This window comes from Microcebus murinus, chromosome 14 (assembly GCF_040939455.1).
Source record: "Microcebus murinus isolate Inina chromosome 14, M.murinus_Inina_mat1.0, whole genome shotgun sequence".
NCBI classification, from domain to species: domain Eukaryota; kingdom Metazoa; phylum Chordata; class Mammalia; order Primates; family Cheirogaleidae; genus Microcebus; species Microcebus murinus.
The window spans coordinates 55607517-55750910 of NC_134117.1; the positions used below are offsets into that span (position 1 = coordinate 55607517).

General features: G+C 46.5%; 3 protein-coding genes, 1 long non-coding RNA gene and 1 other non-coding gene across 6 annotated transcripts; 3 read left to right on the forward strand and 2 right to left on the reverse strand.

Annotated features, from left to right (window-relative positions):
- Window positions 1-10440: 10440 nt before the first annotated feature.
- TMEM254 (transmembrane protein 254) lies at window positions 10441-19382 on the forward strand. Of its 2 annotated transcripts, none has more exons than XM_012762490.3 (4): window positions 10441-10756; window positions 12537-12640; window positions 12848-12907; window positions 17493-19382. In XM_012762490.3, exons 1-4 carry the CDS (start codon window positions 10667-10669, stop codon window positions 17611-17613), a joined length of 375 nt encoding a protein of 124 aa, XP_012617944.1. In that variant the 5' UTR covers window positions 10441-10666; the 3' UTR covers window positions 17614-19382. The 2 variants fall into 2 exon arrangements, with proteins under 2 accessions (XP_012617944.1, XP_075866214.1); XM_076010099.1 differs by lacking the exon at window positions 10441-10756 and adding an exon at window positions 10770-11090.
- Window positions 19383-44067: 24685 nt separating this feature from the next.
- On the reverse strand, window positions 44068-44208 carry LOC142875734 (U4 spliceosomal RNA). The gene has a single exon (XR_012923030.1). It is a non-coding gene; the product is annotated as a U4 spliceosomal RNA (small nuclear RNA).
- Window positions 44209-49806: 5598 nt separating this feature from the next.
- PLAC9 (placenta associated 9) lies at window positions 49807-60007 on the forward strand. The gene is made up of 4 exons (XM_076010100.1): window positions 49807-49944; window positions 58423-58520; window positions 59629-59752; window positions 59873-60007. Exons 1-4 carry the CDS (start codon window positions 49881-49883, stop codon window positions 59938-59940), a joined length of 354 nt encoding a protein of 117 aa, XP_075866215.1. The 5' UTR covers window positions 49807-49880; the 3' UTR covers window positions 59941-60007.
- On the forward strand, window positions 54607-58058 carry LOC142875551 (uncharacterized). Its single transcript, XR_012922905.1, has 3 exons — window positions 54607-55741; window positions 56837-56890; window positions 57024-58058. It is a non-coding gene; the product is annotated as an uncharacterized LOC142875551 (long non-coding RNA).
- A 10763-nt stretch (window positions 60008-70770) lies between the features above and the next one.
- ANXA11 (annexin A11) lies at window positions 70771-116139 on the reverse strand. Its single transcript, XM_012762474.3, has 15 exons — window positions 115951-116139; window positions 88245-88307; window positions 86293-86405; window positions 84357-84749; window positions 83042-83129; window positions 82737-82831; window positions 81901-82014; window positions 79858-79948; window positions 79343-79422; window positions 79181-79237; window positions 76808-76901; window positions 74209-74304; window positions 73069-73127; window positions 72828-72950; window positions 70771-71523 (listed from the first exon to the last, which is right to left on the reverse strand). Exons 2-15 carry the CDS (start codon window positions 88297-88299, stop codon window positions 71464-71466), a joined length of 1518 nt encoding a protein of 505 aa, XP_012617928.1. The 5' UTR covers window positions 88300-88307; window positions 115951-116139; the 3' UTR covers window positions 70771-71463.
- Window positions 116140-143394: the final 27255 nt, after the last annotated feature.

Sequence of the window (143394 nt, forward strand, 5' to 3'; positions counted from 1 at the left end):
GAGTTTGAGGTTGCTGTGAGCCAGGCTAACGCCATGGCACTCTAGCCTGGGCAACACACAGAGTGAGACTCTGTCTGGGGAAAAAAAAAAAGAAAAAATCAGTGACAATCCCACCCATTATAAGGAGTTATTTAAAATTGAATAAACACTTCTATTCCTCACATCACCTCAACATGAAATGCAGGCATTCTAAATTCTGGCTTATGGCCCCAAGGGCAATTTCTGTGATGGAAAAATCACCATAGTACTTGGGATAGAGTCAAGACTTAGCCTCGACCAGAAGGAAGAGGCTGGTGAGAAGGGTTAAGGTTGTATAGTGGTAAAGTCTAGGCTAAAAGAAAGAAAAAAAAGACAGAAATAGAAGGAGACTTAAGGAAGCAACATTTTAAGGTAACTCTATCTAGTAGAAAACTGCGCCCCAACCCCCAAAATTCAATTTTCGCTCATCTACTCATTGCCCTGCAGAACCCTCAAAGATCTCAAGCACAAGGCAGCAGCCATGAGACTCCAAGGTCCCCAAAAGGTTCGGAAACATAGCACCGATTAGGGAGTAAGAGATAAGTTTTGTTCACAGCAAAATTACACTTAGGAATGGCCCCGGACACAGCCAGGCCTTGGGCATCCAGTCTGAGGTTTCACCCCAGCCCCCACCGCTCACCCTAACTCAACATAAAAAGTTCCCAGCATTCCTAAGAAGCAAACAAACATGTATGTAACACATGTTTAAGAAACATGAGTTTCTTAAAAATAAAACCTCAGTACCTGTAGTAAATGCAGCAACCAAACCAGACTTCTTTTGCACTGTCATAACCTGCGGGTTGGGAGCAATCTTTTGGAGCCTGCCTACCTGCATTCGAATCCTGGCTCTCAGGCTGACAGGCCATAGGGCACGGCTGGCTGTCCCTCTCCTCTTGGGCCACTCCCTCCTCCGGCTGCTCTTCAGGCCCTGAGTTGGAAGCCATGTCGCTCTCTGGTCCAGCCTTTCTGAGTAAAACAGCACTTCTCTAAAGCAATATTAATTAAATATTACCCTGAGATGCCCACCCAGGATACACCTCGACTCAGCCCTGCCCTTGACACACCTGTTAGTGGCTTTACCCAACGCACCTTTTCAAACCCTGCCCTCCATTCATTGGGCGCCCACTGAAAGCAACTTTCTTTTTAATCACTATTATGAAGCTGGTACTATCTTATTTCCACTTAGACTTGAGGACACTGGGTGCAAAGTGGTTTAGACCACAGAGCGAGTCTCTGACCAAGACAGTCTGACCTGAAACCTCACGCTTGTCGTCATCACTGCACGCCCTTGAGGACAGAAGCTTTGTCAGGCTCGCAGATGATCTGCATCACTTGATAAATCATTGATTAAGGACTATTGAGATTAGAGGCAAGAGAGACCAGAGATTAATACTGAATAAGGACATTATGAGACAGAAGACTAGGCCGGACGCGGTGGGTCACGCCTGGGAGGCCAAGGCGGGTGGATTGCTCAAAGTCGGGAGTTCAAAACCTGCCTGAGCAAGAGCGAGGCCCCGTCTCTACTATAAATAGAAAGAAATTAACTGGTCAACTAATATATATAGAAAAAATTAGCCGGGCATGGTGGCGCATGCCTGTAGTCCCAGCTACTCGGGAGGCTGAGGCAGCAGGATTGCTTGAGCCCAGGAGTTTGAGGTTGCTGTGAGCTAGGCTGACAACACAGCACTCACTCTAGCCTGGGCAACAAAGCCAGACTCTGTCCCAAAACAAAAAACAAACAAACGAAAAAAACAAACAACTTCATGACTATTTAGTATTTGCCTATATTTTTCTTTTATTCTCCAAAGCTACTCTTACATTCTGTTTCTTATTTCCACTAAGACAATTTGCTCCTATTCTCAATCAATATATTCAATGATCAATGGATAAAGAGGTAACAAAATCTTACCTAAATGTGTATATAATAAAATAGTATATAGCCAAATATGCCAGAAGTGTAAAAAAAAATAAAATAAAATAAAATAAAATAGTATATATTCTAATACTGGAAAGTTTTGTGCAGTTTTAACAATTTATTTTTAAAAATCACACCAGAGATTCCCCCAAACAAATTGGTTCATGCAATACATGCTTATATAAGAGAAAATTGACTCAGAATGATTAACTCTAAGATATATTATAGCAAAATTATTAGACTTTAAAGGTAAAAGTCCTCAGAGCCATTGGGAAAAAGAGAAAATAATCCACCCACCTTGCCCTCCCAGAGTGCTAGGATTACAGGCGAGAGCCACCTGCAACTTCTAATGCAGGGGGTGCTATGCCACGTCCTGACACTGCCAAGCCAACTTTTCTCCTGCACTTTAGTCTCATATGTCTAATTTTTCACTTATTATTTCTCCTTGGAGGTTTAGTTAGCATGCCAAATTTAATGTGTCCAGAGTAAAACCCCAAATGTCTCTGACAGAAAACCGCTCTTCTCCTAAGCCTCCCTATGTAGGGAGGGACAACTCCAGTCTTCCATTTGCTCAAGCCAAAACTTTGGAACCATCCTTATTTCTGCCTGCTCTCACTGCATGCCCAATATCTCAAACTACCAGCAGTTCCACCTTTAAAAGATTAAGTCTTCCCAGTTCCCTATGATTCCACAGCTAGCACCCTGGTCAAAACCTTCACCATCCCTATCCTGGATAATACAATAGCTTGACTTGACTCTGCTCCCAAACTCACAAGTCTATTTTTCTAAAAGATGTATGCATACTGTATTCACACCCACATTGAGACAGAATGATTGACAAAACATCACTTTGTCCTATGTGATGAAATGCTATTAAACTTTTTCATAATTCTTAACATTTTCCATTTCGTCTATAAAAAGTTACATTGATGCAAAGCTTTGAATATTTAACTTACCTCAATTACAGGCAAGTAACAATGGAGTGCTTTGGACAATTTTTCTCTGGTTGTAATATCAGGGTACGGATTTTGTTCAAATGACTTCTCAAGTCTATGCAGGTCATCTGGAGTAAATTTATGTCGTCTTCTTATAATTGGTTTTTTCCTTTTTATTTTTATTTCTTTAGGACTATCTTTAACTGGAGATCCTGGAAAATGTACAAATGAAAAGAAAATCACTGTGGAATGTTAGTTTCAAGAGGGGGAAAGAAGACCATTCATTGGCTAACCATTTATAATATTAGGTTTCTTTAAAAATGTGGTGCCCAACCTCATATCTATTCGTGATAACAAAATTACTAATGGATTAAAGCCTATCTTTAAAATGATGAGGAGAAAAATGAAATCATTTATGTCCTCCAGATTATAGAAGAACTTTTAGTCTAATAAAAATCATACACTATAAAGGGAAAAGACTGATGAAAAATCCTCAGCCACATTTGTAATTGAGCTCATACAAATAAACCAGCTCACCAATCTGATAACTAACAATTTAAATGTATGGAAGTAGGGCAGGAGAGGAATGGGAAGGATTAAAGAGAAGAGGAAATCAATAGCAGGGCTGGTATAAGTATCCGTTCTTAGAACCACTTTGGTTTTTGCTGTGTTCTTGATTACACATAGCAATCAAAGGGCACTTGAAGGTTTTGTAGCCAATTTACACATCCTTTCCCCAACCCTGCTCTACTGAGGTGCAGTCTAAAGTGGGAGCAGCCCATCGTCCCAATGTGTGACTATTTCCTTGGTTTAGGAGAAGCAGAACAGAAGAACTTCTTCGTAAATTTCTGTGTAGGTATGTTCTAAGCTATCTAGAGACTACCATAAGGTCTGGCACAAGCAATCTCTTTTTCCTAACTCAGAATTTGGGTGGAAAAAGCTTGAAAATACCACAAGCCAAATTAACAACTCTCAGATGAACTGGGACAAAAAAATACAATCCAGGCTGGGCTCAATGTCTCACGCCTATAATCCTAGCACTCTGTGAGGCCCAGGCAGACGGAATCACTCAAGGTCTGGAGTTCAAAACCAGCCTGAGCAAGAGTGAGCCCCTCACCCCCCCACCCCACCCCGTCTCTACCATAAATAGAAATAAATTAATTGCCCAACTAAAAATATATAGAAAAAATTAGCAGGGCTTGGTGGCGCATTCTGTAATCCCAGATACTCAAGAGGCTGAGGCAGTAGGATTGCTTGAGGCCAGGAGTTTGACGTTGCTGTGAGCTAGGCTGACACCACCACACTAACTCTAGCCTGGGCAACAAAGTGAGACCCTGTCTCAAAAACGAAACACAACAAACAAACAAACAAAAATAATGTAAATATACTTACTGCCACTTGAACTGTACACTTAAAATAGTTAAGATGGTATATTTAATGTTGCATTCGACCACAATAAAAAAATAACCCAAGAAAATGTTCCAGAAATAGAAGACCTAAATTTACACATTTAAAGAGTCCATAGGATATTGGAGAAACTTGACTCAGAATGATTAACTCTAAGATATATTATAGCAAAATTATTAGACTTTATAGTTTAAAGTCCTCAGAGCCACTAGGCAAAAAGAAAAAATAATTTATAAGAGCAAGGGAATTAGATTGGAGATCAAAAGCACAAATTAAGGCAACATTAGAGCATTGAAGAAATGTAAGAAACTAATGTGACCTAAAGATATAGTGAACCAAGTTGTCCATGAAGTATCAAACCTATAAAAAAGTATTTTCAACGTATTAGAATTTAAACAATGCTATACATGTGTCCTTCCTGAGGGACAGCCTAGTGGATGAGCTACATCCAATCAAAAGATTACTAAAAAAAACTTCAAAGGGACCGAAAGTGAGCATTTTGTGTGTTTAAATTGCAAAGCCAGGATTAAAATAATGATTGGATTACAGGTATGAAACTGATCTGTAAATAAATCAAAATCTTGATTTTGTTACTAGCTCATTTTATCAAGAATAGGAGAGAAATTACTATAATATATACCTACAGGCACTTTCAGTGGTAAATCTCATGTTTTTTTTTTTTTTTTTTTTTTGAGACAGAGTCTCGCTTTGTTGCCCAGGCTAGAGTGAGTGCCGTGGCGTCAGCCTAGCTCACAGCAACCTCAAACTCCTGGGCTCGAGTGATCCTTCTGCCTCAGCCTCCCGGGTAGCTGGGACTACAGGCATGCGCCACCATGCCCGGCTAATTTTTTTTATATATATATATCAGTTGGCCAATTAATTTCTTTCTATTTATAGTAGAGACGGGGTCTCGCTCTTGCTCAGGCTGGTTTCGAACTCCTGACCTTGAGCAATCCACCCGCCTCGGCCTCCCAAGAGCTAGGATTACAGGCGTGAGCCACAGCGCCCGGCCTAAATCTCATGTTTTTAACCACAATTTTAAAATTAATTTTTTTAAGTAGAAAAAAGTACAAATACATATAAGAAGAATTGAGAAGAGGAAAATATTTGTTGACTGAGAGGTTTTAAAAGTTACAGGAGACTATTTTGCAACCTCAATGCAAATAAATTTGAAAATCTACAGGAAAGGAAAATAATTTTTAGGTGAATACAGTTACCAAAATACAGTTATCAAACCTGAACCACTTGAGATAGAAAGCATAAACAGATTGATTTCCATAGAAGAAACAGAGAAAGTGATCAAGTCAGTGCTTTACATAAAAGCACCAGACCTAGATGATTTCTGCTAGTTTCAATGTTTCCTCCCCAAATTCATGTGTTGGTCACTTAATCCCCAAATTTATATGTTGATGGTATTTGGAGTGGGGTCTTGGGGAGATAATCAGAGTTACATGAGATCATGGTGCTGGGAGCCCCCATCATGCGATTCATGGCTTTATAAGAAAAGGAAGAGAGACCTAAGCTGGTAGACTCTAAGAACAATAATACCTCCATTACTGTCTGTTCCAGGACCCCCTAACCCAAAGCCCAAAGCCGGCAGCTAAACCAGTTATAGGAGGGGGAGGCCAACCACAATAAAGCACTGTGAGGCTATCTCCTGGCCCTTCTCTGTCTCTAGCCACAACAGCTCAGGACTCTAAAAAGAGACCCAGGCACCCCTAACTTCCTCAGAAATAACCCCAAAGCAATCAAAAGATTAAGGATTTCTTAAGGACAAATACAGAAAAATATAGTAAATAAATAATTAGGCCCAGAGCGGTGGCTCAAGCCTATAATCCTAGCACTGTGGGAGGCTGAGGCAGTAAGATCGCTCGAGGTCAGGAGTTCAAGACCAGCCTGAGCAAGTGTGAGACCACATCTCTACTAAAAATAGAAAGATATTAATTGGCCAAGTAAAATATATAGAAAAAATTAGCCAGGCATGGTGGTACATGACTGTAGTCCAAGCTACTCAGGTGGCTGAGGCAGGAGGATCGCTTGAGCCCAGGAGTTTGAGGTTGCTGTGAGCCAGGCTAACGCCACAGCACTCTAGCCTGGGCAACAAAAAGAGTGAGACTCTGTCTCAAAAAAAAAAAAAAAAAGCAGTCACAATCCCACCCATTTTTAGGAGTTATTTAAAATTGAATAAAAACTTCTATTCCTCACATCAACTCACCCTGAAATACAGGCATCCTAAATTCTGTCTTATGGCCCCAAGGACAATTTCTGTCATAGAAAAATCAGCATACTTCTTAGGATAGAGTCAAGACTTAGCCTTGGCCAGAAGGAACAGGCTGGTGAGAAGGGTTAAGGTTGTATACTGGTAAAGTCTACGCTAAAAGAAAGAAAAAGACAGAATAATAAGAAGAGTTAAGGAAGCAACATTTTAAGGTAACTCTACCTAGCAGAAAACTGCGCCCCCAACCCCAAAATTCAATTTGCCACTCCTCTACCCATTGCCCTGGAGAACCCTCAAAGATCTCAAGCACAAGGCAGCAGCCATGAGACTCCAAGTTCCCCAAAAGGTTCAGCAACTAAGCACCAATTAGGGGGTAAGACATAAGTTTTGTTCCCAGCAAAATTACACTTAAGAATGCCCCCTGGGCACAGCCAGGCCTCGAGCATCTGGTCTGAGGTTTCACCCCAGCCCCCACCACTCACCCTAACTCAACATAAAAAGTTCCCAGCATTCCTAAGAAGCAAACAAACGTGTATGTAACACATGTTTAAGAAACATGAGTTTCTTAAAAATAAAAACTCAGTACCTGTAGTAAATGCAGCAACCAAACCAGACTTCTTTTGCACTGTCATAACCTGGGGGTTGGGAGCAGTCTCTAGGAGCCTGCTTACCTGTGTTCGAATCCTGGCTCTGAGGCCGACAGGACTGGCTGTCCCTCTCCTCCTGGGTCTCTCCGTCCTCGGTCTGTTTGTCTGGCTCTGAGTTGGAAGCCATGTCGCTCTCTGGTCCAGCCTTTCTGAGTAAAACAGCGCTGCTCTAAAGCAGCATTCATTAAATATCACCCTGAGATGCCCACCCAGGATACACCTGGACTCAGCCCTGCCCTCCACACACCTGTTAGTGGCTTTACCCAACGCACCTTTTCAAACCCTGCCCACTTAAAGCAACTTTCTTATTAATCCCTATTGGGAAATAGGTACTATCTTACGCCCACTTAGACTTGAGGACACTGAGTACACAGAGGTTTAGACCACAGAGGGAGTCTCTGACCCAGACAGTCTGACCTAAACCTCAACGCTTGTCATCACTGCATGTCCTGTGAGGACAGAAGCTTTGTCAGGCTCGCAGATGATCTGCATCACTTGATAAATCATTGATTAAGGAATATTGAGATTGGAGGCAGGAGGGACCTGAGATTAATACTGAATAAGGACATTATAAGACAGAAGACTAATGTTTTATAAACATCAGATCATTTGCTAATTCATCCTATTCGTGAAACAGTCATCTTGTGAGATAGCCAAAGCCTCCATTTTACATGTGAGGAAACTGCAGGCTGTTTGGTTTTCTTTGTAAAGTCTCTAAGACTTTGTAACTTCCTAAACGTGTGGGAGAAGGTAGTAACACTTGAAAGGTTGTTTTGTACTGCAGGTGTGGGAAATGCAACACCTGTTGACAGCTGTTCCACATTTAAAGGATGGATTTTTTTCATATATTACTTAAATCTCATAGTGGCCCTATGGGGATATATATTATTATTTGGATGAGTACTGAAACACAGAGAAATTTACTAATTTACCTGAGGTCAAACTCTAAGAAGAGAAAAAAACAGAGGGACTTAAGGCAGGTGAAAGTAAAGTTTTTAACTGGGCAGGTTAATGGTCGACATGCAGGAGGGAAGAAGCCCCAGATGAATTCAGTTTCTCACTTAACTCCAGGATAGATCATGCTTTGGCAAACAAAAATGAAGACAAAGCCCAAAGAATAGACTTGGGCACATGAAATCATGGAAGGTCATGTTAATGAGGCATGACTGTGTTTATCTGCTGGACGATTTCAGCCCATCCTTTCAGGCAGTGCCAAGTGCTTTATGCTTTGTTGTGGTTGAGAAAATATTTTGGGAGCTGAAAGTGTTGGAGACTGAGAGTAGAGAGCAAACAAAAATTAGGTTGGACCTAAACTGATTTCTTCAGCCTTTCTTTTTTTTCCCCCAGTAATTCAAAATTCAGGTCAGCGTTGTTTTACTTTTTTCTCAGTACCTTGAATTCACACTAGGTGGCGACCTTCCCGGTCCCTCCTCCAAGCTGCTTCCAAAATCCTTCACTTTCTTGCTTTTCATTCTTTTCTCAATTTGTCTCTCCTATTGTTCTCACTCCATTATTTAGACATCACTGGCAAAGGTCAACAAGTCAACTCCTAAATTGCACAATCTCGTGGTTAACCTTCCTTCTTAAGCCATCAAATATTGTTGGTCAATCTTTTGTTCCCTTGGCAACTCTCCTACTTCAGATTATTTATATTAACCTTGACCTCAGTGGACATCCACTGAGTCCTTCATCCTTTTGAAAAATACCTCATAACAGTAAGGGCCAGATGTATAGGGTTTTGTGTATTGAGCCCAGCAATATGGCTGTGAAGAGCACAAATGCATTTGAGTTAACTTTTAAAAATACATAACCCAAATTATCACCTGCAAGGAAAAGTCAGAACTTACTAGAATGCCTGACAGCAAGGTTCACAACCTGAGACTACTCTTATTCAGCTTCACTTTTGTGACCTTTTCAACCCCTGCAAACTCTGTGCTAACCAGGCTTGTCCATTTCCAGGTATTGAGATACTCTCTGCCCTCCTGGGCTAGTACATCTGTTTTAGGTGCTACACAGGAGAGTTCCAGGTGACTTGGAAGAAAATACTTTGACTAAAAGCAAGTTATCTCCAGCAATATTAAAGAGGTGAAAGAAAGAAAGAAAGAAAGAAAGAAAGAAAGAAAGAAAGAAAGAAAGAAAGAAAGAAAGAAAGAAAGAAAGAAAGAAAGAAAGAAAGAAAGAAAGAAGAAAGAAAGAAATATAAGTAAAAAATATAAAATTTAAAATAAAATTAAAAAAGAAAAAAAGCAAGTTATCAACATAGCAATTTGATAACTCTGCCTTTCTCTCATGAACTCTAATTAAAACACACTAGGGCTCCATATGCCTGCCGCAGCGCACTGATGATACAACACTTAGCACAGGGCCTGGCACAGACACTAAAGGCTCACTAATATTAGTAATGAATGATCACTTCCAAAGCACTGTGGGCCAGAATCGGTTGTGCTTTCTGCAGATATTAACTGATTTAATCCACTCCAAAAGGCTTGCAGTTCCAGGAACTGATATATTACCATTTAACAGATAGGGAAACTAGGACACAGACAGGCCAAGTAAGCAGTCTAAGCGTACATGAAGAGCAGAGGCAGAGCGAGGACTTCAACACGGGCAGTGTGTTCTACAATCCCCGCTCATAAGCACCCTGCCGTATGGCTCCACACGTCTTAACTAATGAAGAAGGAAGAGCATTATTTCCCAACGCGTACAGGGCATAAGTTTAAAGAGCAGACTTGCAGTAAAACACCATCTACTTCAATATCTTCATCTTTTTATTTATTTTATTTATTTATTTTTTTGAGACAGAGTCTCACTCTGTAGCCCGGGCTAGACTGACCATGGCGTCAGCCTAGCTCACAGCAACCTCAAACTCCTGGGCTCAAGCCATCCTCCTGCCTCAGCCTCCCGAGTAGCTGGGACTACAGGCACGCGCCACCATGCCTGGCTAATCTTTTCTATATATTTTAATTGGCCAATTAATTTTTTGCTATTTATAGTAGAGATGGGATCTCGCTCATGCTCAGGCTGGTTTTGAACTCCTGACCTCAAGCAATCAGCCCGCCTCGGCCTCCACCATGCCCGGCTAATTTTTTTTACTTTTAGTTGTTTGGCTAATTTTCTTTGTATTTATAGTAAGAGACGGGGAGTCTTGTTCTTGCTCAGGCTGGTCTCGAACTCCTGACCTTGAGCAATCTGCCCGTCTCGGCCTCCCAGAGTGCTAGGATGACAGGCGTGAGCCACCGCTTCCGCCCCAATATCTTTATGTTAAATCCAGCAAAGTGACAGTCAGAGACGGGGCTCCTCCACAAGCTGATGACTAGCCTACCGGCGCCCAGGTGTCAGGATCCCAAGGCCCCTCTACCGCGGCGGGACAAAAGGGAGACGTGCCCTCGCGGAGTTTCCGAACCCGCACACCGTCCCCGAGCCCCCGCGGCAGGGCAGTGGGCGGGAGAAGCGCTCGCCAGGCCCCGCCCCAGCATAACCCCGCGTCCAAGCGCCCGGCCGCGCATCCCGCAGAAGTGCTGCGGCCATGGCGACGGCGGCGGGCGGTGCGGCCTACTTCCAGAGGGGCAGCCTGTTCTGGTTCACGGTCATCACCCTCTCCTTTGGCTACTACACAGTAAGCGCGGCCACGGCCCGGCGAGGGGAGCGAGCGCTCCATTCAGCGCAGCCTCCGCGCCGGGAGAGATCGCGCGCGCCCGGAGCCGAGATGGAGGGGATGGGCCCGGAAAGGAGACGCGGGCGCAGCTAGGCCCAGCGCCTGAGGCGCTGAGAAACCGGCTAGCCGGGCTTTTCTTGTGTGGGGCAGGGACAACACCCCAATCGACTCAGTATGTAGCTCTTTCGAGATGGTGGCGGCGAAGTCGGAGGCCGGCAGGACTGCTGCCGCCTACTTCCGTACAGCCAGACCCCTGCCCGCGCTCTGCACGGTGCTGGGGCTGGGATACTTCGCGGTGAGGCGTGGGGTGGGCGGTGCATGTGTTTGGGCCCGGCAGGCCCTCGTAGGGCGAGGGGCGCTGTGGGAATGAGGCCTGTGCGCACGCGCGTCGGACGGTTGCCTAGGTTACTGGTGTGAGCGGAAGTTCGATGGGCTTTTACGGTGGTTCCTGCTTGAAAGTGTTCCTGCCTTTGTATCCTGGCCCCTTCTCTGTTACTAATGGCTTAGCAGAGTTAGCCTCTCAACGAGCAGGAAGTCAAGTTGGCAGACCACCATAGGCCTGCCAAGTCAGGATAGGGCTTCCGAAGCAGAATATTTGAGGCAGTTGGAATTGCTTGGAAAACTTGGATAAACTTAAAGGATGTGTAGGATTTAATTGGTAAGGAGGGATAGAGAGGCTATAACTGTTAACGGGATAGGCGTGGAAGCATGAACAGCTGTACTGAGAGAAAGCGACTTTTGTCTGGCTGAGAAAGTTTGTTTAAATGACAGTAGGAAAGACGCGAGAAAAAAATAGGTTGAGGGCTAAGTTAGTATAATTTTGAAAGACGGCTACATGGATATTGTCCAAGGGATGGAGAGTTTTCGGAAGTGCACCTCTGGTCTCAATTCTGTGTCTCTTACTAGTTAGGGTATAAATAGAGGGAAGAGGGAAGCTTTGGGGACTTCAAATTGGGATATCATGAAGCTGGCAGATGCTGCTCCTTCCATTCCCCTTGATCTAGGAGGATGCAGTGATGTTTTATGCTTTATTTAAATTTCGGATGTGAAACAACATCGTGAGAGAGGTAGTACTCCTCTTCGCAGAGATCTGAATGTGGCAATAAATTTTGGAGCTCTTGGCAGTTATTCTAAGCTGGCAGAGGTTACAACACAGACTGAGAAAAAATTAATAAGATTATAGAGACCTTATTGATTAAGCAGTTGCTATTAAAACTTCACAAACCTGATCTCACTCGCTTTCCATCTCTGTGCAGTGCATCAGTCCCAGTTTTAGAGGTACAAAAAATGAAAGAAGAGAAAGGAATTCTAAATGAAATGGGGATTTGATCAAGTCATAGTTTATGCAGTAAAGAAGCTGACCAAGGCACACAAACTTTTTTTTAATTATTTTTTTCAATTTTTACTTTTTAATTTATCTTCTTTTTTTCAAAACAAAGAACGAATGTCAACCTCAAACACAAACTCTTAAAAGTTGCTAATAACTTCCATAAAGTAATGTTTTGGTGGAATTTATTAAAAATAGCACTGAGTCTGATAACCACATAGTTTCCTCAGCATAAATCTCTCAGTAGAGTTGTTTTTAGAAAACGGAAATTGAGAATGGAGACCCAGGTGACTGTTCAGAGTTTCTTTGGTTTGTAGTTGTTTTTGTAGAATCAGTATTATTTCATAGTCTCTCTCAAAAATAAAACATTTTAAGTGACCTAATAGGTATTTTCTGCCTCTGGTTCTCTTTCAGTGGGTTGTATTCTGGCCTCAGAGTATCCCTTACCAGAGCCTCGGCCCCCTGGGCCCCTTCACTCAGTACTTGGTAGACCACCATCACACCCTCCTGCGCAATGGGTAAGGAGAGCTACAGAAATGGGATGTGGACACTGCAGCTCTGGCATCACTAGAGATTTGAAAGGCCTGAAGTTCCCTTTAGATATCCAAGGGTAGTACTAGTTCACATTAAGGCACCTTTCTTTTTGAGGTTTCTGTGTTAGATTTCATCAGTAGATAACTATCACCTTAGACTTAAACTAGACTGACTTTTTTTGTTTGTTTCAGGTATTGGCTTGCCTGGCTGATTCACGTGGGAGAGTCCTTGTATGCCATGGTATTGTGCAAGTAAGTCTTTGTAATAGATCTTTGTGGCTTTTCTCTTGGTATCTAATATAAATTGAGAGTAGCCACATTTAAATAATTCATACACTTGTAGGCTGAGAGCATTCTCAGGGTAGAGCTAAATCCCCATGCCTGGTACTAAGCCTGGCACAGAGGGAGTACTCAGTAAATTTCTGGTGAGTAAATTCATTTTGTTTGTGTTAGTTAATCGATTATTTAGTTATTTAATTAAGATGACTTTTATTAGTTTTAAAAATTCCCTGGATAGCCCCAATTCTTAATTGTGGTTTCACAACTGAATCACGTGAAGAGTTCTTTCAAAATATTCATGTCTGGTTTCCAGACCCATCTAATAGGTCTTGCTTCAGAGATAGGAATAAGTTCTTTTTTAAAGCTCCATATATGATTCTGGGATGCAGTGCTAGTTAAAAACCCCTAAATCAGACCCTACTTTATAGATGCCAGTGTAGGTTAATATTGTGTGCCAGTACTAGGAAAAATATTCTCTTTATATTTGTACTTTATGTAAGCATATACAGAAAGTGTGATGCAATGAAAAACATGGTTTTAGTAATGCCAAATTGCTTTACAATTAATATTTTTTTCTGGTCAAGGTTAGCTTTCACCCCATTATTTTTCTGTTACTTCTAAAAGTGGAAAATAAGGACAGGTGAGGTGGCTCATGCCTGTAATCTCAGCACATTGGGAGGCCAAGGTGGGAGGATTGCTTGAGGCCAGGAGTTCAGGATCAGCCTGGGCAACATAGCAAGACACCGTCTCTACTAAAGGAAAAATTAGCCAGATGTAGTGGCATGCACCTGTAATCCCAACTATTCAGGAGGCTGAGGCAGGAGGATTGAGCCCAGGAGTTTGAGGCTACAGTGAGCTATGATTGTGCTGGTGTATTACAGCTTGGGTGACAGAAAGATACCTGTCTCTAAAAATAAAAAAAAAAACAGTTATAGGTGGAATGCTAAAAACTCAGCTTATAAAATTGAAAGTCTTCTATAATATCCCATATAGTCCTTGTTAAGAATTTAGTGTAGGCTGAGTGGGGTGGCTAACGCCTGTAATCCTAGCACTCTGGGAGGCCAAGGCGGGAGGATCGTTTGAGCTTAGGAGTTCAAGACCAGCCTGAGCAAGAGTGAGACCCAGTCTCTACTATAAATAGAAAGAAATTAATTGGCCAACTAAAATATATAGAAAAAATTAGCCGGGGATGGTGGCACATGCCTGTAGTCCCAGCTACTCGGGAGGCTGAGGCAGAAGGATTTCTTGAGTCCAGGAGTTTGAGGTTGCTGTGAGCTAGGCTGATGCCAAGGCACTCCAGCCTGGGCAACAAAGTGAGACTCTGTCTCAAAAAAAAGAGTTTAGTGTATATCATAATTTTATGCATTTATAAACAATTTCATATACACACATAGATATAAACTCTTCTATAACTGTTTTCCATTATCACATATGCCTATTATTAAATTTATTTTATCTATTTTATTTTATTTTGTTTGAGGGAGTCTAACTATGTTGCCCAAGCTGGCCTTGAACTCCTGGGTGCAAGCAATCCTCCCACTCCACCCTCCTGAGTAGCTAGAACGACAAGAGTGCTACCACACTAGGCTCACATTTTCCATGGCTGTACATATCAACTTACCCCATCCATTAATATTAGTGTATACTATTCTATTATATGGATGTGCCTTAATGTATTTAAGAAATCCATCTGATGAAGGATGTATAGCTTTACTATCCTAAGCAATACTGCTGTGAACAAGAATTTCATACATTTGGTCCACTTTAGTATTCCCTTAGAATATATAAATTCCTATATCTGGAATTTGAAGATTGAAGAATGAATATTTTTAATTTTGATATATATTGGCATATTGCCTTCAGAACCGTGGGACTAATTTATACTTCCAATACAAGTGTGACAGTGCTCATTTCCCCACAATCTCACCAACATTCTGCTAATGGGTTGTCTGTCCTTAACCACTTGTAGGCACTTTTTTTTCTGAATTTGAATACTTTGTCATTTAGATGTCTTGCAAATATCCTTTCTTGTGATTTTTTACTCTGTTGGGTCTTTTTTTATAAACAGAAGTTTATCAACATGGTCAAATTTATTACTTTTTTCTATAAAAGTTATTAAGATATTCTTCTTTAATCTTCTAACAGTTTTAGAACTTTGTCTTTCACGTTTAAATCTTTAATCTGCCTGGAGCTGATTCTTTGTGAGAGGTTTCCAACTTCACCTTTTTCCATATGATGCCCAATTATCCAAGAGCTATTTATTGAGATGTTCACTCTCCATTGATGTGCCCTGTCTTATATCATACATACATATACGCATGGCCCTGTTTCTGAAGTCTGTGCTATTCCATTGGTCTGTTTGTTTATCCTTGAGCCAATGCAACACTGTCTTAATATAGCAGTAGCTGTATAATCATTAGTATCTGGTTTTTGTTTTTGTTTTTTTTTTGAGACAGAGTCTCGCTTTGTTGCCCAGGCTGGAGTGAGCACCATGGCGTCAGCCTAGCTCACAGCAACCTCAAACTCCTGGGCTCAAGCGATCCTCTGCCTGAACCTCCAGAGTAGCTGGGACTACAGGCATGCGCCACCATGCCCGGCTAATTTTTTCTATATATATTAGTTGGCCAATTAATTTATTTCTATTTATAGTAGAGACGGGGTCTCGCTCTTGCTCAGGCTGGTTTCGAACTCCTGACCTCGAGGAATCCGCCCTCCTCAGACTCCCAGAATTAGTATCTGTTAAAGCATGTCCTCTCATCTCATTGCTCAAGAGGGCTGCCCACTTCTAGACTTTTGCATATTCTTATGCATTGTCATATGCTACAAAAAATAAACCTGTTGGGATTTTTATTGAATCGACCATATGAATTAATTTGGAGACAATTGGGATATTTCAATTATTGAGTCTTCTAAACCATGAAATGGTCTGTCTCCATTTATTTAGATCTCCAGTAATGTATCAATAAAATTCTGTAATTTTTAAAGAGGTCTTACACATTCTTTGTTAAATTAATTTCTAGCTACTTCTATTTTCATGTGCTATTATAAATGAGTTTTTTTAAATTTTCTAATTGGTTGATGGTAGTATATATGAATGTCCATTTTTACATATTGACCTAGTTACCTTGCTAAATATTAATACATGTATTAATTATAATAGTTTATCTGTAGTTTTTTTTTTTTTACTATCTAGAAATGAAGACAGTATTATTTCTTCCTTTCAAATCTGTATATCTTTTTTTTTTTTTTTTGAGACAGAGTTTCACTCTGTTTTCCCAGCTAAAGTGCTGTGGCATCAGCCTAGCTCAGCAACCTCAGACTCTTGGGCTCAAGCAATCCTACTGCCTCAGCCTCCCAAGTAGCTGGGACTACAGGCATGTGCCACCATACCCGGCTAATTTTTTCTATGTATTTTTAGTGTCCAGCTAATTTCTTTGTATTTTTTAGGGAGACAGCGTCTTGCTCTTGCTCAGGCTGGTCTCGAACTCCTGAGCTCACACAATCCGTCTGCCTCGGCCTCCCAGAGTGCTAGAATTACAGGCGTGAGCTACCGGCCTCTCTATACCTTTTATTTGTGTTTCTTCCCTATTGCACTGGCTAGCACTTCCCATACAGTGTTGACTAGAAGTGGAGTTAATAAACATCGTGCCTGGTTCTTAATCTCAGAGGAAAACTTTTAACATATCCCATCATGTTTATTCTAGATTTTTGTAGATCTCTTCTATCAAAATTAGGAAGTTACATTGTATTTCTAAATTTGCTGCAAACTTCTATTAAAAATAGATGTTGGAATTGTCAAGTGCTTCTGTATATTTTAAGATGTTCATATGATCTTTTTCCTTTAATTTGTTAGTGTAGAAAATCATGTCATTTTTATATTTATGGTTTTTAAAATTTGTTTTAAATAAAAAGTCATCCAAATGGGGCTTACTATAGACAGATAAAACTGTATCAAGCCATTCACTTCAATTAGATATTTTCTTTTGAGCTTTGTTTTAGGCAATTTGTTTTGAGTGCCTATATAAGCAAATGTTTATCATTACCATGTGCCAAGCTCTTTCCTAGGCACTTTGTGTATATTGTCTCACAAACTTGGTGGGATAGCCACTATTATTCCTATTTTTTTCAGACAAGAAAACTGATTCTGAAAGATACTAAATGATTTGCCCAGGTCACAGCTGGTAGGTGGCCAAGCTAGGATTTATATCTGGTCTGTCTTCAAAATGTTTGTTCTGAAGCCATGCCAGTGCTTTTTACCCTATCCACTGACCAGAATCACATGAAAAACAGTTTTATAATACCATACCCTGGAGAGTAGCCAGACTGGTTCTCAGGGAATAGTGAATCATCCAAAATGCATTTATTAGAAAACAAGAAAGTTGAAAAATATTAATAAATGAACTAACCATTCAAGTTAAGAATCCAGAGAAATACAGCAAAATAAACCTGATGAAACTAGATGGAAGGTATAAATTAAAAAAAAAAAAGAAGACAATCAGTCCCTTGAAACCATAAGATTAAAATTCTGGTGTTTAAATGTTTTTTGTTGTTTTTTTAGGTCTAAAGGCATCACAGATGGTCGGGCTCGACTGCTCTGGTTCCTACAGACTTTCCTATTCGGGATAGCATCTCTCTCCATCTTGATTGCTTACAGATCAAAGCGCCGAAAACAAACTTAAAGAAGATATCCAAAAGCTTTCTCTACACTTTTACATTCAACCTCACCTCTTATGGTGGGGGGTTGTGGGGAGTGGCAGGGAGGCAGTGTTTACTCAGTGATCTTCCTACTTTCTAGAGACTACCGTGTTTCCCCGAAAATAAGACTTACCCATAAAATAAGCCCTAGCGGGATTTCTAAGCATTTGCACAATATAAGCCCTACCCCGAAAATAAGACTTAGTTATGGGCATGGCTATGCGGCGTATCTGCACAACCCATGCATTTCATTGCAGAGCGGTAAAGAAGACAAGCAGCCCTTCTCATCTGTCCCATGAGAGCTCTATTGCTCGACATGAGAGATTGGGTCCAATGGTTCTAAAGGAAATAGAGTCGCAAGAAATTCAGGATGGAATTCGGGGTTTGGAGAGTTTTCCACTTCCGCAGACTAATCTGTTTTTGCCTGAGTGCTTCCAGCTACCTTCTTGAGGTCCTTGGCCGTTATGGTGGTCTTTCGTCATCTGAGCCACATACTAAATTTACTTGTTAGCAAAACACCTTACCCTCACCACCACAATCTTACCTTTCCTTTCCCCCAATTGTTTCCACCTTTCTGGACCAGTGACACTTCCACAACACATAAATTCTACACATTTATTAGGTACCTGTGGAGGCAGGATCCTTTCTCAAACTACAGAAAAAGATGAGGAAGATAAGCAAGTGCCTGGCACAGGGCAGGCTGAGCAATTACACAGAGGCACAGGAGGACATGCTGGGAACCAAGAGGAGAGGACTGGGAGTGCCTTACCTAGTGCTGCCAGCCAGAAGTGATCCTTTCCTCTACATGGCCCCTGGGACACAGTGCTCTGCCATGTGCAGGGCTCCGATGGCACTGCCAGATTACTCCTTCAACTCAGGGCCACGTCTTTTACCCTCAGCACCTGTCCCACTGCCTTGCACACAGGTGCTCCATCAGTGTTTATTGAACAAAGGAGGGAAACCACTTTTGCTTTCCCCTTGTTCAGTATCATTCTAATTTCTACGTGAAAATTGCACAACCTGTTTGGTGTTCCTTCATCTCAAAAGAAAAGTACAAGACTGGCTTTAATCTGTACCACTTTCTGTGGGTATCATTTTTACACTTTCCTATTCATGGTCACTTTCTCTGAACACCAGGTGTCTCCCTCTAGCTCTGACTCACTCAGATACACATTCTTGTTTTAGAGATTCTGTCCCATGGGCTACCTTGCTAGTTACTACCTCTCCCATTCATCTGGTTAGACCTCATTACTGCTGACAGGTTGGGGAGGCAGGATTATTGACTCTGTCCCCTTATCCCTGCAGAGCGACCCCTACAAGCCATTTGGTTTCCTTCCCTGGGAGGACTGCCTACTTGTTCTCTGCAAACTAGTACTCATTTCTCTTCCGTGATACGGCAAGGCAGGTTACTTATATTAAGCAAACATTTATGAGAAACAACCCCCTTCCCAAAATAGAGCCCCCAAGTAAAAGTACAACCTTGAAAGATTATGGAGTATGAATTGTTTCTAGTGGAGATAAATTTCTGCAAATACATTTCAGTCTTTCCCTCTGTTTCTCTTATGATTAAGATGTTGCTTTGTGGTAGATAAAGATTTTTGACCATAGAGTTAAACATCATGGAAATTCAACCCAGATTTTTAAAAAACGTCCTTTCCAAAGGAAATAATAATGACTGGTGCTGGGAACAATCTGGAAGATTATTGAACAAATGGATTAATTTGAATAAAATTCTGTGAATTGTGTCTCACAAGTATGTTTTTCAGTTTTGACATAGTGTCATGCATTGGATTCTTTTTCTCAAATAGACTCTTATGGAACTGTTTATCTAGTTCAAATATCAGTTTGTTTCTCATTGATAAAGAATTGCAGGCCGTGGCTCACGCCTGTAATCCTAGCATTCTGGGAGGCCGAGGTGGGCGGATTGCTCGAGGTCAGGAGTTGAAAACCAGCCTGAGCAAGAGTGAGACCCCATCTCTATAAATAGAAAGAAATTAATTGACCAACTAATATATATATATAGGAAAAATCAGCCTGGCCTGGTGGTGCATGCCTGTAGTCCCAGCTACTCGGGAGGCTGAGGCAGCAGGATTGCTTGAGCCCAGGAGTTTGAGGTTGCTGTGAGCTAGGCTGACGCCACGGCACTCACTCTAGCTTAGGCAACAAAGCGAGACTCTGTCTCATAAAAAAAAAAAAAAAAGAATTGCAGAATGCCCTGGTTATAGGGTATATACTTAGGTTTGTAAACTTCCCATGGCCCACGTGTCTCTTTTTCATTGTAGGATTATCTCCTTTTTGTTTCTGTTTTCATTTCATTCAGCATTTCATAAGATCTGTGTACCAAGTAAGGAGTGTTCTGGCATTTTTTAAATGCCTAAAAATATAGTCATGCATCACTAAACAATGGGGATACTTTCTGAGAAATGCATCATTAGGTGATTGCACCATTATGCAAATATAGGCTGTACTTACACAAACCTAGATGGTACAGCCTACTGCATACCTAAGCTATTGGTATGGCTTATTCTAGACTAGCAAACTGTATAGCAGGTTACTGTACTGAATAGGTAATTGTAACACAATGGTAAGTATTTGTGCATCCAAACATAACTAAACATTGAAAAAGTACAGTAAAAATATAGTATAATTTTATGGGACCATCATGTATGCAGCATGTCATTGACCAAAACGTCGATATATAGCATGTATATAAAATCGTATAATCTTACTTGGGATATTATCATGGCTTAGAAGCAGAGGGGATCTTAGTGAGCAAATGGTGCAGATCATTCATTTTACAGACCCAGAAACTGATCCCAAGGAGGTGAAGTAACTTACCCAGTGTCACACACAGGGAGGTAGGATTCTGGGCCTGTTGTTTCCCCTCTCCCCCACAGCTCAGGAGCTTAGAAGTAAGTCTGTGTAGCAAAAAATAAACAAATGGAGACATTTTGACTGTGTGTTGTAGTCATGGTGGTGATAAGGGAGAAACAGCTTTATGTTAAGTTTGGATGAGAAAAGGCCAGAGGCGTCTTGGTGGAAGTGACAATGGAAGATAAACAGACTAAACTGTTGTCTTGCCCACCCCAAAGGTTTCCAGAACATTTATAGTTTGGAAGAACAAAAAAACTAATGGCCTCAGAACTTAATAACAGGCCCCATTTATAAACTAACAGTAATTCCTACATTCAACATGTTTATGACTCCATGCAATCTGTGTCTAAACATGTTTTATAAGCCATGGTGTTAACACAAGCCTTGGGTTTGAGGTTACATTCCAGATGTGTAAAGACACTTTGGCAAAACAACTTGCCATTTCAGAAGATCCTTATGTCTTTACATCGAGGGTCTGAAAACAAAACTTAGAGGACCTGCAGTGGAGGTTGGAGAACACAGAGCAATCACATGTTTATCTTCCTAGGACCCTTCCTGGAGTCTCATTACTTTAAGCTTTTAGTTTAGCAACTGGGTTGTATATATCATTTATCCTTCCCTTTTTTGTCAGCACAGAGAAAAAGTAATGCTTGTAGGGTAGCTGAGGAATACATTTTAAGGCCATGGAAACTTTCTGCAAGGCTCTTTGTCCACACCAAATTGTGAATTATGTTTCCGTTTTCATCCAGGCTGGACAATGAGAGTCTTTAATTTTCATTTCACATCTCTGTTATGAAGAGGAGATTTATACTCTGATTCCACAGTGAACACTTGAAAATCCTATTCAAAATACAGTATTTGCAATTTTTGTAAAACATTTTGGCATGGCTTCTAAGCTTTCTTAAATGGTTGAGTATACCAGTTGCCTCATTTCTGTTTGTAGTAAGCTATATGTTAAGTGAAATAGTTTTGGTATACTACAAATACCGTTCAGGGAAATATTTATGAAAGAACTTTTGCTTACTTTTTATTTATACTAACACATTACACAGGACAAATTGCCACTAAAATTGATGAAATTTTCATTGTTATAAATTAAAGAGGAATGGCATCTATTATATAAAGTAGGGAAGAGTTCCCTAAAATTCAAACACATAGGGACCACCTTCACAACTTTAGTCATGTCTGTGCTACACCTGAGTTTATTATTTAAAGCAATTTGCTTTTTAGAAATCTTCCTAAACAAGTGTGAAATCTCAGGTTTGGTTTGTTAATTATATCTTTTCTAATACATATGAGAAGAAAGCATAATTATCTAAAATCACCATACATACTAGTGATACACTTGACACACTGTTAATCAAAAAGTATTACCCTACTCACTGAAGACTGAAGCATGGGGTTTAACCTGGCCCTAGCCACAGGATTTTAGGCAAGTGTGTCACTTTCTGGACCTCAGCAGCATCATTAAAGGAATGAAAATCCCACCCCAAAAACTGTTAAAACTAATAGATAAATTCAGTAAATTTTTGTCTTTGCAAGATACAAAATCAAAATACAAAAACCAGTAGTGTTTCCATACACTAAGAACAAACTATCCAGAAAAGAAATCAAGAAAGCCGTTCCATTTACAGTAGCTACAAAAAAGTTCAATACTTAGGAATACATTTAACTAAGGATGCAAATGCTCTGTATACTGAAAACTATAAAACATTGATGAAAGAAATTGAAGAAGACATAAATAAAGGGAAAGATATGTTCATGGATTGGAAGATTTAATATTGTTAAAATGTCCATACTGCCCAAAATGATCTACAGGTTTGATGCAATCCGTATCATAATTCAAATGACATTTTTCTCAGACATAGTAAAACAATCCTAAAATCCATATGGAACAGCAAAAGACCCCAAGTAGCCAAAGCAATCTAGAGCAAAAACAACAAAGCTGGAGGCATCATACTACCTGATTTCAAAATATACCACAAAGTTATACTAATCAAAACAGCATAGCACTGGTATGAAAACAGACACATAAACCAATGGAACAGAAAAAAGGGGAAAATGCCTTTGAATGTAGAATTTTATATTCAGTCAAATTGTCATTGAAATGGGAGAGAGTGATGGGAAAATTCCCTGTATTCAAAGGCTCAGAGCAGTTCACACACAAAGATACTGAAAACACTTGGAAGAGGATCTCAAAGAAAGAAAGGAAAAAATATCCAGGCTTGTTACCGAGGAAGGAAAGGGGGAAACAGTTATCAAAGACAAAAAGAGATGATGCTTTCAAAACAACCTTGAATTAAAATTATATATTTCCTAGAAGACATCCATGATGACAAATATGTGTGTCCGTGCATGGAGGGATAAGTTAACTGGGCATGAGAGTAAGTTGAAGTAGTTGCCTTATGAAAGGGAAACAGAGATGCTGATCAATTTAAGAAAGTAATTGGGACAAATAGACGTGAACTGAGAAATTGGTTGTAGCTATCATAAGAACAAAAATAAAGTATAATTGTTTCTATCTGAAAATCTTCAAGCCTTCAGAAAAGTAACAAGGAGAATGCAGAGAACATCCTCGGTTCAGCAGATGTTAACATTTTGCAACATTAGCTTTATCAAAATATTTTTCTCTTTCCATATATAATTTTCATTTGAGAGTAGTTGCTGACATCATGACACTCCACTTTCAGTGTGCATGTCCTAAGAACATAGGTGTTGTATTACATAACCCCAACATGATTCTCACGTTCGAAGACCTTATTTTTATTTATTGATTTATTTTTAGAGACAGGGTCTCACTCTGTCACCCAGACTAGAGTGCAGTGGTGTCATTAGAGCTCACTGCAGCCTTGAACTCCTGGGCTCAAGCGATCCTCCTGCCTCAGCCTCACAAGTAGCTAGGACTACTGGTGTGCACCACTACACCCAACTAATTTTTGTATTTTTTCTACAAAAAATACATGGGGATGGGGTCTTGCTATGTTGCCCAGGCTGGTCTCCAACTCCTGGGCTCAAAGTGTCCTTCTGCCTCAGCCTCCTGAGTTGCTGGGATTACAGGCATGAGCCACCACCCAGCTCAGGGAACTTTAACATTATTTTATACACAGTTTAGATTCAAATTTCTCCCATGGTGCCTATAATGTCTTTTAGAGCCTTTCAGAGAGTGGGGGTTGGGGGATCTAGGATCCAATCCAGGATTACACATAGTGTAACCGACTCCCTGAGCAAAAGTGCCTTTTTGCAGTTCTTTTGTGTTTCAAGTTCTCAGGCCAATAATATTTACTGACCAGGACTTTGTAATTCCCTGTTTCACTGATCCCCTCCCTTTTGGGTTGTTTGTGGAAACAGTGGACCCACCTTACAGTAATAAGATAATCACAAGGCTTTATACTATGTGATTGTTCAGAGAAGTCACCACAAATCGTGCCCAAGGCCCTGCTGGGCAACCTACTCCTCACCACGTGCAGGCGCACAAGACTAAAAGGATAACTGATATTACCCCCTCGCTCCTCATACCACTAAACTCTCCACCCTGGGAGGACTTCGCCACTGTTTTTTGATCATGCCATGTATGTGCCAGGATGATGTCGCACTGCTCTTATGTGCCCTGCACTCCACCCCAAACACGAAATGATGCTCACTCACTCCGTGCGTTATTAATTTCATCTCCAGAAAAACCGCTGACCCTGTCAGTCAGGGAGGCAGATTTGAGATAATCCTCCCACCTCCCAGTTGATGTCCGCCACAATAAGTCTCCTTTTTTGACAATCCTCCTTGTCCCAGTAACTGGCTTTCTGTGTGGCAGACAACAGAGGGAAACCCTCTTGTGGGTTCATCAACAATAGTATGTAGCTGTCAGGTTTCTTTAGTCTCCTCTCATCGAGAAGTATTTCTCTGCTTTTTTAATTTCTTCTATTTTATTTTTTTACTTTAATAACACATTTTTGAAGAGCTGAGGCCAGTTATGTTGCAAAAATATCCCTTAATTTTCTTTCTCTTTTTTTGAGACAGAGTCTCACTCTGTTGCCTGGGCTAGAGTGTCGTGGTGTCAGCCTAGCTCGCAGCAACCTCAAACTCCTGGGCTCAAGCAATCCTCCTGCCTCAGCCTCCTCCTGACTACAGGCACATGGCACGCCACCACTTAATTTTGCTATGTTTAATAGAGATGAAGTCTCACTCTTGCTCAGGCTGGTCTTGAACTCCTAACCTTGAGCGATCCTCCTGCCTCGGCCTCCCGGAGTGCTAGGATTACAGGCATGAGCCACCATGCCCCGTCATCCCTTAATTTTCCTCTTTGTCATTGTCAGACTGAAATTAAACACTCTGGTAGGAAAAGCAGCAGGTAAGGCTGTGTCCTTTTCAGAAGATACACCCTGATTTACATAATCCACATAACCAAGTTGAGCTTCATTTCATGTGTAAAATAAGAATTTATAATACTGGCCTCATATAATGTTGTAAGGAATAAAATGAGAAAATATATAAAATATACGGTTCTTGAAACATAAGCACTCAAGAAATGTCAGTTCCCCCTACACAATTTTTTTTCTTTTTCTTTTTTCTTTTATCATTTTTGTTTTTTTCTTTTTTTATATTTTCTTGCAGGCTTAAATAACATCCTAGGTGCACAATTCTTATAAAGAAATCTTCTACCTTCCCAGCAGAAAAAAAAAAGAGCTAACCCAGGCTAATGGAGAGAGACGAAGGAAGTCTTTCTGGGAGCAGCCGCACCTACATGATGCCAAACAGAGATGAAAATTAATAAACTCATACAATCACTCAAAAAAATAAGAAGACACATGATGATGTTTGTCCCATTATTAATGACCCTAAACTTCACCACATGTTAAGTGGGTGTTCACCGGTTTTCTCCACTTTAAAGGCCTCTCCCCACCCACACCTTTGCATTAAGAAGGGATCTGTGGGTTCCCACCAGTGGTTGAGGCAGCCGTTGATGGTTGTTGCCTCAACCAATTTTTATTATGATGTTTGTAAACTGGTGATTTTCCTATTTCTATCATTGCTTCTACATTTATTAGTTGTCATTCTTCTGTAAGAAGAGCTTTCCCTTCTTTCCCTCCTCTTCTTTTCATTTATTCGTTTGTTTAATATTTTAAGTATAAGTACATACGAACTGATGTAATTTTTCTGCCCTAACCCTGGAATCAATCATTTCTCTAAGTAGTGTGGCTTCTTTTTATTAAAGAAAGGTATATAGGAACCAAGATCTAGCATGTTCCTTGGTACTAAGAGTGTCATTGCTTTTATTTATTGATTTATTTTTGTCATTGCTTTTAGAACCATTCAGTGGACAGAGCTGAGGAAATCAATTTTTTAAAGATCATTGATACTGAGACCTTGCAGTTCCGGCTCTATACCACAGGGTTCTTCCTCTTATGTCTCCTTCTCCCACCATAAAAACTCTGGTTCAGACAACGTCGATATATTCACTCAATCACCCAAACCTACAATACATACAACATAATTTTAGAATTGCTTCATTTGTCAGCCAGTATTACTACTCGAAATAAATTTTCCTTGGCTGGGCGCAGTGGCTCACGCCTATCATCCTAGCACTCTGGGAGGCCAAGGTGGGAGGATCATGTGAGCTCAGGAGTTCAAGACCAGCCTAAGCAAGAGCAAGACCCTGTCTCTAGTAAAAATAGAAAGAAATTAGCTAAACAACTAAAAATATACAGAAAAAATTAGCCTGGCTTGGTGACGCATGCCTGTAGTCCCAGCTACTGTACTTGGGAGGCTGAGGCAGGAGGATGCCTTGAACCCAGGCGTTTGAGGTTGCTGTGAGGTAGGCTGACACTGCCGCATTCTAGCCCAGGCAACAGAGTGGGACTCTTGTCTCACGAAAGACATGCATCAACACAACTACCCTATAACCTGGTGGGCATTAGTCACTTAATATCTCACCCCTTGGACCACCCCAACCTAATAAAAGTGGGAAAAATAGGGTAGACAGGGCTCAGAATTTGGTGGCGAGAGCCCTCTGAGCCTGCTGGCGAATAAACTTTGATTCCCCAACTCTCCAGGTGCTGCTGGGTTTGTCCTGGGGACCCCCCCCCCACTGTAACACTTGCTGTAACAGTTTTGCAGGTAAAAGCAAACACATATTCTTATTTTGCCCTTTCCCTAAGTGTTAATTCTCATAATAGATCCCCACCGTGGAGTCGATTCCCCAGATAAAAATGGGCAGAGGCTCTTTCACAAAACACCAGACATAGTATTTTGGGTACCCATCCCTGGGAGAGTATTATATGAGGTTAAAAAACCATATATATTTTTTAAACCACTATAGTAATGATATTGAAGAACCATATTTTAAAGAACTTTCTACTCTTTAACTTTCTAGAATCCCATGCAATCTCAGTAAACTGGAATTATTCACTTTGTGAACTAAAATAAAATCTTAAGGGTCTCCTTCCCACCAGCTGACTGAATGGACCACCTCTGGGCCAAAGGGATATCCTCAAACTAAATTGCCTGCCAGGAGGAAGTCAGACAGGCCTCTTCATGCCCCACCCCCCCTTCTTGGAGACATCCTTTGTAACCCATTAAAAGGCCTAAGGGTACCAGACAAACCTGCAGGTCCTCAATTTACACAACAAATATATGTCCCGTGGCTTGTGTCTCTGATTGACAGAGCTCCTTATCTGAAAACATTCCAAGCCTTTAGACAAACCTTCACATCTTTAACCAATTACAAGTCAAATAATCTTTAAACCCACCTATAATCTGTAAATCCCCCTCTTCAATATGGCCCACCTTTTCAGGCCAAACCAATGTATGCCTCCCACGTTGATTTATGACTTTACCTGTAACCTCTGTCTCCCTGAAATGTATCAAAACCAAACTGTTACCCAACCACAGCCAGTCCACCTGCTCAAGGCTTCTTGGGTGTAGCTCGGGATCATGATCCTCAAATTTGTCTCAGAATAAATCTCTTTAAAATTATTTTAGAGTTTGGCCTCTTTTCCGTTAACAGTCTCGATGTAATGTCAGAAAACCTGAGTTGAATTAATTTACCTTCCCTTTCTGGCTACCAGGAAATGAAATGACCCAATTGTTAGGGTGGAAAATACTAGTAGATGTTCAGGGAATGGGTGGAGGAAGATTACTCACATAGAGATAAGATTAAAGTAAAAAAGTTTATTTTATCCTTTTAGGACACAGAAAAGTGGGGGAGGAGGAGTGGAGGGAACAGAGAGATGAGGGGGCATCCCAAAGAAAGAGAAGGGAGATGCCAGCAGTGAGGCCAGGTGGCTTGCTGCTTCATGGGGACAAAGAGAAAAATAATAATTGTTGTGGAGTAATTAGCAGGCAGTCACAAGAAGTCAAGTTGTCCATCTTCCTTGTTTCTTCCGTTCCTGGAGATTTAGTTGTCTATGAGACGTAGTCAGGCCTATCACAGGGAATGTTATTTGGGGCAGGAAACAAAGGCCTGGAGTTTACCCATGCTGTCTGGTCTGGGAGGTTCCTGGGAACCCCTTGAGGCTATAGAAACAGATTCTAAGGGCTGTGAGCTGGGGAATGGGAAGAGAAAGATTTACGTTTCCTTTCTTTTGACTCTTTTCTGATTGACTCTGTTTGTGAAAACAGAGTCCCAGTAGGGTGGCTGTGCTAACATGGGTCGGAAACAGTAAAGAAGAGGAAGAGCTCTAGATGGATCTTTAGCTGTTATATATTAGGAAATTGGGGGATTCAGGCCATCCTAACACCAATTGTAGGGCAGAGGAATTTGTAGGACAGAGGAAGGGCAGAGGAATTCTTCCAATTGTCCGGAATTTACTTGGGTGGGGCAAAGAGCTAACCGCAAACCTTTGCTTCTGGTCATTGCTTGCTTGCTACACCGCTGTAAGGGGAATTATGGGATGAGGTCTTTGAAGCACGGGCGACTGGCCCATCAGGCAATAGAGGGCAACCAACCCGCCAATTATTTCAAAAGGCAATGGTGGGCAACCAATCATTTTAAAGGCCAACGCATGATCCATGCGTAGTCAGCTTGTGCGCAGCTTGTGCACCATGGGGATAAAAGGCATGCCGTTGTTCCGGTCGGGGTCCTTGCCTGCGAGAGTGGCCACTGCGTTGGTGCTCTGGGGCTTGGACCCTGGCTAGCCAGAAAATAAACCTCCTCTTGTGTGATTGCATCCTCAATGTCTCTGCTTTTCTGTCCAGTGGGGCTGTGGAAGGTCGGTCCCTAACACAATCAAGACAAGATCTGAGAAATACAAAGCTCCCTTAGAGGGAAGACCAGATTTGCATGAATCTTGCAGGTACTTTACTTTTCAAGGAAAAAGTAACAGCAAGCCTCTGAGAGTTGGTAAATAAGTCACCTTTTAATCCCTTGTTGTTGTTGTCATTTCCCCTTAAGTGCAAAAGGCAACAGCCTTTTAGAATGGAATGGAATGGACAAGGGCCCCGCCTTTGAGTGACAGCTCTGTTCCGGACTTTTCCTGCACACCTGGCTAGCTGTACCGCCTTGAGTAAATTGTATCCTCTCTTTGAACCTGGGTGTCTAGTTCCCTCTTGTTTTGTTTATCTTCTTTTATCCCCATTTCCCTATTGTCCCTACTTCTGGGCTATAATTCCAATGTGTCTGGTGTGCATGTATTCTCACAAAATACACATTGTTGTCTTGTGAGTATTTTTAATTTAAATGAATAGTATTGGGACTTAAAGACCCATTTATATGGCAGTATGTCCTGTGAATTAAAGTACATTTTTAAGGCTCAACCACCCACCGGCTGACTGAATGGGCCCCATCGTGGCCAAAGGAATATCTTAAAATTAAATTGTCAACCAGGAGGAGAGAGGTCAGACAGGCCTCATCATGCCCCCCTCCCTTCTTGGGGACTTCCTTTGTAACCCATTCACAGGCCTAAAGATATGCAAGACAAATCTGCAGGTCCTCAGTTTACACAACAAATCTATGTCTGTGGCTTATCTCTGAGAACAGCTCCTTATGTTAAAACATTCCAGGCCTTTAGATAAAGCTTCATGTCTTTAACCAATTACAAGCCAAAGAACCTTTAAACCTACCTATAACCTGTAAGCCCCCCCCCTTTGAGATGTCCCACCTTTTTGGGCCAAACCAATATATGCCTCCCACGTATTGATTGATGACTTTACCTGTAACCCCGTGTTCTGAAATGTATAAAAACCAAACTTTAACCCAGCCACAGCGAGTCCACTTGCCCAAGGCCTCTTGGCAGTGGCTCCGGGTCATGGTCCTCAAATTTGGCTCAGAATAAATCTCTTTAAAATTATTTTACAGAGTTTGGCTTTTTTTCCGTTGACAGTCCATTGCTACTAATTGGCATCTTGGGAGGGGTACTGAGAACACTTGAGTTTGGTAACTGACTTAATCTAATTTTCATTGACTTTTTGACCATTTGCCAACAAGGGCTGGCTTGCCCACATTCCATAATTGCTCTCTTGAATGGGGGGAAAAATCTGTCTCTAAGCCAGTGTGAGAGTTGATATCCCAACTGAAATCTACATGGTTTGTGAACAAGACAGGTAACAACAGAAAAAGAAAACCCAGGCTGGCCAACCAGCATAGCTCATCTCGGAGGCCTCCACAAATCTATCTTAATTTTGCTTGACTTAGCTAGAATTGCATTGAACTACACAGGGTATGAGATGAAATCGTGTGTGTGGTCCACTTGTGATCAGAACACTGGAAGGGACTGCAGTTTTACACTGGGAGACACTGAGGGTGTGTGAAGGAAGGTCACCATCAAAGTCACATAGCCGATTTGGTGGCAGACCTAGGTCCCGAACGTTCACTCTTCCAGCAAGCTGCCTGTCAGCAGTGTTGGATGAAACATCCAAAGTAATGTTCTCAACAGAATGCCTCACCTCCCAAATATTTTACAAGTTTTATCCAAGAATGATGTATTAAGATTGAGAATAGTTTCTGTCATTGTTAGTTGCCTGTAACCCCTGCCCCCAGCCTCTACATCCTGTTCATGTTCCTGGCACCTGCCTTTGATACTGTATCCATAGCAATGTGTGAATACTGTAAACACCCTGCAGGCCCAGGGGGTTTCTTGCCTTTGGTTAATGGAGCAGCAATAATATGTTGCACATGTCCACAGAATGGTGGTATTCACAGCATTTATGAATCTTTAACATCTGCACAGTTGGAGAGTTTGTGGCTTATGTTCTGGGTATTACAGAGTATTTCCTAGGAAACTGAAAAGAAATACATTAGGAAATTTCAATTTTCAGTGTGTCACTAATGTCCTGGGGTCCTGTCATGCCTGCCACAAAACACACTTTGACCAGAGAGCAGATTTCTTGTGAAATCCCATCATATTCTTTGAATCTGCAAGAATCCTACAGCTTACATATTAATAAAAATAAGAACAAGCATTAGTCAAATACTCACTGTGTGTCAAGTATTAACACTAATAGCCTTACTTGTACTCTTTCATTTAATTCTCACTTTAAACCCCAGGAGGTAGGGACTGCTAACCCATTTTTCCCAGTTAGAAAACTGGGGACAAATTGTAAGTTTTGTGGTGGTGGAAGAAGAGTAATGAGGTGGAATAGACGCTAAGAAACGTAGCGTTTATTGAAAGCGCTCCTGGGCGAGGTTCAAGGGTCCCAGAGCAGGGGCCCCAGAAGTTCGCTCCACCTAGGACTGAGAGTTAGCTTTTATGGGGGTAGCTGGGGGCTAGCTGTTTTTGTTGTCAGTCTCTGGGGTCAGAGCAGGATGTTTAGCACCCGGGTTTGTCTTCCTGCTTTGCCTTGGCGGGGGATCCTGGCGGAGATGTTCCCTTGGTAACAGGATGCAGTTAGGGCAGCTGTTGTGCAAGGTCTGCAGGTTTTGCAATGCTGTGAGGATGGGGGAAGAAGGGAAGGGGACCCAGCCACCAGCCTTACACAAATGAATTAAGCTGCTCGTTTATAATCAGAACTGGTGAGTGGTAGAACCAGAAATCAAACCTATATTTCAAAGCCTATTTGTGTACCGTCTGTTAAGAGCCTATCGATTATAAATTTACCAAGGTAACTGTAGCATAAAATCACTCCCCAGTATCAACATAGTCACAGTGAAACAGGTTTTCCACTGGATGTGGTCTGACTATATCCCCCAAAAGTTCATGTGTTGGAAACTTCGTTCTTAATGCAGGCGTGCTGAGAGGTTGGACTTTTGAAAAATGATAGGTCATGAGAGCTCTGCCTTCATGAAGGAATTAATTCATTCATGGACTAACACATAAATGGATTATCGAGAAAGTGGGTTAGTTTTCACAGGAGTGGGTCTGTTTCAAAAGCCAGTGTGGCCAACTGTCCTGAGCCCGTCCCCACAGGATGCCCTGCATCACCCTGGGTCTCTGCGAGTTCCCGCCAGCAAGAAGGCTCTCACCAGATGCAGGCCCTTGACCTTGGACTTCCCAGCTTTTAGAACTGCAAGAAATAAATTTCTTTTCTTTATAAATTACCCAGTCTCAGGTACTCACTTATGGCAACATAATCAACTAATATATCTGTGAAATACATATTTAAAATGGACTCTACCATCTAATTTCTTACATAAAAATTATATTTCTACTTCATGATACTCCTGATTTCTTATCATAAGGAGTTAATTCATTCAGTCTCCACCTATGATGTAAAAAAAAAAAAAAAAAAGGAAAAAGGAGTTAATTCAAGTGAAGGAGGAGGGGCTAGCTCAAGAGCACAGGGTTGGGAGGGAGGGTTGATGTGGCCACCCAGCATCAATCCAAGTTCATGTCACAAGATCATGGGGCACTGAAGGCTCCTCAGAGTGGGCATGGCCAGGCCACTCCCCTGAGCAGATGCTTATTCCCTTCTCCCACAGTCACTGTTGGGTAGGTGGCCCCTAGAAGGTCACCATAACTGCCCACCAGGTACCACCTCCAGTGTAAAGATACATCCAGACTGGGTGGAGCAGATCAGGAAATGGACATTGGCCGTCAGGGACTGTGAACCAGAGACCAAGCATCTTAAAGCAGGGTGAAGATAGAGATTTGGAGGCTTCTGGGACTAGAGGGGGCTGGGTAACCAAAGGAGTGTGCCCAGGAATCAGAGCTGGATCATCCCTCTGACATTGTAAGAGCTGGATCGTTTTGCAGAATGTGTCAACGTGAGCTTGGCCTTCATCATTTAGAAGTTCTAAGATAGAGGTTCTTATCCTGGAACCCACGAATGGATCAGCAAACCTTTCATATTGTCTGGGATCCAAACAGGCCCAGCAAACAAACAACCTGGGGCTGCCAGGAATTGTTGGTGGGGCTGGCAGGGTTGTGGATACAGTACCAATGCTCTCCCATGGAAAGGAAAATGGACTTATCCAGCAAGATTAAGAAAGCAGGAGAGGGTTGCAGCTGCCACTTAACTAGCCATGTGACCCTTGAACAAATAATTTAATCTCTTGAACTTGGGTGTTCCCGTGAGGCAGTTAAACTTGATTATTTATAAGGTTCCTCTCAGTTTTAAAATTCCTTAGCATCCTGGAATTTTATATAGCACTATATACTATTTACTGGGAGAAGTAGTGAGTTCCCTGTCGCTGAAAGTATTCAAGCAGAGTGAAAATAGTCACTTATCTGAGATGCTGTAGAGAGAATTCCTACATGTGATAGGAAATTAGGATTTGATTTGAATACTAAAAACAATTAAAAAACAGTTAACATTGACTGAATATGGAACATGTGTCTAGCACTGCTCAAAACATTTATACTTGTCTCATCTGATCTTTTCAATAACCCCCGGAGGCAGGTACTCTTATTATTCCCATTTTACAAACGACACTCAGATAAGAGACAGCAAGTCATTAGCCAGAGATCTTGTCAGGTCTGGCCTCTTGGCAGATTGTTATCCTGGTTCTTTGGCTCCTTGCTTGGAAAATTCACGAGTAGGGCTGGTGCCAGGGAGTAACCACAGACAGAAAGCAATTTGGCACAAACAGCTTTTATTGCAGAAAAGAAGGGAGCTACACAAAGCAAGAGTACGCCCAGAGAGGATCGGGTCAGTCTCTACCAGTGGAGAAAGACGTTGAGGACACCCAGGTGGTTTCCTTTTATTGGCCTCGTTGGGGCGGGCTTACGGGAGGTGTAAGGAGATGATTGACATATCTGATTGTCAGGTGTTCTGTGTTTTCCTGCAGTCCCTTCCCCTATGTGGTCCCCCTGGCTTCTCCACCCCTAGGAACCACACTCCTGGCCTGTATCTGCCACCTGCAGATTTGGTCCCTGCCTAACAATCTCACAGCTACAAATAGGTGGAGATTGGAAACCAGATTGCTGAAACTCCCCCAAGTCCTGGTTACCACCCAATTCTGCCAGCAGCCTCGGTGCACTGGGGTAGGCATGCTTTCCCGCTTGCCTGCTGAGTGCAAGGTGACATGACTGACTCCCACCTCCTATTCCTGGGTGGCCGGGAACTGAGCGTGGAATGCAGGCAGCAGGCTTGCCAACAGGGCCACTCCCCCAAGGCCTGTCAAGGAGAGCAGAAAGGGGCTGCCATCGCTGCTTAGGGCCTCGAGCGCTCCTAGCTCCTTCGCCTGCAGCCTCATTTCCTAGAAGGGGAAAGTAACACCCCAAGAGGGCAAGCCAGCTACCCAAGGTCACACAAGAAGTGGCGCAGCTGGGAAACCTCTGCTGGAGTTTCCCAGGCAGTGCTTGACGTTGTTTTGTTTTGTCTTGTTTTTAGTTGAGTTATATTACTGCAGTTGCTCACACATGCCACTGACAGTCCCTTGGTTTTGTGACCTAAATATATGTATATTTTCTAATAAAGACCTATGGATCAACTACAGCAAATTAGAGATTCAAAAAGGTGGTCATTATTCAAAACTTAACTCTCTGCCTATTATATTCTAAAATTTCTAATCTAACCTCACCCTTGCACAACCAAACTTACCTCTTATTGTTCCTGAGTTGGCACTTCTGCTCCTTTGAGGCAAATTTCCTCACTAACTTGGACCCCAGGTTACCTATTCCCACCTACTAACCTGCACTCGAGCCACTGCCCTGCCAGAATTCCCTCCCTGTCGTCTCTTTCTCCCTGGCCTGGTGGGACTCATGCTCCAAGGGCACCCCGAAGAGTCAGCAGTCATTTAAACACCAAGTTTACAAATGAACTTATACCTCAGTCAGAATTATGCAGCCCCACTCCCCCATGTAAGCATTACAACAAACAGAATTTTCAATATATGTTAGGTTCATAAAGGAATAAAATGTGTAGACTAGTAGGAACAGTTTAGAATTCTCCACCCATCTACTACTGTCAACCTTCAGGGAATTAAAAGTTAAAAGCAGATTTTTTTTCCCTGGCAAAGTTAGTTGCATTTACCTCTCTTTTTTGTTTTTTATGGGCAGTGTGTACTTTCGGGTCACACGCTGGTTCGGGGTTCAACCTCTGCATGAGATGCACGTCCATGGTCTGCAGCATGTCTGTAGTTAGGAGCAGGCTTTGGAGACCAGTGTGACTTTGGACAGGTCTCTCATCCATTCTCAATCATATTTGTAGGCCAGGTGTGGTGGCTCATGCCCATAATCCTCCCACTTTGGGAGCTCAAAGTGGGAGGATTACTTGAGGCCAGGAGTTTGAGCTTGCAGTGAGCTGTGTTGATGCCACTGCACTCAGCCCAAGCAACAGAGTGAGACCCTGTCTCAGAAAATAAAAAAGGACATTAATGGAAATACTGGTAAATTTTACTATATAAAAATAAAAGATTTCATGTAAAAACTATCATAAGCAAACTAAAAAACAATCATGAAATTGGGAGAAATACATACAACTCATATCACAGACAAGGGTGAACTTCCCCAATATATAAAGAACTCCCACTATTCAATAAGAAAAAGCATACCAACACAATAAAAAAAGGAGTAAATGATCTGAACATCTAGATCACAGAAAAGGAAATTCAAACAGTTCTGGACACTTTAAAAGATGCCAAACCCCACTCAATAAGAGAAATGCAAGTTAAAACTCTACTAAGAGGGCCAGGCGCGGTGGCTCGCACCTGTAATCCTAGCACTCTGGGAGGCCGAGGCGGGCAGATTGCTCAAGGTCAGGAGTTCGAAACCAGCCTGAGCAAGAGCGAGACCCCGTCTCTACTATAAATAAAAAAGAAATTAATAGGCCAACTAATATACATAGAAAAAATTAGCCGGGCATGGTGGTGCATGCCTGTAGTCCCAGCTACTCGGGAGGCTGAGGCAGGAGGATCACTTGAGCCCAGGAGTTTGAGGTTGCTGTGAGCTAGGCTGACGCCACGGCACTCACTCTAGCCTGGGCAACAAAGTGAGACTCTGTCTCAAAAAAAAATTAAAAAAGGAAGAAGAATTTTACAGTCAAATCTGGCAGACATCATCTATATCATATCATTTTTATTTTTTTCCTGAGAGAGTCTCTCTGTCACCTGGCCTAGAATGCAGTGGTGTCATCATAGCTCACTTCAACCTCAAACTCCCAGGCGCAAGTGATCCTCCTGCCTCAGCTTCCCTATTAGCTGGGACTACAGGCTCATGCCACCGTACCCAGCTAATTTCTTTTTCTAGAGACAGGGTCTGACTCATACTCAGGCTGGTCTCCTCCTCCTGGCCTCAAGCAGTCCTCCTGCCTCAGCCTCCCAAAGTGCTAGGATTATAGGTGTGAGCCACCATGCCCAGTGGATATCATCTTTAAAAGTGAACATCTCCGTTAATGAGACAGCAGTATCATGTGTCTCCTGATAAGACGCTTTGGGAGGGTACGACATCACTTCCGTGGCCTTCTCACCAAAAATGCTTTGCACCATACTCGTCATGAGAAAACACTAGACAAACTCAAGTTGAGGGACATCATACAGAATAATTGGTCAGTACTCTTCAAGAGTGTCAAGGGTTATGGAAGACAAAAATGACTAGCCTGGCCTCCTCAAAACTGTCCAAGTTATGAGAGACAAAAGAAGACTGAGGAGGTGTTCCGAATCAAAGGACCCCACAGACCCCCGGCAGCTGAGTGCAACGTGGAGCTCTGGGCTGCATCGTGGAACAGAAAAAGGACGTAAAAAGAGGGGCAGTTGGCAATATCTGAATAAGGTCTATAGGTTCATTGATAGTATTACATTCATGTCCATATCCTGGCTTTGGTAATTTGTAGTTATATAAGATGTTAATATTTGGAGATCTGCTGAAAGGTATACAAAAACTCACTGTACTATTTCTGTCAGTTTAAAATTATTTCCAATGAAAAAGATTAAAAAAGAAAAAGAAAGGGGTTGGGTATGATCGTGTCATCCTTTAGCCAAAAACCCTCCCTGCACCTCTGCCCGTAGCATGAATGTCTATTCTCCTGAGAGTGGCATTCAAGGCCCTCAGTAATCTAACCAGACCTTCCCCCAGATTTATTGCCCCCACCCACCGTCACCCACCCAGGCCTGCCAATCTCCATGGCATGCAGGATGCACTGCTTAGGAAAACCCTACACATGTTCAAAGACCCCCTTTGTGGGTCTTTACCCTGCACCTCTTTCAGGAAGCAGGGTCAGCTGCTGGCTCCTGTTGGGTCAGTAGTGATGCCTCGGGAAAACTTGACCCCCTCTAGGGGGCCTCTGCAGGCCTGTCTGGCATTGTTTACATCCTTTCTGCCCTCAGGAAACTTACAACCTACAAGGCCTTAAAGCAAGGAAAACACAGGAAAGCTTAGGAGAAAGCAGGTCAGGCAAGGGAATTCACATCTTTCTGCTATGACCGAGGTCATATGACTATCTCCTCTTTACTGCAGAGGAAGTTGAGGCTCAGGGAGAGGAGGTGACCCGCCCAAGGCTACAGCAGCTAGTAAGGAGAAAGTCAGGATTAGAAATCAGTTCCTCTCCCTCCCTTACGAAGAGGTACTAACTCCAAAATGCTTTGAATAGTCAGCCAAGTGGTGTCTTCAGAGAGTTTATGTTTTACCCAAACTCCCACCCAAGGAGCCAAAACGAGATCATCTCCCTAGAGAGCATTGCAGAGAACATCCTCAAGGAGCTGGTTCTCAAGGATGCGGCCAATTACATAAAAGCTGATAAGGAAGATCAGAAAGCACATTCAATGCCAACTGACGCCCTACGCCCCAAGCCCACAGAGGATCCAGGAATCGTAGGTTGATGCATCGTCGGGAAATATCCATAAATTTCCCAACTAACTGAAATGATGACACTTGGCAACGTGAACCTGCTGCAAAAACGGCTCCAGGCTGAGTGGGTGGATGGGAGGCACGGTGGTCAGCCAGGGCTGAGTTCACTTGCTGGACTCTCTCAGGCCAGTTTCCTCCTCCTCTAAATGTGGATCTGTCACTTCAAAAGACACTGGTTGGGAAACTGCTATTGCCAAGCTCTGGGAGAACCACAGAACACATTCCATGTGGTTGCGGCCAAGATTAACTAAGAAACAGACTCTACACTGTACTCCACACAGTGCTGGACGTGAAGGCGGATTCAGTGAATGTCAGCTGTTGGGACTATAATGGCTGGTATTATAATTGTTAATGTTAAACCTCCCCTTACACTTCATTTCTCCCTGCACCAAGCAGACCTTCCCTAACTTCTCCCCTAACTTCCCACGTCTTCTCCCACCTGGGAGGAACCGGGACTGCATGCAAGAAAGGGGGTAGATTCAAAAAATAATAAACAAATTCTTTAAATTTGAACTTGTCAAGTACTCCTCCCCACCTTTTCCCACCCCCAACAGAGAGACATCCATGTCCACACTCCACCGTGTCCCTGTCTCTGGTTATAACTTGTATGCCCTGGGCTAGTAGCCCCACCAGCCATGCAGAGAGGGGGCTGGCCGTGCCCGTCCGTTGCTGAGGGCTCTCCCAGCGTGGGTCTTCCTGGGGACTCTGGAAATTCTTGCTCGTGCCAAAAGGAAAAGACAAGGAGCTTTTGTGCAGCTCAGGCCACCCCCCACCCCCCAGGCACACAGGTTCTTCCAATTGGGCTGTCCTCTCGCAGGCCCCTATTTCCTGTGTCCCTTGGCCTCTTGCCTGTGGGCAAGGGGTAGGAGAGCAAATCCCAGCCAGACTCCCCAGCACACTGTGCTCTTGGCCCAGCCAGGCCAAGAGGAGCCGTGCACACCCTGCACCATTGCTGGGGGAGTCAGCACGCAGCCCAGGGACACAACACGGGCACTTTGGGTGCAAATCCCCAAATTCCTAACTAGTCTCTGTATTCTTTGGGCCACCTCCTAAACTCTCTGAGCCTCACATTCTGTTCAGCATGGATTGCGATGCTGCCTGCCAGGGTCATGGAGTATTAAGGGAAAGGGGAGCTCCTGCACACTGGGGCACTTCATTCGTGCAGGTGGGATGAGCATTCTCCCCTAACTGCACAGGGCTTGCCACTCGAGTCTCCACACAGCCCATTCACCCCCTTCTCACCTCCACCCTCCTCTGGATTCCCTCACTGCTTAGTGACATCCCTGGGGGCTGAGATTCAAGGCCTGACAATGCTGAAGACTCATGGGATTCACCACCCTCTGACCTCGGATTAAATATATTTCATATATCTTATTTGAAAAATGGTGATAAAGATACCTACTTCATAGGTTTACTGGTGCAAGGATTAAATGAAATAATGCATATATAGCCTTAGCACAATAACAGGGTCAGAGAAGAAGTTTAGCAAATAACAGAATAATAATAAAGAGTGAAACTTGCTATGTGACATAGCCCAGTGGGCTGCCCACTTGCTCTGAGGCCTGGCATATGATTGGCATATTTTCCTAGTTCCTACCACTGACGCCAGACTCTCCCATTTTTAATTTCATCGGTCACTTTGAGAGAATGTTGGAAGGACGTTAGTAAACTGGGTCCTTGCTATCATCTTGCCCAGAATTTCCTTTTATATGTTTCGGCTTGTTTCTGTTGGTGTGAAGAAACACATTCATTTCTGAACACCTATTTTATTTATTTATTTATTTTTTCAATTTTTTCAATTTTTGATTTTTTTTCTATTGGCTTCCCAGGGACAAACACCTATTTTATTTATTTTTCATTTTTTAAATTATTGTTATTTTATTATTTCAGCATATTATACGGGTTCAAATGTTAAGGTTACATATATTGCCCAGGCCCCGTTCCCCCATCCCACCCACTCGACACCCGATAAATTTTATTCCTATATGTCCACTTAAGTGTTGCTCTATTAATACCAATTTGCTGGGGAGTACATGTGGTGCTTGTCTTTCCATTCTTGAGATACATCACTTAGTAGAATGGGTTCCAGCTCTATCCAGGAAAATACAAGAGGTGCTATATCACCATTGTTTCTTAAAGCTGGATAGTACTCCATGGTATACATATACCACATTTTATTAATCCACTCGTGTATTGATGGGTACCTGGATTGTTTCCACACCTTTGTGATTGTGAACTGTGCTGCTATAAACATTCGAGTGCAGGTGTCCCATTTGTAGAGTGTCATTTGATCTTTTGGGTAGATGCTCAGTAGTGGAATTGCTGGATCAAATGGTAGATCTACTTGTATGGGTTTAAGTTATCTCCATATTGCTTTCCACAGAGGCTGAACCAGTTTGCAGTCCCACCAGCAGTGTAGGAGTGTTCCTATCTCTCCACATCCATGCCAACATTTATTGTTTGGAGACTTTTTGATAAAGGCCATTCTTTTTTTTATTTGTTTTATTTTTCTTTTCATAGCTGCTAGAAACTCTGAGGATAAAGGCCATTCTTAATGGACATAAGTGATATCTCATTGCAGTTTTGATTTGCATTTCCCTGATGATTAGTGATGTTGAGCATTTTTTCATATGTTTGTTGGCCTTTATTCTATCTTCTTTTGAAAAATTTCTGTTCATGTCCTTTGCCCACTTTTTCATAGGGTTGTTTGATTTTACCTTGCTGATTTTCCTGAGTTCTAAATAAATTCTAGTTATCAGCCCTTTATCGGACATGTAGCTTGTGAAAATTTTCTCCCATTCTGTGTGTTGTCTATTTGCTCTCTTGACAGTTTCTTTGGCTGTGCAGAAGCTTTTTAATTTGATCAGGTCCCATTTATTTATTGTTGTTGCTGCTGTGATTGCCTTTGGGATCGTCTTCATAAATTCTTTGCCTAGGCCACTGTCTAGAAGAGTATTTCCAACATTTTCCTCTTGAATTCTAGTAGTTTCACACTTAATGTTCAAATCTGTTACCCAGCGTGAGTTGATTTTTGTGAGAGGTGAAAGGTGTGGGTCTTGTTTCAGTCTTCTGCATGTGGCTATCCAGTTTTCCCAGAACCATTTATTTTATTTATTTATTTTTTTTGAGACAGAGTCTCACTTTGTTGCCCAGGCTAGAGTGAGTGCCGTGGCGTCAGCCTAGCTCACAGCAACCTCAAACTCCTGGGCTCGAGCGATCCTTCTGCCTCAGCCTCCCGAGTAGCTGGGACTACAGGCATGCGCCACCATGCCCGGCTAATTTTTTACATATATATCAGTTGGCCAATTAATTTCTTTCTATTTATAGTAGAGACGGGGTCTCGCTCTTGCTCAGGCTGGTTTTGAACTCCTGACTTTGAGCAATCCGCCCGCCTTGGCCTCCCAGAGAGCTAGGATTACAGGTGTGAGCAACCGCGCCCGGCCGCAGAACCATTTATTGAATAAGGATTCTTTTCCCCAGTGTATGTTTTTGTCTGCTTTGTCAAAGATTAGTTGGCTATATGAGGATGGTTTTATATCTGGGTTCTCTGTTCTGTTCCACTGGTCAATGTCCCTGTTCTTGTGCCAATCACAAGCTGTTTTAATTACTATAGCGTTGTAGTATAGTTTGAAATCTGGTAATTGATACGTCCTATTTTGTTTTTATTGCCTAGGATTGATTTTGCTATACGGGGTCTTCTCTGGTTCCATACAAAGCGTGAAACTATTTTTTATATATCTGTGAAAAATGATGATGGTATTTTAATAGGGATTGCATTGACTCTGTAGGTCACTTTGGGTAGTGTAGACATTTTAACAATGTTGATTCTGCCGACCCATGAGCATGGTATATTCTTCCACCTGTTTATATCCTCTGCTATTTCTTTCTTCAGTGTTTCATAGTTCTCCCTGTAGAGGTCTTTTACCTCCTTAGTTATATATATTCTGAGGTACTTTATTTTCTTTGCTGCTATTTTGAAGGGAATTGAGTCTTTGATTTGGTTCTCACTTGTACTGTTGTTGGCGTATATGAATGCCTCTGATTTCTGTGTATTGATTTTGTATCCTGAGACTTTACCAAATTAATTTATCAGTTCAAGGAGTCTCTTGGTTGAATCCTTAGGGTTTTCTAGGTATAATATCATGTCATCAGCAAAGAGTGAGAGTTTGATCTCTTCTGCTCCCATTTGGACGCCCTCAATTCTGCTCTCTTGTCTGATTGCTAAGGTGAGGACTTCCAGCACTATGTTGAATAGAAGTGGAAATAGTGGGCAGCCTTGTCTAGTTCTAGTTCTAAGTGGGAATGCTTTCAATTTTTCCCCATTCAGGATGATATTGGCTGTGGGTTTGTCATATATGGCTTGTGTCATTTTTAGGTAAGCCCCATCTATGCCTATTTTGTTGAGCATTCTTATCATAAAAGGGTGTTGAATTTTGTCAAATGCTTTCTCTGTGTCTATTGAGAGGATCATATGGTCTTCATTTTTGCTTCTGTTTATATGGTAAATTACATTTATAGATTTGCATATGTTGAACCATCCCTGCATCCCTGGGATGAAGCCCACTTGGTTGTGATGGATTATTTTCTTGACAAGCACCTGGATTCGATTGGCTAGGATTTTGTTGAGAATTTTTGCATCTATATTCATAAGGGATATTGGTCTGTAGTTTTCTTTTTTGTTGTGTCCTTTCCTGGTTTTGGTATCAGGGTTATGTTTGCTTCATAAAATGTGTTGGGGATAATTCCATCCTTCTCGATGTTGTGGAATAATTTCTGCAGGATAGGCACGAGTTCTTTGTAGGTGTGGTAAAATTCGGGTGTGAAACCATCTGGTCCAGGACTTTTCTTTTCAGGAAGATTTTTTATTGCTGTTTCAATTTCAGTACTTGATATTGGTCTGTTCAGGAATTCTATTTCTTCCTGATTGAGCCTAGAGAGGATGTGTGTTTCTAAGAAATTGTACGTTTCCTCCACATTTTCCAGTTTGTGTGCATAGAGGTTTTTGTAGTATTCATAAATTATATCTTGTATCTCCACGGCATCAGTTGTAATTTCTCCTTTATTGTTCCTGATGGAGCTTATTAGACATTTTTCTTTTCTGCTTTTCGTTAGTCTAGACAAAGGTGTGTCAATTTTGTTTATTTTTTCAAAGCACCAACTTTTTGTTTTATTAATCTTCCGTTTAGTTTCCCTGTTGTCAACTTCATTTAGTTCTGATTTGATCTTAATGATTTCACTTCTTCTGCTGGGTTTGGGGTCGGTCTGTTCTTCTTTTTCCAGCTCTTTGAGATGATTCATTAGGTTGTCTATTTGTAATCTTTTTGACTTTTGGATATAGGCATTTATGGAAATAAACTTTCCTCTCAGGACTGCTTTAGCTGTCTCCCACAGGTTTTGGTAACTTATGTCTCCTTTGTCATTTAGTTCAAAGAATCTTTTGATTTCCATCTTGATTTCCTCATTTATGAAGTGATCATTCAGCAGAAGGTTGTTTAGTTTCCATGACTTTGTGTAGAAACAAGAACTCCTGTTAGGATTTATTTCTACATTTATTCCATTGTGGTCTGAAAAGATACATGGTATAATCTCTATTTTTTAAAAATTGTTTGAGACGTGCTTTGTGTCCTAGGATATGGTCAATCTTAGAGAATGACCCATGAGCTGATGAGAAGAACATATATTCAGTGGTTTTAAGGTAGAATGTCCTGTAAATGTTAGTCAGGCCCATTTGTTCTAGAGTTCGGTTTAAGTCCATTATTTCTTTGTTGATTTTCTGTTTGGGGGATCTGTCCTGTGCTGTCAGTGGGTTGTTAAAGTCTCTGACTATTATGGTGTTGTTGTTTATCCATTTGTTTAGATCAAGTAGAGTTTGCTTTATGAATCTGGGTGCACCAAGGTTGGGTGCATATATATTTAGAATTGTTATGTCTTCTTGTTGAACTGTACCCTTCACCATTATATAGTGACCTTCTTTGTCTTTTATTACTTTTGTTCATTTAAAAACTAAGTTATCTGTAATCAGCATCGCCATGCTAGCTTTCTTTTGGCTTCCGTTTGCTTGAAATATTGTTCTCCATCCTTTTACCTTTAGTCTAACTGCATCCTTGCAGGTTAGATGTGTTTCCTGAAGGCAGCAGATACTTGGATTGTGTTTTTTTTATCCATTCGGCCAGCCTATGTCTCTTGAGGGGGGAGTTCAAGCCATTCACATTTATTGAGATAACTGATTGGTGGGGAAGATTTTTGTTCATTATTTTGGGTTGAAGTTTGTTGCTTTGTTTTCCCTCTTGAGCCATTGTGGTATCTGGGCTTTGATCTTTAGCTTTTGGGTAGATTTATATTCATGTGTATTTATTATGCTGATCCGTAGGTAACACTGTTTTGAGTACTTCTTTTTTTTTTTTTTTTATCCAGTCCCCGTGGGGACCGTCAAAAATTGCCAATGCCGACTATATTGCAAGTCGTCATGGCGGGGTATTGGGAAAAGTTTTCAATTAGCAATAATCGCGCCTCGGATAAACCTCATTGGCTACGATACTGCCACTGCGCAAAGCTATTTTGAGTACTTCTTGAAGGGCCAGTCTTGTCTTGGTGAATTCCCTCAGTCTTTGTTTATCTGAGAATGTCTTGATTTCTCCTTCATATACAAAACTTAGTTTTTCAGGGAATAAGATTCTAGGCTGGTCATTGTTCTGTTTCAGAAGAGTGAGAATGGGGCCCCAGTCTCTACCTGCTGGTAAAGGTTCAGTAGAGAAGTCTGGCATTATTCAGATTGGCTTTCCTTTATGTTACTTGCTTCTTTCATCTTACAGCTTGTAGAAGGGCCTCTTTAGTTGATATTTTGGTCAATCTGATGACTGCATGTTGTGATGTCTTCCTGTTTGTATTGAATCTCCCAGGGATCCTTTGAGATTCTTGAATTTGTATCTGGAGATTTTTAACAAGGCCTGGGAAATTTTCCTCTATTATATTTTCAAATAGCTTATCCAACGCTTGAGTGTTGTCTTCTTCCCCTCTGGCAACCCTATGACCCTCACATTAGGTTTCTTCACATAATCCCACATCTCTTGTAGGCTTTGCTCTTTTCTCTTTTTTCTCTGCTCTATCTCTGTGGCTTTGCTCTTTTCTCTTTTTTCTCTGCTCTATCTCTGTGACTGATTTATTTAATTGGAAGGTGTTATCTTCAATCTCTGAGATTCTTGCTTCTGTTTGGTCTACCCTCTTCTGGAGGCTTTCCACAGTGTTTTGTAGTTCCCTGAATTGATTCTTCATTTCCAGGAGTTCCGTTAAACTTTTCTTCATTGTTTCAATTTCTTTAGTGAATTTTTATTCCAGATCCTGGAGTGTTTTTGTGTTTTCTTTGTGTTGGTTATCCAGTTAACTGTTCTTGCAAGTCATTGAATTTTCTTTTCTTTTCTTTTTTTTTTTTTTTTTGAGACAGTGTCTCACTTTGTTGCCCAGGCTAGAGTGAGTGCCCTGGCATCAGCCTAGCTCACAGCAACCTCAAACTCCTGGGCTCAAGCAATCCTGCTGCCCCAGCCTCCCAAGTAGCTGGGACTATAGGCATGTGCCACCATGCCCGGCTAATTTTTTCTATATATTAGTTGGCCAATTAATTTCTTTCTGTTTATAGTAGAGATGGGTCTAGCTCTTGCTCAGGGTGCTTTCGAACTCCTGACCTTGAGCAATCCACCCGCCTCAGCCTCCCAGAGTGCTGGGATTACAGGCGTGAGCCACCGCACCCGGCCTTGAATTTTCTTACTATCCACATTCGAAATTCCTCTTCTGTCATTTTGGTGGCCTCGTTTTGGTTGGTGTCCATTTCTAAGGGGCTGGTGCTCCTCTTTGTGGGTGTGCTTTCCGTTTGGTTCTTCATATTTCCAGAGTTCCTTCACTGATTTTTTTCCCATCTGGATCAGTTGTTGCTTCTTGCTTTTAGGTTTTCATTTGGATATTGACACACCCTGTTTAGTCTCTGAGCCGGTAGGTGGTATTTGTGGGTGAGATTCGACCACACCCTGTATGATGAGTCAGTAGGTGCGGCAAACACCTATTTTAGATCCAGATGGTTTATGGAGTAATTCAAGTAGTTCTTCTAGTCCTACTGGATTTTTAAAGAAAGCAATAGAATCTTCTACTATCTCCTTCACAATACCTCTTCTTTTGATGTGTGCTTTATTTCACTGATAGACTATGGATAATTAATTGGCTTTGATAGTAGTATCTTCACCTTGTTCCTGGTATAATAAAGAACACATCTCTCCTTTCTCTCCTTTCTCTCCTTTCTGCATGCACATATGAACTATTGCTTTAGGATAAAAGTAGTTATCTTGTTACGAAAATGTCCTTTTATTTCCTTTATTACTACCTCTTACAGTTTGTTGTCATTGTTTTTAAGTCAGGGATGGCTGTTTAATTTCATCCAATAATAGTTTCTCTATTTACTAAAACAATAAAGCTATTTTGATTTTTGTTTCTTTGACCTTATAACAGGATGGTTAGAGATTTTTCCAGAACCCCCCTTGGAAATGAATAGCTAGCCAACAATTTATTTTATGTTCAAAGTAGTAGCAAAACTCAGTGAGAAATGTTCTGCCAATAGAAAATGAAACATTTAAAATATAAAAAAATACAAAGTAGTAGCAAAAGGATGGACCATGCTATAAAGAGCATTAAGATATTTAGATGTTCATTTGGGAAAAAAAAATTAAATTTAATCTTTCCTCACAACTACATAAAAATTCTAGATGGATTACAGATTAGACTTTTAAAAAACTTTAAACTATTTGAAGAAAATATTGGAAAAATTTTTTACAGTCTTGACATGAGGAATCATAAGTAAATTGTAAACCCCACAAGGCATGAAAAAATGAGAGATTTGGCTACTTAATATTTAAAACTTCTGAATAATGAAAGATACCACAAAGAAAGTTAAAGACAACAGAAGACTGGGAGAAAACATTACCAACATATATAATAACATTAGATCAATAATCAGAATATGTAAAGGAAAGGGGGAAAAATAGAGAAAAGTTATTGAGCAGGCAAATAAAGCTGTCTTACTCGTAATAAATAACAAGGAAATAAAAACAACAACAAGGTAACATTTCCATCAACGAATTACCATAGTTTTAAAAGACAAATGTTCAGTGTTGGAGAACGTACATGGCAGCTAGTCCACAACTTCAGGTCCCTTCACTCTGGAAGTATTAATAGTTTGTGTAAATGGCGCCCCCTACAGCACAATTCCCACATTGATTCCGATGTAGTTGGATGGATGCACCTTAGAACGGCCCTCTCAGCGTCCTGGTCTGCCTGTGGGTTTAAGGAAAGTCTAGGGGACAGCTTTTGGCCTCTCTGGCAAAATGTAAAATGAACCCTCCGATTCAATGATTCCTCTTCCAGGAATCTAGCCTTTCAGAAATACACGAATGTGCAATATGTACATAAAGATACATGCAAAAGGATGTTCCTTAAAGCATGCTTTATGGAGGAAAAAGGAAACAACCTACAAGTCCATCAATAGGGAATTGTATGGATAAATAATGGTGCATCCACTCACGGGATATTTTGTGACTCTTAAAAGGAATGAAGTAGATTTATTTGTAGTCACAGAGAACAATCTTTAAGATTTGATGTTATACCTGAGATAAACATGAATGAAAGCAAATCCCAAACGTATCTGTTATTTGATCTCCTGTATATACGTTTGTGTCTGAACATATATTAGATAGATAGGGAGTGCACAGACAAGGAACAAGCCGAGGGGGCTGGATGGAATTGTTGGGCAGAGGGAATTAATGACAGAAAGTAGTTCCTTGTTTTACTCTCTGTACTTAATTACCTTGTGCTCTACCACAAGAAGAAGAAAGTATTGCATATATATATTTTCTTTTCATCTTAAATTCAAAATGTTAGGCAGCCCACTGGCTCTGAGCTATAAGTAATCCTTGTGAGTTTGGCTGTTCTTTGACAACTTCCCGCCTGGCTAAACTACCTAGGCACGTCCTACCATCAAGTGTGCAGATTTTTTGGCATTCCTGAAAGAAATCCCTCTTCTGAGCTAGTTCATGTAGGCGTCATAATCCCTAGAAGGGCTTTTTAAAAGATTTGGATCCAAGTCTCTGTCTCAGATCCACTGACTAAGTCATAATTTCTGTGCCTTGCTTTGGAGGAGGAAGTGAGAACTGAGCATTACTGGCTAGTGTGACAACTGCACACTGTATTGGACAACTGCACAGCCACAGTGGGGAACCAAGAAGGCAGAGAGGCAGCCTTGATCTGCAAGGGCTCCAGGTAACCCTAATGGGGACTTTTGCTGCAAAAAGACATTCTCCCAGGCTTGGTTAGGAAGGTTTTCCACTGGGCGACCCTCAGGGCACTCAGGGCTCTGCAGCACATGAGTTCAGGCTGCAGTTTTTGTTTGGTATTTTCACTAAAACAGCTTTTTTAAAAAACACTTGTTGGATGAGCATATCCTGTGGGTGAAGTTTCCACTACTGTGTTCTAAACTGGGGCGAAGTGGAAGATGATGTGAAATTTACTAAAAAACTCACCTAGCTCTTGGAGTGGAGAAACCCACCCAGCTTGCTCAGAGTGGAGAAAGACACCCAGGCCTTTGGGGACCTGCTGCATGTTATCATCTAAGGACTAAGCTGCAGAGGCAGCAGAACTGGCTGCAAATCCTGATGCCATATGATAGCAGCTGTGTGACGACCAGCAAGGTTCTTAACCTCTCTGAAACTCAGTTTCTTGATCTGCAGAATGGAGATAATGATGTGCCCCTCATGGGGCACAAAGTTCAGAGAGGTGATGTTTGTAAAAGTGAATCAGTGAAAGCTTATTAATATTATCATGGTTACTGGACTGTGAACACCTTCAGGGCAGACACAACATGTGAGCATGTGAATTCTTTCTATTTTCTCCTCCCATGCTGAACAGGGCTTAAACACTTGCTGAACACTCCGACTTTGATTCCACCAGGGCGCTGTGCCTTTCCTTGACTTTAAACTATTTTACAAGCCTGGAAATTGTAGATAACTGATAAAATACTAAATACTTCTTGTCTTTAGATACACATATTTTTCCTCCTGTACGTTCAGTTGACTCCGGTCCCTCCCTGTGTGGAAGGAGCCAGTTTTGCCTCCAGTTGCACGTTGATGCCAGTATTTCAGATTTGTGTCTGTTCTTTGGTTGTAACATCTTATAACCATTATTAATGGCTAATTAATAATGAGTTAAATACAATCTTTAGCACATGCTCATTTAATTTCTGTATGGGAGTCAAGATTTTGCCTTTTTTTTTTTTTTTTTTTTTGAGACAGAGTCTCACTCTGTTGCCCAGGCTAGAGTGCCGTGGGGTTAGCCTAGCTCACAGCAACCTCAAACTCCTGGGCTCAAGTGATCCTCCTGCCTCAGCCTCCCGAGTAGCTGAGACTACAGGCATGCGCCACCATGCCCGGCTAATTTTTTCTCTATATATATTTAGTTGGCCAATTACTTTCTTTCTATTTTTAGTAGAGACGGGGTCTCACTCTTGCTCAGGCTGGTCTTGAACTCCTGACCTTGAGTGATTCTCCCGCCACAGCTTCCCAGAGTGCTAGGGTTACAGGCGTGAGCCACCTTGCCTGGCCAAGGTTTTGCCTTTTTTGAAAAGTGTCTTCTAACGTTGCTGTTAGTCCTTTGCCAGAACAATGCGTTTTTGTAGCGGGCAGACCCCACGTCTGGGCCTCCCTCTCAGGGCCAGACACTGTCCGGTGCAATCAGATTTAATTTCTTGTCCATAGACAGACGAAAGCGTCCACACTCCTAGGAGATGGGCTCAGATTCCTGTGCCATAGATGGGGATGACACGGAGGAGGGCGCTTCTCCCTGCGCCTCAGTCTCCCGTCTGTGAAACGGGCTCATAACGCATCCCTGACCCTGGGGGCGGCCGCCACAAGCCCGAGCCCTTGCCTTCTCGCCGGGGGGCCCCCCGGGAGCGCGGGGGGACCCCAAGGGTGGCCCCTTTCTGGGGAGGCGCCCAGCTGGCACGTAGTCCCTCCGCCCCGGGGTCTCTGGGCTCGGCGGGGTCCGCGGGGTGCCCGGGGGCCTCTGGAGGGGGCGGGTTCGCTGGAGCCAGAACGCCCGGAGCCGCCCAGGAATTTTGGCTGGGGCTGCGAGCATTTCCTCCCGGGCCGGCCGGCGATCGGGGCGGGCAGACGGCGCTGCGCTCGCCGGGCGGCACCATGCGGCGCCTGCTCTGCGCGCTGGCCGGGCTCGCGCTGCTGCGCGCCGCGGGCGCCCTGGCCGGTGAGTGGGGCGCGGCCCGGCGCGGGCGAGGGCAGGGGACACGGCGGGGACCCGCGGATGGCGAGGTAGGGGGGAGGGAGGGAGAGAGAGAGAGAGAGAGAGAGAGAGAGAGAGAGAGAGAGAGAGAGAGAGAGAGAGAGAGAGAGAAGGTGGGAGACACAGCAGGACACAGCGGCGAGATGGAGAGAGACGGAGAGAAAGGGGATGAGAGAAAACAGACACAGAGATAGGAAAAAGGCAGAGAAATAAAGACAGAGGAACGGAGAGAGGAAAGAACGAAAAGAGAAAAGGAAAGAGGAGAAGCTAAGGCAGATAAAGTCTGGAGATAAGCGGATGTGAACAAGGATAGAAAGAAAAAGGAGTTTGAGAGACAAAAGAGAAGAAGGGAAGAAAAAGAGTAACTGAAATGGCAAAAGGAAGGAGGAGCGGAGAGACAGAGGGAGAAGACAAATTCCACACCAGGGCTAGAGCTGGCGGCAGAGAGGGAGCCAAGCATGGGGGGCAGGAGGTCAAGTCTGCGGGCTGGGCCGCCGTGGAGGCCAGCGCCGACCCAGAGCTGCTGACGCCGCCCTCGGCCGCGCTCTGGGGTGCATTGCCAGGAGGCTGAGCTCCATCCAGGGGGAGAATGGCCCAAGCTGGGCCCAGCACAGCCTTAGGGAGCCAGCCAGGCAGCCCCGGGGAGAAAGGAGGCTGCTTCACCTGCCAGGTGGCCTGCGGTGTCTCTGCAGCCTGGCTGAGGACGCCAGCCTCCAGGTTCCCGGGGAGCTTCTCTGGGGGCCTGAGCTGCCTTGGGTGGAGGTGGGGATATGTCAGAGAGGGGTCATCTGGGTCCTCCACTGGTGGGGGTCCTTGCTTTGTGCTATCCCCTTTCCTCCTCTGCCCCCTCCCAGTAGCCTTGATACTGTCCCTCCACAGGCGAGGCTCAGAGAGTGTGACTTTTGTCAAGCGTCTTACTGGGCTATGGCCTAGAACTGTACGTCCCGCCAGCTTGCATTTGCACCACAGCTCACAGCTCGCAGCCCACATCCCTGTCTACCCAGGGAGTGACAGCTCATCCCAGCTGTGTAGGCGAGGGGACATGGTGCCAAAGCAGAGCCCTCGCCAAGCATCAGGAATCCAGTCCCCTGCCAGGCCCTTGCCCCCACCCAGGCAGGGCTGCTCTGTGCCAAGATAGGATACCCCAGTCCCTCTCAGGGCCCAGTGAACGCTGGGAGTGAGCACTCAGACAAAGGATCCAGGCCACCCTGACCCTGGGGAGCCCCTGCCTGGGCTGAGTGGCCTCACCTCACTGAGGTTGTTCCCTTCTGTAAATCTGGGAGAATGAGGCCCACATCATGGGGTGGCTTCAGGGAATGGGTGACAGAGGAAATACACCCATATCTTCTCCTTGAGCCTGCTTTCTCCTTTAGCCACAAGTGATACTTAAAAATGTAAACCCACTTTCACACCTTATCTTTCTTCTGATTATGCCTGTTCATTGCTACAGATTAAGAAGAAAAGGAGGAAAGTATAGATGTATTAATGTAATTTTACACTGATTTCACACATTTTTGTGCATAACCTTTCAGATTTCAGACAATGTTCCATTTTTTTGACTTTTGATTATGAAAACTTTTGGATACAAAAATAAAACATAAAATAATAGTATGCAGAAATAGAAGAGTATAATATACTGATCAACCCTATTTCTGCAAGTATCGGTTCATGGCCTGAACATGGCCTATGAGCTGATAGTTAAATCTAGAAGCTTGATCAAATCCCAGTTAGGTCTTTATTTGCTAGAATACTTTATAGATAGATAGTTTTTATTATTTTAATTTGCATTCCTTTGATTACTACTGAAGTTGGACTTTTTCTTCACAGGCACATTGGTCATTTCTAGTGTCTTATAAATTGTCTTAGACTTTTTCTACTGTGGTGTTGGGATTTTTCATATTGTTCTGTAAATGCTCTTTATATATGAAGTGAAGGAAACTTGTTTGTGTTACCTATAGAGACCTTTTGTTAAGGAAAGGCTTTAGCCGAGTTCCTATTTTGCTATGGGAGGAATTTGATGTGTTAAGTACTTCATCCTTTTAACTAGTATAATCATTTTCGTCCGTGCCTTGGCTTCCGATGGGGAAGCTGTCATTGTCCAGCACTGTTCCAGGTCCCCATGGACATCTGCCTTCCATTGGGATTCTGCTTTTGCCAGAGGGCTGTGTGAGGGTCCTGGGGTCTCTTCTCACAAAAATGGATATGGTGGGGGCGGGGCGGAGAGAACCACTCAAAGACAATCTGACCCAAGGTGCACATTTGGGCTCTTGTGGGCCTTGGGACAACTGCGAAGGGGTCACATGCCACCACCACTTACTACTAGCTGTGAAATCTTAGGCATGCTACTCTTTGCTCTTTGGTTTTCTAATCTGTGAAAAAAAAAAGGGGGAGGGGAAGGAATATAAGAATACTGACTTCACAGAATTAAATGAAATGATTGCTGTAAGCACTGAGCAAAAAGCTTGGCGCACAATAAGTGATCACAAATCAGTGGTAGCTTGGAACATAGAGCACGGCTGTGCCCATTCTAAAGGTGAAGAAGCCAAGGGTGCAGCAGGTGAGATCGGCGTGTATCGGGAACCAGAGAGTGGGTCAGGGCTGAGCCCCTGCGTCCCTGTTGGAGAAGCCCCCCGCCCCAGACATTCCCTGGACACTTGCAGCATCTGACTCCCGGTGTGGGCTTGGTTCTGGAGCAGGCGCCTCTCCATCCTGGGGAGACCTGTTGGAGAGATGTGGCAAAGAGCGCTGGCTTCCGTGTGGAGGGTCCTGGTTCGAGTTTCACTGACTGCCTTGGTGCCTTCATCTTCCCAAGCAAATGTCCCCGTGTGGCATCTGCACATCACTTGGCAGTTCCAAGGCGTCGGGGAGAGCAGGAGCAATACAGCCATCTGCAAAGCAGTTGGGCAAGGCACATGCCTTGCAGATGAGGGGAGGGAAGTCGAGAGAGGCAGAGGGCACATGGTCGGAAAGACTGGATCTCCAACTTCCCACCCGCCTTCTTTCTGCAGCACTCAGAGAGGAGCTCTGTCCTTGATGGCTTTTTAGACCTTTTCAGCATCCTGGAGATTTGGGAGTGCTTTAGTGCATCATAATTCAGTGGATTAAAAAACACAGTATACCAAGATGGAAGTAATCTTGGGCCCCTGAATGGCCTAAGAGAGCAGAGCTGCCTGCAGCGCCACCACAGCCAGCCAGTCTACACCTGAATCAACACCCGATACCCGAGAGAGAACACGTGTGATTGAGGGGGGCTCTTCGTTAAGGCAGCCTCACTCGTATCCTAACAAAGATACTAACAGCCAGACATTGAATGCATTGAAATGACATCGAGGCCGGAGTGGTGCTCACACCTGTAATCCTAGCACTCTGGGAGGCCAAGGCAGGAGGATTGCTCGAGGTCAGGAGTTCGAAATCAGCCTGAGCAAGAGCGAGACCCCATCTCTACTATAAATAGAAAGAAATTAATTGGCCAAATAATATATATAGAAATAATTAGCCGGGCATGGTGGCGCATGCTTGTAGTCCAAGCTACTGGGGAGGCTGGGGCAGCAGGATTGCTTGAGCCCAGGAGTTTGAGGTTGCTGTGAACTAGGCTGACGCCACGGCACTCACTCTAGCCTGGGCAACAAAGCGAGACTCTGTCTCAAAAAAAAGAAAGAAAGAAAAGAAATGACATCGGTACAGTCTTGGAGTGATCAAAAGGCTCAAATCCAGATCTGGAAAATGACCAGAGACCAGGGGAGACAGGACACAACCCTCCCCAAAGAAAACAAAACAAAAACCTTCCTCGTAATCAGAGCTCTCTCTCAGGGGCCCCAAGGGGTCCCTCTTCTGTTTCAGCCGAGTGGCTCCGCATTTTGGAGTTCTTCATCGAATCATCTGGAAACCGTGTTCTGCTGCTTTAACAATAATCACAACCACGGATGGTTTTGAATGAATCACGAATCCTTATACACACATTGGATGTGGTAAAATTTATCATTCTGTTATATTGGATGTGGTCAAATATAATTAACCCCCAAGTGGCCAGCGTTGCTGGTCAGAGCAGGGTGTGACTTTGATAATGCATAAGGTACAGCGGCTATTACAGTCGCTGCCGAGAATAAGTTTGTCGTCACTAAGCGCAGAAATCGCTCGAGTGGTGGGCGCTTTCTTACTGTTTGGGTCCCAGATACAGAAGGTCTCCCTGGAAGGCCTGGAAATGGGAGGACAGGACCCAGTGGCCATCTCTTTAACTGGGGCGGCCAGCCCAGCCCAGCCCTCCCCCGGGGCCTCTGGCTCCGCTGCAGCCTGTTCTCACCAGCACAGGATGCCCCACCCATGGCCACCGTCCAGGGTGCACATCAGGCCCGGAGCAGGAGCCGGGCCAGAGAAAACAACCCAGCATCCAAGGAGGTCCATTTCCCAGCCGGCAGGGGCAGGGAGGGTGGGAGGGAAGGAAGGAAGGGAGCAGAGCCGCAGCCTTGGCCATTCAGGGTCGATCAGCCTTTCCCACTTCTCTGGTTTGAACCTCCTGGCAGCCCCGTGTGTGTGTGTGTGTGTGTGTGTGTGTGTGTGTGTGTGTGTGCGCATGTGTGTGCATGTGTGTGCGTTCGCGCATGCGTGTGTGTGCAGGCACTCAGTTCCTGCCTTGCTGGAGCTTCTGGTCCAAGAAGCTGCTTCTCCTTCACTCACCCCAGTCCTGTCCTTGTAGCTAACCATTGAGGCCTCTCAGCTGACTTGGAAAGAGAGAAGAATCATGGGTGAGGGACATCTGGGCCACAGGGCCTCAGGCCGACCCCACCCCGCTTCACAGAGGAGGCGGCAGAGGCTCCAGGGGGAGAGGAAACTTCTCACGACCCCACGAGAATAAGTGGCTGAGACTGGGGTCGTGGCGAGGAACCCACGCGGGAGGGGGCAGGCGCGGCAGGGGGTGTTAGTCCTTGCTGCGAGCCTGCTTTCTCCGATGAGCTCTTCGGAGGCCCCGATGAGTTCGTGGACAGTTGCGGCGGTTGCACAGAGCAGGATCTGGCCAGATGTGAGGGATTAGTGCTGAGCTGTGCGGAGAGCGGCCTCGGCCCGGGCCTTTCCCGGGAGGGGTTCTGGAGCCAAGTCAGACCTCATCGCAGACACGCCGGGAACAGGGTGTCGGAGGCCAGCGGGGAGGAGCAGATCCGCGCGTGAGTCCTGCAGCAGCCAGATCCCCGCTTGGCTTGCATTGCCGCCTCTTGGCCTCAGCCTGGGGGACGTGCATGAGGGAAGAGGGTTAGGGCCTTGGAGAGGGCAGGGGAAAGACTTGGCCACAGGGGAAAGGCAGACCCACTGAGCACAGGCCCCTCTTCCCAGGACGGCCGCCCTGTGGTGAGAACAGCTCTTCCGGCCTTTCCCCTCCAGGCTGAGCAGCTTGGTTTCAGTGGAGACAAATGAACCTGGAGTCCCTTTACCAAGACCACCTCCAAAAGAGTGTCCTCAGGATGTGTGGCCGGAGTGGAATGCAGCCCCCCACCCTCTGGGGTCTCTCCTCACCCTCCTCTCGCCCTGAACACTTTACGTGGTTGCATGCAGCCCACGATAGCTTTTGCTCTCTGCTGACAACCCCATCCGACACTTGGCTCTCGTTATGGAACCTTTCAAACCATATGCACAGGCGCAGAGAGAGCAGCTGAATGCACCCTGCGCACGCGTCACCCAGCTTCCACAGGGATCAGCTTTGGCCAATCTCGTCTGCCTCATAGCCCACCCAAGCCTCTCCCCAGGCCACCCAGGCCTGGGTTACTCTGAAGTAAATCCAAGAGCTCATAGCATTTTCATCTGTAAACATTTCAGTATGGGTCTCTAAGAGAATCGCTTTTTAAAAATCAGCCAAACTGCCATTATAATGTTCCCCCACCCCCAGATTCAGCGGTAGCAACATCTACCTTTGAAGAGGCTTTGCTAAGCTCAATGGAGGGAAACAATGCAAAGGAGAATTTTAAAAACAAATTGCTCTCCACCGAAGATGCTCAGAAATGAAGGAAGTTTTGTCCCTGGTCTTGGTTCTTGTCCCCGAATGCTTCCAGATAGAGTCGGAACAAGAAAATCTTAGGGCAGGAGGAGCCCGGCAGAGTCCCAGAAGGCCACTTGCTGAGATGGGGCCAGGAGGAGGTCGGGGTGCTTGGTGTCCGGCCGTTTGCTGGCAGTGTGACCTTGGGCCAGCCACTTACCTCTCAGTTACACGTCCACCACTAGTTAAGTGGCTCAGCATCCCTGTCCCACCCCAGGGCCTGCCCACCTTGATGTTGTCACTGTCTGAAGCTGCTCCTCCTCTAAAAGCTAAAATTGCAATGTCCCTCACCATTCGTCCCTCCTGTGACTTCATCGAGACCTCCAGTCCTTTCAGCCCCCCATTTCTCCCAATTTATGGGCCCCCTTCTTGGCTTCCCCTCCTTCATCCCAGCTAGACCCCAGGGCCCCTCCCCATGCCCTTTGCTGGTCACATCTCAGCTCCCTGGGCCCTCGCCCCACCACACGCATCTGCAGACTCCCAGGATCAGCCTCCCCCACCAGCCGTCTGTCTTCGCGGCTCTGCACCCGAGGCGGAGCACAGCTGGCAGACACCTGGCGCAGCCAGGCTCCTCTCTGATGCCCATTCTGCGTGGTCCTCCCGCACCGCCCCCCTCGTCCTCCACATCCCCTTTTGAAACCGTCTCTCTATTCAAGCCCCTCACCCAGTGGTGCACCGATAGACTGGCGCTCAAAAAGAAAGGGTGTTTGCTGATTTCCGTGGTGTGAATGTTCTCACCACGGCCACCACCACTTTAATGGCCAAGTTGAACAACCCACTCACAGAATTCCTGCAGACTTAACAATCAGCTCTCCTCCCTCTTACTTTACCCAGGGAGTAGAGGCCGCCAGATGGGAGCTCGCTCAGCTCTTTGGCCACTAAGTGCAGGTGTGTCTTGGCCCGTTTTTTGCTGCATTCCTTCCCTTTCTTCCACGTGTTGCCCCAGCCCTCTGGCTCCCAGACCTCCCATTGGTTCGGGAAATGCATTCCTTCCTCCTCCTGTCTCTCTCCTGTCCCTTAGGCTGGAAGCATAGTCCTGTTTTCCAGTGCTCACAAGACAGAAAGGACAACAATCAACACTTCTCTAGAACTTGTGATCTGTGCCTTCCTTCAGAGCCGAGCTTGGTGAAAAAGTTCTCCAGGTTCAAGTGTCCAGCCCTGACCTGGCCTTGCCTTCTCATCCCGCTGCAATCTAGACTCTGCTTTGCCCCCAACACTTGACTAAAAGTGCCAGGGTGACATTCAGCAGGGCCTTTCCTGGCATTCCGCTTTTCTGGCCTTTATCGTGCTAGCCTTTATCGTGCTGGCCCTGCCTGTTGCCCTGCTGCCCTGCAGCCCTGCTGCCATACTGACTTTTTCATGCTTGGTAGGATCTGTAAAGCTCCCGGTTTCTCCTGACGTTTGGGGCAGCACCTGCCTTGCTGAGCGCCAGCATTCTCCAGGGCTTCAGCCAGCTCTGGCACCCCACAGGCATCCCAGAGTTACCAGCTTGAAACCTGGGCTCAGACCAGAGCTCGGAGACTTCTGGTGTGGGGCCGATGATGTCAGGAAGGACCAGTGTTGAGAAAAATAATGAATCAAGGGTTGAGCGGGTTAAACCTCAGATCCTCCGCTAACGGGTGGTGTGACCTCAGACACATCATTTCAGCCCTCTGTGCGTCAGTTTCCTTGTGTGTCAATTGCAGGTGGTCGGAGAGGTTGAGTTAACGCCTGTGCTCGGCGCAGGACACGGTGCGCAGTGAGCACTCGGGTGCAGCGACGGCTACTGCTCGCTGGTGCCCATGCCAGCCTATTGCTGCTCGTTCTTCCTTTCTCTTCCTCCAGCTGCTGCCTCTGTTCCTCACTTCTCACCCTGGTTACTGCAGCGACCTCCTGCCTTCCAAGACACATCCCTCCAATCCATTTTCTATATTTTAAAAATTCACGTATGACTCTGTGACTCTTCTGTTAAACCCCCAAACAAGCGTGGGATTTGGGTTATTAAGGCCTCTGGGGTAAAGCTATGTCCCCTTGGCTCCAACTCCCGGGTGCCCCTCGCCACATATTCTCCGCCCACCCTGTGTGTTCAGCTGCTGCAGGCTCCCCGTGGGGTCTCTGCACCCCGAGACATGCTTGTCCACACTGCTGTCTTTGCCCGTGCCCTTCCCCCTGGCCGGCGTCTTTCCTCGTATCCTGCCAGTCCCAGTTCAGGCTCCACCTCCTTGAGGAAGCCACTTGAGTCTGCAGGTGAGCGTGGTCACAGAAATGAGGGAGGGACCGAGGTGGCCACAGCTTGCACACAGACCCACACCCGGGCTTCCCTCTGCTCACCCGTGCGGTTGCTGGCAGCCCCCCCTCACCGGAGCTCAGTGTTTTGCAAGAGTCTCTGATGTTACAGGGAAGCCGAGGGCCCCGCACTGACAAGACATGTTTTCCCGCAGCTGCAGAACCCTTCAGCCCCTCCCGAGGAGGCCCTGCTCAGAGCACTGGATGTGACAGGCATGGTGCTGTCCAAGGCCGTCTGGACATCATGGAGGAGGTAATAGGGTGGTTTAGGAGGACATGTGGCTTCACGGGGTGCAGGTGCAAGCTTTCTTTGGAGTGTCAGGAAATCCAGGCCAATCCTGCCCCGTGGTCACCAGGTTAAACATGGCCCTGTGCCACCTGGGCTGTTGGCTGACTGGCTCCCAACAGACCCTGCCTCCCCCGGGGCCTTGCTTACACCCCCCGCCCCCTGGAGATCTCTGCGTGATTACCAGCCGGGAAGGTGGAAATTCGATCGTTGTGTTTCGTTAGACAGCCATGGTTCCTACCTGCAGCCCAAAAATTCATGTGGGGGGGAACATTACGTCTTTATTATTACCAGCCTAAAAAATGAGAGTGCTAAATTTCACTGAAATCTACTCATTCCTCATAAATACAGACGCAAACCATAGTTTTAATAGTACTGTGACTTTGTCACCAATAGACATGACAGATAATTTCACCCTGTCTTAGTTGTTATATCTCCACATATCATTTATACAACTCATTATGTCAAAATTTCAGTCGTTGTTAAGTCTGATGTTAGATCATGTGGCTTAGTGGGTTAATAAATACATATGTTATTATATCAAAAATTTAATTTTTAGCAATTGAATATTTTAATATAGTTTGTATCCTTGGCAATTCTGTATGTTTTATTTTTTGCACTTAAAAAATTATTCTCAGAAGAAGGCTGTAGGCTTCACCACATGGCCAACGGAGTCCATGGTACAACACATATGCACACACACACACAAGTTAAAAACCCTGAATAAAGAAAATTGCGAAATTCCAAACCTGTCATTTGGCAGAGATGCCACCAGGGGGCGGAGCAACAAAAGGAATGTGAGCTCCAGGCTGCAAAAGCCAAAAGGGAAAAGGTGTTCCAGGGTCGCTCCATGCCAACACAGGAAGTGGCCTTGAAGAGCGAGACCCTCAGGATATTGTCATATGGGGAAACTGAGGCAGAGGCACAGTCTGAACGAGGAGGACCCAGGTCCTGAGGCACCCACTCCCCTTTTCCTTGCACCCACGGCACCTCTAGGTGCTCCTTAGCATGTGACTGATAAAGCAGGACATGGCACCACTCTCGTCCTTGCTATTGTCCCCTGCTCCTGTCCTAGACACTGGAGAAGACAGTGGAGCACCTAGAGACGGAAGTGAAAGGCCTGCTGGGCCTGCTGGAGGAGCTGGCCTGGAACCTGCCCCCCGGGCCCTTCAGCCCGGCCCCCGACCTCCTTGGAGATGGTGAGTGGCTCGGGTGGCAGCAAGCAGGGGAGGGAGGGAAGGTGCGGGGCACCGCTGGGCGGGGGACCCTCCAGCACCCCCTGCTTGCTCACTCCGAGGCCACCCCTTTCTTTCAGATAGCTTCTGAGCCCCGAGGTGGAGGAGCCCGGCAGCCGGGGCTAACACGCCTGCGGACAGCAACCCTCTGAGGACGGAGCCCCGTCTTCCCGCCTTCCTTCCCCAGCTTTGTGTGAAATAAAAGCTTCTCCTTTGGTCCCCTCTGTGTCTGCTGACAGAGCGACAGCCCCTTTTCCGTGCACTCCCGTGTCCCCAGCCTGCATCCTTCCCCAGGCTCAGACCTGGGAGCCCCCCCCCCCCAGCCCCCTGCCGCCTGCACTTCACCCCTCCTTATTTACAGGGCAGACGTGGCAGGGGGTGGTTCGCAGATGGGAGGCACCCGAGGCCAGAATTATAACACGGCACAGCAGAAAAGCCCTTTGAGTAGCCTGGCTACTCCAAACAGGGCCACAGACGAACGGCAATGGCGTCACCTGGGAGCTCGTCAGAAATGCAGGGTCCTGGGCCCCACCCAGACCCCCGAGTCAGAATCTTCATTGTAAGGGGCCCTCCGGGGGATCTGTGTGCCCATGAAAAGTTTTTCTTTTAATTTTTCTATTGAGGTGAAATTCACATAACATAAAATGGACCATTTTAACCATTTTAAACTGTATAAATTAAGTGGCTTTCGGTACATTCACAATGTTGTGCCATCATGACCACTGTCTAATTCCAGAATGTTCTCATCACCCCAAATAGAAATGCTGTGCCTATTCAGCAGTCACTTCCCCCCAGAACCACCAACCTCTGTCGCTGTGGACTTGCCCATTTAAAACACAGTGCTCCCCCTTATCCGTGGTATTGCTTTCCACAGTTCTGGCTACCTGCAGTCAGTCATGGTCTGAAAATAGTAAATGGAAAATTCTAGAAATATTTATTTTTTCTTTTTTTCTTAGGAGACTGGATGGTATTTTATTTTTATTATTTTTTTTAATTCTAGAAATAAACGATTCCTAAGTGTTAAATTGCACGATATTTTAAGTAGCATGACGAAATCCCTCGACGCTGCCCTCCGTCCCACCCTGGACACGAATCCTCCCTTTGTCCAGCATAACCACACCACATATGCCTCCCACCCGTCAGCCATCTCAGCTGTCAGACCAGCGCTGCATTCAAATGGGGCTTGCATTCAAATGACACTTATTTTTACTTAACAATGGCCCCACAGTGTACGAATAATGATGCTGACATAATTGTTCTATTTCATAATTAGTTACTGTTGTTAATCTCTTACTATACCTAATTTATACATTGAACTTTATCACAGGTGTGTATGTATAGGAGAAAACATAGTATAATAGGGTCTGGTACTACTGGTAGTTTCAGGCATCCACTGGGAATCTTGGAACACACCCCTGTGGATAAGGGGGAGTACTATGAATGAAACCACACAATATATGGCCTTTTGTATGTGGCTTCTTTAGCTAAGCACAATGTTTTCAAGGTTCACCCATAGTGTAACATGTATCAGTACTCCATTCCTTTTTATGGCTGAATAATGTTCCATTACATGGATATACCACATTTTATTGGTCCATTCATCAACATTTGGGTTGTTTGCACACTTTGGCTATTATGAATAATGCTACTGTAACATTCATGTACAAGTTTTTGTGTGGAAATATGTTTCCATGTCTCTGGATCTATACCCAGGAATTAAATTGCTGAGTCAAATGGTAATTCTATGTTTAACTTCTTCCAAGAGCCATCAAACTGTCTTGCACTGCAGCTGTATGATTTTATGTTCCCACCAGCAATGTTAACTATGGGTTTTTCATAGATGCACTCTTACCAGGTGGGGAAATTTTTCTTCTATTCTTAGTTTGTTGAGAGTTTGTTTTATCAAATGCTTTTTTTTTCTTTGCATTGAGATGATCAGTTGATTTTTTCCCCTTACATTTTATTAATAACATGTATTACACATTGATTGATTTTCATATAACAAATGATCCTGGCATCCCTGGGATAAATCCTACTTGGTCATGGTATATAATCCTTTTAATATGCTGCTGGATTCACTTTGCTAGCATTTCACTGAGGATTTTTGCACCTATATTCATAAGGGACATTGGTCTGTAGTTTTCTTGTGGTGTCTTTGGCTTTCTCATCAGGGTAATACAGATCTTATATAACGAGTTAAGAAGTGTTTTCTCCTTTTTTGTGTGTGTGTGGGGGAAGGATTTGAGAAGCACTGATGTTGCTTCTTTAAACATTTAATGTAATTCACCAGTACAGCTGTCTGGTCCTGGCCTTTTCCTTGTTGGGAGGTTTTAGATCACTGATTTAAGCTCTTTACTTGTTATAGATCTATTCATATTTTCTATTGTTTCTTGAGTCAGTTTTGGTAATTTGTGTGTTTCTAGGACTTTGTCCATTTCATTTGGTTATCTAATATGTTGCTATACAATTGTTCACAGTATTTTCTTATAATCTGTTCATTTACTTTATCTTTTAAGTAAAAAAGATTTACTTAATCTTTTCAATTACTAAGGTTGTTAGTAATATCCCCACTTTCTGATTTTAGTAATTGAATCTTCTCTGTGTGTGCATGTATGTGTGTGAGTCTAGCTGAAGGCTCGTTCATTTTATTGATATTTTCGGAGAATCATTGTTTGTCCTATTGATTCTGTTATTTTCCTATTCTCCATTTCATTTATCTACACTCCAGCCTTTCTTTCTTTCTGGTTGCCTTGGGTTTTGTTTGCTTTTTGTTTTCTAATTCCTTAAAATGGGAAGTGTAGGTTATTAATTTCAGTTTTTTTCTTTTTTAATGTAGGCATTTACAGCTATAAATTTCCCTCTGGATGCTGCTTTCACTGCATCTCATTAAGTTTTATTTTTTGCCTTTATACTTGAGTTTGTTTTTTTAATCCACATAATTAAAACAAGTTTGAAAAGGCTGCTTAATTCCAGTGTCTAGCTTGGTGTTCTAATGGGGAACCAACTGTTTAGAACTGTCTAACAAGGCATACCCCGTAAAGAATATTTATCTGAGGAAGGGTATCTCTTCTTTTATTTATTTTTTATTTTTCTTGATTTATTTTGATTCCGTTAATGACTAAAGAGTTGTTTTTCTACTATTCACTTCTTTATCTTATTTCAAAATACTGAGAGAGTACAAATGTTTTTGGTTATATGGATCGCTTTTGTAATGCTTGGGTCCTGGCTGTAATTGTGCCCATTACCCAAATAGTGTTCATTGTACCTGTTGGGTAGATTTTCACCCCTCCCCTTTTGCCCCTTCCCCCATGCTTGATTTCCACTGAGTTTTACTTCCCTCTGTGCACATGTGTGTTCATCGGTTAGTTCCAATTTAATAGCAAGTACTTGTGGTGTTTGTTTTTCTATTCTTTAGATATTTCACTTAGGATAATGGTCTCCAGTTCCCTCCAAATTGTTGCAAAAGGCATTAATTCATCCTTTTGGATGGCTGTGTAGTACTCCATGGTATATATATATACCACATTTTGTTAGTCCACTCATGTACTGAAGATGGACACTTGGGTTGATTCTACATCTCTGCAATTGTGAAACTGTGCTGCAATAAACATTCACGTGCAGGTGTCTTTTTAATAAAATAACTTCTTTTCCTCTGGATAGATACCCAGTAGTGGGATTGTTGGATCGAATGGTTAGGTCTACTTTTAGTACTTTGAGGAATCTCCATACTGTTTTCCACAGAGGTTGTACTAATTTTCAGTCCCACCAACAGTCTATCCATATCCAGCATTTATTGTTTTTGGACATTTTAATAAAAGCAATTATAACAAGAGTAAGGTGATATCCCACTGTGGTTTTAATTTGCATTTCCCTGATGATGTTAAGCATTTTTCGTGTTTATCGGCCATTTGTCTATCTTCTTTTGAAAAGCTTTTGTTCACCCATAAATTTTAGTACATTGGGCTTTTATTTTCATTAATCTCGAAGTATATCCTAATTTCTCTTGTGATTTCTCTTTTGACCCTCTGATTTTTTTGAAGTGTGTTGTTTAATTTCCACATATGGCCAGGCTCGGTGGCTCACGCCTGTAATCCTAGCACTCTGGGAGGCCGAGGCGGGTGGATTGCTCAAGGTCAGGAGTTTGAAACCAGCCTGAGCAAAAGCGAGACCCCGTCTCTACTATAAATAGAAAGAAATTAATTGGCCAACTAATATATATAGAAAAAACTAGCCGGGCATGGTGGCGCATGCCTGTAGTCCCAGCTACTCGGGAGGCTGAGGCAGCAGGATTGCTTGAGCCCAGGAGATTGAGGTTGCTGTGAGCGAGGCTGACGCCACGGCACTCACTCTAGCCTGGGCAACAAAGTGAGACTCTGTCTCAAAAAAAAAAAAAAAAAAAATCCACATAGTTGTACATTTTCCAGATGTCCTTCTGTTGTTGATTGCTAATTTGATTCCATTGTGGTCAAATTTTTAAAATTAATTTAGATTGTTCTGTGGTCTATCTGGAGAATTTCCATGTGTACTTGAGAAGAATACATATTCTGTTATTGTTGGGTGTTTTATATGTGTGTGTTAGGTCTACTTGGTTTACAGTGTTGTTACCTTTTTTTACCTTTTATCTAATTGTCCTATCCAATAGTGAAAGTGGGGTGTTGAAGTCTTCCACTATTATTTTTGGAAGATTTCTCCCTTCAATTCTTTTTTTTTTTTTCCTTTAACTTATATTACTCTTTTTTTTTTTTAGGCCACCGTGTCTTAGTGGCTTCTTGGTAAATCCCTTCAATTCTTGTTTCAAACTTTCTGAGGCTTTGTCATTAGGTGCATATGTTTATAATTTTTATGTCTTTATGGACCGACTCTTATCAGAATAAAATGTCCTTCACATTTTTTAATCCATTCGGCCAATCTCTGTCTTTTAATTGGAGAGTTTATTCCATTTACGTTTTAAGTAATTACTTACATGGAAAGATTTCTGCCATTTTGCCATTTGTTTTCTATATATTGTTCTTTTGCTCCTCAGTTCTTTCATTATTGCCATCTTTTGTGTGTTATAGATGGTTTTCAGTGTACCATTTTGATTTCCTTCTGCTTCTTTTACACTTTATTTTTTAGTAATTTTCTTGGTGGTTTCACTGGGATTACAATTAACATCTTAATTTATAACAGTCTTGTTTGAATTAACACCAAGTTTTAGCAGTATATAAGAACTTAGTTCCTATATAGCTTCATCACTCACCCTTATGTTCCTGTGACAAATTACATCATTATACATTTTGTGCCCATCGATATAGTTATAAATTATTGTTTGGTGTTGTCTTTTAAATCATACAGGGAAAAAATGGGGAGTGACAAACCAAAAAGTATACTGATACTGATTTTTACATTTACCTATGGAATTTGAGTTACTGTCCAGTAGTCTTCATTTCAGCTTGAAGAACTTTCCTTAGCATTTCTTGTAAGGCAGATCTACCAGCAACAAACTCAGTTTTAATTTATCCAGAATGTCTTAATCTCACCTTCATTATTAAAGAGTATTTTTCTAGATATAGGATTCTTGATTGACCATGAGTTTTCTTTCACCACATTGAATGTCATCCCAATGCTTTTTTTCTTTTTCTTTCTTTTTTTTTTTTTTGACTTTGGCAAAGATAATTTTATGCATCCCACTGCTTTCTGATTTCCATAATTTCTGATGAGAAATGGGCTGTTAATCTTATTGAAGATTTCACGTATGTGTCAAGTTGCTCTTTCTGCTGTTAGGATTTTATCTTTGTCTTTGGACATTTTGATTATAATGTCTTGACGTGAATCTCTTTGAGTTGACCCTACTAATGATTCACTGAACTTCTTGGATGTGTAATGTCTTTCATTACATTTTCATTACACTTTCAGTCATTGTTTCTTCAAACATTTCTGCTACTTTTTTCTCCCTTTTCCTATGATTCTCATTATGTGTATGTTGGTACACTTGATGGTGTCCCACAGGTGTCTTAGGCTCTGTTAATTTTTTTTCTTTTCTTTTTCCTTTCTGCACCTCAGACTGAGTAATCTCAACTGACCTCATTTGAAGTCTGCTGACTCTTTCTTCTGCCTTCTTAAATTTCTTTTTATTTTTTTATTTCATTTTTTTGCTATTAGTACCTACTATGCAGCTATTAAATTTCTTAAGAGACAGGGTCTCTGTCACCCAGCCTGGAGTGCAATGGAATGATCATGGCTCACTATAGCCTCAAACTCTTGGGCTCCAGCGATCTTCCTGTCTCAGCTTCCCCAGTGGCCATACACCACACCTGGCTAAAATTTAAAAATTATTTTTTGTAGAGACAGGGTCTCTCTATGTTGCCCAGTCTGGTCCCAAACTCCAGACTTCAAGTGATTCTCCCACCTCAGCCTCCAAACGTGCTGGCATTATAGGCATGAGCCAATGTGCCCAGCCTCTTCTGCCTACTTATGTCTGCTCTTGAACCCCTTTAGTGAATTTTTCATTGTATTGTACTTTTCTATTTCAGAATTTCTATTTGATTCCTTTTTACAATTTCAATCTCTTCATATTCTCTATTTGGTAAGGCAACATTCTCCTGATTTCCTTTAGCTCTTGAGCATTTTCAAGATAGTTGTTTCATAGTCTCTGTTAAGTTCAAAGTCTGGGCTTTCCTCCAGTTCTATTAATAGACTTTTCCCCCCCTATATATGAGCCATACTTTCTTTGCATGCCTCATAATTTTTGTTGAAAACTAGACATTTTGAATATTACAATGTGACAAATCCAGAAATCAAATTCTTCTCCCCTCTCGAGAATTTGTTGTTGTTGTATTTGTTGTAGTTTGTTTCATTGCCTTTTTTTTTTTGAGACAGAGTCTCACTGTGTTGCCCAGGCTAGAGTGAGTGCCGTGGCATCAGCCTAGCTCACAGCAACCTCAAATTCCTGGGCTCAAGCAATCCTCCTGCCTCAGCCTCCCCAGTAGCTGGGACTACAGGCATGTGCCACCATGCCTGGCTAATTTTTTCTACATATATTAGTTGGCCAATTAATTTCTTTCTATTTATAGTAGAGACGGGGTCTCGCTCTTGCTCAGGCTGGTTTCGAACTCCTGACCTCAAGCAATCCACCTGCCTCGGCCTCCCAGAGTGCTAGGATTACAGGCGTGAGCCACCGTACCCAGCCTGTTTCATTACTTTTCTGAACTAAGTTCTTAGAGTTTGTATTCTTTGTCAGGTGTGGCCACAGAAGTCTCTGATTAGCTTAGTGGTCAGCTAGTGATTTAACAGAGATATCCATAAACACTTGGAACAAGCCCCCTCAAACCTCCTCCAGATGTGTTCTCTGTGTGTTGGGGCACACCCTAGCCAGGCAGTTTATAACTCTGCCTTAGCCTGCACTTCTTGCTTGTGCAGAGCCGGAAGGTCAGCTAGGAGTGAGAGCATAGGGCCTTCTCAAGTCTTTTCTAAGCATGAGCCCAGCGCTGGCATACGTATGGCCTTCTAGTTTCCCAGTAACACGTGGGGGATCTTTAAAGCTCTTATTCCCCCAAAGAATCTTATTCCTCAGCCTTTCCTCCTCAAGCTTTTCGGTTGGTCTCCTGTTTGCCCCAACTGTTTTTCCTTCCCCCAGGCATCGGTGGCTAATGCATTGGCTTTGAAATGTCCCCCCAGGTGGCCACCTTCACTTTGGGAGAGTTCCAAATTAGGCAAGCCATTTAAGCCTGTCTTTCAGGGAGCAACTTGACAGATCAAAATAAAAACCATGCTTCTTGAGAATAAGGTTGATTCTGCTTCCTTCGGTGCTAGGAACATTACATATAGAGAACATGGGATATTGTTTGTGATGCTGCTGCCAAGCTGGGGAGTGGGGAATGGGGCAAACATAAGCTAAAACACAACAAAGCTCTTACTGAGTTCAGATTTGTTTTTTAAGCATTCCCCCGGTTGCTGTAAACTTTCAATTAGTTTCCAGAGTTCAAATAGAGTTGATTCTGACAGTTTTTGCCAGCTTGCCTGCTGCTTTTGTGAAAGGATGGACTTTTGGAGCTCTCTACTCCACCATTTTTGGATGACCAAGTTAAAGTTCCAGAAGTTCTCATCTACTCTACCCCTCATTTTACAAAGGCTCAAAGAAGGGTCACATGGTCACAGTCACAGTGGCTGAGCTGAGATTGGAATAGATTCTCAGGCCAGAGCTCCTTTTGCTTCAGGACTACATTAGCTCTTACTGTTGAGAAGGCACCAGGCTCAGGCTGGACATGGGTATTATGCCAAGGGGCAGCGTTCCAAGGAGCAGGGGCCAGGGGTAAGAGTCCCTGGTAGAGCTGGGGGGTTGACTGACTCTTACTGAAAGGGGATCCTGTATGGGGCCTGGTGAGGGACTGAGTCATGATGTCCCTGTCTTTTAGAGGAACACAGGCAGAGAGAGTTTTCAGGTTTGATGGGGTGAAATGCAAGCCTTTATCTGCCTGAAGAAATGTATTCAGCTTGATTCATTTCCAGGTCTCATTCCACTCTGTATCAGCCAGGGCAGGAAAGAGCCTATAGCAAAAATAAGGGGTCAGGTCCTAGGCGAGGACTATAACTCCCTGCCAAGGCCAACAGAGGATGGGCATGGCATGGCATTCAGCTGTTGCTTTGACCATGGGCATCTGCAAAGGTTCATCTTTCAGATCCCTCTTCCGAAAGCTAGGAGTGCCTCATCCCATCTCCCATCACCCGACTGAATTCCAAGCACACCCTGCTATCTGCCCTCTGCATGAACACCTCTGGTCTGGAGCAGTTCTCTGCCTCACCACAGCAACATTTAGATCAGCATCAGATGATAGCAGGTGACAGATGCAGTTTCCCAGCCCCACACCTGCTCAGAATCTGTGAGGGTGCAGCCCGAGACCTGCTCTTTAGCAAGCTCCCCAGATGATCTTGATGCACACTAGGGCTTGAGAAAACCACCCACTTTGGGACTGTCTACCCATCCACTAAGGGAGTGCTCCAAGGCTGCTTTCTTAAGTTTGTACTCGAGACAAACACCTCACTCTCTTCACCTTAGTCCTGGTCCCGCCCTAACAGATAGTGTTCCTTTCTTTTTCTTTTTTTTTTTTTTTTATTTCTTTTTTTTTTTACTTCTAGTACTGGCTGAAGTGTTCCTTTCAATACCCCCACAGCTGCTGAAAATGCACTCAGGACAGAATTTATCTGATGCTTCATCCTCTACTTGCTAGTTTAGAAGTGAGATCAGGTGTGTGTAGACAGACTGGACTTGACTAATATCTCCAGGAGGCAAGACGAGACCCAGTGTTCTCTCTCAGAAAGATCACCTGTAATGTCACATGTCTTCCTCTCACCTTTTCTGTCCTAAGCATAATCAACAGTGTTGATCCCAATCTCCCACTGACCTTGGAGGCCTTTGCTTCTAGTGAATTCTCGAAGTCCTCTAGCCCACACTTACCATGGGTCAGATCCCTTGGCCATGACCAAGAGGACAGCCAGAGGGATAGGAAGGCAGGAGAACCAGGACTGGGAAAAGCACAGGTGGTCCCGAAGTGGGTAGACCAGGGCTCTCAAACTCAAAGGCCTGCAGGGACCAAATAAGTAACATGGACTTGGTGTAATACAATAGGGAGTGGTGGGGCAAACAGAGAGTACCCGCCTAAAGCAGGCAGCTGCAACTCAGCTGTAGCCATGCGGGAATGCAGGCCCAGTAATGCCAGAAGTTCTGGGTTTTCAAGAGAAGCCAGGAGTCCAGGTTTTTTAAAAATATAAAATCTCTCAATATTTAAATGTTGGCAACAAGTTAAATATTCTAGAGACTCTTTGAGGACCCAAGTAAATGCCTCTATAGGCTTGATACTGCCTGCTGGGCACCAGGCTGAGACCTCTGGCTTAGATAACAGGGCAAAGTAATGTCACCGAGCATTCAGTCACATGAGAGCACTGTCGCAGCTCAGGAGGCCACCAGGACCAGCCTGAGTTCATGGTAAGCTGTATAATGCCAAGCAGTTCATGCCATCAGGCAGGTCCCACCTGGCACTTAAGGGCAAGCAGCTGCTCTTGGGGAGGGGTTCTTGGGAGGCCACAGGGGTGGGGCTTCAGCTTGGGCTGCAGGCAAAGACACTGGGCCAGAGTTGACACATTGATCGGGACCTGCCATCAACTGCAGCGTCCACCAGCCTTTGGCTCAGGAAGGCAGGTCTAGGTAGACCAGGCCAGTGCCCAGCTCACGGCTGCGCCACACCCCTTGGGTCTCACCCTTCCTCTCACTATGTTTGGGGGCAGTGAGGAGTCAGGTGGTGCCCCCAAGCAAATGTCTACTCTGCAGACAAGCGACTCCCTCGGGCCCCTAACAGGACCCAGCAGGCTTGATGATCTAGCCTAGTCTCTCTGGATTCCCTGCTTTACAAACTTTTCAACACAGGAGGCCAGAAAGTGAGTGGAGACCCCTGACCAGCAAGGCCAGCTCTGGGCTTCTGGACATGACACCATGATTCCTAGAAATTCTGTCCCTTCTGGACTCCCCCTCCCCCAAACACAACCAACCAAAGGGCACAGGGCCTGCTGGGGACCAGGGCCATGAGCACCTTTCAGACTGGAGGGTCTCTGAGGGAAGGCGCTGGTCTTGGGCCTGTGTGGGTTGTCCCCATCCTCCTCTCTGGCCCCCTGCAGAGAGACCCCAGGAATTAGCACACACCCTCTACCCACTGTGCCCTCCTTCAGGACCTGGGTGAAGGACCACACTCTGCCCACCTCACCTTCAGTGGACGGCACCTGTGCCCAACCAACATCCCTGCGCCCCTCCAGCATCTGTGCCCCCGCCATGGATTGCAGGAGCCCTCCTCCTCCAGGCCCTACAAATGACCTTATGCCCAGCATTTCCTGAGCACACGCTTCTACTTAAAATTATGTGAATTTCTGCTGGCTAATAAGCTAATAAGGCCAGAACCCTGAGCCACAGGGCAGAATCATGAAGCAGAAGAAAATAAGCTGGCACGACAAAGACATTTCCAGAATGTTCCAGAGCTGGCTGGCTTTTAATTTGGAAACAGATTTTGGCTATAGACATTCATATTTAAGGCACATTCCAAATTACAAGAAGCCCTGTCACTGGCAGAGACTGGCTTTGTTCCTGTGGTTTTGCAAGGAAGATGGAACAAATACATGACTTTCTGGTCTTTTTTCTTTTTTTCTAAAAAGGAGTGAGTTTGGCAATAACAAAGCTAGTGACACATTCTCACCAGACGTGAAGATTAACCTTCAGGGTCCTCCCTTTTTCTCCTCAGTGAGGACACGGCGCTCTCCCTCCCAGTCACTCTCCCCAGAAATGTGTATGCAGCAAACAGACTCATGTGCACCTTGGCTGGCAATGACTGTGAGAAAGAAAATATGCCTTTCCATAAAAATATAAAATCACATGACTACAATGAAGGCGAGAATCCTCGCCACAAGCAGAGTGGAATGACGGCACGAGTCAGGAACTAAAACATCTACTGAGCAGCAAGAGGCCGTGGGGGGTGGAGTGGAAAAGGCGTCCTGAGAGAGTTCTAGAAGGACCCAGGTCCTGCAGCACAATACACGGGTCAGCAGGGGTGGGGGACGGCACACCTTGGGGCTATTTGTGGATTTGTCGGAACCAGACATTCTGTTGGCCTTTTCCTGGCACTGCCGCTGGGGCAGAGCGAGCCACCAGTCCCTGCTCAGTCGTTGCCACCACAGATCTTCAGCAGGATCTTCCGGTAATCCCCCGAAGTATCTCCCTGGCCACAGAAACAAAGCAGTGTCAGCTGAGGGAGGCACAGCTTCCGGCTCCTGATTCTCTTGTGGCCCAAGTGCCCTATGGAGAGGCAGGCCGCGGCCCAGGGAGGCTCCATCCCGCTGGGCCCGGAGCAGGCGGCACAGGCGTCACACGGCGCAGGTCAGCCTTCCCTCCCCAGGCCTCCATTAAAAAAACAAAAAGCTGCACTTGCCCCAATTATCCAAATCAGATAATCACAAAAAAATTTTAAATCAGCCTAAAAACCACTACCCAGAGCTAACCAATACTGTTCTTTCCCCAGTGCATTTATGTTGCACCAAATGGGGGGGTTATACCATTACGAAATGGTGAGTCCTGCTCCAGAAACAATCTCGTGTGTGACCACCCAATGGAGGACTCAGGCCACCCAGTTCCCATAAATCTCTCCTCCATCTGAGACCGCCGCACTCACTCCAGGAGCGCAGGCCGGCTTGGCTAATTCCTAACCATTTCCCTCCACTCTAAGCAATCCGAGGGTGAGGCCTACGGCTTCTCCCTGCTGTGCACAGCCCGTAGGCACCCAGAAGGTACTCTGCGAGCCATCACTCACTCTCTACCCACAGAGTCCTTCCTGTGGCCTGGAGGTGGCTTCCCTCAACAGCAGGCCAACTCCATCAGACGCTAGTGGGTCTGAAGTCAGAACCCGGTCCCCGTGATGCAATTTCAAGGTTCACGTGAGTTCAGGATTTGACTGTCAGACCGCCCAGACAAGAATAAGCTTTGTCAGCCTGGCTGAGGCGCACAGCGGTACACAGGGGCCAGTGTTTATTAGGCACTTTCCGTGCACTGCCGTGTTCCACACCCACGACATTCTCGGGGAGGAACTATTATTTTCCCCATCATAAAGATGATGGAGCCCGGGAGCGAAGAGGTTTAAGGAAGCTGTTGGAGATCACAGTTAGCCGGGATTGGACTCCAAGCAGTGTGAGCCTGGAGCTCTCACTCTGACTGTCCGACCCCGTGGCCTCTGCCATAGAGCTGAGCGAGCCAGAGCCAATGTGGGTGCTCACGGATAGATCACAGACTCGCACTGTGGCCGGGACTCTGAAGGTCAGGCCCAAGACCCGCCCTGCCCTCAGGAGATTATAATCTGTTCGGGGGCAACTAGATGAACAAGTTGAAAAGAACAAGTCTGAGGTCCGCAAACAAGTTGCCCCTTCATGGCACAGAGGCCAAGCACATGGGAGAGAAGGTGGGGTGCCAGAAAGGTGCACAGGTGATGGGGACACCCAAAGGTAGCCCGGTCAGCCCGCAGTGGGCTCGTACCGTGATGTCGTGGTACAGTGACTTGCCATACATCCGCTTGTACTCCAATCTGATGTCCAGGAGGTCGACCTCGCTGCGCGACACCATGATGCGAATCAGGGTCCGGTCCTTCGTTCCTGCTCCCTAAAGAGGGTCCACCCAGGAGCATGAGCGACAGGCCTCCTCGCCTCCCCACCCTCCCGGGGCCTCCCTGAGCCTCCCACCCTCAGCCCTGGGTCCTCTGCACACGGGAGTCACGTACCCTCATGGCCTTGTTGAGCCTTTCAGCAAAGAAGGCCGGGGTATTCTTGAGACATTTCACTAGAAGAGAGAAACTCAGCATAACTAGATCTGCAGAAAACTGTCGGCCCAAGGGGGCAAGGAGTACCCAAGTGTCCTCTGAGGAGGCCCCAATATCAAATGCATCACTGCATCCATCGTCTTTCCCTTCCTCCTTCTGCAGGCTCCATTACCCCATGATCTCGGCCCCAGCTCTTTGGAACAGAAACAGGCAGAGCCTGGACACCAACCCAACCTCTTTCCTGGCAACCACTGTGGTGAAAGAACCAGAGGGGCCAGGGATTTAGTGAGGCTGGAACCGAGAGGGGATGAAGCATGGACGGGATGTGGAACCGTGCTGCTGCACAGGCAGGAGGGGCACACTGGAGAGGCCAAGACTCTAACAGAGGACGGGAGGCCAAGCGGCATGAGTGTCTCCCCAGGGCTCTTGGGTCATAGGACCTGCCAGGGTGACACTGAGGGAAATGAGGATTTACCATTTGCTGTACCCAGGAAGCCCCAAGAAAAGCACAGCCAAAAGATAAGCAAACTGATTTTCTCATGTGAATAAGAGGGTTTTGAGGGCCACAGAGCATGGGCCCAACTCCATGTCGCAGGGGAGAGACCTGCAGCCCGCCAGGCCCCGCTTGGGAGGGCACAGGCACTGTAGGAGGCACAGCGCCGTCCCGGGAGCTAAGCCAGCCCTCCTCCGCAGGGGCCTGTTTTGCTGTTGCAAGTAAAAATCTTTCCACGTGTTTCCATCACAAACATCTGACAACTGCCTGCAGGGATGTATTTTTAGAGGAAACTTGGCAGGATATGAGTCATCTTCCTCCAAGAGAGCAGCTGGATGCCTTCCCACAAATACCCACACTGCAGCTCCCTTCTCCAGGGCCACTCTGGAAACACAAACAGGACACCTCCGGGACAGCTGGGGGCTCGACAGCGCAGCGATCTGGGAAGCAGCATGACTTCCCACTATTCAGACAGCCGGATTTAGCAATTTTGGATTCTGTGGTTCTTTCATTACAACACCTCTAAACTAAGGATGGGTGAGTGTCCTGAGAACTTACAGGACAGGCCAGCCCGGTGGCTAGGCGGGCAGGCAAGGCAAGACACTCACCCACAGCCAGCATGCCCTGCTCCAGGTCCCCAGACATCTCCCGGCAGATGCTCTTCTCAATGTCTCGACCCGTCATTCTCTGATATTCATTGAAAACTAGCAGGAAGACAAAAGGGATATGTTATGGACTGAATTATGCTCCCCCCCCAGCTAAAATTCATATGTTGAAGTCCCAACCCCCAATCCCTTAGAATATAACTGTATTTGGAGATAAAGTCTTTAAAGAGGTAATTAAATTACATCAAGGCCCTAATCCAATCTGACTGGTCTCACAGAGAGATCCCAGGGACGTGCCTATGTGGAGGAAAGACCACGTGAGCACAGAGCCAGGCAGGAAACCAACCCTGCCTGCACCTTGACCTTGGACTTCTAGCCTCCAAGACTATAAGAAAGTGAGTATCTGTTGTTTAAGCCACCCAGTCTGTGGTACTTTGTCACAGCAGCCCAAGCATCAGTCCTTCTCAGTCCGACTGCGAGCTGGGGCCCAGTCATTCCAGCCAGCTTTGCTTTCTGCTGCCCTCCCTGCCCCCCGGCCCAACTCAACCTAGGAAAAGCTGAGCACCCGGGGGACTGGACTGCTGGCTCCCAGAGAGGCAGCTGGCACCATGGAGACCTTGTCCTACCAGCTCTAGCTCTGCCCTGAATATAAACCTCTCCTTCCCCAACCTGGGTCTCAGTTTCCACTTGCATACCAAAGTTGTGATTTCTGCTATATCTGTATCCATTTTAATGAATATATTCTTCAACTCAGCTGCTCTTTTCTCCTAAAAAATAATCATGGACTTGATGTGCTACTTGTATATTCTATGCTCTTTACAATAAATAATGATCAAGATGAAAATATGTTCACTCACGCCCCATCACAGGATAGTATAGAGCTTGAAATGTGTGTGCTGGGGCCAGGAGGTCTGGGTTCAAATCCGAGCTCAGCCATTTCTAGCTGTGCCACCCGGCTTCCCCAACCACCCTGTGCCTGCCGCCATGGCTGTGAAATGGGAAGGTCCACAGCACCTGACACACGTATCAAGGACTTAGCATGCGTTCGGCACTCTGCGTTTGGCACTCAGCCCAGGGCCTGGTGCAGAGCCGTTCACGTTGCTCAGTGCAGTCACTGTCCTCAGACCTCACCTGCCACTCACAGGGGCCATTCCAACACATTGGCCTCCCAGACTCCCCTCCCCTGGTCCTCCCACCTCAACCAGCTGCTCCTTCTTAGTCTCCTTCACTGGCTCAGCACCCTGTCCTCAAACCACTGGGACCCCTCAATTCTCCCTCCCAAGGGGGCCTTTTGGAGTCCCAGAGCCTGACACCTTCAGCCACTCACAGCTCCCAATTTCCACACCCAGTGTGGACCCCTCCTGTCCTCCAGCCTCATTGGCCCACTGCCTCCCTGTACCTCCACCCCTCAGGCTTCTGCTGTCCTCCTGCCTAAAGCCTGCTCCACCCACAGCTCCCCAGTCCCAGCCCAGGGCCACTCCATGCTCCCCCGGCTCAGCTGAAAGAGACCCCACATCAGTCCTGATTCTTCTTCCTCCCACGCACCACGTGCAAGTCATCAGCAAGCAGGGCCAGAACCTGCCCCTCCTCACCCCCTGCCCTGCCCTACCACTCTGGTCTGAGCCACCACCGTTTCTCCCCTGGGTCACCGTGGCCTCCTGATGGCTCCCCTGCTTGGCCAGAGACCCCTTCACTCCATTCTCAGCACTGCAGCCAGGGAGCGTGCCCAGCCACCTCTACCAGGGGCCCTCCAGTGGCTCTCTGTTTTTCTCAAGATAAATACCTAACTCCGTAAAGACTTCAGCAGGGCTCGTCCTGTCTCTGCCCTCACCTCCTACTGGCCTCCCTCACTCTGTCTGTTCCACAAGGCTGCACTGTCCTCAGCTGCTGGGAGCCTCCGTGTAGGGCCTCTGCACCTGCGCCTCCCTTGGGTCTTTAAATCAGAGCCACTGCCTCAGTGGGGACCACGCCGGCACTCCCCACCCTGCTTCCAGCTTTACTCTTCTCTGCAGGACTCATCATCCGACACAGATTTCATCTCATTTGTTTATTGTCTGTCTCTCTGAACAAAAAGGTGCCCCGAGCACAGACTGCAGTGCTCTGTCCCCTACGGCTCCCTCACGCCCGCCCCACACCTGATAGACGGGCACGTGGCGGGAGCTCAATTTACGTTTGTTGAATGAATGAGTAAATGAATGTTGCTTAGTGTTATAGTTATGCTTGTTTTTTATGCTGCGCTTTGGAAAACAGTGGATCAGGTGTTCCCAAAGGGCTCGTCCAACTCTAATGCTCCACATTGTAGCGTAAAAAGATGCTGGGCAACCAGAAGCGCCCATTTCCTCATTTCTTCCTTCACTTTCTCAGGAACCCAGCACTTGCCAGACTCAGGAAATCCTACTACCATACCTTGCAAACCACCACCAGGGGGCTCTTCTGAGGATGCAAAAGTCTCAGCAGAGGGACCACAAGTGTTCGCAGGGTCCCTCTTCTCAGCTTTACAGCTGGCCTGATTCTGGCACTGACACCTGAGGGCAGCTGTTTCCCCACAGTGCCCTGTCTGCCCTCACCCAACTGGCCCTAGAGGGAGCCAGGCCTGTCTTACCTGCCACCAGGTGGGCCCGGCTCCGGGAGCACAGAATGGCATTGAACTTGGATTCATCCGTTCCCAGGCGGTTCTCCCCGGCCGCATACAGCTCCTGGACAGAGAGGAAGACGCATATGCAGTGCAAGCCCCACCCCAGACCCAGGCCTGAGGCCCCAGTCGCCTAGGAAATGGGAGCAGTGCCTGGGTGAGAGGGTCCCTGCTGTGTTCCACTCACTGTGCTGAACCAGACACCTGCACACGCCCCCTCACTGGGTGGCACAGAGGACTGAGGCTATGGAAAACTTGGACCAGGACAGCCAAGGCCGACTGGGCCGCAGGTCAGGAAAAGAACAGCCTGAACCCTTAACCCAACCGAGGGAGTAGAGCCGCAGAGAAGAACACGGAATGAGAGGCCTGGGCTCAAGTCCTGCCTCTGCTACCAACTTGCCCTGGGATGCTAGGCAGGCCACTGGCCCCCTCTAAGCCTTAGTTTCCTCATTTCTAAAATGTGAAGGCTGGATGAGATTTGGGGTTGCAAACTGGAAAGCCCAAAGAGGCCAGCTGACCCAGCTTTGAGAAACAGGCCAGCTGTAAAGCTGAGGCGGGGCGACCCTGGCTAACCATGCAGTGGGGCGGTTACTTCTCGGCACCTGCTGAGCACTCTGATAGAGGCACACAGGCTCACAGCTGCCAGAGAGAAAAATCCAGACATCTCTGTGTAAGTTCTGGAAAAGCAGTTTCCCTATCTCCAAGAAGGAACATGTGTGACAATAAACATTGCAACAGTTGATAGATCACAGTTCTAGATAAGATCAGAGTTCTGGATGTGGGAGTTCATGTAATTTTTTATCTACCCCATGTTTCATTGCATGTTATCATTATGTTTGCAAAGGAGCAGAATTTACATTTGCCTGTTAAACTTTTGAAGGTTTGAGCTCAAAATATTGGCCAATTTGCAACCTCTGAACTACATGGCCCTTAAAGTGCCTCCTCCTTCTCCTCCTATTTTTTTTCTTTTTTTTTTTTTGAGACACAGTCTTACTCTGTTGCCTAGGCCAGAGTGCAGTGGTGTCATGAAAGCTCACTGCAACTTCCAATTCCTGGGCTCAAGTGATTTTCCTGCCTCAGCCTACCAAATAGCTGGGACTACAGGCACGCACCACCATATCCAGTTAATTTTTCTATTTTTAGTAGAGACGGGGTCTGGCTCTTGCTCAGGCTGGTCTCTAACTCCTGAGCTCAAGTGATCCTCCCACCTCAGCCTCCCAGAGTGCTAGGATTACAGGTGTGAGCCACTGCGCCAGCCTAAAGTGCCTTCTAAGCCTCAGGTAGCAGCCCTTGGACATAAGGGCACTGATACCCGAGGGCAGAAGGCAGCAGTCAGGGGCTCAGAGACCTCACAGATCAAGATAAGGCTGGAGCAGGTCTGGAACTGAGAAGTAGAGCACCAGACCTTGCAACTGGGCCTGGGAGCCTCAGAGGTCCAGCCCTGATCCAGAAATGGGAATGGACATCACAGGCCAGGGAGAAACTGAGGCAGGTCTGGGACCAAGGCAAAGACAGGTGTTACCTTCGCAAAGAAAACAGAGCTATGGGGCTGGACTCTGTCTCTAGGTTTCTCTAGGCACAGTGCTCAACCTTTCTGAGCCTCAGTTTCCTCATCTGGAAAGCAGAGGGATGAGACCACAGAGTAGCTCTCCTCCAGACCCAACAAGGGGGCATTCCACAAGGTCCTGTCCCACCCTGATCACCAGCAGTTCCTGGTGAATGCCCTGCCATGGGTGGCAGGAGTAATGAAGGGGGACAAATCAAGGTAGGGCCAGTTCTAACCTACCAGGAAACCATGGCTCTCTGCAGCCAGAATACTCTGGTCTAAATTCATGCGTGGGTGGCCCGAACTTCTCTAGAGAGGAGCTCAGATGCCTGGACTTTCCCCTTTTTATCTGCAACTCACAAGGAGGACAAGGGCAGAATTCCAAAGCTGTACAACTAATGTGACAGCAGGTTTCTAGGCTCAAATCCTCAAAAGCTTAATAGGCAAGTGCAAATTCTGCCACTTTACAAACATAAAGGTATACACAATGAAACATGGGGAAACCAAGTCACATGAAATCCCACGCCCATAACTGTGATCTATGAACCATTGCAATATTTATTATCTCACATGTTCCCTTTTATATATGTGGAAACTGAAGCCCAAATGAAGGCTAGGTGACATGCATAATGTTGCACAGTTGAGAAGCAGCAGAGCACATCTGAAACTCATAACTTCTGGAACCCACTCCTTAACTACTGCTCTTTCCATCCCCAAGCACCTCTCTCATGAAGCAAGAAAGTGGGAAACACTTCTGGTTTAGGAAGCCCAGGTGGGGTGGCTGGCCTCACACTCACCTGGACATCTCTCTGGACGAGGGACATGTCCACGTTTGTGCTTTCGTCTCGGTTTCCCTGCAAGGAAGCAGGTCGTATGGTCAAGCCCACTCCCTCCCCATCTCCTTCCTTTGCCTCATTGCTCGGTCCCACCTCTCTGATTTCCCCTCCTGGGAAACATACCTGAGAGAGAGAGATGAGGAGTCGCTGGAAGTGCCCTGATGTGTCACTTCGAATGGCCTCCTCCAGGGTCTTCTTGAATTCTGAAAGGGATAAGCAGAGAAGACCCACTCTGAACACCATGTACGGAGCTGCCCACAGCAGATATGGTTGACAGTGGACCCTGGTGGGGTCTCAGGTGTGAGGAGACAGGTGGCCCATGTGGCCCTCCAGGGGCTTACAAGCCTGTGACCTCCAGGCTGACCTGGCCTCTGGTCCAGCTTGGCTCAAACAACACCCAAGAGGTTTTCCCAGCCCTCCTACCTTAGTCTAAGGTAAGTGACTAAGATAGGAGGGCTGGGAAAACCATGTGCAAACAGCAAATCATACGCAAACAGGGTTGGGTCTTGGGTCAAAGCCCAGTGTGTTGGGGGTGACAGGAGAGAGTGATAAGAAGGCCAGCAAGGAATCAGAGGCTCTGGGAGAGGCCGAGGCCCAGGAAGCAGAGGGAGCTGCAGAGGGCCTGGGCCCAGCCTGACCTGTTTTGTAGGCTCTGCTCAGCTCCTGGATGTGCTCATTGCTGCGGGAAGCGAGGATCTCAATCAGGCAGGCTTCATCGGTGCCAGCCCCCTGAGGCGGCAGAGAATACAACAAACCACACGCTTGTGACAGCTCCCTCACCAGCATCCAGGAAAGAGAGCAGCTGCCACGGCACTGCCCTGACCCCAGGGCACAAAACCCAGCAACACAGGCCCTGACAAGACACACCCATCATGCTGTTCCCAGGCCTGGAGTGCCAGCTTCCCTCCATAGCCCTAGGAAAGCACCAGATAATGACAGTGACAATGGTGATGAGTAGGGGGTCACATGAAGGGGCATCCCCATGGATCAGAAAACTGAGAATCAGAGAGGTGTAGGGACTTGTCCAAGGCTACACAATAAATGGTCAGGTTAAGATATAGACCAAGGTCTGTTTCATTCTGAGTTCAGCCATGAGTGAGAAGACAAACTGAGAAAGTGGGTTAAAAGCAAATAAGATCAGAGTGGACATGAGGAAAAACTAGAGTCCTGGAGTGGATTGTGGCGTGTCTGGAGACATCCAGGAAAAGGCAGCAGCAAGGAGAATGAATGGGATGCTACACTAAGCGACAAGGCAGAGGACAGGGCCAGTAGCCTCTGTGGCTTACTAGCTGTGTCACCTTGGACACATCACTTAACCTCTCTGTGTCTCTGGCTCCTTGTCTATAACACGGGAATGATGCTAGTACCTACCTCACAGGGAAGTCACAGGGATTAAACGAGTTAACATATGTAGGGCACTTGTGACTGTCAGGCAGGAAGTATGATCTTGTGGCAGCTATTTTTATGATTACCGATTATCGATACTGCCACTGTCAGCTTACCCGGCATTTGCAAAGGGCTCACGTGTTAGCCACCTTACCCAGAGCTGACCATGTGTCCTGAGAGATCTACCGTCCCCACCTCACAGACAGATGCTCACGGACACACAGCTGCCAAGCGACAGCTGACACCACACCTGTGTTAACGTCTGTCCACACTCACAACCACCATCTCATGAATCCTGCTGGAGACGGGAGCTGGACAGATGTCTGGGGGCCACTCCCCAGGTCTCCATCACCCTCCCCAACTGCCTCCTGAGCCCCTCCCTGGAATAAAGCAGGCAGATGTGCTTCGCAGCGCCCACTCTCCCTTGCAGGCCGCCATGCTGCACCCCCTGCTTCTCCTTCTGGGGGAGGGAAAAATCATTGTGCCCATGGGGCCTCTGGTGAGTAGATTCCGTCTGGGGCTCCTGTCCGATTCACAGGGATTCCTCCTTCCGTGGGCGCTGCCTGCTCCCCACCCACAGAGCTGCAGGACTGGACAGGATGGACAGCACCCTGCACTGGGTCAAAACCAACTGGACTGGGGGAGATAGTGAGCCCAGGTGGAGCCAGTCCAACCTGCCCCTGTGTGGAATGCGGTGGAGACAGCCGCTCTCTTCCGTAGCTGGGTCTCAGGGGCAAATAGAGAGCGGCGACAGGCACCCCCTGGGAGCAGCCTCGGAAGGAGAAGCCCAGAAGCAAACAGAGGAATGAAGCGGACGCTCAGGAAGAAGCAGAGACAAGAGAAATCCTGCCCAGGTCTCCTCACTTGACACCCCTGGTCCCTTCCCTCTTCATGCCAGGAAGCTCATTTTTATCCTGATAACTGATTTTCCACCTTTGTCTTGCTTTAAGCTCTAGCATGTTTCTGTTATTTGCTAATAACAGAGTCATAATGAATGAGAACGGTACCAACCACGGACCCTGCCTCTCTTCTTATGACTGATCACTAGGTCTTCCCACAACCCCCATTTTAAGATGGAGAGAAATTTAGATGCTCAATAAATGACACATTCGCTTCCTGGGGAAACCACTGGGAGTTCCCCTTTCTGCAGCACGTGGACTCCAACCCGGGAGGGTCCAGGAGCCGCACTGACCACAGCAGCTAATAACACAGCTCGTGGTCCAGGCCTCCTTCTGGGCTGTACGTCCACACGCGCGCGCGCGCACACACACACGTTCACACAAACACGTACACACCTTGATGGCTTCCTTTATCTCATAAACGTCAAAGAGGACTGGGGTCTTCATCAGAGCCAAGATTGTCTTCTCAAAATTTCCTGACAGTTCAGATTTCAGATCTTTGATCAAATCCTGATTGGAGAGTCAAACAAACAAAAGAAACAGGCCTATTTTGAGAATGCACAGAAGGTGACTAAGAACAATTTCCCGGATCTGAGGATCAGCAGCACCCATATCACCTGCGGGCCTGGGGGCAATGCCTGAACTCCGGCCCCTGACCAGACCTCCCACATCAGAGCCTGCATTTTAACACGACACTACGGAGACTCATGGCCTGTTAAAGTTTGAGAAGCACTGGGCTAGAACACTACTAACCTCTCTAAAATTTACCCAATTTTTATCTAAGATTCAAAACCCCCAAAGTTCAAAATACACTCCCCTTGTACTTGTTCAGTACTCAAAGCCTTTTCCTTAAAAGCTCTTCCATGAGCGGAAGCTCCTATGGTGCTCACAAGAGGGCAGGGGAGGGAGACTGAGGGCTGGGTAGGGAGGGAGGGGGATGACATGGCCACAACCTCAGTGAGCCACGCAGAGCTGGGCTGGAAACCAGACGTCTGAAGCCTCTTCTAAACCTGGTACCCTATGGCTCTGGGGTTTCTCCCTCATGGCATCTTTCACCTCTAAATAAGATGCCACCAGGTGGTGGCCATTGGCAGCAGGAAATGCCCTTGTGCACCTTACTGTCCATCCAGGAGATCCAGGCCACCTGCCCCCACCCCCCGGGAAAGCAGGGTGAGCAGGGCTGTGCTGGAGCCAAGGATATGCCTTGCTGTCCCCCCACACCCCCAACTCACCTTGCCATAAGCTGTCTTGAAGGACAAGAGGATCTGCTGCCGCTGCTTGTTGGAGCGGCTCCCCAGGCAGTCGATGATGGCCTGCTCGTCCGTCCCTGGGGGAGAGTGGGGGGACAGGGTTGGGCTCACAGGGTGCTCTGCAGCTGGGGACTCTCCTGGCATCCCAACCACACCCCCACAGCCACCTTTGCTTCCATCACATGGGGACCAGGCCTGCCACACCGCCCAACCCCTATCCCACAGAGCCACCATGAAACTGCCTGGGAAATGGTGGGGTAGGATTTGAGCCACCCGGGGTCTCTCACCAAAGCCTTTCATGGCCTTCCGCAGGACCTCAGCATCTCGCAAGGGGTCAAAGCCGGGAGCATCTGTGATGGTGCCTCGCTTTCCAAACTACTTGGACAAACAGTCACAGGTGAGATGACTTGCAGGCTGCCCTCCCCAGGTGCGAGGCTGCTCTACCGCCAGGCTCTGGGAACAGCCCCTTCTCTACTCTGAGGGACCTGAAGGGTCCGGCCATCAGGGCACAGAGGACTCTACATCCCATCTGCCCACCCTGACGGCTATCTGGCCTTGTGTCCGGTACTGAAGCTTCCGTCTGGCTCCCAGAGCTGGGAGCCCACCTACAGCTGAGTCCTGATGCTGAAAATCTGCCCTGCGCTCAGGTCCTCCAGGGCTGGGGCCTAGATTCTTGATGCAGGGCCGGCCTTGGGGACAGGAGCCATGGCCTCCCCATGACTGCTCACCGCCACAGCACGTGTGAGCACTCGTCAGGGCCGGGCTAGCACATGTATCCTCTCCAGGTGGACTCAGGTATCCAACCTCCACGGTGCTAACACAGCAGCCCGACTACCCCTGACCAGCTTCCCTGGCGCTGTTCCTGGACTACCACCTGCCTGCCTTCCTCCACACCCCAGCGGCCGCACAAACCGCAAACCTGAACTTTCCAGGCTAAACTGTCTACGGCGGCCTGACGCCCCGATGGCTAGCACAAACTGGTTATAACGCAGTGCCAGAGAGAAGCTCATAGAAAAGATAAGGGAAGGAGGATGGAGAGGGGGAGTGTATGGCGGTGGAGGGAGGAGGAAAAGGGACCCTCTAAAAATAGTCACCAAGCACATACCACCAGCCCCGAGCTTAGCTGGCTGGGCCATGTAACCATGACAATGAATTCTAGGCTCTGCAAACATGAACTGTTCTCCAAAATGAGCCAAGATCAACCCTGGAGGAACTGCCAACAATTTTCCCTACCCAAAGGGGACTTTAAGATTCCTCTAAAATCTGTCTGGGAGGGCACATCCCAGGGACTGAGGACTAAGAGCTGTGGGGCATAAAGCCTTGGGACGGGGGCCTGGGCAGCAGATAACACAGGAGGAGGAGAGTGCCCACCGGGATGCCCGGCCCAATGCGCATTGGTTAGGTTTGGAACATCTAACCAAACCTGGAGAAACAGGGTAGCTCCCCTAGGCCTTAGGGGGTACACCCAGGAGGGCAATCTGGGAGAAAGTGACACTCTTGTTACAATAAGAAGGTATAGCTGGAGGCCTGAGCCTTTCCCCGTCCCCCCACCTATTGGGCCACATGTCTCTAGGATCTGGGGTGGCACTGGGCTGGACTTACCTGGGCTGGGGGCACAGCGGGGGTGACGGTCCCAGATCCTGCGTATCCTGGGTAGCTTGGCACCGGCTGCTGCTGCTGCCCAGGTGGTGGCACTGGTGGCTGCCCAGGGTAGGTCATTGGCTGCTGCCCAGGGTAGGCCCCTGGGGGCTGCTGCCCGGGCGGTGGCATCGGCTGGCCCGGCACAGGGGCCCCTGGGTAGGGCGGATACGAAGGCATCCCAGGGGGTGGGTTTCCTCCAGGGGGTGGGTACATCCCATATGGAGGAACAGGCTGCTGGGCAGGGGGGGGCTGCCCGAATCCCCCGGGGGGCACTGGTGGGTAGCCGCCCCCAGGGGCCCCAGGGTACAGATTGGGCATATTGGCTCCTCCGAATGTCCCAGACATGTTGGCCGCCTGAAAGTACACAAAGCAGAGCCTAAGATTAATGGGCCCAGGGGGGCCAGCCACGCTCTGTCCATCTGCCTTTCCCTGACCTGAGCCCTGAATGGCCCCCAGAAGCCTCACTCAGAGCTCACCTGTGGCCCCGCTGAAGCCAAGCTCTTTTCATAGCTCAGCAGTCATTCTCAGAGCGTCTCCACTTGTGAACACCAAGTAGCTTTATACTCATTTCACAGATGACAAAATGGGTTCAGAGAGGTGAAGTTACTTGCTCAAAGCTACACAGCCAATAAACAGTGCAGCTTAGATCTCTCTGGATCCAAACCAGAGATCCTCAACCTCTTCTGCAGGGGAGATAGCCTTCCTTTTCCAAATAGCTGCCCCTTCCATCCCAGACCACTTGAGTGAAGGTAAGAGCTCCCGGCCCAAGAAGGCATGGGGCCCTGTCCGTAGGCAGGGGGGCAGCGGCCCCATCACAACAGCCTGTTAGCCACAGACCCCTCTGGCCAGTGTGGCTCAGGTGGACTCACCCAGAATAAAAGCCTAAATTCTTACCATGGCTGGCCTACTACAGCCTGTGTGAGCTGGACCCCAGACCTTGTCTCTCACCTGGCCCCCTCCCTCTCCCCTCAGCCGCAGGGGCCTCCTATAAGCCCCCTGGTACCTTGGGCGCTAGGGTCCCTAGACATCCATAGAGCACACCCCTCCCTGCTGCAGATCTCTGCTCAAATGTCCCTTCTCAGCAAGGCCCGCCTTGACCCCAACTTAAAATCATTCCCCACATTCCCCCACTCACACTTCCAACCCCTCCACCCTACTCGCCTCGTTCCCACAGCACCCACACTTTCAGTAACGCCCACAGTGGACTTAGGCTACTGTCTCTCTCTTCCTGGGGATAACAAGTGTGACAGGGCTGAGATTTTTGTTTGTTTATTCACATATCCTTAGTGCCTAGAACTGGGCCTGGCACACATCGGGTGTGTTTTGCTTACACTGTTTCCACTAAGCACGTTTGTTTTCAGATTATAAAATATATTATTTTTAAACTAAAGTAGCATATCTTCCCAAGTTACCTGCCATATGTCCAGCCAGGCCCAACTGGAAAGCCCACCATATGTACAAGTAAACACACATACACACGGACATGGACACTGGTACATGGCACACACATGCACACTCACACGCAGACACAAACACGCATGCACACACCCTTCCTGCCCTCTCGGCCATACGCTGAGCTCACAATAGGTGCTCTACGAATGCTCCGTGAAGGCACCACACCCTTCCCAACCCTGCAAAGCTCAAGGGACCTGGGAGACCGTCCTGTCCAGTGCATTCCCCTCCCCCTCTTTATAGACAGGAAGGATGAGACCCAGAGAGTGACAGCGACCAGGTGGCAGAACCCTGGTGAAAATCCCCGTGTTCCGAGGTACTGCTCAGCACACTCCACACCACGGGGAACACGCAGACAACTCTGGAGCCCCAGGAAGCCAGCAGCCCCATCCCCCTGGCCACCGCGTGTGCCCAGGGGCTGCCTCTGCAGGAGCGCTGCACTCACCATTCCCGAGAGGTAGTCCTGGTTGAACTGCCCTGTGTAGTTGGCCACGTTATCCAGTCCGATGGGGGGCATGTTGGGCGGAGGGTAGCCAGCACCGCCCCAGGCACCGCCACCTGAAAGCAACACCAAGCCTTCAGCCCAGTCCGTTCCCGCCGGTGGGGAAGGGCAGAGATGTGAGCCCCCAGGTGGTCAGGAAATGGTGCTAGGCAGAGCCTCGGGGCAGCACTACAGGCCACTCGGAAACGCCAGGGCAGGACAAGGAAGAGAAGAGGAAGCCTTCCCCTCTTTCCAGGGAGGAAAGGCCGTCTGTAAGATATTAATGAGGTAAGGCAGTCTCAGGGCAGGCTCTGCCCTCCCAAGCTCACTGTCACGGGGTGGGAGGACAGACACAAGACAACTGTTGTGGGACACCACGCTGAGCCCCTGACAGCAGCGAGTGCAGGGAGCTCTGAGAATTCACACGTGATGCAAATGCATCGTGCAGGCAGGGGTCCTCCCAGTTTGGCCATTTGCTACAGTGTGTAAACAGCAGGGAGAAGCAGACAGAAGGCTGAAGGGAGATGGGGCTGGGCCATGGAAAACACAGATACTGGTCCACAGGGACAGGAGGAAACTGGTGAAAAGCCGGGCTCTGAAGCCAGCAGGACGGGTGTGTGCCCTGGGGCCAGGCCACCCCTGCTCCAGGTTCATTTCCCCAGCGGACAAGTAGGATAATGATCAGCGTGTGCTTCAAACTGCTGCAATGAGGACAGAGTTAAACTGTGCAGGGCTCAGCTGGGGGCCCAACAGGTGCTCATACGTGACCTGTCACTGAGACCAGCAGCAGGGCAGCAAGCCTGAGAGATGTGTTCCTATCCACACAGCCTCAAACTGGCTCTTCAGCTCTAGGACTCTGGGAACCCGGGACAGACCTTCCCTACCCCCGCCTCCTCCCTCTCCTGCTGCTCAGGGGCTGCTCAGCTGTGCTGGCGAAGGCGGCAGTGGCAGGATTTCTAGTAGAGAAGAGGAGACAGAGGCCAGCGCTGGCACACCTGGGGTGGGCTCGTTCAGAGGGAGGTGGCCTAGCTCAGCACCTGACATCCTCTGGGACAGTGGCTGGGCCACTCACCTGCTGGGCCTGTTCTTTATCTGTGAAAAGAGGGAGGGTCCGAATGACCTACAGGCCCTGGGTCCTCAGACTGGAGGAAACAAATGATGCGCGCAAGTGCCCTGGGGTGGGGCCAGCAGCTCATGCACCCTCAGGAAAACCAGCCTGTCTCCCCTGGCCCAGGGCCCCCATGTTTCCTGTCCTACCATGGAGGCAAAACTGCAGGAAAACTAGGAGGGGCCTGGGCCAGAGAAGACGCCATCTAAGAGTGAAGAGAAGCATCGCAGCTGGGGCCGGGTCCTGCCCACCCGGCCTCGTGGTGCAGCTTCACTCCGTCACCCAGCTCCCAGCAGCCACAGCGAGTGTCATTTGACCCCTGCATCTCCCTCCACTTACTCCTTCAGCAGAGGTGACCCCCACTGCTGTGAAACCACACACCTTCAGCACAGGGTAGGAGAAGTGACAAGGGGCAATCATTGCCCAACAGTGCTGTGAAGGACACGGTGCCACAGGCTTTACCTGGCCACATCACCAGCATCCAGGACAGCCCAAGGAGGAAGGGAGAGATGCTCAAAACCATTGTGCAAAGAAAAGAGTCTCAGAAGTGAAGGCATGTGCCCACTGTTATCAGAAAGGCAAGAGACCCAGTCCCAGCCTGGTCTGGGGCCTTCCAAAGGCAGGCCTTCCCAGCCCCAGCAGTGTGGGTGCTCTTGCCCAGCCCTGCCCCACATGAGGGTCCCTCTGCTCAGCCACTGGGCTGGGCTGTTGGGCAGCCTGGGGAGTGAGGAAAGTGCAATTCTTCCCCTCTCTACTCCTGCCACCGCACAGATGGGCGTCCATCCCAGCCCCACCCAGACCCCTTTACCTGGTGCAGCTGGTGGGTAGCCCCCTGCCGGCGGGGGGTAGCCGGGATAGCTCATGGTCGGATCTGGAAGAGAAGAGGAAAGCACACTCAGGCCCTGCCTGGAAGCCCACAGCAGGCTAGCCAGGCAGCTTCCCAAGAGAACAGCAACAACTGCAACCAGAACCCCCCAGGAGGGGAAGCTGCAGCAGCCCGGCTCATGGCAGCCCGGGCTGTCCTCTCCTGCCAGGGCCTCTCGCTAGAAACAGTGTGCCACTCGACTTCTGTGCCAGGCCCACATCCAGCCCTGCCCACGGCTGCAGGAGGATTTGCCACCCACGAGCCTGTCAGTTTCCTTGAAAACCCCTCTCACCCAAGCTTCTTGCCCGCCTCTGCAGACGACACAGTGTGTGTGGACCTGTCCTCCAACTTCAGAGCCAAGGCATGCACTGCCTCATCCTCAGGGCTCCATGTCTGTCTGTATTTATCTTCCTGTGTCCTTATCACCATCCATCCGGGAATGGGAAGCCAGAGGCCCCTACGTCCTGGGGCCCAACCTACAGACCCGAGCAGTCCACAGCTCCCAGCTTGGATCTGACCCAAGCTACACTTTCCATTCCTCAACCTCTGGTTCACCTGGCAAGGGGACCTGCTCAGGTATGGAATCATTATTCCTAGAAGCAAGAAGGGCCCTCAGGAGGCTCATATGATGCAGGGTCAGAATCAGGGCAAATGACGCCGCACCACCCTGTATCTGAGAGAAGGCAGTAAGCGACTTGCAATCTGTCAGTAAGGGAAGGAGAGTGCTGGGAACCCAGGACTCTTGCCTGCTGGTGCCAGGTAGAACACCTGCTCTCACAAAGTCCCTCTGTACACTGATCCCTCTGCAGTGTCCCGTGCCAATTAACCTGCCCACAAGGGACACGGATCCACGATGACACCAGCCATGCAAAGACTACCATGCAGCCTGCCTACTCTTGCTAATAGCAGCTGCTTCTGCAGTTTGCAGAGGCACCGAAATGGCAGGCGAAGGAAGGGGAGGACGCCCGTAGGCTTCCTCAACAGTCACACATGCTGGCCCCGGGTGAGCTGCTGCTTCTTACACACTGGGTCTCAAACTGCAATGTGCATCAGAATCAGCTGGAGGGAATCACATTGCTGGGCTCCATCCCCAAGAGTTTCCGAGTCAGTAGAGCCAAAACCTGCATTCTGAATAAGTTCCCAGGCGATGTTACTGGTCTTGGGACCCCACTTTGATAACCCTTGTTCTGGGCACTGTATCCACCTGCAGGATTCTAGTTGCCTCCGTATCTACCCTGAAGAACTTGGCATGTTGTTTTTAAGGAAGCTGAAGGACTTCCTTAAGGTGCCACTGGTCCCCACAGGTGGGCTTGGTTCTCAGCCCTATGGGGTCATTTGTTTTGGTCAGTGGGTCCAGAGGTGACTGTAGGCAAAGCAATGAGCCTAGTGGCCTTGGAGTAAGCTGGAATTGGCTACCTGTGGTGTGGACCAAAGACCCTTCTCCCCTTGCACAGCTTTTGGTCTTCCTGAAGCCCTAGGCAAGTGGTGGTTAAGGTCCCCAGTGGTATTGCTTTTGGAGAGGGTATGACTCACATCCCTGCTGCTGGGTGGACCGTCAGCACAAAGCTCTCCCGGGCCTGCCCACAGCCCAACCCTTCTGCCCAGCTTCTGCCAGATCCTCAGACGTCACTGGTGAGGAAGGAGCCTGGGGGAAGTGAATGATGGCTGCGCCAGGACCGACCCTTCAGATAGGAGGAACTGCCCCACAGGAGAGCAGGGTGGGCTGCAACTGTCTCTGATACCTTCCCCTCTGGAGATGTGACTTTAGCCACCACAGACCCACTCTCCACTCCTCATCTCCTCCCAGAGGAATGAGGCCAAAGGCCCCATCCACAGTCAGGCAGGGTGGGGGAAAAAACCTGGAAGAACAAAAGCTGGACACCAACCCATTCCTTACAGCAAATTAATTTCAGCCAGGCCAAAGGTAAGACGCGGCCCCAAACCAGAAAGGCATAAAGTACAATTTATGCAAGATACGAAACAAATAAGGAAAATAATATAAAGAGAAATGACAAACTTAGGAAGTTTTACAGTAAGAAAAAGATCAATAACTACTTGAGAAAGTGTCAAATGACATGCAGTGACAGCTTTAGAACTAAAGATGTTCCCCTTCATTAATGTGCTAAAGAAATCACCACTTGAAAATAGAGATGTCAACATTAAAACTGATAAACCTTTTGACCCAGCAACTCTACTCCTAGCAATTTGTTTCCCAGGCACACGCACACCTGTGAAATGACAAACAGACTGCAGCATTATCTGTGACAACAACAAACCCCTAAACATCCACCAACGAGGCTGGTTAAATACATCACAACAGATCCCCACTGTGGATACTCTGCAGCTATTTTCAGAATTAGCCCCTTCTATATATATATGGGGATAAGAAATGGGGATAGGAAATGACCATCATTATTAATCAGGGCACACTGCTGTGAGTGCACTAAGCTAATTAGAACACCCAGAAACATACAAACTAAGTGGTTCATTATGTATATACATGCATGGACCATCCCCGGAATGGTACACAAGGAACTGGGTAACACTGGTTGTCTCTGCAAGAGAATGGGACATCCTGTTTATAAACGTACACTTCGCATTCCTGCCATGTGCACATACTGCCTATTTAAAACACCAACTTTCAAAAGGCCCAATTCAGGTGGGGATTTCTGAGCTCACTTGAGGCCACCCCCTCCTGCCCCTCGGAGTGGTGGCTGCTCTTCCAAGACTAAATGCACACAGGGTCTGTTTAGCTCGAGGCAGCCCCATGCAGGCCTGGAGGGTCTGCAGGCCAGGTCCTGCACACAGGGTGATGGTCTCATTCCTGCAGCAGCTTTTAAGGAGTTCCCTTGCAAGAGTCAAAATTTGCCTCCTGGTACCGAGCTCTACCCTGGAGGGCCCCACAGGGCAGGCAGAATCCTTCTCCCCACACACACCCTCCTCTGAAAGAACAGCCTCATTTCTTCCCACCATTTCCCACAAGAAATAGCTCCGAGCCTGCACCCACTCCCCTCTCTTTCTGAGCTCTTTTCGGAACCAAAGGCCCCAGGTGTGGTCTGAAGAGCACAGGGCAGGACTGTCACCTCCTTCCTCCCACGGAAGCAGCTCCCCACCTCCCTAGATTGGTACCCATGGGTTTTCTGGATGTGGGAAACCTTCTACAGGTTCCTGTTAAATTTCTCCCTTGGGTTCTGCCTGTTGCTCCAGCCCACTGAGATCTCCTGCGATTCTGACCGACATCAAACACCTTTGCGCTTGCTCGGGTTTGTTTCATGTGCACAGACCCATGTGGTAAGTGTGCCATTTGTGTTATTCCAAGTAGCCAGTACAAAAGGACCAGTGATGGACCCTCCTGAACTGTCACACTGACATCTCCCTGGCTCGACATCAGGTACCAAGTGCCACTGTAAGTACAGGCATTTGACCAGCTGTCCCCCACCTAAATGCCACAACCCAGTGTACATTTCCCCACAGATTCAAGCGAGGGTCCTAACACATCTACCAGACCAAGAGCCCTGCAGCTTATCTGCCTACTTAGCCCCTGAAGAAAAGTAAACACAGCCAAATACTGGGGTGATCTTCAGTGGACGCAGCTCCCAGCGCCTGCCTCTCCCCTCCCCAACGATCCGTGCTCTAGGAGGCTGCAGGGCCAGTGTGCAGCTCCCGGACTCACAGAACCTACATTCTGCTCCCTTTTGCCAACTGCCCAGTCTTCTGGTAACTTCGGCTTCTGAGTTTTCTCAAAAGAGGCCACCACCAGGGACTGTCCCCAGAGAGAGCAAGGCACCCCGTGGCTGCCATATCCAGGCTTGGCAGCACTTCTAGAGGAGACCTCACCTTCCCCTCCCAACCCTGTCGAGCCCCCACTCTCTGTGACAGAAAGGAACACAGTGAGTCACAATCCAGCAGACCTGCTTGCTCTCTGGCATCCGCGAGCACCACACCTTCCACCCTGACCAGCGCCATTCTCCTGCCTCTTTCACAAAGAAAAAAGGTGCATGGGCATGCTTAACGTAACTGCTGCACTCTGACAGGCCAGGGCATGTCCCCAGTTCTATGCCCACTTCCAACCATGGGACTCAGACACAGGGACTCTCTGGAGAGGGCCCCCTTAGGATTGCTGCAGTTCTTAGAAACCTGCCTCTGGGGAACTACTGGCCTCTCGTCCTGCCTCTCGGGGCAAGCTGCAGCATAAATAACACCTTCCATCCTCACTGGGACCATCTGCCTGCAGCTGTGCACCAACTTCATCCAGCTGTGGCCCTCTCCAGCTAAATCGGTGCTTCTGTAAAACAGTCACCTGTTGGGCTTTTCAAAACCCAGATGGGGCTGGGCCCCAGCCCCAGAATCTGAATCAGCAGGTCTGGGGCAGGGCCTGAGAAGCTGCATTTCCAACACACTTCCAGGTGATGTGGATACCGCTTGGCCATGGGTCACACTGGTGTAGCACTGCTTTGTCACCATGAGATCACCTGGAGAGTTCACCAGCCATGCTGGTGCCTTGGCCCCTGTGACTGTGGGCCCTTTGACCTGGGATGGGCCCGAGAATCAGAAATGTAAACAGATTCACACACCCCAGCCCCAGCGCAGTGAGTCTGATGTTACTGATTTCTGTGGTCCACACTCTAAGAAACACTCTTTCCTCTAAGGAACTTAGACACATTGTCTAGCATATCTGATCTTGCATTCCTCTTCCCAGCTGTAAGCTCTGAGGTCAGACAGCAGACCTAGGCAGCCCAGCATCGAAGCAGAAGCCTCTGAGCGCACAGGGACTGTTGAGAGAATAGAGCAGCTACATGGGGGCTTCTCAGAGACTGCAGAAGGGCCTGTTCCCTACAGCTGTGTATGTGCCCATAAGCACACCATTCAATTTCAACAGCTCCACAAGGGCACTAGCTAGAGGCCCCTAATACAGGAATCTAGAAATGCTGTGCTGAGACAGCAGGCAAAACTCAGCACAGGGCTCACGCGGGGACAGAACCTGCACCCGGCTAATGCTGAGAAGCAAGCAGGCCCAGAAGCATCATCCCTGGCCAGAAACCACACAGCGGGAGACCTCCCACCCTCAGCGCCCAGCAGCAAACCAAGCCGGCCTGGACTACAGTGGACGCTTTCGTGGGATGCTCCTCCTCTGGCTTTGCCCAGCCTGGTGGCTCAAGTATTCATTTGTGTACTAGTTTTCTAACATTAAATCCTTAATCTGTTTTTACGCAAACCATAAATATGTAGTTGGTATGATCTGAATGTGTTCCCCAAAGTTCACATGTTGGAAACAATCCTCAATGCAAGAGTGTGGAGAGATGAGACCTTTAAGAGCTGATTACATCACGAGGGCTCTGCTCTCACGGATAGATTATTGTCTTTATCAAGGAAGTGGGTTTCTTCTAAAAGTGAGTTTAGAGCTCTCTCTCTTGCCCATGTGATATCTTCTGCAATGTTATGACGCAGCAAGAAGGCCTCACCAGATGCAGGCCCTCAATCTTCCCAGCCTCCAGAACTTCTACTGCTTATAAATTACCCAGTCTGTGGTGTTCTGTTATAGCAGCACAAAATGAACTAAGACAACAGTTTAACCATGCAGCTCTGAAAATCCCTGCCAATACATTTTTGAAAATGAAAAGAAAAGACAAGCCACAGAATGGGAAAAAATACTTGCAAAAGACATATCTCATAAAGGGGCTGTTATTCAAAATACACAAAGAACTCTTAAAACTCAACAAGAAAACAAACCACATTTTTTTTTTAAATAGGCAAAAGACCTGATCATACATTACCAAAGAGGATATGCAAGGCAAATAAGCATATGAAAATATGTTCAACATGTCAATCAGGAGTTGCAAATTAAAATGATACACCACTACATACCTATTAGAATGTCCAAAATCCAAAACACTGACAAAACCAAATGCTGGTGAGGATGTGGAGCAACAAGAACTCTCATTCATTGCTGGTGGGAAGGTAAAATGGTATAGCCACTGTGGAAGACACTTTGGCAGTTTCTTACAAAACTGAACATAATTTTACCAACAATCTAGCAATCATGCTCTTGCCATTTACCCAAATGAGTTGAAAACATGCCTACACACAAAAACCTGTAGGTAGATGTTCACAGTAGCTTTGTTAATAATTGCCAAAACCTGGAAGCAACCAAGATGTCCTTCAGTAGGTGAATGATAACTGCAGTACGCTCAAGACAATGGAGTATTATTCAGTGCTAAAAAGAAATGAGCTATCAAGCCATGAAAACACACAGATAAATGCATATTAAATGCATATTGCTAAGTGAAAGAAGCCAATCTGAAAAGGCTGCACACTGGATAATCCCAACTACATAACAGTCTGGAAAAGGCAGAACTGTGGAGACAGTGGAAAGCTCAGTGGTTGCTAGTAGATGCTGATGGGGGACACTGTGCACATGTAGGGGCAGGTCAGGGGAGGGTGGGGAACAGTTGGAACACAGAGGGTTTCAAGGGCAGTGACACTCTTCTGTATGGCACTACAATGGCGGACACATGTCATTATACATTATTCAAAACCCAGAGAAAGCACTGTAACACCAAGAGTGCACCCCAACATAAACTGCTGACTGTGGGTGGTAATGATGCGTCAGTGTCGGTTCTCTCACTGTGACAACGCCCCACTTTGAGGGGTGCAGATGGGGCAGGCTGTGCATGTGTAGGGGCAGGACATACATACATGGGAACTCTGTAGTTTCCACTCAATTTTGCTGTGAACCTAAAACCAGGCTAAAAAGTAAATTTTGTTTTAAAAATAAATAAAAGGAATACAAGCACACTGTAGGGAAATTCAAACAAAACAGAAAGGCACAAAGTGAAAAGCAGAAGTCACTCTTCCCTCTGTCCTCCTCTGTAAAGGTCACCACCGAGCAGTTCCTGACGTACAGTTCGAGACACACACAAATACACAAACAGAAATGTATACGTGTATATATGTTACATAAATGTGTACAGATATGAATGTGTGTGCTTATGTATATTTAGTTTATGTATGCTCATATGTGTATAGTTTTTAAAAACAGGAAAGAGATTTATTTGCATGTCTACAAATATTCTTTACTCCAGTACTAAGCAAGATTCTGGTCCTTGTGATATTGTGACATAGTAAGAAATACATATTTGGCAGTCTTGTGGGACTGAGCCCTGTAACTTGCGGGGTCCGCACTAACTCCAGGTAGGGTCAGAATCGAGCTGAACTGCAGGACACCCAGCTGGTGTCAGACCATCGGTCAGTGTGGGCAAAACCCCACACACGCCCGGTCACGGGAGTGAAGTACTGAGAGTGCTGTGAGTACAGCAGGAAAAACAGTTTTGTTTGGGGTTTTCCCCTTTGCAGTCCACATTCCTGCCTGGCACACCCCCTGGCACAGTGTAGGGACATGAGGAGTCAGCCAGCCCTGAGCCGGTCTGAGCCGGCCACGGCCTCCACACACTGCCCGGGAGCAGCTGGCCATTCCTCCTCAGGCCACTGGGAAGGAGGCAGGGAGACAACAGCCCAGAGCAAGGTGTAGATGGGGGCCTGGAGCCGGAAATGCAAGACAGAAGGTCCTAGGCAAGACAGAAACATCTATTTAAGAGAAATGCCTATTCGCCCGGAAAAGGATCTTTGCCCTCACCAAGCTAATCGCAAAACCTGTGACTCCTTTAGCCCAAGCCGGGCTGGATTGTTTGGTGGTCCCCACTGGTCCTGCCCTTAGTGACCTACACTAAGACCCAAGGCCAGAAGGAGACAGTGCAGTAAGTGTGCTTTGAACTAGGGTCTGTCAAGGCCATTCCTCATGGCTGGAAGGTTCTAGAAACCCTCAGTGCCTTGGTTCATACCACTCCATTCCCCCATGAGGGAAGGCAGACAGAGTCCAGGCTCTGCCCCCCACACCCATGCAAAGGCAGCTGTGGGAGCCGGCCTGGTGCACCATGCACGGAACAGTGGCTGTGGAATTCTAAGGAGCGAACCACTGATTAATGATCATTGACAGTTTTTTACAACTTTTTATTACAGAGACTATACACAAAACAGAATGGTACAATAAATAATTATCCTTCAGTTTCAACAATTACCTCCTCAAGGCCAATCTTGAGCCATCCAGACCCCACCCACTCCCTTGTATTATTGTGAAGCAAATCCCAGACATTGCATATTATTTCAACCGCAATTGTTCATATCACTAAATACTAGGAACTTTTGCTGTTTTTTTTTTTTTTAATACTAGGAACTTTAAACATAAATATATACAGATGCTCCTCAACTTGTGATGGGGTTACACCCTGATAAACCCACTGGAAATTAAGAATATCTTTAAGTCTGGGGGTGGGACCTGGGCAGTATATGTAACCTTACCATTTGTACCCCCATAATATGCTGAAATAAAAAAAAAAAAAGAATATCTTTAAGTCAAAAGTGCATTTAGTGCTGGCAACACAGCAGTCTCAGACTTACTATGGTTCAAGTTAATGGTTTTTCAACTTTACGATGGCACAAAAGTGATACACATTCAGTAGAAACCAAACCCCAATGTAAAGTTGAAAATCATACAATTGTGAGTTGGGGACCATCTCTGTGTGTGTGTGTATACATATATACACATATACATATATATAACTACAGAATAGCTGGAACTCTCTATGCCAGCAGAGGACTCAGCACTGATTCATCTCAGAAGAAGCGTGAGCCTGGACGCTTGAGGGGCACCTGTCAATCAATACATAAGGACCAGAAAACCCGCCTCCCCAGGACTTCTCCAGTCCCTGAACCAGCGAGCTCCTATTGAGTGGCGATGCTCCCAGTCATCTGTGAATGTCATAGAAGAATGGATGGCGGTCTGGGGCCTGGCCTCCACTCTGCCAGTTAGTAGCTGAGCGAGCCTGGTGGCATCATTTAATATCTCTCAACTTCAGTTTTCTCCTTTATAACATCTCCTTCACTTGCTCCTAACATCAAGTACCAAACAGGAGATATCTGGCCCACAGGGCAAGGAACAGCATAATAAACACTTATAAATCCAAGGCTCTTAGTGAGGACATTGAGCTCCCCAACATACATTTTTTTATTAAATTTTTTTTATTTTTTTCTACCTGCATACATGTGTGCAACCAACATACATTTTTGTATATTGACTTTTCGTGGCATGTGACAGTCCACTCTGATGGCAGCCAAACAGCTACAGGTTTCTAGAGCACACATGATCCAAACATTTCCTCCAGGCATCAAGTCCATCCATGTTCACTATAAACCTATTACTTCTGAGCTCCTACCATCCATGTCCCCCAGAGTCTTGCTCAGAGCTAACAAGGAGCCCACCCCCAGCTTAGTCTCGCGGAGCAGAAGCAGGCAGCGTGAGGCACGGCTCAGTGCTTCCTGAACCGTGTTCTCTGACACCAACTTCATATCTTGCAAGTTGTGAAGTTAGCCAGTACACAGTTTAAAAAGAGAAAGAAAGAGATATTAGTTGCCCAAAAAGTCTAGAAAATGCTGACTACTATAATTATGTACTATAACTACTACATCCCCTTCCAGGAAACTACCAATTCACAATAGCATAATAAAAGCTCTGAGAAGTCCTGTAACAAAGAAGCTTGCTTAACTCTATCCTCAAATTCCCCAAACTGGCTGGGCGTGGTGGCTCATGCCTATAATCTCAGTACTTTGGGAGGCTGAGGTGGGAGGATTGCTTGAGGCCAGGAGTTTAAGACCAGCCTGGGCAACAGAGAACTGTGTTTCTACCAAAAAAAAAAAAAAAAAAAAGGAAGCTGGGCATGGTAGCACATGCCTGTAGGTGGATCATTTGAGCCCCAGAGCTCAAGTTATAGTGAGCTATAATCATGCCACTGCACTCCAGCCTGCATGACAGAGACCCTGTATCTTAAAAAATAAAAGGTCCCAAACTTATTAAGCCATAAAAATAGTTACCATTTATTGAACACTTACTATGTACCAGGCGCTGTGTTAAATGCTTCACATGGAATTTAACTTTACAACAAGCCTATGAGACAAATACTAAAATTATCATCTTCATATTAGAAATGAAGAGATCGAGGTATGGACAGGTTATGTAACTTGCCCAAGGTTATAATTAGTAAACAGCAGAGCCAAGATCTAAACCCAGGCAGTCTGGCCCCAAACCCCAAGACTTTCACTGCCACACTATATATACTTCCTCACTGAGCACACTGGCCCCAGGAACTCATCTTTCAAGGACTGAGCTTTAGAAACACTGGTGTGATGGAATAGAATGGAATTAGGAATCAAGACATCTGGTCTCTATGTCCAGTTTTCACTGTGCAATGCCAAGTACTTCACTAAAGGCAGTGTAGACTGGTGAGAAGAACATAGACTTCAAAGCTAGACTGCTCAGGTTCAAATCCTAATTCTGCTTCCTATTAGCTATGTGACCTTGAACAGGTTATTTAACCTTTCTGTGCCTCAGTTTTTCACAACTGTAAAATGGGGATAGTAACAGTTTAATACCAAGTTTGTTCTCAATATGTCATTTAACATCTTATTATATCAGTTTCCCCAATATTAAAATAGAAAACAGGATTCGAGGGTTCCAGAGGACCATGGGCCATTTGGTAATACCCAGGATGAGAACTGTAGGGGGTATAGGGGGAGGGTGCAGAGTCAGGGAGAAACATGAAGTGGGGAGGTCAGGACAGCATGAAGGGCGGAGGATGGGAGGAGTGGAGTCCACACAGACTGGCTGTGTTGGATTTCCACCCTCCCGATGTAGAAGCACCAGCAGGAAATGGGCAATGTTTTCTTTCCATCCCCTCCACATGCCTGGGTGTCTGGGGACCTGCTCCAAGCTCCAGGAGTAAGGGGGGGAGCAGAGGCAACACACTGCTGGTGGGGGAAGGCCACGGGTGTGGGGGGAATCTCTGCAAGGCCTCTTGGAGAGGACACCTGCCACAGAGGAGGGACCTGCAAAAGCAGGGCCGCGGTCTGCGTGAAGCTCCAGCCCCATGGGCACCCACAGCCTGTCCTCAGAACTTTCGCTCTGGCCCTGGCACGGACAGACCTCCTTCTCTAGTCCCCCCTGCCTTTCCACACCAGCCCCTGAAGCTGAGCGGGGGGAGAGCGACTTAGGAGGAGCTTGCTTTCTACAAGAAGCATGCCACGAGCACGAGGAGCCCATGGGAGGCTCTCTGTGAAACCTCATGACAGGGTTCTTCGCGGACCTGGGCTATTCGTGCCTCTCATTCCTCTCGGTGGCGGAGCTCCCCTCTGAGGCCTGCCCACCGCTGACAGGCTCCCGCAAGGGCCAACGCTGGGTGCAATGCCAACCCAATTCTGGATGTGCGAGGAGCGGAAGGCGGACAACAGAGGAAGAAGGTGCACACAGATATGCTGTTAGTATCTGGCTGGCACCCAGGCCAGAATATGAGGTGCACTCAGGGCTCGGTCCTAGTAGATGCCACAAGATTCTTATAACAGATACAGTGGAAAAAAAGTCCTACATCCAAGTCCTAACTCCAAGGCATGGTCAAGACCTGCTATAGATTGAGGCTTTGTGTTCCCCCAAAATTCATTTGTTAAAATCTTAACCCCCAATGTGATGGCATTTGGAGGGGGACCTCTGAAAGGGGACAAGGTCATGAGAGCAGAGCCCTCATGAGTGGGATCAGTGTTCTTATATTTAATAAAAGGGACCCCCAGAGAGCCTCCCCCCCTCACCATGCGAGGAGGGAGAAGGTGCCCTCTGTGAACCAGAGGGCAGGCCCCCATCAGACACTGGATCTGCTGGCACCCTGACCTCGGACTTCCAGCTTCCAGAACTGTGAGTGATAAATTTCGTTATCTATAAGCCACCCCATCTATGATGATTTGTTACAGTAACCTGAACAGATTAAGACAGAACCTAAGGAAACACAAACACACACACTCATCTCTAAAAAGGGAAACTGTAGGTAGTTTGTGTAAGTGCGGTTCAGGACAGGGGAGAGACAGGTCTGTGTCTTTGCTTCACCACTTCCGCTCGGGGGAGCCTGCTTCCAGTTACAACACCTGGGCAGAAGGGCTTCTCCCAGGACCAGCCTAGGAGAGGCCAGCGAAACAGTGGGGTGGGCTGGGGCCCATCCAGCACAAGTCCAGGGTGCCTGAGCCTCTAGCTGTCAGGACTCTGCAGTCCTTGCAAAGTCCAACCCAGTTTCTTCCAGGTCGGCTCAGCCCACAGGGATGATCCACACTCCAAGCCCTGCGGCAGCGGCAGCGACTGTCTGCACAAACGCAGCCCTTCAACAGCTGGAGGGGAGCGTGGGGAACTCCTCCTCTAGCTCCCCCTCGGCTGGGTGGGGAAAGGGGAAGCTGGGGGCCGTCCCAGAACATGCAGCCTGAGCCTCCCGACACCAGCTTTCACAACACCTAGCACTCATTCTCCGCAGGCCCTTCTCCTGCCCCCACTACTCTCCCCCACACTACGGGCCAGTTCCCCCTCTTCACGGCCCACACTCCCCAGTCAAGAGCCACTACAATCACAGGACAGTCACGAGAGACTTCTCACTTCTGCTGCATGAATACTGCCCACAGCTCACAAAGCTCTCCTGTCATCTTCTAACACTGCCGCTGGGCCACCACAGTGACACACAGGGTTTGGAGTCCAAAGACAATGATTCAATTTTAGCTCTACCACTTATTAGCTGTGTGACTCTGGGCGTATTGCTTGACCTCTCTGAGCCTTTCTCCTCACCTGTAAAATGGGGGAAATACATCCATCTTACTACATGGCTGTGAGGACTTGGTATACTGATACACATACAGAAAGCTATCCAACACACAGTTAAGCACTCAGTTAACTTTAACTCGCTCCTAAGAAGTGTTTGCCTGAGAGCTGGGATCTGCGTCCTGATTCCACCACTTGCTGTGTGATGCTCCCTGGGCGACTTAACCTCTCTGAACCTCCATGCCGTCTGCCCCACCTACCTGGGATTACTGTGAGGACTGAATGTGGTAAGAACAAGAAAAGCTTTGTAAAACATGGGACAGTTACCTTCACTCTGTGACCAACTCAACTAGTGTTGGTCTCTCCCAAGTGGCCAGCGAGGATAGGCTCTGACATCCGGAGAGGAAAAGACGGTCAAAGATCCTGGGCACACACCAAACTCATCCTGTCCCGTGTCAGGTACCTGCCCACCAGGTGGCCAGCCCACACAGTGAGGGGAGTGTCTCCCATCTGTTAGGGTCACAGGGGTGTCAGGACAATGTTGGTAAGGGGAAGAGGTAGAGGGGAGGGCTCTTCAAAGCCTGAGCCTAAGCCATCAAGGAACTAAGTTTCTCTGATTAGGCCCTTCAGAGGTTCCCCCGGCAGTCACACCCCAATCCCCCTGGAACCCGTGAATATGTTACTTTACATGGCAAAAGGGACTGTCTGGATGGGATTAAGGTAACAACCATGAGATGCGGAGACCATCCTAGACTATGCAGGTGGGCCCAAGCCAATCACAAGGGTCCTGAAAAGCAGAGATCCTTTCCTGGCTGGGCGAAGGAGAAAAGGAAGGACAGGAGAGATTCCAAGTAGGAGAGGAATTCCACCTACAGAGGAAAGGGCCATGAGCCAAGGAGCACAGACGGGCGCTGGAAGCTGGAAAAGGTACGGAAACAGATTCTCCTCTAGAGCTCTGGAAGTCACAACCTGCCAACACCTTGATTTTAGCACCATGAGACCCGTGGCACTCATGAGACCCATGAAGACTGCTGGATAAATCTGCAAGATAAGAAAGTCATGTGATTCCAGGTCTGTGCAGCCCACCGTGGAGAAGAGTATGGCAGTTCCTTGGAATATTAAACAAAGAACTCTCTCTGGGTAGGCAGGTTGGGTATCCCTTATCTGAAATGTTTGGGACCAGAAGTGTTTCAGGTTTCAGATTTTGGAATATCTGCACCTTACTTAGCATTGAGCACCCTGCCTCTGAAAATTGTAAATGTTCCAATGAGCATTTCCTTTAAATGTCACGTCGGCACTAAAAAATTTCAGATTTTGGAGCATTTCATATTTTGTGTTTGGGCTGCTCGACCTGCATACCCAAAGGAAATGAAAGTAGGGACTCAAACAGACACTTGTACACTCATATTCATAGCAGCATTACTCGCAGTCGAAGGGTGGAAACAACCCAGTGTTGTCCATCAATGGGTGAATGAATGCACAAAGCGTGGTAGACACATACAGTAGAGTATTACACAGCCTTATAAAGGAAATTCTGCCACATGCTACAAGGATGACTCTTGAACACATTATGCTAAGTGAAATAAGCCAGTGACAAAAGGATAAATATTATATGATTCCACTTATGTGAGGTTATCTAGGGTGGTTAAATTCGTAGAGACAGAAATTGAAATGTTGTTGGCAGGAGCTGGGGGAAGAGGGACTGGGGAGTTCATGCTAAATAGATACAGAGAGTTTGGGAAGATGCAAAAGTTCTGGAGATGGAGGGTGGTGACATCCTCACACAACAATGTAAATGTACTTAATGTCACTGAACCACACACCTAAAAATGGTTAAAATAATAAATTTTATGCTATGCATATTTTACCCCCCCAAAAAAACTGCTGTGGTTTTTAAGCCACATGTTTATAGCAATTTGTTATAGCAGCAATAGAAAACTAATATACCATATACACTGTAGGGGGGGATGGGGTGGTGATGGGCACAAAATCTCAGACGGTTGGTCAGGAGGAATATGTTTTTTTTCTTTAAGTTCTATTGTGCAGTGCAGTGAATATAGTTAATAATAGAGTATTGTACATTTCAAAACAGCCAAGAGAGTATATTTCAAATTTTCTTATCACAAAAATGTTGAGTATTTGAGGAGATGGAGATGTTAACTAGCTTGATTTAATTATTCCACGTTGTATTCATAAATTACAATATCGCGATGTATCTCATACATTTATACAATTATAAATAGTCAATTCACAATAAATAAATAATATATCCCATGACCATTCTTTCTCTCTTCCCTCCAGACCCTTCCATGGTGTTCTCTAAAAGGCATCTGTTCTCCACGAACAAGTCTACCTAACGTAGCAAGGTTTCTCTGCCCAATGAAGCGTTAAACCACCAGGACCACAAAAAATCCATTCTAACAATGACAGGAGGAACCAGGTGCCTGCCTTTCCTGCAAGTGTTACAATAAGAGCTCCATAAAGGTTTGCTCATTCCTATTATCAGTCAACATGAGTCACCATGGTGAGACCAGGGCTCTCGGGTGAGTTCTGTGTGGCCAGGCAAGACACGCCCAGCCAGCAATGCAGAGCTGTGGGAGAAAGTCTGCAGGCTGATTTGCAAGGGCAGGGCAGTCACACCCCATCCGCCAGGACCCTGCAACTGGGGTGCCAGAGGTCACCCAGCCCCTTAGAGATGACTCAGTTCACTCCCACCCATGCTGCCTCACCCAATTTCACAAATGGGGAAACTGACAACCAGATGGGTAGAAGCACAGGCCAAGGTGACCAAGCAAGACCCCAAGAGGGCTGGCTCAGAACCTCCTGCCCTCCTGTTCTCACACCTACTTCTCCAAGAAGTTTCTCTTTGTTCCTTGTGTCCCAGGGCTCTGTAGCCAGTGGGAGCTCAAACTCAGCTTGCAGCCTGAGGCAAAGGCAGGTGAAGTGGGAATACCAGGAGATATGAATTTTGCCGTTTTGGGGAACAACAGCCTTCCAGGAAAAACATAATGGGAGAAGAGACGTTATAAAATCCTGCCCCCTCCTATCCACCCCACCCAGGGACTCTAATCAGCTTTTTAAATATTAACTAGCTTTTTCTGCCTCCATCCCCATATAAACAGACAGAAAAGGATTACACAGAACATCTGGCAAAAGTCTCCAACAAGAAGGCGAGAGATCAAAACAGAAGAAAAGGAACCAGGGAAACAGAATGCACAGAAGAAGTAGAGGGCAAAATATAATGAATACCCTTAGATGTAAGAGAAAATACTGTATCCATAAAACAAAAAGGAGATATAAAAACAGAATAATGAGAGAATAATAAAATGTTTTCAAAAATTTAAAGAAGGGCTGAAATTATAAATTCAACAGAAAGGTTAGAAAATTAAGTCAAGAAAATCCAGAAAAGAGAACAACAATAACAACAACAAATCAAACAGGAAAGAGAAATGATAAGAAAATGAACAGATGTAGGAGTTTCAATATCTGACTAAAAGGAGTTCTAGAAGAAAAGAACAGGAAAAACAGAGGCAAGAAAACTATCAGAGATTATACAAGAACTTTGACCAACACTGAAATAAAACTCTCTAGTGAAAGGACCACCTGTGACAATCCAATGACTGAAAAAAAGACAGCAAAGCGTTATCACTGCAAAATTTGAGAACACAAGAGGCAAAGACAAGACACTAAAACACAGGTCCTTTTCTTGGGAACTAGAATGACACTGGAAACTAGAAGACAACAACGTGTTCAACATTCTGAAAGGAAATTATCTTCACCTTATAATTCTACAGCCAGCTAAATTATCCACTATTGAGAGTATGGAATAGAGACATTTCAAGGCATACAAAGCTTAAAAAAAAAAACCCAAAGCTTCAAAAAACAAAAACAAAAAAACCCCTACCTCCTATGCTTTTCTAAGGAACTTTCAGAGGACTCCAGCAAGATGAGAACACAAATAAGGAAAATAAAGAAAAGAAAATATATAGGACCCAGGAACAGGGAAAAGCTAACATGGAAGATTGTAAGAGGAAGTCCCCGATAATAGCTGAACAGCAGGCCTGGGGAGAAACTAGTCCAGTTTGGAACAAGAGATACACAGAAAACCAGGCCAAAAAAGGCGGAGAATATTCACATGGGGAATAATGGATCATAAAGGGTTGTACTCACGAATGTGTGGCCGTGACAAATGACTTGGCACCGACTGACCAATATAATTTACGGTCATAATAATGCAAGCATTAAATATTGATGAATGTATGTGTGTAATGGTTCTGTATACATCCAGGCAGGAAGTCAACACATAATGTCAAAATTGATAAATTAAGGCCAGGTGCAGTGGCTCACACCTGTAATCCTAAGCACTCTGGGAGGCTGAGGTGGGAGGACTGTTTGAGTGCAGGAGTTTGAGACAAGCCTGAGCAAGAGCAAGACCGTCTCCATTAAAAAAAATAGAAAGAAATTAGCTGGACAACTAAGAATATATAGAAAAAATTAGCTGGGCATGGTGGCACATGCTTGTAGTCCCAGCTACTTGGGAGGCTGAGGCAGGAGGATCGCTTGAGCCCAGGAGTTTGAGGTTGCTGTGATCTAGGCTGATGCCACAGCACTCTAGCCTGGGCAACAGAGTGAGACTGTCTCAAAAAAAAAAAAAAAATTGATAAATTAAGAAACAGTAACATAAGCCTATTAATTAAAGATAAAAAGGTAGTTAAAGGTGGTTAGTTCTGGAGAGATAAAGGGGAGGGGTGTGTCAGGGGACTGCTGGTTTCATTATAAGCCTTTGGATCAATATATTTGACTTTTCTCATTTTATTCTGAAATATTTTATAGTGTAGCAATAAATACAATATATATGAATTACAAAGCACAGTAATAAAATAAGCACATTCTTCTAACTTTACAAACAGAATGTTATCAACACAGTTGAATTACAGTATTCAACTACTTTCTGAAAAAATAAACACATTATTTTTTAGGTAAAAGTTAAAACAAAACACCATTTACTTCCAGAGTCACTTTCTCTGGGATTTCTGCCAGCATCTATAGGAGTAGGCCCAGGTTTTGTGGGGCCTGAAGCTTGCACAATTTTAGCAGCCCTCTTTAAGAAAAAGAATACAACACATCTTACTGTTTTGCAAATTGTACAAAACCATAAGACTTTGTAACTCACTGTGAGGGCCCCTCCCAGAGGCTTGTTAGAGCCTCTGCAAGTGTGGGAGGGGGAGGACTGAGTTTAAACGTCACTAACTTTACAGTGATTCCACCTGGGCTATGAGGGCAACAGAGGCTAGACTCCAGGGGACTGGGCAGGTAAAAATAAAGTCCTGCCTGCACTCCGCTTTTTCTTGACCTGGGGAGATAAACAGAATAGTGCAATTCCAGGAAAATGCACACAATATTTAAGAGCCATTCCCAGGAAGAATGAGGAGGAAAATGGAGAATTCAGGAAATGTGTTCTTTGCAAGCCGAGCAGAAGGATGTTTGGAAACTGGCTTCTCTCTGATGGGCCTTAACAACCTTAAGCCTCTCCTGGCCTTGTCTGCCTCAGCTGTTCAATGAGTGGGCCTGCAAGGGCTGGGCGGTTTTCAACTTCTGCCTCCTGGAAGCCAGGGCTCCATGAAGGTTTTGTAGCTCATGAACTTTTATTTCAGAGAGGGTTGAAAAAGAGAGACTCTTGATTTAAATCTTTTCAAAAATGTTAAAATAGGGGACCTGGCAATAAGAGTCCCACATTCTGATGGTGACACTCAACTAGGGCTGGCAGCAGCTGTCCCTGCAGGCGTCTGTACCTGTGATCACAGGAGCAGATGCTCACCCAGGGCCCTTCTCGCACCACAGACTGGGGGAGGGGAGATGGAGGGTAAGACCAAGGGTCCAGTGGCAACAGGGAGACCCTGTCCTTCCCCAAGGGGGCCCTGGCACAAATACCCTACCCAGAAGCCTCAGGGAACCTCTCCTTCAAATGTCCCTTATCAAGGGCTGCTCTTTTAATGGTGACAAAGTCCCCTGTCAGCCACGTGCAACTGGAAGCTCCAAGGACCCACAGATCACTCTGGAGGAGACTCCCCTTCACCTTGGAACGGGATGACCCTCTGCAGCTGGCATCCCAAGCTATGCCAGGCAGTCCTGGGCCAAGAGTACACTGGGCCACTGAGGAACAGCAAGGAAACGCAAGGTCCCAGAGGTACGTGTGTGATGGAGAGAACCACGGAAAATGCATGTCCTTAGCTCAGCACTTTCCCTTTTCAGGACTTCTGCTCAGATGGTCCCTCCAGCCAGCCCATCACTCTGTCTCCTGGCCTTCCCTGAGAATAGGCGGAGTCCCACCTCCTTTAGGAAGTCCACTCTGATCCCCCTCCCACACTGATCATTCTTCCTGAACTCCCCAGCACTTGGCCTAAAATGTTTCCTCTAGTGTTCTAATAAAGCTCCTCTTTTTCTAATTCCTAGGATGGGTACACATAATATATCACCTCATTAACCTTCACAATGATCCTGCCCATAGATACTATCACCCTCGTTTTATAAACAAGGAAACTATGGCTCAGAGATGACTCTTGACATGCAAAGGTTACATACCCAACAAGTGCCAGAGCCACACAGTTTTTTCTAGGCCTCAACGGGAGGGAGTCAGCGCTGCAGGCTACAGAAGAGGCCTCTCCTCCTCCCTGCCTCCCACCACCACCTGCACGGGGCTGGCACCATGAGGTCCCTGACACATGAATACTGGCAGGAATACCAGTGGACCCTGACTCATCTCTTCCACACCCTGGGTGGCACCTGTTCTGATAGCCTCTAGTACGTGGGCTCCAGGAATTCTGGAGGCAGAGAGGACATATCTAGGATGTTCCCCTCTCCCCCTCCCACCCCAAAGCAGGACATCAAGTGACATAAGGAGGTGTATGAACATTCAAAGGTCTTCTGGGATGGGGGTGGGGGCTCTGGGCAGGGGCTGCAGAGCTGCAGTGCCTGGCTTCATGGGTCATGGGTGCCACTAAGTCACCAAAGCAAGCTAGACAGCCCCAGGGCAGCACTCCACCAACCTTGACCAAATTTTCCCAGGCACTAAACAAAAAGCCTACAGAAGGTGCTATTAAGCATTCAACTCCCCACCCACACTCCAGGAATTAAAAATAGCTGGAGCCCGTGTCAATCATTAGCCAGGCTGTGCCTCAGACTCTATCCTCCGAGGGCTGGCACCCGGGACAGCTCAGCCTGGGGAAATTCCTGGCAAAGCAGGCTGGGAGAGTGGCAAAGGGGCAGCGTCTGGGGCCTCACCAAGGGACTGAACTTCAGCGAGTAGGCTCTGAAAGACGCTACTTAGAAATAAAAAGTAAATTCCCAGTGCACTGACATTTGGATTACACAGGAATCCTAAAACATCAGAGCTGGACGGTGCCTGGCTGGGGGCAGGACAATGACTAGAACGATGTCTCTTGATTTCCAGGCCACTGTATTAGGGCCCAGGCTGCTCCCCACCACTCAGCACTCTTGTGGGCTCCATCTCCTGTTCCCAGGCTGGAGTATGGACATGGGAAATGGGAAGGTTAAGCTGGGAAAGACAGAGTGAGAAAGTAACTGCTGCCCCCAAATAATGTCCCATAGAATCAAGCCACACAGAAGTGTCACCTGCTCCAGGGGAGTCTGAGTGACAGTTTCTCTCTAGTTCACCCACTTATGCATGGATGACAACAGCAGAGAGCAGGGGTTGGCGGCCACTGCTCTCATCTCTCAAGAGTATTACTGGCTCCAGCTCAGTTCAGGGTTCAAATGGCTACACCCCGAAGCTCTCCTGGAAATAGGTGTCATATTTGGGGTTGAAGAAGGCAAGTTGGGAGGCAGCAGCACACTCCCCATCCCAAAGTGGGGTCTTGTAGGGGCCACTCAGATCCAGAGGGGCCTGGAAGATCTGGAGGCGGCGCCACTGGCAGAGCGCAGGGCTGGCAGACCTGACTACTGGAGCAGCCCCCGGACTCTGAGAGCTTCGGCAAAGCAGCAGCAGCTGGGCCCTACTCACCAGCCCGTAGGGACAGAGGCTGCCTTCTCGCACTGCTTGCCACTGTCCTGAGCTACTATTCCCACTTCCTAACCTGAGGGACACTAGCTGAGCCAATGGTAAGACTGATAAGCAGAGCAATAATTTCAAATTAAGGAGAGCAGCAGGTGGTGTTCCAGAAACTTCTGGTGTCCCCCTCAACCATCTGCACTCTCTTGCTTTAGTAACAGAACACTCACTGCAGCCTGGCACACCGTGGCCCCAACTAAGGACTATGTTTACCAGCTTCCCTAGGCACTAGGCAGGGCCCATCATGCAGACGGGAAAGTGACCTGTCTCAGGCCCTGCAAGTAAGGGACACACTTAGGCAGCACAACCACGGCACCTGTTAGAAATTAAAATGGTCAGGTCCCACAGACCTGAATGCTCACAGATCTCCCACATCAGAACCATTAGGGGCAGGGTCCAAGAATCTGTGGTGTCCATAGAATCTGCAAGGCTTCCATGTGATTCTTATACATGCTCAAGTTTGAAAACCACGGTCCTAAAGAATGCTGGGAACAATCTTCCATAAAGAGCCAGGTGCCTGGACAACCTCATGGAACTGACACACGCAAACCTGGACTCTGATTTCTGGAGACACAGAGACGGGGGGGGGGGGGGGGGGGGGGGGGGATTGATTTTTCTCTTCATTCACGACCAAACTTGAATCTGAACATACATTAGGTGGGGAAGAACAATGATAAGAAACTTCACCAAGAGAGCAAAAATCTGGAAAGGAAAGAAATAACAACTAAGTATTGTAAGTATCAAATAGGACCCGAGGGATAAAATCAAGTACATCTAGTATGTGAACAGTCTGAATTCCTCTACCAAAGACAGAAACCACCAAATTAGGTTTGTTGCTGTTATCACAGCCCTGCCATCCTTTCTACCTCCACCCCCAGCCATGTGCCGATTACAACAGAAACAAATTTCTTTTTAAATGAAAAAGAAAAGATTTTAAACTAAGGGCTGGGTAAAGACATGCCAAAGAAAAACCAGACGTGGAAATATGAATATTAAAAACATGTTGAAGAGTTTTTGATAATCATGCCACAGTAAGCCAAGGATTTTTTCTAGCCATTTTTTTGGCCATTTGTCTTTGTCAGTAAACACAAGACTTGGAGAACTACTCAGTAGGATCTCAGGGTACAATAATGCTTAGGCCATTCCAGTCTGTTGAGATAGTTTATATGACTTAAAACACAAGCATAGAGAAGAGTGTAAGACTTGGGGGCCAGGTCCTTATAGCTGGCATTTGGCCCAGGGAAATTTCTGTGTACTAACTATGCTGCCATATCCACTTGGAGAAAAGAGAAAGCCCACACTGCTGCCTCAAATGAGGAAGCAAACAAGTGCAAGTCAGAGTGGTCAGTCTCCTCGGATCTAAATAAAGGGGGCAGGAACTGCCAAAGAGAAAGTCTGCAGGCAAACCTCATTTTATCCCTTCTACAAACCTGGCTATCATGGGGATCATCGGGACAGTCATGTGCTGAGATGGGAGGCCTGATTATTAACTGTTCCATGTGAGCCCAACAGAAACTAAAAGGGGCATGACCAGCATGCCCTTTGATGCCTGCCTCTCAATTTTGGGGCCTTTCATTTACTTATCTTACAAAATGCACTTATTTGGCAGGGTGTGGTGGCTCACATTTGTAATCTCAGCATTGGGAGAGGCTGAGGTGGGAGGATCCCTTGAGGCCAGTAGTTTGAGACCAGCCTGGGTAACACAGTGAGACCCTATTTCTATAAAAAATTTAAAAAGTTAGCTGGGTATGATGGTGCACACCCATAGCTGCAGCTATTTAGGAGGCTGAGGTAGGAGGATTACTTAAACCCAGGAGTTGGAGGCTACAGTGAGCTATGATGGCTCCATTGCACTCCAGCCTGGGAAGCAAAGCAAGACCCTGTCTCTTAAAAGAAAAAATTATAATGAGAGTTTTTGATACATCTCTGAGAATCTGACAAATGGGTAAGCAAGAATATAAAGGGTAAGCTCAAGTTAAAAAATATATCTAAAGTCTACGTGCCACAGAGAATACAAATTTTCTTTCATGTATATGAAACATTTTAATATTTATCATGTTCATATGAATCAATATTAACATTGATCATGGGCACAAAGAAAATTTAATACCATCCAATAAGAAGAAATTTTTGCAGACCACATACACAAATCAAAATCCAACAAAACTAGCAGTCAACATTAAAATATGATCACACCCTACACAAAATTATCTACCTGGAAATTCAGGACCCCATCTTCTAAATAATCCTTGGATCAAAACAAATTGACATAGTGACTAGAAAGCAATGGAAAGGTAAGCACTAATACGAACGCCTATCAGCTAGAACTGTACTCAAAGGAAAATGTTGAGTACTACATGCTTTTTAAATTAAAAGACTAAAATAAATGTATCAATTAAGATATCAAAAGGAGGGCAACAAAATAAACCAAAAGTAAGAAGGAACAAATAAAGATAAGGTTGAAATTAATGACCAACGAACAGGAAAAAAAGAAAGAATACAAAAAATTGTTTAGATATATATTTAAAATTTTAGCATATATAGAGTCCTATTCATAATATCTAATAAAGACATATTACAAGGTTTGTAATCTGCCTTTGATTTGGAAAATTAACTATCATAAAAATGTCAACTGTTTATAAATAAATACATTTATCAGGGTCCTTACAGGTTGTTTACTCTAACACTGTTACAAGTCAATAAAAACAGTAAATGATTTCCATACCCATCAATAATGGAAAGGCTGAATAAATTATGGTAATTCCATACCACAGAACATTCCACAGTTGATATAGACCTAGAATAACAGTAACCCATAGTTACTGTGTGTATTAAATAAATCAAAAACAAAAGGTGCAGATTAAGGTGTCCAGCATGAATCCGCTATGTGAAAGGAGTAAACCTTGGCAGGTGCCCGTGTCTGCGTGAGCAGAGAGAGAGGTGGCGAGGGATGTCATCCACAGGCTATCCACATGCTACCTTCCGGGGTGGAAAGGGAGTGGCACTCCCTCAACGATGTCCTCCTCCACTTAAAGCCAGCATTTCAAAGCCTGGCTATAGTTGCTAGCCCCAGATCCTCACCTGCTGCTACTCCTCCCCCATTCATTCCAGTCTGGCTCTGCTCCCATCACCCCACCAAAACAGCCGCGGCTAAGAGCAGCACAGCCACCGGTGACCACTCAGCCCTGTTGAAGCGGACACATCCTGGCTGCTGTGACACAACTGTGCTGTGCCCCTCTCAGGCTGCTCCCTTTCTGGCTCCTTTACAGGCTCATCTTCCTTTACTCAGCTGTCGGAGGTGAGTTCTTCCATCGCACTGTGCCCTTGACTTCAAATACACACACAACCTAGACGAAAATGCCAGTCTAGCCTAGGCCTCTCCTGAGCCCCAGACCCACCAGCCTATTTGGTATCTCAAAGGCACCTCAGATTTAACAGGCCCAAAGCCAAATCCACGCTCTTCCCCTTCTAACCCTGGTTGTCATCCAGTGTCCCATGTCTCAGGGACAGCCAGGGGAAGGAGTGGAGGTGGCTCTCCTTTTGTACACACAGCACAGGCTAGGCAAACAGTGGGTGCTCACTAATGAAGAGTTCAATGGAAACATGCCTTTTCACCTACTTCCTAAAAATAGCTGTGACCTTTTCGGTGGACACAGCAAGCTCACATCTGCTACCATGGGCTCTGCCCATACACACCCTTTCCCCCCAAGATGCCACTGCCCAGGCCATATGGTCCCTGTCAGCAGCCCCCACATTTCTCTTCTCTGCCCTCATCTCACTGTCCTCTAAGCCAGCCTCCCCCTGCCAGGTGTTAGGGGCAGGGGGTACCTGATTTTCCTCTCAACTTCCTCTTTTCCTTTCTGCTAAGGAAGAACACAAGCCCCCAGAAAACTAGACACCGAGAGCTCACAGAGCCAGGCTTCCACCTCCACACGCTCCACCCCCAGCTTCAAGGTTCCCTGCAGTAACACACCCATAATATCAACGTTGTCATCTGTACCCCTAACAGATCTCAAACCCCTTTGCAAACATCATGTCATCTGATTCTCCATTCGAGGCAGGCATCTTATCATCCAGAACACTGGGGCTCTGTGTGGCTAAATGGCTTGTCCCAGGTTACCCAGCACAGACAAGAACTCTGTCCTCCAACTCCTGGGGTGCCCCTACCCACTACTTCCTCACATCAGCATAGCCAAGGCCATTGGTGACTCAGGTCACTGTTCAGGAGCCTCCCCAATAACAAACAACCACGTGATTATCAAACCTCTATTTCACGGGTTAAAGTCGGCAAGCCTAATGTGGAACCGTTTCTATGGTTATCAGAAAGTTTCATTGAATTTCAACAACTCCTTTCAAAAATGCAAACTCCCACCAAGAAAATCTGTTTCTCCATTTACCCTAAGAGCTTTCCTATCTAGGTATCACTCAAAATTCCTGACATTCCAGAGGCAATGGAATCAGAGGGTGTTAGAAGGAAAAATCCAAAGAAACTGGACAGCCTGTTCCCTTGGCTGTGCTTGTGAGCCACACCCATGTAAGACTCTCCCCCTGTGCTCCCCGGCCAAGCACCAGGAAATGCTTTAGGCTTAAGAGGGAAGATGGCAGCTAAGAAGACAGGGAGAGAGTGGGGTGAATCCAGGAGAAAGGAGAGGTCACTCCAGAAAGGTCCTGGGCCCTCTGAAGGTCCAGCATGCAGCTCAGATTTGGTTTCTACATTTGCCTCCTGCCCACACTGGTTTCTTTTCTCTATTCTGCGTTGAATGCCCAAGAAGAACCTATACTAACCTATTCTGTCTCAACTCTCTCTCCTGTCACCCCAAGCCACCCATCACTTCCCCTAACCTGGTGACCAAGGCATCGCTAGTCAATCTTGGCCTTCTACGCACAACCATGCAGAACGGGCCCTTTCTATCATCCTTGTCCTGGCTACGCAAAGGCATCAGATGGGGTTCCTACCTGGCCTCTCACTCTAGATTCATTTCCATCTCACCCTGCCCAATTTTCTCTGCCTATCCAAACCCAGCCTTCTAGGTCCAATGCCACAGGGAAACCACTTCCCTGGCCTGCTTCTTTCATTCAGCTAACATTTCCTGAGCACCTACATCAGGCGAGGCCCATGTGATGGAAAGACCAAGAGATGAGTCAGAAACAGCCCCCGCCCTCCAGAGACAGAGGAAAAGGCAGATGTAAGCCACGTGGCCATACAAACACTGCACAAGGCAAGTACTGCGAACTGGGTCAGTACAAGAGAAGTGAGGAAGGGGGGCAGAGTGAGCTCAGAGCATGCCCCTGGGGGACTCCTGGGAGCAAGGAGAAGTCTGGGCACACTGGAGGAAGGAGGCCATTACAGGAGGACAGAGCGGTTAAGGAGGGGAGCAGTTCAGCTCTGCTGTACCTTCTGCTGTGTGGAGGGAGTAATAGCTACCTTTATTATTCATTGACACTTACATCTGGTCACTTATGAGCCTAGACATTTTATGCATAATGTGGGTGACACCCACCTGGGACATGCAAGTATGGTGCACTGGTCACCACCTGTTCTGACTGGTCAGCACCTGAACACTGTGCGATTGTTAAATATATTATTAATGCATTGAATCTTCTCAATAAGCCTGTGTGGTAGGCATTATTATCATCCCCATTTTACAGATGGGGAAACCAAAGCACAGAGATTAGTCAGAAATGACATTAGGGAGGTATGCAGAAACTCACAGTGGTGTGCACCCAATGCCAAGGCAACGAAGTGCCCTGGCACCTCACCTGGCCTCTCTTGTCAGAGAACACCTGGTAGCACAGAGAATACCTCGAGGGAAGGGGCCCTGTTAATCCTCCTGGGATCCCCGACAATTGACTGCAGCAAGAAAGGAATGAAGGGACATAATGACAGCCAGGCAGAGGTGCCATCACAGGCCGTGGCCTGCAAGCCTTAGTCCCTGGGGTTTGGGAAGGCCCGGTAGGGCTCACCCTCACAGCTCTGCTCCAGGGACGCAGGGAGCCAAAGGGCAGGCTACCATGGACACCAGCCAGGGTCTGTGCCCAAACACCCAACCTCCACAGAGAAGTCACTGACTAGAGGAGCAGAGACAGAAATGCTCCGGGGGACTGTTCCCAGCTTGGGCCGGCACTGGCTGGCTTAACTTTTCCCCTCCCAAGTCTAGCTGAGGATCTCCACGTCTCTCCTTTAAACCACAGAGCAGTTTCACCTTATAAGCTTTCAGGCGTGAGCCCATGGGGAGATACAAGTCCAAGAATCCCTCTCTGAAACTGGGGGTCAGGGTTGGAGAACGGGGGAAGGCAGGGAGGGAAACTCAGCACCTGGGACGGATGCCCCCTTCTCTCCAATACTTGGGAGAGCTCCTTACAAATAAACTGCGACGGCAGCAGCACCCAGGAATTTGCGTCCTCCCAGTTCCGGGAGAAAGTTCCCGAAGCAGCCTTCTCTACTCGCTCTCCTCAGCACAAGCCTTCCCGGAAGGGCACACACACTCCGGAGGAGAACTCGGCTGGGTCAGGGGGCCAGGGCCACAGGCCATCTCTCATCCCTCACACCGACTAGTCGCCTTCTGGTCGCAGGTTCACCGGCCCCGAGCCGGCCGAGATCCGCGCTCTCGACCTTACACAGGCCAGGACCGACCCCCGACCTCTGACCCCGGGCTATGTGGCGCCCAGAGAGTGCACTCCGACCCCACAGGGAGGGCAGCCCCAGCGCCGCCGCTGGTCGAGCTGGGCAGCCCGGCGGACTTCAGGACGCAGCCTGCCGCCTCCTTCGCCCGCCCCACTCTTGCAACCAGGAAGCCGCCGGGCCGGGCCGGGAGGGGGCGCAGGGCAGCAGGGCCTCACCCGCGGGGGCCGCGGCGCACCGTCGCCGCCCGGTCCCAGCCCCCGACCGGCACGGGACCCTCACTCACCTGGCCACCGGGGCGGGGGACGCTGGGGGCGACGCGGAAGCGGGCAGGAGCGGCTCTCTCTGCGGACGTCCTGGGCGCGGCGCCTCGGTTCCGCCCGGAGCTGGGTCCCACTCCCGCTGTCGGGGCGCTCGGGGCACTCGGGACCCGCGGGCGCCGCAGCCGTCAGGGCGGGGCGGGAGGAGGAGCCGGCTCGGCGGAAAACTCCGCGGGCGCGGACGGCCCCACGCGCCAGGGGCGGGGCGGGCAGGGCCGGGGCGGGGCCTGGACGCGGCTCCGCCCCCAGGTGCGGGCCAGGCAGGCCGGCCCGTGGGGAGCCGCCTCCGCCCGCGGGGGCAGGAAGCCGGGGGCCTCCGGGCTACCTGGGATTTTGGGGTGTGGGCGGGGCGGGTCAAAGAGGCCACGGGCGACCCCTGGTCCTCCAGGCGCCAATAAGCCCTTCTCGCTCCGGGTCCCGTCCTGAGCCGCTTTTGGCCTCCTAAGCGCTTTCCTTCCCGTGTGCGCTGTAGGTGACTCTCTTTAAGGTCACACAGTGCGGAACGAGGGCAGGGGAAGTAGTTTTGCAGTGGAGAAACCTGACACACAACCTCAGCCAGGAGATCAAGGTTAACATTAGCAAGGATGAATCATATTGATAGCGTGTGCAGGTTGTGGGCTTCCTCCCAAGAACACCTTACCCCAGTGAGATCGTGAGGAAAACATCGGGCATATCCCAACTGAGGGACGTTCTACAGAATTACGTGACCAACACTCCTCAAAACTGTCAAGGTCATCCAAAACGAGAAAAGTCCGAGACCCTGTCACAACCAAGAGGAAAACTAAAGGTAAAGTGGTCTCCTGGACAGAATCCTGGAAAAGGGACAGTAGGTAAAAACTTAAGGACATCTGTGTGATATGTGGACTTTAATTAATAAATGCAGCAATATTGATTCATTTATTGTAGCAAAAGCACCACACTAATATAAGATGTTAATAATAGGAAAAACTCAGGTTTATGAGAACTCCCTGTGTTATCTTCGCAATTTTTCTGTAAATCTAAAATTGTTCTAAAATCTTATTTTTTTGGAAAAAGGGATACGCATGTAACAGATGCATATATGGTAGTTATAAAATATTCAAAAAATAGATAATTCAGATTCTCTCTTCATTCCCTAAGCCCACTTTTAGGTGTGTCTTTCCAGATCTCTCTAAAACACACTGTGTGTGCCGGTGTTTATTTACGTAAATGCATTGTTTGCAAAACAGTGTTGCAGTATTTTTCTGCAATGTGCTTTTTTACTCTATGTTGGAGAGTCTTTCCATGAAGTACATCTGGCATCTGGATAGACCTGGTTCTTCCTATCCACTGCACAGTGTACATAATTGTGGGCGTCACCATTTATTACTTAGCTCCTTCATTTAGGTTATGTTGCCTTTGGGCCGTTCCAAACAGGCTACAGGTCCTGTTTTTGCATTTTATTTTATTTTGAGACAGAGTCTGGCTTTCTTGCCCAGGCTAGAGTGAGTGCCAAGGTGTCAGCCTAGCTCACAGCAACCTCAAACTCCTGAGCTCAAGCGATCCTCCTGCCTCAGCCTCCTGAGTAGCTGGGACTACAGGCATGCGCCACCATGCCCGCTAATTTTTTCTATATATTTTTAGTTAGCCAATTAATTTCTTTCTATTTGTAGTAGAGACCGGTCTCTCTCTTGCTCAGGCTGGTTTCAAACTCCTGAGCTGGAGCAATCTCCCCCCCCCCCCCGCCTCCCAGAGTGCTAGGATTGCAGGCGGGAGCCATCCCGTTGGGCCCCTATTTGCATTTTAAAGGCACACAAAACTCCAAGAGTTGCAAGTCCTGGGGCTGGAGGGCAGGCTGTGGCCCTGCCCGGGCAGGCCTGCGGGCGCCGGGCTGGAAGCCGCGCCCTCGGGCAGCCCCACAAGGGGCCCTGGGTGCCCAGTCGTCTTCCGCGGGCTCGCGAACACACACCCCTGCAGGCGGGGCTCTTTCGGGGCTGGACGGCATTTTTTGGACATGAGTGGGCTGGTGAGGGTGAAAATCAGGCCAAAGGCCTCAGAGCGGCTCAGAATAAAACGCCCCTAGGAACAGAAGAGGAGCGGAGGGTCAAAAGAGAGTCAGGAAAGACTCTCCCAGGGCTGCTTATCACCCAGGTGGGGGCGCCCGCCTCGGCGCAGGAGCGGGTGGGACTCGGGGCGCAGGTGTGAAGCCCCCACGAAACCTGTGCAGCGTTCTCAGGCAGCTCTCTCTGGGCCAGGAGGATTGGTCGGGGAAGGTCACCTGGCGCTGACCCAGCCCCTCTGCCTGGACAACCACGCCCCCGCCCCCGCCCCACAGCAGCCGCAAAGGCGAGCTGCCTCGAATGGCCTAGTTTTCTCCGTGGCTGAGTGCTTGTTTCTTTGAATGCCACGTTAAAAAGTCATAAATCATTTAGGGTGGAATTCCTCCTGTATGCAGCACGCACTTTCCTGCGTCAGAGCTCTTCAAGGCCAGAATGGTGAATAGCTACCATTGTGCTCACCTTTTTATAATTTTCAACCATTTATTTTCAGCAAACGTGTTCAGCCCTAAGGGCTAGCAAGATTCTAGGGGCAGAGGAGGCGCTGCAGAGGGCGGGAGCCAAGGCCCTGGTCCTCAAGGCCCATGGGCCAGGGTCACCGCTCCAGCGCCCCTACAGAACACGGGGTGAGGGAAAAGACGCTAAACCTGGTGTTGCAACGCCTGGGTCATGGTTCTGACTCCGACACACTCGCAAGTGATGTGTCCTCCCAGCCCCGGCTTTCTCACTTAGAAAATCTTCAAAATGATCTATAAAAATTCATAGAATATCCCCTGCTTCATTGCTTCTCAGGATTGAAACAATCATAAAAAGAGGTAAAGGAAAGTAAGTGCCTTGTTTAAAAAAGTCACATCCTATATAGCCGTGAGTAGTACAGTATTATAATTTTTCTTATGCTGATTCATTCAACAGACAAGTATTGAGTACAACCAATGTCTCTGGCGCTGTGCTTGGTACCACGGAGAGAGAGAAAAGAAAACTCCCTTGCTTTTAACCCAACTTGTAACCTAGTGGAAAACAAAACGTGCCACACAATAGAGGCTTGCAAAGAGGATCCTTGGGGACAGGTGAGAGGACAAGATCCAGAAAGGCCTCTGATCAGTCTCTCCAGACTTTGCAAAGAAGTGACTTTTAATCTTTTAAGTCGTGTTAATTCTTTAAAAAAAATTATCTACTATTTTAATTTCTGCTTTTATCTTCGTAGTTCTGTTCCTTCTGCTTTTCTTGGGTTTACTCTAGTGTTTTTTTTTTTCTGTTTTGTAGAGTTGAACATTAGAGTCATATATTTTCAAAATCTTTTGTTTTCTAATAAATGTGTGACTATGAATCTCCCTCTAAATCCTGCTTTAGCTGCATATCACATGTTTGAATATGCCATGCTTATGTTATCTCTCAGTTATGAATATTTTTTATTTTCATTAGGATTTTATCCTTAATGCACAGATTATCTGTAAGTATATTTTCATTTTTTTGTTGTTGCTTTCAAACTTATGGCTTTTAAAAACAGCAATCATTTTGTCATTGACTTCTAACTTTAATGCTTAGAGATGAAAAATGTGCTCTTTTAGAATTTGCTGAGATGTTTTTGTGGCCTAATATGCAGACTTTATCCAGCTGTCCCAGTTTTTGTGACTGTGTCTTCACTCTTCGGATACAAGATTCTCTGTCTGTACCTCTCCATCTAGCTTGCTAATGAGGTACTTTGATCTTTTATTTTCTGTTTTTTCTTTTTCTCTTTCTCTCCTGTTCAATCCATTGATTTCTGAGAGAGTAAGTTTAACATTTCCCACTTTTATTGTAGTTTGTCAGTTTCTCCCTATAATTCAGTCTGATTTTGCCTTATAATTTTGAAAACAAATTATTAGGCTCATGCAAGTTAATATTGTTTTATCCTTTTGTGACTTATCCCCTTTTTTTACTTTTTCTGTTAAGATTGCTATCCTAAGATTGTATTTAGTATATACTTTCTTTCTTTCTCTCTCTCTCTTTTTTTATTCTTTCTATATTATTGTTTAGGTTTGTCTCTTAGAAATGACATATTATTTTTTACAAAATTTAAAAAATTCATCTGAGACTCTACTTTTAATTGGTGCATGTAGCCAATGTGATAATGATTACAGAAATATTTGGACTTATTTCTGCCATCTTTTGTGTTATGCATATACCCTCAGGGCTGATATTCATCTAAAGCTCATTGGTAAAACCCTATAAATTATTACAAATGAGAATTCTTCCATCCATCTTGGTAAATAGTTGTTGCCTTGAGACACACGGTGTCCCTACCCCTGACATTATCCTGATCTGGCAACAAAGGGGGCAATGCCTGTCACAGGAAGACCCCCTAAGACCTTTTCCAAGATTCCAATTGGTTAGCAAACAGGCCATACTGGTAGCTTAATATTTTGAATATCATGTGAAATATGTTTTCCCATTGTTTCTTTTTTTCTGTTTTCCTATGTTCCTTTGGATTGTTTGAATTTTCTTTGTTTTAACAGGGGGCTAATACTGCAATTACAAATGCATCAGTGAATATCTGCCTACTAGATATCTTTACCAGACTATCCCTCAAAAAACTCAAATTTATCATGTCAAAAAATGAACTAGCCATATTTACCCCCAAAACTTTTTCTTCTGTGTTTTGTATCTGCCAGATGGGGCACGACTTTCTGCCAAGACATTCAGGTAGAGCTCTGATAGCAACTGGATTTCCCTCTGCCAGAATCACTTTTGAAGTCCTGTCAATAGAGGAGGATTCGCTAGGAAGCTGCAGGGCCCCTCACTGGCATGAGCTCCTTATGAGGCCACGATGGGAGAAGCTTCAGCAGTGTTTTACTTGGTCATATGTTTTTGTGGAATTTGCAAAACTAAGCTATTGTAAGTGCAAATACAGTCATGAGTCACTTAATGATGGGGATACATTCTAAGAAATGCATCATTAGGTGATTTTTGTCATTGTGCAAACATCATAGAATGTACTTCCACTGACCTAGATGGTATAGCCTACTACACACCTAGCTTATGTGGTATGGCCTGTTGCTCCCAAGCTACATACCTGTACAGCATGTTACTGTACTGAATACCAATTGTAGGCAATTGTAACACAATGGTAAGTATTTGTATATCTAAACATATCTAAACAAAGAAAAGGTACAGTAAAAATATGATATTATAATTTTAAGGGACCACTGTGATATAAATGGTGCATCATTGCCTGAACCATTGATGTGCAGCACATGACTGTAGCTGAAATGGCTGGCTCCTCCCGCTCTGATTTCCCCTCCAGCTCATTTCTCCTCATGCTCCTCATGTTGGAGTGGCTATAGACATTTTTGGGATCGGGCAGGGATGAGATATGTTTGTATATTTTGCGGTCATTTCTATGTGTAGTTGCATTTCTGCTAGTCTTCCCAGTGCAGGAATGACTTCTGGGAACAATGTTCTGATTTAGCCAGCAGGGCCAGAGATGGTAACCGATAATAAACATGTCCTACAGCTCCTGCAAACAAGACTTGAAATGTAGTTTATGGGAACTAGTCTATGGAAAAGTCTTTCATCCACCATATATATACAGTTTTAAGCATGTAAGGTTATTCTCATCCATGCCTATTTAAAATGGAAGTCCTCTCCTGTGGGGAATATACTCAATAAGACGACATATGCAGTTATAACACACAGATATGCATACATCTTTTTGAGCAATTTCAGGAAATATATCTTATTAGAACCCTTGTATAGTAAGGCACAAACTGGAGGCATACTGCAAAGAGAGGGACACTTTTGTGTGAAATGAATGTTTTATGCATCTCACTGTATCTGATCACAGCTTAGCTCATCTGATCTATTTTATCCTGATGATGTCCCCAAGTTCTAGATGTACACATTAGGAAAAGATTAAATTTTATGAATTGGTATGAAATACATACATCTACAAGGATGACATAAAACTAAATCCATCATTACAGTAAGACCATCCATGACAAACTGGATAATACTTGTATCCATTCAAGAAGCATTAAGATTAGACACTGCATAGGAAAACTTCAAATGTCCTGTAATCTTATCGTTCATATATAAAACTTGATAGAAATATTTCCAACTTTGACCAAAGTCATAAAAATTCACATGCTATTACCAGCAATATTAACTGCAGCTAAAATGGCTTGTGCAAATTTTTCAAAAGCATGTGGCCATACTAGAAGAAGATTCAAGTGTCTTTTTATTATATCTAAAGAAAACAATAGGCCGGGCGCGGTAGCTCATGCCTATAATCCTAGCACTCTGGGAGGCCAAGGCGGGAGGATTGCTCGAGGTCAGGAGTTGAAACCAGCCTGAGCAAGAGAGAGACCCTGTCTCTACTATAAATAGAAAGAAATTAATTGGCCAACTATTATATATAGAAAAAATTAGCCGGGCATGGTGGCACATGCCTGTAGTCCCAGCTACTCGGGAGGCTGAGGCAGCAGGATTGCTTGAGCCCAGGAGTTTGAGGTTGCTGTGAGCTAGGCTGACACCATGGCACTCACTCTAGCCTGGGCAAGAAAGCGAGACTCTGTCTCAAAAAAACAAAACAAAACAAAACAAAACAAAAAAACAATACTAGATCCTCCTCCTTATGTATAGATTTTGCTTCCTGAAAATTTGTTGAATCTGACTCCTACTCTCCATCCCTTATGTACCTGATCTTCAGGTCCTTTGGTTTCTAGCCTGGACTTGTGCAGGGGCTTTCTAGCTGGTCTTTCTGGATCCAGTCTCAGTCCCCTCGAATCCACCCTTCCAGGTGAACAAGATGCACATCACACTATGTCCCTTTCATAAAACCATCAGGGGCTCTCCAGGATTAAAGTTAGGCCCCTTAACAGGACGCATAAGACTGTTCATGCCCTGCCTCCTTCTGCAGCCCATACAACTCTTGCCTCTCTCAAAACGTCAAATTGCTGGTATCTTCACCACCAGCCATTCTGCATCTCCCTCCCCACACCTTTGCTCAAGCTGTCTCCTCAGCCTTCCACGCTCTTTTCTCCTGTTTTCACTTCCGCTCTTCCTACTTGGTCTCCAAAATTCCACCTAATTCTCATCTTTTCTAGAAACTCTCTGCCTTCCCTTTTCACAAGAGTGGACTGAGCACAAGCTGCAGTCTGTCCTCCCAACTGCAAACTCCAGAAATGACAGAGAAGGAAAAAACTTAGCATTCCCAAAAAGATAGCAGGAAATGTTCAGGAAATCAGAAGCAATGAGGCATTTCCGAGAGGCTCAAAACAGACAGGATCAGATTTAATGTTGAAGCCTAGCTCATGAGCAGTGGCCAAGAATACATTACATATGTTCTTGCATATGCGGATGTACTACAATATATGCTGCAAAAGTGGGAGGAGCAACAAGGCCACTCCATGCCCAGAGCTGTGAATGCCCAGAGCAAGAGGGGGCCAGAGGGCTACTGATGGAGGGATGGAGAGTTAGACAAGTACTCCCATAGGAGTAGCTAAATGAGTTGACTCCTGCACATCTCCCTAAATCCTACCCCTGGAGATGATATGGCCAGGACAGCAGTGTCTGTCTCCTGGATGAGCTGTATTAGGGAGTGAGAGACAGGACAGGTCCCCAGATGGCTGGCAAAGCCAGTGAATAATGGGTAGCAGCCACACTCCTAAGACCAGCTATGAGAGCATCCACCCAATGGCGCAGTCTCCTTGAAAGCTATATGGAACACACATTTATGAAGTTTTCACTTCTCTGTCAGCAACCATGCAAGCAGATTTCTTGCAGAAAATCTCATGGGCAAAGATGAGTTCACTGTCAAAAAATTAAGTATCATTTAAGAACCACCACCATGAAAGGCAGACTTACACACCTGAGGAAACATAAAAACCATTGCCAATGCTTGCTGAGCATTTATGTCAGGCACCAGTCTAAAGATGTTGCATATATTTAAAAAACACTTTAATCCTATCAGCATTCTTATAAGGTGGGACTATTTTTATCCCCATTTTACAGATGAGGCCACTAAGGTGTAAGGTGATTAGGTAACTTCCCCCAAAGTCACACAGTTTCACCTGAGAAGCCACAATTTAACCCCAGGCTATCTGGCTCCAGACCCCAAGATTAAACAGAACAAATAGGACAACCAGTAATGAGCTTTGAAGTAAGTGTATTAACATTCTCAAGTAAAAGAGGATGAAACAGAACCAAGTAGAGATGTTGGAGATGGAAAATATATTCATAATTTAAGGCCGGGTATGGTTGCTCATGCCTGTAATCCTAGCACCCTGGGAGGCCGAGGCGGGTGGATTGCTTGAGGTCAGGAGTTCGAAGCCAGCCTGAGCAAGAGCAAGACCCTGTCTCTACTATAAATAGAAAGAAATTAATTGGCCAACTAATATATATAGAAAAAATTAGCCGGGCATGGTGGTGCATGCCTATAGTCCCAGCCACTCGGGAGGCTGAGGCAGAAGGATTGCTTGAGCCCAGGAGTTTGAGGTTGCTGTGAGCTAGGCTAATGCCACAGCTCTCACTCTAGCCTGGGCAAAAAATGAGACTCTGTCTCAAATATATATATATATATATATATATATATATATATATATATATATTCATAATTTAAAATAAAACAAAAAACGCCTCAGTGGATGAGCTAAGAACGTATGCAGCTGATGAGCTAATTAGTGAGCTGAAAGATTGCACCAAGCAATTCTCCCTATTAACAGCAGAATGGGATAAATCAATACAAAGTAGAAAAGAAAAGCTAATAGACATGGAAGATAGTTCCAGAAGTGCCAGCATCCACTCATGGGAGGATGCTGGAGAGGCTCCTAGAGAGGTGGATGTCCAATTAAACGTGGTTCATTCACAGCGCACAAGTTTACTCCTTCTCCTTCCCGGAATCCTAATAAAATGACAGCAGAGGAAGAGCATGGGTGAAATCCTGCAAGGGCAAAAGGAACAAGGGAGGAGAAAACAGCAGTCAAGAATTTTTGACATGTTTTTTGAAGCTAGGAAGCACATGAAGGAGCAATAACAGACCTGGCAGAAGTGGATGCTTTAACTTGGACTCCCCAGAGGGAGAAAAGCAGAGGAAGCCAACTGGTTCTCCCCTCTCCAATTCCCTCCACCCTGTCTCAGAGAGGCTCAGCTCAGAGAGAGGTGAAGGAGGTATAGTGTGAGGCTGAAAACGGGGACAGGGGCATCAGTGGAAACCCTAGGCCACTTTCCCCAACATTTTCTGCCAGGGGACCCCCCACCCGACAGAGGAAGGAGACTTAGTTGCCATAAACACTGAGGTGGGGGAACTGTGGGGAATGGGGGTGTGAGGCACAGTGGATTTGGGGGGAGGATGCGAGATAGAGGCTAGACATAAAGAGTAAGCAAAAGTCTGCATATTGACGTGTTCTCATTTAAATGTGGGAGCTAAAAAATTTGAACGCACAGAGGTAGAGAGTGGAAAGATAGACAACAGAAAGTGGGACAGTGAGTGTGGGGAGGCAGAGAATGAGAAGTGGGTTAAAGGGCACAAACATACAGTTTGATGGAAGGAATAAATTCAACGCTTTATATCAGAGTGGAGTGTTGCTTAATCAAACAAAATGTGTTGTACTTGGGTGATGGACATCCTAAATACCCCGACCTGATCACTACACATTTTATATATGGAACAAAATTTCACGTGTACCACATACATAAATTTGTACAATAAATAAAATAAAATACATTAATTTAATTTTTAAAATCTGCATATTCAGTGGTGGCACCTCCGTCTCCAGGAAGTAAACAACCCGATTCGCAATCCACAGGCAGGGAACTGGAGGATTCATCTGTGGAGAAAAGGAGCATCCCAGACAAAGGACCTCAAATGACTGATACGCCAATATGTGCTGGTCCCCTCAATGAGAGCCGTCACCTTGCAGGAAATTCCATCAGTCAACAAGCCCCACTCCCACATGGAGACCCCAGTCAGTGTTGTGTGCCTCACCCCTAGATGTGAGTCCATAGCCAGGGATCGCCTGGCCTCCACTAGGGTCACCAACCTTCCCAGTCTGCCAGGGACCACGGGGCTTCCCAGGACATGGGACATTCATTGCTAAAACAGGAAAAGTCTCTAGCAAACCAGAACAAGTATATCACCCTGCTCTAGCCTGTATAAGCAACATCCATTTGCATGGCTTTTGCTTAATAATTTGCAAGCCTGACTATAATCATTTTAATAGATGTCTTCCAACTTTAGGGGGATCTATAGAAAATAATGGTGAACAACACATCATCTCATTTAGTTACTTTGGGTTTATGTTTGACAACCAGTTTAACTAGCAGGGCTCATTTCTCGAAATCAGATATGCTGCAGATTTGGGGCGGGGTGGTGCCAAATAGGGTATATGGCTACATACCTGCTTTACCATTTTTTCAGGCTAATTTTTATTGCCTGTACATTATTTTTTGCCTGTACATTGCCTGTACATTTTTATTGCCTGTATAGTGTACATTATGCTGTGGACCTGCAGGGACTCAGTTACCCACTCGTTGCATTGTCAGAGACCTCTCCAAGCCCCGCCCAAAGGGACACTTGGCTCTGCCTGCAGGGACTCCCTGGATGCACTTTGGAGAAGATGGGGGTTGGCCTTCTCTTCAATAACATGTTCCTCCAGGTGCTTGAGTTTTCATGAGAAGATCCAATCCAAGCCCCAGCTCCGTTTATTTTTAAGGTATATGGCTCTTCTCTGAACTGGCAATGGAAAGTGCCAGCATTCCAAGTAGAATCTCAACCTCACAGCCACACTGTGCTTTTCAAAAGCTTGGCTAAGAGACGGGCCATTTGTAGATAAATGCCTGCAGAGTATGTAGTCTATTCGATCTCCAGACCCATATTCTCAGATATGTTACCAGTTTAGCTAGAGCAGCACAGCGTGTGTTTGACTGCTTCCCACTGGCTCCTTGAAGAATTTCTTTTAATGCTTCTGCTTTGGTTGGTGGCCCTCAGTCTACACTGAAGGATATTATACACACTACACAAAATATGGTTTTAAACATTGATCTCATATCTGTTGTAGGAATGTCGAGGATGTGGCTTCTCTAGGAAGAAGGCTTAGAGGAGAATATGCTCTTTGGTCTCAGTATCTGGAATAGTTGTGATTCTTCTTAGCAACCTACAAATATTCTGAATCTTGTAATCAGGTTGGCACAGCTGGTTGGTATAGAGGTACCCATGGGGTACCCATGGGTTACAGGGCTCTCTAATGGCCCTGTAACCAGTTCCATAAGCAAGAAAACTTTTTAAAATAGTTTTTTCTTTGTAGTTCTCTTATGCTTCAAGTTCCCAGGCCAGTGAGATTTGCTGACCAGAACTTTGTGACTTGCTGTTGCACTGATGCACGCCCTTTGAGTTTCTTTCCCAGAAACAGAGGAACCTCCTTGCAGCCACGAGATCACTACAAAGCCTTACACCAGCTGTTTGTCCAGAGGAGACAAGATAAGCGACGCCCCACTGCAGATTGTGCCCGAGAACCCACTGAGCAGCCTGCTCCCCACATCCTGCCGCACAAAGCTTAAAGGATGACCGATATTAACCCCAAGCTCGTTATACTACTAAAATCCTCCCCTGGGAGGGACATGTCCACCATTTTTTGATCACGAGATGTATGTATCATGAAATCACTAGCATGATTCCTCACTGCGCCTGCGTGCCCTGCACACCACCCCAAACGTGTAATGATGCTCACTCCCCTCATGCATTATTCATGTCTCCTCCAGAAAAAAACCCTGACCCTGTTGGTGGGGGGAGGCAGACTTGAGGCAGTCCATTCCTCCCACCTCCCGGTTGGTGCATTCTCCACAATAAGCCCCTTCTCCCTTGACAATCCTTGTTGTCTCAGTAACTGGCTTTCTGTGCAGTGAGCAACAGAGAACCTCCTCATTTTGGGTTTGTTAACAGACCGACCTGCCATGGGCAGATCCAGGTGTTGAATGTCATGGAATCCCTTCCCTGGGGAATGGTTGGAGAGGGACATACATAGTTTCTCTAAACCAGCCTTGTACAGGTGCCTGCAGATCATTCCTGCCCCTTAGGGTTAGGGTTGGGGTTAGGTATAGTAGGGAGATGGCATGGCCTGAGTGGTCCTATACCCTTCTCCCTTACCAGCTTTCTATCTTTTATTAGCACACATGGATGGCACCGTTGGAAACAGCAGGGATCCATATATGAGCCAAATATCATGTGCTTGCCATTATTTCACCCACCACGGTCCCCAGATCTAGGTACATTCTCACCCCAAAGTTCACTTCTGTCGTGTGAGCCAGGGAAGTGGCACACTATAGACACTGGCAGGGTGGGCTCTGCAGTCGGAGGGCCAATTTTGAATCCTGCCTCCACCCCGCACTAACTGAGAGGACTTGGGTAAGACATTTAGTCTCTTAATCTATAAAAATAGGAACAAAAACACTGCTCGCCAAACACAGTTGTTATGGGAAACACGTTACATAACTACCGTGAACCGCTTAGCACAGAGCTTGACACAGCAACAGATGCTATGAAGAAATACATTGCGGTGGTCAAAGCTTCGGTCTTTGGGATTGTATATACGTGGGTTCAAATTCCACCTCTTCCCAGGTCAGCTGTGAAAACTTGGGCAGGTTTCTAACTCTGTTAGCCCTCAGCTTTCTCCGTCTGCAAAATGGGGCTAATAGTGCACACAGAAGTCATGGAACGCAGCTTGCTGTGAAGTGTGTGCTCCAGAAATGATAGTTCTAATGACTCAGTACGTTGCTGCTGCACCAGGAGCGAATGCAGCTCAAGCTACACAGGCAAGAGAGCACATCTAAGGGGGATTCGCCAGAGCAGCCAACCCTTGGTGGGAACTGAACTTCATCTCCAACATGCGGCAGTAACATTGCTACTTAGATTGATTACTTTCTATGTGCTAGGCAATGCACTGAGAGTTTTTTTGGGTTTTTTTGTTTTGTTTTGATTTTGTTTTTTGAGACAGAGTCTCACTTTGTTGCCCAGGCTAGAGTGAGTGCCGTGGCATCAGCCTAGCTCGCAGCAACCTCAAACTCCTGGGCTCAAGTGATCCTCCTGCCTCAGCCTCCCTAGTAGCTGGGACTACAGGCATGCACCACCATGCCCGGCTAATTTTTTTTTCCTATATATATTAGTTGGCCAATTAATTTCTTTCTATTTATAGTAGAGACAGGGGTCTTGCTCTTGCTCAGGCTGGTTTCGAACTCCTGACCTTGAGCGATCCTCCCGCCTCGGCCTCTCAGAGTGCTAGGATTACAGGCGTGAGCCACCATACCCGGCCTGCACTGAGAGTTTTTATGTTTTTGTTTTATCTGGGACAGGGTATGGTGGATCTTAATATTTTGGGGGCCACAAATACTGTATCCATCAGGGTCCAATCGAAAGACAGAAACCAGGCCGGGTGCAGTGGCTCACACCTGTAATCCTAGCACTCTGGGAGGCCGAGGCAGGAGGATTGCTTGAGGTCAGGAGTTCGAGACCAGTCTGAGCAAGAGACCCTGTCTCTACTAAACATAGAAAAATTAGCCGGGCGTCATGAGGTGTGCCTATAGTCCCAGCTATTCAGGAGACTGAGGCAGGAGGATTGCTTGAGCCCAGGAGTTTGAGGTTGCAGTGAACTACGATGACAACACTGCACTCTACCCAGGGTGACAGAGTGAGACTCCGTCTCAAAAAAAAAAAAGAAAGAAAGAAAGAAAAAGAAAAAAAGAAAAGAAACAGCAGAAACCACATAGAGTGGTTTATGCAATGGAAGTTTAATATAAAGAATCATAAAGCTATGATAAAAGAGAAACTGTATGATGAAAACAGAACCCTACAGAGCTACTCTCCCTACAGCTGAGAAAGAGTACCCAAGGGGACAACCTTGGAAGGAGGTCCTCTCCCCAGGCTGGGAATCAGACATTGTTGGAGAAGGTATCATCGCAGCCCCTAGATGGCAGAGAAATGTGCTGGGTTGCCTGGGCCGGAGCTGGTCTGTACTCACCGAGCAAGCAGGAAACAAACCTCCATGGAGCACGTGGGTGTGTGGGCATGTCGAAAACGTCAGGTCTCCAGTGTGGACAGAAGGTATGAAGCATGCAGTGGCTGTGTTGGGCGGGTCCTGGGAAGAGGATCACAAGCCAGGCCAGGACTGCCTGAGACCTCTTGGGCATATGGCAGGGACAGAGGACCACTGGATGTCCTCATTCCTGCCAAAACCTACAAGAGAAGCTCCTTCCTCCTGCCCTGTTCTCTGACTACCCTCTACTAAGAAAGCTCACGGTGTTGAAAGCTCTCCTGTGCTTGTTGTACAGGAGAGGTGTTTATGGGAATTCTGTCCATTATCACAGAGCAAGTATCCGTGGGCAAATTTGGAGCTGAATAGCAATAAATTGATACCCAGCACAGATACCATGGGGGCATTTCGAAGGAAACAGTGAGGGTCTATATGCTCATGCACGCGCACATACATGTAAGTATCTACCTACTCATGTAGAGTGAATAGTTGTCTCCTTGGGTGTTCACAGCCCCAGGTGAAGAGCGCCTGGAGGGAAAGTTATCCAAGGCAGGCCCAGTTCTTGTTCCAGGCAGCCACAAGAAAGCCTCCACAAAACTCTCTGGGGGAGGTGGGGCAAGGTGGACAAAGGAACCAGTCATGAGATTTCCGAATCCTGTCCCAATTATGGGGAGTGACATTTCTTCTTTCTCCTCCATTCCCTTCCATATTTCCCATGCACCCAAGGGGAGAGTCTTGGCAAGACCATTTTCTTTTTGCATTTTTATTTCCCCCAAAGTCTAGCTGATCTATCGGTTTGGGCACACAGTAGGCTATGTGCTGCGAACAACAGGCATGCTGGGTTACTTCAGAAACTGGGCACAGTCCTCTTGCTCTCCCAGCTAAACACCAAGCTCCTTGTTGATAGTGACAAACGCCTGTCTCCATATTCTCCACTGTTCTTGGCCTAATAGGTCGATACTCGTGGCCCTGCTGGAAGTAAGGGTCCAAGTGCTAAAAACTCACCTCCCACCTCAAACCAACCCCCTCATTGGGCAGGAGACTGGCAGTGGTCAGAGACCCCTCAATAATGAAATTGATTCCACTAGGTGCTCAAAAAATGTATGACACATGAATGGGACTCTGCCTCCAGCCCACATCTGCCAGCACAAGGAGGGGCCCAGGGCTGGGTGTATTCTGGACAAGGCTGCCCCTACCCTGGCCACATGGTCTTTGGCAGAGTGAAGAAGGCCTCTGGAACTCCATGTGTTCCTGGCAAGCCCCCCACCATGACCACGTGCCTTGGGAGCATCAGGGCCACCTCATTAGGGCCTCTCTCCCCATCTGCATCAGTCCCTCCATAGAAGCTCAGTTCCGGGGTCATCTCTCATCTCCCACACTTGAGTCCTACAGCTCTCTATGGCTCTCTCCACCCTGCCCCAGCCTTTACTTTTCCCCTTAGCATATACATCACCTAACATATAATATAGCTGACTGACTTATTTATTTGGAGTATGTTGAACACTATTTATTTGGAGTATGTTGAACACTATATTCCGAGCCTGTACAGTATGTCTGGCATGTGGTAGGTAATTAACAAACGTGTGTCGAGGAATGAATGAGCTAAGAAAGCATCTTTGATGTTCCTCTGTTCTCTGGGTCTCAGTTTCCACTGCAGCCCAGTTCGTCTTGTTGCTACTATACCTGCAGTCCTAAACAAGGCCTAAACCACCGGCCTTCTCCGATGCTAGCTTAGCCCAAGTATCTAGCAGTTTCAGAGCCTGGGCTTTGGAGACAGACAGGCTTGGCTTTGAATCCTGGCCCTGCTTCTACGAGGTTTTTAACACCTCTGTGCTTCAGTTTTGCTTATTTGCAAAATTGGAGGGATGCCTAACTCTTGAGAGTTTGCTGTCAAATGGATTGAATGGAAGATGTGTGCAAAGAGCTCAGCACAGCCCTCAGCCCACAGTCAGTGCACAATAAACCGAGGCTACCAGGGAGGCACCGGAGCAGGGTGAGGAGGAGCACACAGGCTGGTGCGCCATCTCCTGTGGCTTGGTAGAGGATGCCTGGCGCACCATGCACAGCGGATTCTGGGCAGTCCCCGAGCTCAAAGGGGAAGAGGCCCACAATTGATTAATGATGTCTGTCGTGGGCATGGGGACTGGGGAAGAGGGGGAGGTGAAAGAAAGTGGCAGCCCCAGGCCACATGTTTGCCATCTTGATCTAGAATTCCCACCACTGCTCCTTTTCATTACATATCTTGACTGTTTTTTGAGGGTGAGAGCTCCTCTCTTTCTAAGAACTCTCCTCTGACCCCATAGTTTCTCACAAACCCCACCCCTAAAAATGATACTGTCTGCTCCTCTGAATCCCAACATTCATTTCTATGTTGTTTCTTTATTATTTATAGTATGGCATTTTGGATTTTTTTTTTTTAACTTTCTGGTCTTCTTTCTGCACATATAGGCTGAAAATGCCTTCATGGTAAATTTTACCTATGATGACTAACATGGTAAAGTGCACTGGATTATAAGTCAGGAAATCTGCCCTTGCCGTATTAACTTAAGCACATGACCTTGCCTCTCTGAGTCTCAGTTTCCCCAGAGGCGAAGGAGAACCTTAAGATGCCCTCCCTGCCCACAGTGTCACAGGGCTGCTGTGAGAATCAACATTTCACGAGGCTCTGCAGAGGGTAAAAGCTTTCACGTTCTTGTTGCTCACCTGTGTAGCCTCCTGCAGCCACCATGTCTGCAGCTGGAGCTTCTGCAGATGCCAAGTGTGTTTTTCCAGCAAATGAGCAGGAGCATGAGGCTTCCAGTGGGCATTAGGGAGGCACTGACAGCAAACAGTTTGGAGAATGGAAAAGAAAAATCAATTTTTCTTGCTTGAGCTTGCAATTGCAAAGTGCTGGGAGCTGGGAAAGCTAAATGCTGCCATCTGCTGGTCATTTTCTGTGTAGCAGCATCAAAATACAGTTTTGCAAAGCTATTGTTTAAACCCAGCTGAGGGCTTGGAGGGGGAGGTAGCATTTACTGAACACCTGCTGTTTATAAGGCTTTGAAGGATGATATTGAGACAGCCATAAGTTAGCCCTGGATGTTGTTGACAAAGAGAGCACAGGTTCCAGACAGCCAAGGCTGCCTCTTAGTGACTGCGTGCCTTGAGCACAACCTTTAACCTCTGTGAATTTCCATCTTTTCATCAGGTAGATGACTAGGATTATCTTCAAGGATCAAGAAGGGGGGCCTTCCAGAGGCTGTTGACAGATGGATTCTGAGAAGGAAAGGAGGAGGGTGTACTAGGTAGACTAAGAGGAGGGTTCCAGGGGAGGCCCTGACATATGTTCCCTGGACCCTTTATTTATGAAACCCACTGTTGGGTTCCAGATCTTTAAATAACCATCTTTCTCTAACTTCTGGTCAAGGTAAGGGACAGAGGAGTTGGAGAGACTTCTTGAAGGAAGAATGAAATAAACACCTATGACGTCTCCACCAGCTTTAAGAAATAGGGACATATCATTACGTTTAAAGTATTCTATGATTATCTCCCTCTGTCTCCAGGGTTTTTTGTTTTTGTGTTTTGGGTTTCTTTTGTTTTGGTTTTGGTTTTTGGGGTTTGTGTGTGTGTGTGTGTGTGTGTGTGTGTGTGTGTGCTTCTTTGGACATCCATGTGGATGAATTTCTGTCAATTATACACCCAGGGATGAAATTCCTTGGGTTGTAGAGTGTGTGCATTTTCAACTTTACAGATCATCATAATTTGTCATCCAAAGAGATTGCACCAATTTAATCTCATCACAAGTATTTAAGTTCCTGGGACTTACTGTAAGCACTTGATATTGTCATTTTTAAGTTTTGCTAATTTAGCAGGGTGACATGGTGTCCTACTGGGTTTTTATTTATTTATTTATTTATTAATAGGAGAGAAGATAAACAGATTTTTTAATGTACACAGTGAGGGGAATCACAGAGTGAGTATGCCAGCCCCCCAATGGGGTACAGAAGCATATATATATATATATATATATATATATATATATATATATATACCCTTTTTCATAGGGAAGGGAGGAGATGAGGGGCAGTAAATGATTATTAGGGAGAATGAGTGGACCAGGGAGGCAGAAATTAACCTGTAAATCATTCTCCTTGGAATCTGAAGGAGCCGAGAGGCAGGCAGGATGTTGTGGAAAAGACCCTCCAGGTGTGGCTGCTGTGTCTCCAGTGGCCTTCCATCTCCCAGCATCTGAGTGTCCCAAGTCCTGCCTACAGATCTCCCAGTATCTGTAGGTCACAGAGCAACAGAGGCTGCGGCACAGCCACCTGAGCAGAGTAGACTGAACAGTTGACACCATATTTTCTCCGATTAAAAATATACATGTGTTCTAGCTTAATTAGCTGCTGAGAAAAAAAAGAAGAAAATAAAATAAAATAAAAATACACATGTGTTCATACATTTGTCAATATTTTGAGTTTCTTCTGTGAAAATATATGCTTATTTTTGTCTGTTTTCTACTGTTTTATCTTTTTTTCTCATTAATATGTAAGATTTAAAATATATATTCTAGATACAACTCTTTTATTATTTATGTATATTGTCAAATCTTTTATCCCATTCTGTAGTTTTATCCCTTTCCCTTTGTCACAGTGGCATTTGAAGAACAGAAGTTACTAATTATAATGTCGTGGCGGTAGGCAGACTTCTCGTGACACTCACCCTTGCGGGATGCCCCGCTTGAGAGCGGACAGAACCTGGGAACGTGGCAAGGTGTCACTTCCATGACCATGTTCCATTCCATGGCAAAAGAAATTTTGCACATGTAACTGGGATTACTAATCAGTTGCATATGAGTTGATTATCTAGAAGGGCTTGACCTCATCACATGATCCCTTCAAACTGGGGTCTACAGATCAGACTCTTTTCAGTGTCAGTCTGAGAGTTTCAAAGCTTGAGAAAGATTTGGCATGCATTGCTGGCTTTGAAGACAGAGGAGGCCACTGGGCTTGCAGATGGCCTCTGGAAACTGACGGCAGATCCTGCCTGGCAGCCAACAAAGATCCAGGGATGCCCATCCTCAAACTGCAAGGAGCTGACTATGCCACAAGCACATGAGCTTGGAACCCAGGGTTCCAGGTGAGAACACAGCCCTGCCAGCACCTCGATTTAAGCCTGTGATTCCCTGAGCAGAGAACACAGCCACACCACACTTGGGGTTCGGGCCTGAGGATCCACGAGCTATCGAATGCGTGCTCTTTTAAGTTGCTCAATTCATGGTAGTTTGTTGTACGGTAATAGAAAACAAATACAGTAGTTATCCCTATCAACATTTTCCTATATTTATTTCACTTTCTGAGTTGAAAAATTGTTCTCTACACTGAAGTCATGAAGGTAGTCTCTTCTAAAAATTTTACAGCTTTGATTTTTTTTTTTTTTTTGAGATAGAGTCTCACTCTGTTGCCCGGGCTAGAGTGCCATGGCATCAGCCTAGCTCACAGCAACCTCAAACTCCTGGGCTCAAGCAATCCTTCTGCCTCAGCCTCCCGAGTAGCTGGGACTACAGGCATACACCACCATGGCCGGCTAATTTTTTCTATATATTTTTAGTTGGATAATTAATTTCTTTCTATTTTTAGTAGAGACAGGGTCTTGCTCTTGCTCAGGCTGGTTTCAAACTCCTGACCTTGAGCGATCTGCCCGCCTCGGCCTCCCAGAGTGCTAGGATTACAGGCTTGAGCCACAGCGCCTGGCCTAGCTTTGATTTTTGACATTTAAGTATTTAAAATCAATTTTTTCTATGGTGTGAGGTAGAATTCTAACTATTTTTCCCAGTGCTATTTATTGAATAGTTTTTCCTTACAGAAATTTCCTTACAGAATTGCAATTACAATTCAGTCGTGAATCAAATTTCTATATAAAGGAGGTTCTATTTCTGTCCTCTTTATCGTATGTCATTGTTTAATTTGTCATTGTTTGATTGTCCAAACCACACTTGTCTTAATGACTATAACTTTTTAGTTATCTGCTAGATGTCTGGTAAAGTAAGTTACCCATCTTGTTCTTCAAGAGTATCTTGGCTTTTGGCTCTTTCAAATAAAATTTAAAATAGATCAAATTTCATAAGAAAACCTGTTAGGATTTATTCAAATTATGGTATGTATTATATCTATAAATCAGTTAGGAGATTGACATTTTAATATTAAGATTGACATTTAATATTGAGGATTCTAATCAATGAATATAGCCTAAGTCTTCTTTACTTAAACCTTCTTTGATATTGTTTCAAAAGGATTTACAATATTTTCCACTTATACATCTCTTATTAAATTTATTTTTAGGTACTTTGTGTCTTTTATTGTAACTATAAATGGCATCTTTTTAAATCTATCTTTTCTATTTGTGGCTGGTGAATAGCAATGCAAGTGGTTATTACATTTTGATTTTGTATCTCACAATCTTGCTAGATATTCTTATCCATTCTAATAACTTGGCTGTAGATTCTCTTTGATTTAACTTCTTTAATAGATACAGGACGATTTGGATCGGGTAATGTGTGTCTTTCCAATAAGTTTGTCTATTTCATCTAGCTGTCATATTTATTGGCATAAAGTTGTTTATAATATTCTTTATTTTTAATATCCGTAAGATTTAGCTGATATCTTTATACCCAACATTGGTCATTTTTACCTTTTTTTCTTGGTGAGTATTGATAGAATCTAACCTATATCTTGCCTGTAAATGTTTCCTGGTTGAATTAATGATAGCTGTTGGTATGGTACTAGAGACATGGGTGATATACTGTCCCCAAAATCTAATGATACATTTTTTGTATGAGTGCTTGTTCTGTTTATGGTTATCCTAGGAGGACTGAGATATTATCTCACCCTCAAATACTATAGGAAATTAATTATGTAGAGGAATTTTCAAAAATTTGGGTGAGGCACCACATAACACCACAGTGTCTTAAAATTGTTCATTTGCTTGTTTATATTGTAATTTAAGCCCCTTGTTTGGCAAGAACTATGTCTTTTTATTTTTTTTTTAAATTTTTTTATTTTTTTATATTTTTTTTTTGAGACAGAGTCTCGCTTTCTTGCCTAGGCTAGAGTGAGTGCCGTGGCATCAGCCTAGCTCACAGCAACCTCAAACTCCTGGGCTCAAGCGATCCTCCTGCCTCAGCCTCCCGAGTAGCTGGAACTACAGGCACGAGCCACCATGCCCGGCTGATTTTTATATTATATATATTAGTTGGCCAATTAATTTCTTTCTATTTTTATGGTAGAGACTGGGTCTCACTCAGGCTGGTTTCGAACTCCTGACCTTGAGCAATCCGCCCGCCTCGGCCTCCCAGAGTGCTAGGATTACAGGCGTGAGCCACCGCGCCCGGCCTTGGACTATGTCTTTTTAAATTCTTTTCTTTTGGCGAATCCTTAATATATTTTTAAAAATCTTTGCATCTTCTAGAACCAGTATGTGCCAGAAGCACAGGATCTCTGAACTGAAGGTATTGTGATCATCGTGCAGGGTGAAACCTTCTCGAACATCTTCTATATGTCTAAGGTGATGGGCAAGTGTCCTAGAATTTGGTTGACTTTGAGCATAAAAAGAAGTGACAGAGATATTCAGGGTTGGCTTCCAGGGAGGGAAGCTGCTACAATTTGCTGGCTGTGAACTTCACCTGGGAGGAATGAAGGAGGGTGCAGGCTTCACTGGTCAGATGCGGACCTTAGTGAGCGAAAGACTTGGGGATTGTGCTGATGCACACACTCAAGATCCAAAAAAAACCTTCAAAAGCTAGATGAGAGGCCAAAATGAACAAGGAGAAATTTGCTACAGTTCATGTTAATGCTCTGTCCTCGGGTTCAAATAGTCAATTTCATAAATTCAGAATGAGGAAGACCTGAGTCAGGAAGAGTCCTTAGGAGAAAGTCCAGGGGTTTTGGTTGGCTGCAGGAGTGGGAGAAGAAATGTTCTAGACTCCTTAAGAGATGGAGCCATGGAGGAGGAGTCGCTCAAGGGGACAGCAATCCTGGAGGTGACACAGCTGCAGATGCAGGGGAGAAATACCCCCAACCTCTCTCCTCCCACGCCTCAGAATCCCACCGTGCCTGCCGCTGGTTAACCCAAAGCCAGAGGCAAAGGAGCCAGGGAGACCTGGTCTGCAGAGGTGAGCCGCCTGGAGCACAGAGTAGGGAGAAAGCCGAAGAAAGAAGTGCGGGGTCTCGAGGAGGGACAAATACAGAATGAACCGCAGGAGGGCTCCTTTCCCTGCCCTGTGACAGAAACTGCAGGTTGCCCCACAGTGTCCTGCTGCCTGGGATGCAGACACACAGGGGACCATTTGGGACCATGAAGATGAGAGCAGAACCCCAACAGGGCAGACTGAGCGTGGTCCCCACCCCAGACTGCTGCCATTAAGACTGTTACCTGAGAGAAACCCGAAGTGGTAGGGGCTCAGAGCTGTCAACCTGTGCCCACCCAAGCTATTATTTTGAGAATGACATAGTCCCCAACTTTAAAGAGGCTTAAGTGACCTAGGGCATGTTTTTACAGTGGTCCAGAGAGGGCCAGTCCCCTTCTTGCATAGGATCTCCATCCCTGAGAATGCCCAGAGCAATAATCTTGCTCAGAGGTCTCTCTTGGTGCAGATTTCCCTCCAGGGCATTTCCTTCCGGGGTTCTCTGCAAAATGCTGGCGTTCGCCTTGAGTGGGCAGGGGTGGGGCAGGATGCTGCCGCAGCTCTCTGCCTCTCTTCCTGGCCAGGCTCTCTGTCCTGCGTTGCTGTTCCCCGTCTCACTGGCTATGCTTCTCTGCCCTGGACAGTTCATGGGAGGGCAGTTGCTGGTAAGAATCACTTCCTGCTGGATCCCAAGGTGAGAAGAGCTGGCCCATCCTGCAGCCCCATCTCACTTCCTGTGCGACTCCATTAAGCTTCCCCTGGGAGCAGCAGAGTCGCCCCTCAATGACGTCATGCTCCATGGAGTGTAGGATGCCCTGACCTGCAGGAAGTGGGGGATGGAAGTGATAGAGGAGAACACCTGTCCCCTACCACCTTCACTCCCCAGGCTGCCTGCCTGGCTCATACCACAAAGCATATATAATTTGTATGAATTACTGATAAATCAATTTTACATTGGTACTTTTTCAGGCTATAAAGCAATTTCACATAGACTTTTACTTGACCTCAGAAGTTTGGAAAAAGCAATTTTAATTCCCATTTTGCAGATAATGAAACTGAGGTTTAGAGGTGTAAAGTCCCTCACTCACCGAGTGGCATATAAACGGTAACCAATCCATCTAAGACTAAAATCCAGTTTCTGATATTTCTATCAGAAGATATTTTCCTTTTCCCAGAATGGCTCCACATGGTTAAGAAAAAATTCCCTCTTGTTAGTAAACATTTTATGAAATGGCACATAGAAACTCTGACCTTGGCCTTCCCCCTCCCTGGAACAGGAGATAAAGCCGTCACCAGGTGGACACCTCACAACATCTCAGAGGGACCAGCTCAGGAAGCTGGAACCCACCCGGCTCCATGAACCAGAGACGGTTTTGGGGAGCTTGTCTGGACTCTGTGCTTTACAATGAAGTGTGTGCTCACGAGTGTGTGTGTGTGTGTGTGTGTGTGTGTGTGTGTGTGTAGCATGTGTACTGTGTATGTGGACGCTGGGTGGAAGTGTGATGTGTGTCTGTGATGTAATGTGTGTGTGGTGGGTGGGTGTGTCATGTGTGCGTATATGGTTACATATGCGTGTGTGTGTGTGACATGTAGCGGTTGGAATGTGTGAGTGTGCACCGAGCCCGTGTGGTGCATTGTGTGTGCAGATGTGGGGGTGTTCAGGTGTGCGTGGGTGTGTGATGTGATGACTCGGATGTGAGTGTGCGTGTGGTGGTGGGCGTGTCCCCTGTGGGTGGCTGTGTGGTGTGTGACTGTGTGAGTCTGTGCAGTGTGCATGTGTGAGTAAGCATGACCGTGTGTGTATGTGGGGAGGGCAGGGCTGGGACTGAGGGGGCTGAGGGAGGACATCCTCGCCTCCAGCAGCACACGTGCCACGGGCTCCTCCATGACGCAGGCGCCACCTTCCCCAGGACCCCTCCCCCATGCCCAGCTGAGACCCGTTTCCACCTGCCAGCTGGCTCGCCCTTTGCTCTGGACCAGACCCAAATGCTTGGCTCAGGTGGGGCCTTCACTCTCGCCCAATCCCTGACTGCAGACCCCTTCTGAGCCGCGCCGTCGCCCTGCGCTCCAGGCCAGGGGGGGAAGAAGCTACCTCCCGGTCTGACCCGGAACAGCCACGCCCAGAACGCTGTGTCCTCCCGGACCCCTGGGAAAAGTGGAAACCAGTGCCTGACGCCAGCCCACTAAAAACGTCAGTCCTCTGACAGGGGAGGTCTGCTGGCCGCCCCCACTGCCACCCTGTCGGGGACGCCTGCCAGACCCCCCTCGCCCAAGCTGCAGCGCCCTGCCTCCCCTCCACCCCCACCGCACTCCTGACACCCCCCCACTTGGGCGTCTTTTCTCTCTTGTTTATATAGCACCTCTCTCCTGCTAACAGTCTGTATGATTTACTTCCTGTGTACATTGCATGTTGGTCTCCTCTCTCTCGAATGTAAGTTCCACGAGGGCAGGGACCTTTGTTTGGTGTTTCCATGTGCCTAGAAGAGTGCTCGACATTTGGGAGCTCAAAAAACTACGTGTGCAAGGAAGGGGGGGGTTGGTTCAGGTGAATGGACCTCCCCTCCTGCTTGTGACCCAGGGGCAGCTAGAGCCCGGGGACAGCCTCTGGTGGCTGAGGATAGGAGGGCCTGTCTGCGGTCCCCTGCCAGCCTGATGGACGGGCGCAGCTGTGGGTGGGAGGGAACAGCGCGGAGAATGTGTCCAGTGTGTGGGGACGGAACCACCAGCCAGGGGGGCACTTAATTTAGCTGGAGTCTGGCGAGGCCAGGGCGGATTAATGCAGATCAGGTGCAGTCCTTTCCTCGGCGCTGGGAGCCAGAGATTGGCTCAACTGCGTTACTGGCCAAAAGACCTGAAGCCAGGCCCAGAGTGGGGTGAGGTAAACACCCCCCTGGGACAGAGCAGTCCTCCCTCGAGGAGAACAAGACAGCTGGACCTGGCCTGCCCAGGCCACTGTGAACCAAAAGACTTAGTGTGTCTGTCTTTACAGCCGACAGACCCCTTTCGCAGGTGTGGTCTCATCTGGGCCGAAACCACCTGTCAGGGAACTCAAGCGTCCATTTTGTAGGTGAGGACAGGGAGGCTGGAGGGCAGAAGAGGCTGGCAGGAGCAGAGGGCGGTGGCTGGAACCCAGGGCTCCAAATCCAGTGCTCGCTCTTCCACTCCTCTGATGGAAGGAGCTGACACGCCCACCTTCTTCCCGGGCTGTGGAACGGGCCACCAGGGGGGCTGGACCGCCCCCCTGAGCCCACACCAAGCCCTGTGCTGACGTCAGAGCAAAGCCACACTGGGGACCAGAGTGCCAGGGTTTGATCTCCGGCTCAGCTGCAGATTGGCCAAGCCACCGCTGCTGCCCGGGACTCAAGTTTCCCCATGTGGACAAGCCACGCCTTGTCCAGCTGACGGCCCTCAGGTGGGCTTCAGGGAGACTGGGCACGACCAGGCCTTGTGCACTGCTGGACTCCAGCCACCAGCCAGGAGCTCCAGAGAGTTCCGCAGGAGCGCGTGCCCTCTTGCCCTCTGCCCTGACCTTCCCACTCCCTCCTCATCCTCCTCTCACTCTATCCTGGGCCCTGGGGCCTAAAGAAAAGCCACAACAACTCAGAGGTGCCCGCAGGGCCCACTGCCCAGCAGCTGCTCCAGTCAGCACCATGGCGGCCACAGCAGCCACCTGGCAGGCCGGGAGAGCCCAGGACAGGACGACGCCTTGCGGGAGGAAGACTCTGGAAGGTGCACGCTTGCTCCAAAGGGCAGAGTGATGACAGCAGGGCTCACCTCAGGCTCTCAATGACTTCTGCTTCAAAATGGGGCCGGTGAAACAGCCCAAATGTCCGTCAGTGGATGAATGGATACACAAGATGTGGCACATGTATATGAAATGGAACATCATGCAGCCCTGAAAAGGAACGAGGCACTGACTCATGCTACGCACAGATGAACGTTGAAAAAAAATCGTGCTACGTGAAAGAAGCCAGACACGAAAAGTCTTACTGTGTATGATTCCAAGTATACGAAACATTCAGAACAGGTAAATCCATAGAGACAGAAAACAAATTTAGTGGTGCCCAGGGGCTGGGGGAGGGGAGAGCGGGGAGTGACTGCCTAATGCATGTGGGTTTCCTTTTTGCATGGTGAAAATGTTTTCGAACTAGATAGATATGGTGGTTGCATAATATTGTCACTGTGCTAAACATCACTAAATTGTAACTCTAAAATTGTTAATTTTATGTGACATGAATCTCAATATTTAAAAATGAGGCCCAGGGTACCTGCTCCTGCCCTCCCCGCCAGCCCCTGCTGCCTCCACATTCCCTCCCCCACCCCGGGCACACAAACGCCCCCCTTCCCAGTTCCCTTCAGTGCCAGCCAGCCCTGACTGCAGGGGGCTTCTTAACCCATCTCATGCTCAGTCATTCCCCATGGGGCTCCACTAAACTTAACACAATCATCCCTATTTATTGAGCACCTACTATATACCAGGCCCTTGCTGAGCATTTATAACACCTCTGCTAGGTGGGGCCTTCCTAAAGTTCGTCATGTGAGAGGTGACTGTTCTCATTTCACTGGCTTTTTGTGAGGACGTGGTTTCAGCCTGGCTCCTGGGAGGCACTGAACACAGGACGGCTGCTGGAATCTGTTACTATGGCCGCCCCCATTTCACGAATGGCAAAGCCAAGGCTCAGAGCTGCAGCGACCTGTCCGAGGTTGGGCCCACAACTACATCAAGCTGAAACATTGACGCTGGGAACAGAGGGAAAGGGCCGTGGGCAGTTCTTCAAGGACCGAGGCTCCTAGGAGGTTACGGGGGAGTGAGCCAGTGGTCCAGGAGGAGGGCAGGCCTGGGGAGGACGGAGCCAGATGGAGAGAGGGCCGATGGAGGTCCTGGGAACGGGACGGGGCGGGGAGAGTCTGCACAGGCCCCTTAGGCAACAAAGCATTTTTCTCACCTATAAAACGAGGTGGAAGCAGACCTAGTAGCCAGTCCTGAACCAAAAGCAGCCACCAAAACCAAGTGTCCTCAAGGGAGATGCAGCCGCCACTGGAGGCAGGACTGCTTCCTGGCCCGGCCACGGGGGAGACGCTGGACAATCCACTTCATCAGGATTGTCTGCAGCCCCATCTGACAGATGAGGAAACCGGGGCCCAGAGAAGGTATCCAGGACTTGCACGGTCTCATTGCAGAGCCCCGTTGGGGCCCAGGTCTCGCCACCCATCAAACACTCCTTGTCACACCAGCTA

Excerpts from the sequence above, each read along its gene's own strand:
- ANXA11 (XM_012762474.3), bottom strand. The coding sequence starts at position 88,299 with ATGAGCTATCCCGGCTACCCCCCGCCGGCAGGGGGCTACCCACCAGCT. Across the intron at positions 82,015-82,736 it reads TCAAGACAGCTTATGGCAAG|GATTTGATCAAAGATCTGAA; the intron begins GTGAGTTGGGGG and ends CTCTCCAATCAG. Across the intron at positions 73,128-74,208 it reads GCAGGGCATGCTGGCTGTGG|TGAAATGTCTCAAGAATACC; the intron begins GTGAGTGTCTTG and ends TCTCTCTTCTAG.
- PLAC9 (XM_076010100.1), top strand. The coding sequence starts at position 49,881 with ATGCGGCGCCTGCTCTGCGCGCTGGCCGGGCTCGCGCTGCTGCGCGCC. Across the intron at positions 49,945-58,422 it reads CGCCGCGGGCGCCCTGGCCG|CTGCAGAACCCTTCAGCCCC; the intron begins GTGAGTGGGGCG and ends GTTTTCCCGCAG. Across the intron at positions 58,521-59,628 it reads GTCTGGACATCATGGAGGAG|ACACTGGAGAAGACAGTGGA; the intron begins GTAATAGGGTGG and ends CTCCTGTCCTAG.
- TMEM254 (XM_076010099.1), top strand. The coding sequence starts at position 10,986 with ATGGTGGCGGCGAAGTCGGAGGCCGGCAGGACTGCTGCCGCCTACTTC. Across the intron at positions 11,091-12,536 it reads TGGGGCTGGGATACTTCGCG|TGGGTTGTATTCTGGCCTCA; the intron begins GTGAGGCGTGGG and ends GTTCTCTTTCAG. Across the intron at positions 12,908-17,492 it reads TATGCCATGGTATTGTGCAA|GTCTAAAGGCATCACAGATG; the intron begins GTAAGTCTTTGT and ends TTGTTTTTTTAG.